Source organism: Puccinia triticina, chromosome 13A (assembly GCF_026914185.1).
Source record: "Puccinia triticina chromosome 13A, complete sequence".
NCBI classification, from domain to species: domain Eukaryota; kingdom Fungi; phylum Basidiomycota; class Pucciniomycetes; order Pucciniales; family Pucciniaceae; genus Puccinia; species Puccinia triticina.
In genome coordinates, this window is record NC_070570.1 from 167,315 (window position 1) to 283,310 (window position 115,996).

The 115,996-nt window shown below is 46.4% G+C and overlaps 3 protein-coding genes across 3 annotated transcripts; all 3 read left to right on the forward strand.

The window, feature by feature from the left end:
* Window positions 1-14,479: 14,479 nt before the first annotated feature.
* Window positions 14,480-15,705, forward strand: PtA15_13A19 (uncharacterized protein; the record flags this gene model as incomplete). Its single annotated transcript, XM_053162373.1, has 5 exons — window positions 14,480-14,699; window positions 14,773-14,794; window positions 14,873-15,170; window positions 15,235-15,340; window positions 15,407-15,705. 5 exons carry the CDS (start codon window positions 14,480-14,482, stop codon window positions 15,703-15,705), a joined length of 945 nt encoding a protein of 314 aa, XP_053026176.1.
* Window positions 15,706-16,965: 1,260 nt separating this feature from the next.
* PtA15_13A20 (uncharacterized protein) lies at window positions 16,966-17,933 on the forward strand (the record flags this gene model as incomplete). Its single annotated transcript, XM_053162385.1, has 5 exons — window positions 16,966-17,005; window positions 17,080-17,101; window positions 17,169-17,532; window positions 17,602-17,707; window positions 17,776-17,933. The coding sequence occupies 5 exons, from the start codon at window positions 16,966-16,968 to the stop codon at window positions 17,931-17,933; spliced, it is 690 nt and encodes a 229-aa protein (XP_053026177.1).
* A 930-nt stretch (window positions 17,934-18,863) lies between these two features.
* PtA15_13A21 (uncharacterized protein) lies at window positions 18,864-78,317 on the forward strand (the record flags this gene model as incomplete). The annotated part of the gene is made up of 6 exons (XM_053162396.1): window positions 18,864-18,919; window positions 76,832-77,105; window positions 77,193-77,246; window positions 77,360-77,787; window positions 77,924-78,154; window positions 78,269-78,317. The coding sequence occupies 6 exons, from the start codon at window positions 18,864-18,866 to the stop codon at window positions 78,315-78,317; spliced, it is 1,092 nt and encodes a 363-aa protein (XP_053026178.1).
* Between the last annotated feature and the right edge of the window lie 37,679 nt (window positions 78,318-115,996).

Below are 115,996 nucleotides of genomic sequence, written 5' to 3' on the forward strand. Positions count from 1 at the left end.
CATGAGCAGAACAAGAAGGCCCTTGAAGACTTTGGCATTCCAAATTGGTCTGATGAGGAGTGGGAAATCTCTAAAAATGACCCAGACCCAATTGCCTCCAATGTCATAGTCACATCTAACAACTTTTCCAACAAGCCCCACTGCAATAAAGACAAAAACATTTTCACCTACAGCATCTTCAGCTACTTCAATTGAAAGACTGGTACCCCAATCTTGCCTCCGTCCCATACATTTTGACATGCCCTTTGGTTTCCTGACTGCAATTGCAACATCAATTTTTGCTGCCTCCCTGGCATTGTTGGGGTCTTCGGAAAAGTAACAACATCTGTCATCATACTATTGGCCCACCAGCTGAGTTGATGACTACAAAAACCACCACACATCATGGTTGCTCCTTTCAAATCAGTCATACCTTGGTATCTAGAAGAAAGTCTCTGAATGAATTGTCAGCTGAAGAGAAGAAGCAAAAAATCATGTCTCAAGCCAAGTGCTCTTTGACCAACCCTGCTAAGAAGCAAAAAGTCTTGTAATTTTTCTTCTTTTATTCTGTTATCTCTCTCTCAAATTTTATGATTCGTATTCAGCTTCACAGTTAAAAAACGTTATTGATAATGGTATCAGAAAAAAAATGGGTCACAGTGAAGAGAAATTATATGTAATAATGGATAAAAATCAAAAGTTTTGCTTTGGGATGGCTTGGAGCCAGTTCTCTGTAGGTTGATTTGTTCTGGTTGGTTGAATTTTTCAATGTAGCTGCTGGCCATTGGATTTCTTTCAATTTTCCGAGCTCCAATGAACAACAAGCCCTTGAGCAGATGTGACCCGCAAGAAATTGATTCATGATTATGGCCAACTCAAGAGGAGACAAAACAGACCAATGTGCTCTGACATGGAAACAAAAATTCAGAGTCTAAATAATGAAACAATACAATTGATTTGCTTACTGAGGTTTTAAGTCGACAATGTTTGGTTTACTCGATAAGGGTATAAAACCTTTCAGATTAGTTATAATCATCTGCCCGTTGTGGAACTACTCAAATGGGAGAATAGAGCTGGGAAGGGAAATGTATAACTACACTAGTACTAATGTAAGCTATGCCAAGGATGCTGATATAAGAGCTGCCTTCCTGACTAATACTACTGGGGATGAGTGTAACACTAAGAAAAAGAAGAAAGGTGTGGCTTTACTACTATAATCTTAGACTGACTAATACTATGAGCTGACTACTTGTACCTGTAGGGTATGAGGAGGAGTGGAGGAGTAGCGGGGGGCAAAGATGAAAGGTGATGTGCAAATGTGTCAGCCTTAGAGTCAACACAACTGACCTAAAAGCTGCCTTTTATACCTTTTTACATATGAATTACTTCATATCTTTTTCATCTTAAGAGATAACTTTGTTTTGACTTCATATTCTGTTTTCCCATGCAATATTAACCCTAGTTACAACTTATCACTTCTTTGTAACTCTACTCCTTCCCTGAGTTCTTAAGTTATGGCGCGCATGCGCAGTTGTGACGTGGCAGCGCTACCAGGCGCGCCAACCACTTGTACATATGTAATTATGTAAGCAAACTCTGAAAATTTTCGAAGTCAGGATCCCCCACAGCCTGAGGAGGATCTACAGACTTCAGCACACCAGAACCATACCCCAGAGACACCCAGGATCACTAACCAGAGGCCACTTCACTCCCAGTATCACCACAGGATATTGACAGTAAGTACCCTCTTCTACTGACCTTGTTTATCTCAGAGGAAACTCTGTTGCTCTTGACTGCTCTCTCCCTGCTTCTGTTTCTCTCTTCTGCTTCAAAAGATCTATAGGTTATCTCTTGTTAAGACCTTTAAAACCAGAGCAGAGTAGTCATCCTACTTCTGAATCCCACCACCGTTTCCTTGGTGTGAGTGGAGACTGTTGCATCTCTAGCACAGTTGGCAGCCTACTTTTCCAGGTGGAGCTTGGCCCATATTAAATCATAATTCAAACAGATCAAGTTTCACTCTTCTCAGTTTCTCTCTTCTCAGTTTCTCTCTTCTATTCCTCTCCTCTCCACTGCTTGTATTTCTTTATCCCAAGGAATTCAATCAGTGTCCCCCTTTTTCTTGTGTCCTGCTGTCACATAAGAGACTCAGGCTCACAAAATGTGAATGATATATGCAGGGGGATATATTTCTGGTATGTATGAAAGTGTATAAGATGTGTGAATGGCAATGTTATCTAATGGTGTGGTGAAATATGTACTGATGAAGGTGTATCTAATGGTGTGGTGAAAAGGTCATACAGGGTGTATGGAGTAGAAATTCAATGTGGGGATACAACATATAGAGGGGAGTATATATGTGAGGAAATACAACAAGGGGAAATCATGATGAGCACAATGTGACAAGGTCTGAAGATGAGCAATGATGAAATGTAGTGATGAAGTGAAGTAATGATGAGCACTATGTAATGTAATGATGAAGTGAAGTAATGATGAGCACTATGTAATGTAATGATGAAGTGATGTAATGATGAGCACTATGTAATGTGTAATATATGTAGCTATGGTGATGATGACTGGAATATGTAATGTAGATGAAATGTGAGAAGCAGGAAAATACCAATGAAACTGTATATGCTAATAACTTCTGATCCAAAGGGAATTTCAGGGTGGTATGAGTGAGTGACTAGGGGTAAAATGAGGTGTAGAATCTGAATCTGGAATAATAATTATGGATATGTGAGGGATATGTATGATATGAGTGGGAACAGGGTTACCACAATGGCCGCCAATGCTTTGTCCCGCAAACCTAACTGCCAATCCGACCTTGATCCTCCAGAAGTCGCTGAATCACTGTTCTCCCTGGAGCCAGTCGTGGTGGACGCCTTCAAACGACTCCACCATTTGAAAGATCAACACCCCAACACCACAAAGGATTTGTGTTTAAAAGAGACGATCTATATTGGACTTCAAAGGGACAACCTGTGTGAGCCTGAGCCTCTATAGTGGCTACAGGACACAAGAAAAGTGGGAGGCACTGGTTGTATTTCTTGGGATAAAGAACTACAATCAGAGAGAAGAGAGAAAGAGAAAGAAAGAGAAAGAGACAGAGAATATAATGATCTGGAGGGGGTCTATCTACTCCTTGTAGGAGGATCCTCAAAAGTCTACTTGAATCACCTGGAAAAGTGATAAGGACAGCTGTGCCAGACCAACAAGGGCTACAGCCTCCGCGCGCACCAAGGAGACGGTGGGGGGACACAGAATAGTAATACTAATCTGCTCTGATTTTTAGACTGATTCTAGGATTAACAGAGTAACCTTTGATCTTGAGAATAGTAGAGGTGAAAGCAATAAAGAGGAGCAATCAGGAGGCACAGAGAATCACTCTGGATAATCAAGGTTCAAATGAAGAGTATACTTACTGTCAATATCCTAGGCGCCTGTGACGGTAGGAGTACTGGGAGCGTGGTATCCTCTTGTAAGGTGATCCTGGGTTATCTACGGTGTGGTTCTGGGTGGTCTGAAGTCTGTGGATCCTCCAGCTGCATGGGGGATCCTGACTTCGAAAATTTTCAAAGTTGGATGACATAATCACACATGTACATGTGGTTGGGAGCGCTCAGGCACGACTACACGGCGCTGCTGCGCATGTGTGTCACAAACCATAAACTCTATGAAGGAGTAGAGATATTGTAAAGTGATCAGTGAACACTAGGGTCAAAATTGCATGAGAAATCAGAATCTGAATTCAAAACAACCTTATGTCTTAAGGTTAAAAAGATATGAGCACATTTAGGTATAAAATGGAGATAAAAGGCAGTTTTAGGTCAACTGTGTTGACTCTAAGGCTGACAACCTGACCGCATCATCATCCCCAACACCAATCAAGCCCTCAAGTTAGCACAAGAGACCCATGTCCGACTAGGCCACCGCAACGCGCAAGACACTCTCACTGCAAAAAAAACTGTGTCAACTGTGAGCAGTTGACATGTGGTAACTCTGAGGAAGCTTGTGCTGTTACACCAGCCTTACTCAAGGTTTGACTCAACCCAAGCTTTAATGCACAGTCACTGTGCACCTTGCACAGTGACTGTGCAAACAAAGACACTTGTGCATTCAGGTGGAGTTACAATGGCAGCTTGGCTTGAGTATCCTGCATGTCAACTGAAAGCAGTTGACCAAGTTTTTTTTGCAGTGTCTGTTCCAGCTCCAAACAGAATGCCACTTCCCGTTCATGTCCAACATCATTGACAATGTCATTACACTGCCAGCATAATTGGCTGGGCTGAGGTTATCCCAGTTAAACTGGGATGCACTCACCCAATTCAAACTTGGGTGATCTCAACTGATGAAATATAAACGCAAGGTACCCCCCTTGGTTTTACATTTAATTGGTTGAGATCAACCAAGTTTAAATTGGTTGAGTGCATCCGAGTTAAACTGGGATGATTTCAACCCAGCCAAATATGCTGGTAGTGTTAAGAACTGTACATTGTGTCAATTCTGTAAGCCTAACTCTGACAAGAACAAAATGCCAATGCAGGTCATTGAAAGGAAAAGCCCCTTCTTAACCTGGGGTATGGACTTTGTGGGAGTCGGACCCCTCCCAAAGACCCCATGAGGAAATCAATACCTTGTGACTGCAATTGACTACGGCACCGGATGGGCCTATGCTAGTGCCATCCCCTCTTGATCTGGACTTGCAGCTGTCAAGTTGATCAAAAAAATCATCAAGAATCATGGGTTTCCTACAGAAGCCCAGTGGCAGAGGGGACACCAATCAGCTCACCATTTTCAAAAGTGAAAAATCACTTTTGGAAATACAGATTTCTGCACTACCAGCATATTTGGCTGGGTTGAAGTCATCCCAGTTTAACTGGGATGCACTCAACCAATTTAAACTTGGTTGATCTCAACCAATTTAATATAAACCCAAGGGGGGTACCTTGGATTTATATTTCATCAGTTGAGATCACCCTAGTTTAAATTGGTTGAGTGCATCCCAGTTTAACTGGGATAACCTCAACCCAGCCAATTATGCTGGCAGTGCTGTATTCCATTCAAAATACAGATTTCTGTATTTCAACATGCACAATCGCGGTGTCTGATTTGTGTTTCACCTGTTTCACCTTTCCCCTTCAGAAAAGGTACCCGTTCCCCCCCGCTTTTTTTGCCACTTGTCCCTTCCCCTATTTTTTTTACCCATCGAAGATCAGCGGGGACCGGACGGTCCCCTGCCAGCTATGTCCGATCGGCCCAGCTACATAGTCATTTGTGGTTCCCCTTTGACCATTTTGTCTTTGCCAACTCAGCCGCTTCCGACGCTTGTATGTATGTAGCCCCATCAACAAGTTCTGAGTGTCTAAGAAACAGATGAGGAGTCTGAAATGGGCAGAAAATACTGATGACTTGGATGGGGCTTGAACCCAGGTCTGTGAGCAGAGGGTATATAAAGTGAAAAAGAGAAGGTCAAGGTTTGAAAGCTATGCTTCCACCAGGATTGGAACCCAGTACCTTGAGAGGCTTGTGAAAGGTTTGTGAAATCAACTATGAGTGTGAATTGCAAGTAACTGTGATATGTATGTGTAATAAATAACTGTGACAGGTGAGTAGATGGATGATGGGAGCCAGATGGCATGAGGGAGGAAACGACTGGCAGGCAGAGGCCTCCTTATATAGTAAACTGAGAAGGGGTCTAACTTCTAGGGGGTTACATGAGTTTCATATGTATGCAATATCAAAACAGTGGCCAACTTGTGGTTGAGTGGAATCAAAGGAAGGAAATAAAGAAACAAAGGAATTCAATATGAGGTATTCAATATCCTATGCAAAGTATCCTAGAGCTGAGTTGTGTGTGAAATCATATGTGAAATACTCTGTGAACTGTCCCAGACTAGCATGTGAAAGGTGTGATCCGTGTATCTTCTGATCCAGTAGAGATATGAAGGTGCTTCCAGTTGGTGACTAGGGGTTGTTTTGGCCGTAGATTCCATTTCTGCCGTCCATTTGTTGCTATCTTGAGGTGTTTAGAGAGTACCAATAAAAGTTTTAATTTTTCTCCTACAAACACAAGAATAACGACTACACCAAGTAATCCTTCCTCGAGACATTTCTTCCAGGTAGCAATATGCTCTCTGAACAGGCGTACTGCTTTCTCCTTCTCCAATAGTGAGGATGTTTTGGGCGCGGCTGGGAGCGCCGGAGTACCGTTTGTGGTAGGGGGTGCTGGGATAGCCGCCGAGGATGTGGACTGGGGTATGTCCAGATCCATCGCCAAATCCTTCGACAAATCCTTCTCCTGGATCGGAGGTGGTGCGTCCTTTTGGTTCAACTGCTTGAACTTCATGTTCTTGATCTGTTCTTGGCGCATTTCTTCCTTGCGGTCTTGTTGGATTGGGGAGGAGGCCTCTGAGCTTGGGTTTGTTGGATCTGGTAGGAGCAGTCATTTTTGATTAATTATATATTAGTAGATACATAAAGAATTTAAACTAACTTATAATCGGATCAATTCTTTTCTCGATAGCGAGATCAGGACCAGGAGTAGCAGCGATATCGCCAACGGCTGTGCAGACGGATTTACTATTGGAAGCCACTAATAATAGATGAGATATTAGAATAAAGATAAATATGATGAAACTTATAAGGATATTACTGACTTATTCTAAGGCGTCTCTGTTCGCGGTGATAAGCGCTGTGGTTACCAACAAGTTTGTTGATAGCTAGTCTAGCTTCAATATCTTCCTGTTCGTGAAGATGAGCGTGGTAAACGGCTAATTGGACCTGCTCTTTGCGAGTAAGTGACTCCCAAGCAGTAGGTACGTAATTGTGTTTGGCTTCTTCTTTGCGTAACCTGAGATATCAAAGATAATATGCTATTAGTTCGGCTTTTTCTTTTAGGTTCACTAGAAGAAAGAGATATAGAATATGATTCAATATTTTTGTGATTTTTGAAGTTTTTCGAAAGAAGAAGGATAAAATTAGAGGAATTTTTATTGGTTTGGTTATTTTCTTAGAAGAATAAATGATTATAATGACAACCAAGTACGATAAAAAGTGCGAGAATTGTTCCCGGCCAGACCCCCAGTTGTCAGCCCCGGTAATGCCAAGAGCGAATCTCTTCTAGCTAAACCGGGTGAGAATGTATGATTTTTTAGGTTTTAGAATATTTTGGTTTATTTATTTCAAAGAAATAAAAAAAGAGGGGCCCAACGTATCGGGGGTGGTTTGATCACTCTGAGATAGGTGGCTGGGGCCTGATAACAGGTTTGGTTTGGATCCCAGACTTACAAAAAGAAGACAGGAGGCAATAATGTGAAGGGTGTTTACTTACTATTATTAACCGATCACTTATCGCGACAATCTTCGAAGATGAGGACGATGACAAAGGCTTCTAGACAAAAGTCTCTACTGAAAACTGTGTTGATTGATTTTGGATTCGAGTTGATAGAGTTGTCAGTTGATCATTTGGTGTGTCTAAGCTGAGGAGAAAAGAGAAGAGGGAGAACTGACCTCTTTATATATCCTAGATGACTTCAAGTTCGATGGGGAAGTCTCTTCAATGAATACAGAATGGGGCGGTTACTATTGCTCAATGATCATTCTACTTGCGATGGGGCAGTCAATATCCGTCAGTTTATCTTTCTTGTGCTTGATTGGGGCGCTGTTAGTTATTGATGTCGATCTGTTTATCTCGAATCCGGATGGGGAAGTTGTTGTCCATGAGATCATACTTGTGGATGATCTCTCTAAAGTTACCGGACATTGGACACCTGTCACTTGAATGTCTTTGACAGGTGTAACTCGCGCACCCGAGTGTACTGTATAATTCACACGGAGTATATGACCAATATTCTCTAGTTTTAAAGATAAATATCAATATTAAACTATATGTACAATATATTTTTATGTATTTATTATATTTCTGTATTATATGTGATAGATTACATAGATATCTGTCACACAAAAATCATGAAAGATTAATTCAATATTAAGAATAATTATTTGTATAACAGTCAAGCTGGCTTGCGCTGCGTAGCCGGCTGACAATGTCTGTATCATGAACGGGAGGTGGGCCAACAAACCCAAATTTCATCACCTCTTGCATCTCCCAGAATCTATCCGCAGATATGGCCCAGCAAGCTTGTTTGCAACTGAAAAATTTGAAAGTTTCAATGGTGTGATCAGGAATGCCTCAATTCATTCCAACCGGCTCAGCCCCAGCAAGGATATAGCCACAAGCTTCAACAACTACAACATTATTAGGTTGCTTTTATCAGGAGCAATACTATTTGACCACGAACACCAAAGATATTTCCAAGCCTCACCAGAAATTAGAGCACTTTTTGAAAATAATCAGTTCATCCAAAAAGCCATGGGATATAATTCACATTGGTTTGGGTGTGGGCAACTCAAACCAACTATCCATGGCCATAGAGGGGAACGCAAAGCTGGAGAACTGGTTCCAGCTCCTCTTTTGAGAAATTTTCCCACCCTCCTCATCACAAGGGTGAATGCAGTCAGAGTGGATGAGAAAGAAATTATCAGGGATGGGACATTTGTCTTGGTAAATCAACATCATCACTGTATTTGCCAAATATTTGTGCTAACTTATCATGCCCAATTTTCCTCCCTCGTAACAGGTCCAGGAAAGAGAGTGTCCTCATGGTATTATTTTCTGTTTTGAATCCATATGGGAAGTGGGAAATAATCAGTTCTATGCCAAAATTCAGAGATGCATAAAAACAGGCACTCAGCCAGAAAATAACATGACCATACTTGTTAAGCAGTTGGAATTTCAATATGTACCAGCACAGGTAAGTTGTCCTTGTTAATTTGGAGATATGAACCTGACAATAATATACAAAACCATTTCTTGTTATTTCCAGCGCATTATATGCACCATCAATGTTCAACATAACTGCTTTGCTGCCCAATGCCATGTGAGACATAAATTTGTTCCTCTCACCGGACGCCAAGAAGGAGGATCACACATCAATTATATAGATCACACACCAATGAATAGCTACCCACTGAATGCTGTATCACATCATGCCCCATATTTGCACCGCAAACATTCAAATATGTATGTCCAACCAATACCTGAGGAGATGATGAAACTGGCTCTGGAGGAAGGCCTGCATATGTGGCAGAACGAGGGCAAATGAATAAGGTCATCACATTCTTTTATTGTGTTTTGGTCATCACATTCTTTTATTGTGTTTTGGTCATCACATTCTTTTATTGTGTTTTGGTCATCACATTCTTTTATTGTGTTTTGGTGGTGTTTCAGCCCAAGATATCAATTAAAACAGGGTTATAGGTGTTTAAACAGACCCATTATGTGTGATCTTGCTTAGTGCCAAGTTTATTATATTTCAATTGTCAGTCATATATATTTCAAATTTTGTATATTTCAATACTCATATTTCTTATATTTCAACATATGAGAGATATGCAACAGCATCTTTCAGGGAGAAACAGATAGACCAAATCATATTTATTTCAGGCACAAGACATAGAGAACTATTTTTTCAGGAGAGAGCTAGGGAGAGATAGACAACAGCATCTTTTTTATTTCAGGCACAAGACATAGACAACTATTTTTTCAGGAGAGAGCTAGGGAGAGATAGACAACAGCTTCTTTTGCGCAAGAGGGATAGACAAGTAATTCCGGGAGAAAGAGATCAATCTGGGACGGAGTAGATAGAAAAATTCAAACGGGTCAATCACGCCAATTGTTGTTGTTTTTGAGGTCTTCAATGATTGCAGGAGCCTTGCGCGAACCTCAAAAGTAACCAAGCCGGCCCCCACTTGAAGCCTAGATTGATGAAGTTCCTGAGTGGAAGATCCTCAAACGCAGTCCAGTGGATTACCTGATGCTTGGTAATGACCTGGAGGATCTCGTTGTACTCTTTGGAGTCGGGGGTGATGTTGCACACGGCCAGGAATTGGCAGATGGTGAAGTCCTTTGGTGGCAATGGGACCTCGGCATGGCGTTTTTTTGAAGAACTGGTGAGAGTGGGCGCTTCTGGGTGCGTACAGATGGGTGGATTGGTACTGCTCCCAGGATCGGTAGGGGTCCTAGTATTGGAGTCGTGCGCTTCCGGCCTCGCCTCAATAGTAAAGCCGGCGACACCCTTGCGGCACTAGTTTCAAAGGAATCGTTAGCAGCTTGCAAGGGATAGTTAGATTGTTAGGCGGAGGCCTTCCTAATAACAAGAGCACAGCATTGGGATGGGTCACAAGGACATTGGGATCCATCTTGAGGGAAAGCCAGATTCTCCACCCCAAGCGGGTGTCCATTGCCTAAAACCGGAAAGTGGGAAAGCAGGTGAGGGGTGTCATTGCGAGCGCGGCTGGATGTCGGACGAGGCCTTTGGTGAACGCATGGTTCCAGGTGAGGATGGACCTGGAATCCGAGTATACTGCAATGATATTGACGGGGTATTTCTTGCTGGTCTGGTGAATGTAGGCAATGATCCGCGTCTTGAAGGTGGCCAAGTCAAAGGAGTTCATGTCTGCGAAGCTGATGGTCAAGGGCTGAAGATGGCGGTTGCACTACCAAGATGGATGAATTTGCAATGTCGTGTATTGATCAATATAGCGTATATTGATCAATTTATATTGATCAATTTTTTTTTTATTCCTGTTGATACCTTTGTCTGTGTTCCATATCTCCTTAAGACTCTTCTATAATCTCTATCCTTCCCCCTGTGTCACTGCCAGCATATTTGGCTGGGATGAAGTCATCCAAGTTTAACTGGGATGCACTCAACCAATTTAAAATGAGTTGATCTCATCCAATGAAATAGAAACCCAAGGGGGGTACCTTGCATTTATATTTCATCAGTTGAGATCAACCAAGTTTAAATTGGTTGAGTTAATCCCAGTTTAACTGGGATAAACTCAACCCAGCCAATTTTGCTGGCAGTGTGTTAGCTTCAAGCCGCAGGAATCTTTTTTTTTTTTTTGATAAAATTCATGAATTTCTACATACACCATTCAATTCTTCCTGAAAATGCAAGTTTTAGGATTGATCCAGGGTAGCTGAGGGGTCTCAATTTTTTTTCTTTTTTTTACATCAAAAATTGATGTTATCAGACGTCTCCAAATCTACTTTTTTTCGAAAAAGGAAAAACATTGACCCCTGACCTCTCTCATGATACCATCCTGCACTCATTCTTCACTTGGTTGGTTGAACTTCCTGAAGATATTGCATATCATACTGGGAGTACTACATGCATAGAAGGCCTTTTTGAAATTAGTTTACCATGGTTTAGCATATTTTTGTCAGGTTCTTTTTTTTATCTACTTTTGTTATCAACCACAGATTGATGAGGAATATTTCCTCAAAAATTTCATTGGGAAATTTTTCTGCATATAAAACCCAAAAGTATTAAATTTGGTGTCACATCCCTTATGCAGCAGCTATAATCTGATCAGTTGCCAAATAGCACTACTTTGGTTGTTTCTTGGTGTTTCTGCGACTATATCTCATCTCAGCCTGGTAATTCTTCCAAAATTTTGATACCAAAATTTTGACAAGCACACAAAGTTTCATAATGTACCTTTGCTGACCAAAAAACCCCCAAATGTAGCACCTACAGTCTGATCAGTTTCCAAATATCACTACTTTGGTAGCTTCTTGGTTTTTTGGCCCATAGGGATCTTCATGGGCAACCAAGAGCCCAATAGCTATGTGGGGGATCATGGTGGGCTTTTTGGGAATTCAAAGGCCCATGGGCTATTCAGTGGCCCAGGTTGATATTTCTAGACCACCAAAAGCCTATGTTGAGATTTTGGGCCCATCAAAAGACCCAGCAGCTCCCAGGGCAAGGCAAAACACCTTTAATACTGACCCAATGTGCTTTTGGGGTAGGCCCGTCTCAGGCCTGCTCAAGCCCGCTCCAGGCCCGCCAGGCCCGTGAAAAAAAACCATCCCAAAACATTGTCCAATGATTTTTGCTCAGTTTGTGACATTTTATTTTTTTGGCTCAGCATGCTCAGTTTGTTCCCCTGAGTGAAATTTTGGTTTGATTTTTTTCATGTTGACTTTTATTTTTTTTTGGGAAAAATAATAAATGTTTGTAGTGTGATGTAAAAAAAAAGAAAAAAGAATTTGAGACCCCTCAGCTACCCAGGATTAATCCTAAAACTTGCATTTTCAGGAAGAATTGAATGGTGTATGTAGAAATTCATGAATTTTATCAGGCAAAAAAAAAAAAAAAAGATTCCTGTGGCTTGAAGCTAACACAGGGCAAAGGAGAGAGATTATAGAAGAGTATTAAGGAGACATGGAACACAGACAAAGGTATCAACAGGAATAATAAAAAATAAAATGATCAATATAAATTGATCAATATACGCTATATTGATCAATATACGACATCGCAAATTCATCCATCTTGGTAGTGGTTGGTCTGGATGCTTTTGTACCCCGCAGCGTCGTCAGCATTGTATCAAATGTTGGCATAAAACTTGTAGCTGATGTAGATAGCAGCGTCGGTGGGGGTCTCTGAAACCTCGTAATGAACCTTGCAAATGTCGGTAGCAGGGGGCCCGGTTGCCACGTCAAACAAGGAGGAATCATCGCTGTTGATGGTGTTGGGTTGGGGTTCATGGGTATTGTAGTTGGATTTGGATGGGGGATTGGCCATGGTTGTTTTGTTGGGAGGGCGGGCAGAACTTGAGAGTGGGCTGAAGGTTCAAGTCGAAGAATGTGGGCACTTGGATCCCAACAGCCCGGTCGGGTTGGCCTTGTGGGACAGCTGGATATGCAAAGATATCTGGAAACTTTCTTGGAAACCTTCCAAGAAAGGTGAAACTTTGCAGATAACCACTTTAAGTGGTTTTGAAAACTTTTTATTTTCAAGGAAAGTTATGGCCAAATAACTTTTTCCATCCAGAAACGTTTTGTCAGGCTGGATAACTTTCCAATAAACTTTATCTTGAACCAGATTGAAAGGTTTGGGTGAAAAGTTCGGGCCAGAAGTTTCTGGAAACTAATAAGTTTCCTGAAACATTTCAAAATGGTTGGGGGAGAGCAGAAACTTTCCCAAAACCATCTCCAAACCGGAAACTTTTCCGATAACTCTTTGAAAACTGCAAAACTTTTCCATAACCGCATTGGAACTGTGAAAACCTTTTTCAAAACTTTTCACACCCAAAAACGTTTCCCAGAACCAAACTCAAACCACAAAACTTTTTGCACACCACTTGAAAACCTAAAACTTTTCACATCGGTCACAAGAAACTTTTCTTGCAGCCGTGGTGTATACACCTCACTGACCAATGTCGTATCGGTCATTGAGGTATACACCTCACTGACCAATGTCGTATCGGTCATTGAGGTATACACCTCACTGACCGATGTCGTATCGGTCATTGAGATGGGTATATGTCCCTCCGGTTGCCTGTTGAGACAGATGTACCGGTTTGGGCTCACAGCTCGGGCACCGCTGCGGTGATCTACCCGGGGAGGGGTCTGTTTCCGATGTTCCTTGGCATGGATGGCAGTTCAGTGCCACGACTTGGGCAACTTGGGCAGAAAACTGGCCAACTTGGCAGGCCAGGGGCGGAAATCAAATTTTTCTGGCAAAATTGGCGGGCCAGTACATAATGCCGCCACCTTCGACGGGCCCTGACGGGCCTCCTTTGGTTGCGTACATCTTCGAAGGTCACTCCAAGAGACGCTTGAACTGTTATCCTCATGTAGAATGCCTCCGAGAATACGACCGCCCTCACCCCTCGAATAAACCCATGCCGAAACAAAACACCGTCGCCTTAGATTGAGGTGTGTACCAAATTGGGGCCTGACCTCACCACAAACCTCTGGAAGCTGCTGGAAGCATCCTCGAAGGCATATCTCACAAGAGTTGGAAGCATTCTCCGGACAGAAAGTCTAGCGGCAGTCATTTGTCCTCTTGCGGTGAACTGTGAAGTCAGCGAGATTGCACTTGAAACAAGAGGTCACGTCAAGTTATATTGCATGTTGGCATTGCCAAGCCGCATGAGAAATCGTGGCCTGCGCACGAGTCTATAACGCACATTTGCACATCCTTCCCAAATTTGAGAAAAGGACGGTTTGCATTGACAAGTTGCTTGCATTGTCACATCACATCAGTCCAACTTTTCAATATTTTGCTTGCTGGCGGCAGAGCTAGGTTTGCGCTAGAAGACCACGGAGTTGACAATGTGCCTCTTCTATTCTCATGACGAGCCCTTTTCTACCGGATTCCCTTTCCTACCGGCTTCCAGACGCAATCCATCCAGCAGAGTTTATGACCTTCATTCATGGAGTTAAGGGCCATGACACTGGGCGGGAAAGTCGCATTTCCAGTACATTTTTAGATGCACGATTGAAGTTGAACCGAGTCGTTAATGCTGTCGAGTGACATCACTGAGTGCCAGTGATGACTGCACATCTCCTGGAAAGTCTCATGCCGTCATTGTCTGTAGCTCGGAGCCTGGAGGGCTGCCGGCAAGACGGCCAGACCGGATGAAGGCCTCTGAATGCAAGCAGCAGACGAATGAGATGAGCTCCGTCTATAAAACGAGGCATGTCCGAACGATGGGGAGGCCACCAGCATCGACATCCCGCTCCGACCCTCAACTGCACACAATCGTTCATCCAGTCAGTCACTCCACCCACCACGAACCCACAAGCCAACAGCCAACCATGAGATCTGCCGTCTACGTCGCGTGCTTCTTGGCTGCCGGTACGTTGCACTGCTAGTTGTAGCACACACATAACCTTTAACAGCTTAACTGAACAGCCTCCCTTCATCCCAGCCGCCCTGGCCACCCCGATCCAGTAAGTCCCTATCAGTTCTCCTTGCATGATCGAATCTGCTTCATCGCTGAGCTCACCAATATGACTTCTTTCCTTCAGACACGAAGCTCGGATGATCCAAGCCAATCAGGCTTCCGGCCACAACGCCAACTCGCAAAGCAACGCGTCATATGGACCAGGTGGCATGAGCCAATCGGCTTCGTCCAGCGAATCCACCTACTCGTCCAGCAATGTCGTGCAATCGATCTCGCCCATCATGAGCACGATCAACCAGCTGCAAGGCATGATGGGCGGCGGAAGCTTCAGCATCTCGATGGCTAGCCAACTCATGAGCCAAATCGCCACTCAAATGCAGGCCATGCTGACCTCAGTAAACAGCTGTAGCTGCTTCGCATCGGTGTGTATCTTTTGATTTCGCACCACAACCCGAAGGGAAGTGCTGATTGTCTGATTCCTCTCAGCCTCAAGTTACGCCGATGCTGGGTCAGATGTTCGGACAACTCTACAGCGTCATGAACAGCATGCAATCCACTTTCGGCCAAAGTGCCATGAGCAACATTTTGTCTAGTGCGTGGCCCCCGTTTTGTCGCTGATCAGGTTGCATCAAGGTGCTGAGGTTTCTTGATGTTTCAGGCTTCGGATCACTCGCGCCGATGATCCAGCAATTCACCCAACAGTACTCGTCCCTATCTGCGTTCAGCTCGATCTCCCAACAAGGCTTTGCCCCTATGATCAACCTTCTCGGCACCGTCAACCCAGCCTTCAGCAACATCCTCCCAGGAATGGCGGGAGCGGGAGGAATATCGGGAATGCCAGCAATGTCCGGAGCGGCAGGGATGTCGGGAATGCCACCCACGTCGGGAGCGCCGGGAATGCCGGGAATGCCACCAATGTCGGGAGCTGCCATGTCGGGAATGCCAGGAATGCCATGAGTGCAGTAGAAGCACTGCCAAATTACTATTTTTGTTATTTAGTTCCGTTGTGAACCTCTCACAATCACATGGTCACTTCCCTTGAGCGGAAAAATAGCCTTCACTTTTCGCGTGTACTGCCTGTGATCCATTGTGAATTCCTTTGATCACTCTCTGAATGATTCATGATTAAGATTATGGACCGGTCTGAAACTGTGGCTCCAAGTTGTCACGAGCTCACTGATGTGTCTTGAGTCTCAACCATGCCAAGATAGAGTGCAAGGTTTGGGCGACACGTTTCTGGGTATTTTCTCAAGTGGAAACCATACCTGGCCGTCATATCTGCCCGATCATCAACCGGACGCGGGTGAGCGCTTGCCATTGCCTCGAATGCCCCACAATGTTGAATTTGTTTGTGAGTTCACCCTGCAGCAATCACCCCGCTGGCTGAGGGCAGCTGGCAAGTGAGTATGTATGTATGCATCTCTACTCAGCTACATATTGACCTTGCATCCGTTTCTCGATTTCCTATGGATGCTCAGTAGGCTCCGGCCGCGTTAGGAATACATATTTAAATCAAGTATTTCTAGCACATGAACCCTTTCGTTGCTGAAGGGTTCCTTGCATGGCGTCCGAGGGCCGATGGTGCCCACATACATATGTATGTACATACTCCGGCCGGCAGACCCTCAGGGCGGTTTCCTGACGGGTGTCCAGCAGTAATGAGCCGCCTTCTCTGCGAGATGTGAGACTGTTTTGACTGATTAACCTCACGAGAGATAGGTCACCAAAAACCAGTTGATTTTGTTGACGCTTGGAAGTTGGGGGGACTTCAGACTTGTGATGGACAGAATCATTCGCTCGGCACTGATGCGGCCGAGGCCGACAGGGTGAGAAAACTCCCGCACCGCCGGCAAGGGGGTCTCGGTTCCCGCGCACGACGGGTGTTCGAGTCGACAGGAAATTTCCAATCCCCCATTCTGTCGGTCCTCCCACCGAGCCTTGCGTCAGGGGGCAGACTCCTGCAACTGTCAGCCCATTCGAGCCTCAGCTGAGTGCAGCTCTCCCATGGCCCGACTCCAATTTCAAACGACGTGATCTTTCATGGCGGTCAAGAGGTGGCGGCAGAATGGCCTATAAAATGAGGGCCCTGGTGGCTATACTTGGGGTCCACATCCGCTCACACCACCAGTTTCAGCTTCACCCAACAGTTCCTCCCAGATCACCACATTCTTTCCGAAGTCACTTCACTCACTCACCGAGAACCATCTAACAGCGATAATGCAGTCCGTAATCTACACCGTTTGCCTTTTGGCTACCAGTAAGTCACACGAAAACGCTGTCCCTGTCTTGCCAAGCGATCTCCGCTGACTTTGGTTGACTTCCCTGTTACAGTGGCTGTTGCAAGCCCCACCGAGTGAGCACCTGATCTTTGCCCAGTACTTCCCGGGCCGTGAGCTGACCACGCCGACAACCATTCACAGGGTTCAACGTAGACAGGTTGGGCTTGCCGGTATGGGGGGCATGCCCATGGGTGGCCTAGGAGGCATGGGAGGTGGTGCTACTTCGATGAGCCAGCAATCAGGCCAAGGCCACCAGGCCCAGAGCTCCTCCACGATGACTCCGTGGGGCGGTTCCCAGAGCAGCTCGGAGAGCTCATATGCCTACTCGTCTACCGACATCCAAACGCAGTTCTTCAACCCGCTGCTCGGCTCGATTGGTCAATTGAATGGTATGATCGGCGGGGGCTCGTTCTCCATGATGCAGGCCCAGCAGATGATGAGCCAAATCGCGATGCAATTGCAAGGCACATTTGGAAGCATGGGACAATGTGCTTGCATTGGACAAGTACGTCAATCCTCCTTCTTGAATCCAGCTAGACAGCGTTTCTAAGCCCATCCCCTGGGCAATCTCTAGGGCGGTATCTCGTCGGCGTTCGGCAGCGTGTTCTCGCAGCTCACCCAGGCCATAACCAGCATGAGCACCATGTTCGGCATGGGTAACATGGGCACCATCTTGTCTCGTGCGTCTCTAGCTTCTCCCTGCGATAACTCTAACTCGGCAGACGCTGACTTGTCCCTCATCAACCAGCACTCGGCCAACTTGGAAACAGCTTTTCGTCGTTCTCCAGCCAAATCGCGTCCTCCCAATACTCCCAAACCTACTCCTCTTTCTTGAACCCATTCATCCAAACCGTTGGCCCGATGGTTCCCGGACTCGGCTCCGCCATGGGCCCCATGTTACAATAGGCAACTCCTGTGTAGCTGCCCAGCGACCCGTGTGCGCACATGGAGTTCAGTCACCACTCCCAATGCCCTAATGCCGATCACACAGACAGTTATATTACGACTTTGTTATCGTCTTTTCTTATTTTGTCACAAGATTGAACTGTCATGCCTCGAAGCGACGGCCGTCTCGTTGCTCCCACATGCTTTCCGTTACAAAATAAATTGTATTTCATCTCATTCCCCAGTGGAACGTCCCAAGGCTGTACAGCGCCCCATAGGGCCTAGGTGAGCACGAAGCCACAAAGAGAGGTGGACGGACATGGGTTTAGTGCCAACTGTTCCCACGTGTTGTCCTCAACACTCGCGTTCGCTGGCATGCCACTCACGTGCACCGAGTCAATCGACTTCGCAAAATCCGAATGACTTTTGATTGACTTGATACAACAACGTAGGCTTTTTTCATATCCCCCCTAGTCCCCTAAGTCTAACCCAGGACCTAACCCTGAGCCTAACCTAAAGCATGGAGAGGGTGACTAGAGGGGAAAGGCATAATGAATGATGACTTTGTCTAAATCGAAACTTGAAGTTTGGCAGGGCGGGCTCAATTTTGGCATTTTGGGCATGTTGATATTTTGGCGAAGCCCACCCTCAAAGGCTGTCTCCTGTAGCGCTGGACGTACCCGGCCCCAGCGGGTATACCCGGTCCCGTCCCGGCGGGACTGGGTCACGGGACGACCCCGCCGTCTACGGCCTCCCGTCCCGCATATTGCGGGTACGGTCCCGGGCTGCGTCGAGCATACCCGCGGGTACCCGCGATATTGGCAGACGGTCAGACCACGCGATAGAATCATAGACGGTGACAGACCTGTCATCGCCGGTCATGATGGAGAGAATTGGGCATCTGAAACCTGTCGATGATCGGCATAAACAGGTCATCAAGAGCTCCCCTCGATGACCGGCATAGCTTACACCGGTCATAAAGAGCTCCCCTCGATGACCGGCATAGTGTGAGCCGCTCATCGAGAGGGTTATCTACTGCCTCGATGACTGGTCTATTGGGGTCATCAATTGCTCATTGAATGCAAAACGGTATGTTTTGTAACAAATTTTGAAGGTTAGGAAGAGGAGAAAACAGGAGATGTTTTGTACTGTCGTCTATACATTGTATGTAGTTAGTTGTCGGAGTCACCATCGGAGTCACTTTCAGATTCTTTCGCGGGGAGTTGAATAGTTGCCGAGTCCATCATCTCGTCAAAGCGCTGGTACCATTCCTTAACACAAAGGAGGCGTTTGATCGAAGAATTACTGAGGCTGTGACGTTGGGTGCCTATTATTGTTTTTGAACGCGAAAAGACGCGCTCAGATGGTGCGCTGGTGGCTGGAATTCCAAGATAACACTTGTCCATAGCAGCAAGGGAAGGGTAGACTTTTGTGTGATGCAACCAGTAGTGCAGTATATTGCACTCAAGATCCTCATTTCGCTCGGATCAATACATCTGTATCTCACCATTTAGGTCTTTGACAACAACAGCAGGAGATTGATCAAAAATGTCTGCCTCGATTACAGAGATTTTCTTAGTCTTTACAGGGTTAGTTTTCTGCGCCGATGGTGTACCTTGGCTAATTCGACTAGGGCTCCGATCAAAAGACCGAGCTTCGACCAAGAAAGTTTTCAAAATTTGACATGGTAGTAGGGTGGAGATATTGTGCTCGAGTAGGAATGATTGGGTTCGTTTGAAGTAACTTAGTTTAATCCAAGGGTCAAGAATCATTGCACAGATCGGTGCAGTCTTCTGCAATGCAAGGGTAACATATTTTCTCAGCTTTTCTATCATTTCATCCGCTGCTGGGATGAGTTGACCAGCGTCATATTGAGATCGGATGCTGGAGATTGTTCTGATGAGGGAAATGTAGATTGGAAGTGCCATGCTGAGTGTTGGGTATTTTGATCGGCAGAGAATCTTGGTGACATCATAAAGAGGTTCCAAGAAGTTCGTCATCTGCTCCACCTTTGCCCACTCACCATCAGAGAGCGAGTATTTTACGGCTTCAGATTTTGATAGATTAGAGCTACAAAAAGTGGAGCAGACTGTCTTCAAATCAAGAGCGCGCTTGAGCATCATATACGTGGAGTTCCAGCGGGTTTGGACGTCAAGGATCAATGTCTTTGTTTGGGCTCTGCTGTTGGAGGTTGCATCGTTGTTGTTCTGACTTTCCACAAAATCTTTAACCTTCAAGAAAGCTTCGCGGCGTTGAGGCGAGCCACGGACATAGGTTGCAAGGCCATGGATACAATTAATGATTGTTTTTAGGTTGACGCCAGCGCCATCTGGCATATCAATCAGATTGTTTGAGTCCATCTGGCTCAAAGTTATCTCTTCCTCGGCCAGGGGGTTTGCTTTAGCACTGAAGCCAAAAACCTTAAGACCATCTTGAGCAGCGAGGTTGATCACATGGGCCATGCAGCCCAAGAGTTGGTTTTTGGCATCAAACTTTGTGTATCCTAAGTGATGTTGTACTTGCTGCGCTAGGGTTGAGTTACTCGAAGCGTTGTCGGCAGTGATGCTGACAAGTTGATTGGATATTTCCATCTCATTGATCAAATCCACAAATATGTTACCAAAGTTTTCACCAGTGTGTCGACCTGTACAGATTTCAAGTGAATGAAAAATCTGTTACGTACAATTCACAACAAACAAACAAAAGAGGCGTACCGCAGACAGTTGGCATCCCAACAACAACATCCAACATCTTCCAATCATCAGAAATGCCGTGTGCAGTAATTGCCATGAAGGCCTTCTGGTTTGGTGAAGTCCAAGCATCAACGGTGAAGGAAATATGATTCATGCCCTGAAGGACTTTCCGGATCTGATTCCGGTGGGCAATATATAGGAGTTTGACTTTGTTTGCCATTGTCTTTTGGCCATACTCGATTTTTGCCACGCTTGGATTGAGTAGCTCAAGTAGATAAGTGAATGATTTTTTTTGGACAATCAAATAAGGCAGGTCAGCCTCGGAAATCAGGTACGCAATTGCTTGCCTGAGCAAACTAGCTGAGAGGATTGGCTTTTGGAATTACAAAGAAATCAGACATACTGCAGTCACCAGATAAAAATAAAGCTAGCGTACTTGTTGCTCCACACCCTGTCGCTTTGAAAGTTTGGGAAGGAGAAGCTGGTTAACCATCCCTTGACCTGGCGGAAGAAGGCCATGCACACGCCTCAGGTGCTCGCCCATTGACTTTGTACTTCCTGTGGGATCTCAAGCCAACAGTTGGTTGCAGGGATCTCCGCCTTTCTTCTTCTCCGGAGACTGACACTGAACTTTGGATTTGTTGAGGATATTGAAGTGACTCCAAACCCATGAACTTTTTGGTGCTGACCTGGGTGATGGTGACTCTGGGGTGCTGGTGGTACTCGGAGGAGGCTGTTTGGATGTTGGATCTGGAAAAACTTCAATATCTTCCATGTTTTTATGATGTTGTGCATGGAAGTTGAACTGGAGATGGACGGACATCACTTGGATGAGGTCCTGTTTTAACGCTTTGAGTCACCGACCCATCCGGAGGAAGAGCAGCAGAAGGTCCCTGCAAGCTTTGTTGGCTCGGCTTGGATCACCAGAGGGAGTGCCAATCAACGATCTGGCTGTTTGGATTTTTACAACTTTAGATCCCAATGAGCACATTCAGGCTTTCAGCGGCCAAAAATCACCATGAGCAACACAGCAGGCCGTTCAAATGTGATGCCCATCAAAAACTTCACAGGGCAGATCTATATGTTGGATCAGTCAGTGTCCCAATACATGCTGATACGGAATCCAGATACACGGTGTAACAGTGATGTGTTACATAATGCATAAGTGGTACCTGGAGGCTGGCGGTACTGGTAGGCCTGTTCGCGGGTATACCCGTCCGGGCTGTCTAAATCAAGCCATTTCGCGGGTATACCCGCCTGCCCGCGGGCATAATTGCACGGGATGGCGGGTATGCGCCTGTCTAGACGGGGGATACCCGCGCCCCGTCAGGCTAGACGGGTAACCACGGGATGTACCCTGTACCCGCGGGTATCTGTCCGGGCTGTCTAAATGCGGGACACACAGGTTGGGTATACCCTCCGGGCCGGAGCCGGGATGGGTCGAATTGGCCGGGTACCCCCGCGGGTTCCAGCGCTAGTCTCCTGCCTTAACCGCTTGATAATAAGTTAAAGAGGGGTAACTGGCCCCCTCTGACATCTTGTCCAATATCTACCCTTCTGCACCGGCACTAGATATCATAATGGAATCTAAGAGACATGACTCCAAAGGAAGCTGTACTGTACCGTGCATGTGTTACTGTTATTGGTAACAATAATGGACCCAAAATTGTTACAGCACCAATGCACAAGGGTGAAACTGATGCAATAAATGTATTGTATCTGTATTGGCAATACACAGTTTTCCAAACCTGTGTATGGTAGTGGAAGCTAAAAATGTCACAATAAAATACAATACAGATACAAATCAGGGAATTGAAAGATTTTAAAGAGCTAAGAGTTTATTTCTTAGTTAGACTCTATTTATAATCTATATAAAATTTATAGATTAAAAATAGAGAAGCTGGTATAGTACCTAAGAGCAAGCAACTAGCCGCTCTATCTTTTAAGACAAGGAGCTCGGTTGCTCTACCAAGTCTGCTTTGAGTTTAAGTTGGGAATTATTCCTCCAGTTCACTGCAGCTGTTGACGAGTTATTAGTCAGTTTAGGCTTTTGCAGAACTGCTGAGAGAAACACTTTGCTTTGGAGAATTGGCACAAAAGTCTCTCGACGTTGTCTGTTTCAGAGAACGTCAATGATCAACTTCAGCTTCTGTATTCTCTTTTCTAAGCTTTGGACACAATCACTCACCTATTTTAGTATCTTCTCTTTGAGTAGATACTGCGGCTTTATTGGTCTGTTTTTGATCCTGTTCAACGATGTCTAACAGATTCAAAGATAGCTTTTTAGTTCTATCTCCTTTGACCGTTAGTTCTGAATCACGCTACTTACCTTTGGTTTTTGCTGTGATTCTTTTTTCTAACGGCGTTTGGCAGCATGGTTCCACGTGTTGGTTCTTGCTGCTCGCGGATGCCGAAACTGTAATCAGTATCTGCACTTCTCCCGCTGCGTGCCTTTGACTGCGGGGAAATGGTTTGCTTTTCTCACCTTTCTCCGCAGCTGTTTGAGCTCCCAGCATCTTCTTCAATTTATGAGGTCAATGCCGTTTGCCTTGGCATGTAATCTCACAGGAATTGGAAAGATACTGTGCAAAGGGGGAGGATTTGTTGTTGTTGGTTGTTGGTTCTGATACTGCACTAACACTCTACTGACTGAATTAAATCTACGCTACTCAAAGCTACTACTGCTAAGCTACTACTACTAAACTACTACTGTGACCAAACCTCTGTAGGCTCATACAAACTAAACTGCCATATGTGACCAAAACTCTGTAGGTTGATGGGGAAAAGAGAAATTATGGTGGGGATAAGAACTACTTTTACATTGAAAAGTGAGGGATTTTAGCTTCAGGGGAACAGGTGTGAGGGAATTTAGATGCAGGGATCTCAGTTGCACAGCCCCTGCAGGATATACACCTGTACTGCACTGCCTGCCAAGTGATGTGGGCTTTATGCTGCAGAGGTTTGCAGTTTCACAGCCTCTTAATTTACAGGAATACAGATGAAATGTGTTGCTATGTAACAAGAAAAACCATCAAGACAGCAATTCAAAGGAGCAGCCATGACAGTTGCCTAGCAGGGCACCTGGGGAGGGCCAAGACTTTGGCACGGGTCAGGTGCTGTTTTTACTGGCATCAATTAAAACTTTGTTAACCATTAGGCTGCAGTTCATGCCAAAACTTCAAGCCATTTGGGACAATGGAACACCCTGTCAATACCTGCAGGCCCTTGGACCAAAATTTCCTATGAACTAATTGAAAAACTTCAAAGGACTAATATTTCTTCTAATTAGATTATGTAGCTTTTGTATTTACATTTTATTCAATTATGAGAAATAGAAAAATTGAAAAGATGATTCACCTAAGCGCAGGAACTAAGCCACTCTCTACTTTGAATTGAGAATGAGATAGATTTGAGAAAAGAAGCAGAACCATATCAGGTTCTGTGATTACTATGATCTGATCTAAAGAAGTGATGCAAATTAGCCATCAAATTCTCCTCACATTGATCTTTGGAAGGCTCTTTTGAGACTTAAGTTTAATTGTTTGACCCAAGTGCTTAGTGAACCTTCACTTTGCGTTGGAAAAACAACAAAGTAGCAATGCAAAATTATCTGATTCAGAGTCACCAGGAAAAAATTCATGTCAACTGGGGGCAGGTGACATGAAGGAACACAAGCTGAGACTGCCGCAATTTCAGCATGACTCTGTGCAACATTTTGTTTTACTCATTTGCACACCGGTGAGTAAGATTGAGTCAGCTCATCCACCAACATTGCTGAACTCCTGAGCTCAAAAGTTGGAGTTCAGACTTTTGTTCAGCTTCAGTTGCAAGGATATGCATTTACACCTTGAGACGGATCTCTCTTGACTATGGCCATTGCCATTGACACCACTCGATGGCCCGTACATACTGGCCTTCCAGCGGGGCTTTGCTTGATGACCGGTACACATGTCCACCATTGAGTGATCCAGGGAGGCTTGCCTCTGCTCAATGGCCCATACACACCGGCCATCGGCCCATACATACCGGCCATCAAGCAGGGGCTTGCCTCTGCTCAATGGCCCATACACACCGGCCATTGAGCAGGGGCTTGCCTCTGCTCGATGGCCCATACACACCGGCCATCAAGCAGGGGCTTTGCTCTGCTCGATGGCCCATACTGTCAGCTCCGGTCTCTTATGTGACACGGAGTTGATGGGATTTTGGATACACGCTGTAGCGGCAATGTAGCGGCCAGCGGAAAAAAGGCCACACTATAACCTTAAGGGTCAATCTAAATGCACGCCACTTTTTGACTAGATGCACGCCAAAAAAGTGGCGTGCACGCCATGTACGCCAAAATAAATGGCGTACAGGAGCAGTGCACGCCATTTGTTTGGCGTGCGTAGCCCTGCACGCCAAAAATACTCCTTTTTGGAAGAATTTTGGCGTGCACAAACCCTCCACGCCATTTTTTTTTTGGCGTACAGGCGTTGCACGCCACTCTTTTGGCGTGCATATAGCTGTCAAAAGTTAGCGTGCACCGTTTGACATGCAGTTTTTTTGGCGGCACAGTTGGCCACTGCACCCCAACAGCATGATGAATAGTGCCTCCACCACTATGAATAGTGCCAGGATGGATAGTTTTCATAGTGGCCGAGCTTGGCGGAGTCACTATTTATAGTGGCGGAGTCACTATTTATAGTGGTGCCGGTGTGGCAATACTCTAAGGGAATAAAGATGTGAGAGGGATGAATGCTTGAAGGGCTGCCTGTCAGGAAGGGAGAGTAATATGGAACAAGAATAGAGAAAAGTTTGGCCAATGAAGTATTGAGAATTGTGCTTTCCAGACAAAAATATGGGAAAAGGAGTAGAGTCAGGCTGGTTACTAGTATTCTACTATATGGGTAATTCTTTCAAGGTAAGGGCCTTTCACAAAGTTGAGGTGCTACTTTTAGGACCTTGCTGTGTGAAAAGCTCTTTGGGCAGGGAGGTAAAAATGTGGTGGAGTCATGAGAGCTGGGGATTTAGTCCCTCAGATGTCCCGCGCAGTGGAGGTGCTCTTATATCTTACTAGGGAAATCCACGGCTGCGCCGCGGGAATGCACTTGAGCCCGGAAATGTGGATAACTGCTCAGATTCCACACATATAACTATTTCACCATCTAACAATTGCTCTGTTCAAAATACTAACATAAAAAATCAGAAACCATGCTCCAAAATACAAATACCACAACATAAAAATACATGCTCCAAAATACAAATAAAACAACATGACAATTTTTGGTGATTGTAAATATCTTCAGCATTTAACTGAATGGTATTAATGTCAACTAAACATTTTGTTGCAGCTTTTTCTTCTTCAAAGGTTTTATCAAACTTCCGGGCTGCTTTGACTGGGTCATTGTCTTGCATTCTGGAAAAGTATGTTGGGACTTTATGGAAACAGCTGGTTATAATAAGTTGGGGGAAAAATAAAGGGACATGCTAAATGCACCCCAAATTTTTACTTAATGGACACCAAAAAGGGGTACAGCTGATGTGTACCCCAAACCACTTGGGGTGTACACCTACACACCCCTGTGAAGATGGGGTACAGCACCTCATACCCCATGGAAGTTGGGGTGAGCCACAGGGTACCCTAAAACAAGTGAAAAATATGGTGTAAATGGCCATGACACCCCATCATAATGGGGTGCAAACCCCCTGCACTCCAATCTGATACCCTGTGATAGGGGTGGGCCCCTTCACAGCCCAGATGTACTGTACATATATGGCACCCAGCCCGACTTGTCACACCGGTGTGGTGGTCTAAATGGTAGCCAGCTTCAGATCCAAACTTCAAGATTAATCACCAGGGAGGGATTGGTTGCACTCTCCAGAGAGTGCCAGACCGTAATTTCTCCCTGGAAGTCTGCCAGATGTGAACCATTCCCTCATGTGTAACTTTATTGTGGTTCAGCTGTATGGTTATACTGAACTCATACTGAGTTATTCCATATCCAATCTTGTGTGTTCCAGTGAGTTAAACTCAAATATTGGTTTTCTCAAATCAATTGCTCATTCTGGCACCCACAGGGATCCTCCACTGGCCAGTGTGTACTGGAAATCAAGTGGATACACCCTCCAATTGAGTACCAGTATGGACATGCATTGAGTGGCAAAAGCCTCCGCTCAATGGTGGTTTGGAAGGCCATCAAGTTGAGACATACTCCAATAAATGAGCCTGGGTACTGGCAATCAATTGGAGAGCTTCACTTGATGGCCATGTATATTACCAGCCATTGATTTGAGACATCCTCTGCTCAATGACCAGTTTGTAAGGCCATCACATTAAGTTTTTCTCTTCTCAATGACCAGTGTGCACTGGCCATCAAGTGGAGCCACCATCCAATTGATTACAGGGTAATAGGCTGTGAAAATCTCAGCTCAATGACCAGCAAACAATGGTTGTTGAGCGGAGCCTTTCTCAGCCTGGTGAACCGGCATGCACCCCACATCGCGCTGGGAAAATCCCAGCTCAACAGCCAGCATGTACTGGTCATTCAGCTGGGCTTTTAAGAGCTCGGTGGACAGTATGTACTGCCTACTGAGCTCGTAAAATCCCAGATAGATGACCAGCATGTGCTGGTCATCGCGCGAGGGCTTCCCTGGCTTGATGACCTATGTACTCCGGGTTTGAGCTCGGAGAGCCAGGGGGCTGATGACAAATGCATGCTGGTCACCAAGCGCGGCCTCTTCCAGTTTGATGACCAGTTCGTGCTTGTCGTTGAGCCGGAGAAGCCCTAGCCCGATGACCAGCACATGCTGGTCATCGATCTGGGCCTATCTGAGCTTGGTAGGCAGTTTATACTCCCTCCAAGGCTCGGATACGCCCAGCTTGATTGCCAGCATGTACTGGGAGTCAGCTGGGACTTTACCAGTGCAATGAACAGTACACACTGTTCATCAACTTGCAGTACATGTGCCAGCGACTTGCCAATGTCCACCCTCACGTTCGCCCGAACCTGAGGGTGGACATTACATAAGAAAATAACACTCCCCGGGGGACACAGGGGGATACAAAACCAATCCAAGTTTCCCCGCGCGCCCATGGTTTACATGTGCCCACCTTCAAACCACCAGACAATTTTTTTTTAACTCTTTTCCTCACATGTGCGTGCCACTCCTGCTGTTCCAAGGCCAATAATTTTCAGTGGTCTGGATACAGCAGGTCTGCAGTACCAAAGGCTTATCTAGCAGCCTGTGCTACTTAAGTGGCATGTGATAAGAGCAATCAACACCACATTTTTGCACCATGCACATGGAAACAAAGTTCCCTGTGAATAATGAATCCTACGTGCAGGAGAAAATTCATGGAAAATATGTATGGAAAATATGTGAAGACAATCAATCTAAAAGACAAAAGGCATACATAACCCAAACCAAGATGTGTGTGAGCATTTAAGAAGTGACTGTTTGCCTTGGAGGTCTCAGGCAAACTGTTGAATTATTTCTCCAGCTGTTTTCAGAAGCAAGGGGATATTGAAGTTCCCATTAACCTCCACCAATCTAGCCCCTTTTGGTGTTGAACAATTTTATTTGTGGCTCTGAACCCTGCATTTTTCAGTAAGTTTTAACTAAAGGTATGAAAATTGTACAATGTGTAGTCCTGTACACAAGGTGCGTATTCCGAAATGATAATAAGTGATTCACACTTCAGAATCTAAAATTCCTGAATGTTCCATCACTTAGTAAAATTTTTAGGGAAAACTAAATCCAGTAGTTTCACATTTTGTATTTCTGGGAGTCAAATTTCATGTTACACAGGTTTTCCTACCTTTTTCCCTGTTCTTGAAGGATATAAATTTGATACCAAACCACTCTCCCCAAATAATATCATGGCTGAAATATGTCACTCACTAGGATTCATCCACCATTTGGCTGATCCTCTGAAGTTGCTATACTTGACAAGTATTTTTCATAATGTGGTGTTGTTTGGTTTTTGAATTAAAACAATTCTGCAATGAAAAATATTGCCTGTCACTTGGATAAAGCAATATTTTTGAATAAGGATTGGTACATTCTTGGCGACAATTTTGTGCATTGAAGCTTGTGTTCAAAATTGTGATCATGATGAACCAAACACAAAAATTCAACAGAGCAATAATGATGTGTTGACATTGAGTGACAGATCATTTCACAACAACTTCACCTACAGTTACCCTTCTATTGGGGAGGAAGTTTAACAAAGTTACAGATGACATTGAACTCACATCATACCAAGCAACTGACAAAATTACGGTCTGGCACTCTCTAGAGAGTGCAACAAATCCCTCCCTGGTGAATCCTCAAGACCTCAAGACTTCCAATCTCTCAAGATTCACTCTGCAATACTCAAGACTCAGAGTTCATCTCCACCTCTCCTCATTTTCACCTCCTCAATTCTTTTCCCTTCTCTCCTACTCCTTTCCCTTTCTTGGTCCTAACACAGAATTCTGTGGGTTTATTTATGATTTGTCTTTGTGTCCTTTCTTTCATCTTTTTCTCTTCTTTCTTACCTCTTAGTTGTTCTCATGCAGTTCTCCTTTTTGTTTGATTCATCCTTGTGTCTGGTTGTGTTTTGTTCCTGTTCCTGTTTCATTTTTGTGTTGTGTTTTCTTTTTTTTCCTCTCTCTGTTGTCTTTTGTGGGTGTGCGCGCACGGCGCGCAAGGAGATGATGACATGCTTGTGACAGGCCTCCAGGAATCCAAGTTCCGGGCGAACTTGGAGGATAGGAGGCCATAGCACCTGTTCTGATCCAAGTCAGGGTTATCAAGAAATCGATCTTTCTTTTTTTTGAATCTGAGTCCGAAGAGTCCTGATCCCTGAATCCCTTGCATCCTTCAAGAATCCTTTCAACAAAAAAAACCCGCCGCCGAGGATCCAAACCCCGGCGAACCTTCAAAAAACCACTCCCCCCCCAGCTATCATTCGAATCTCTACGACTCATCTGGACCATCCGTGAGGGCAGTCACTCAACACCAATCCCCTCCCAGCGCTGCCGCCGGCCTAGCACCGGACGGAGCTCCATACCGGTTTCCACTGAGAGGACAGACCGGTCTGTGCACTCCCCTCAACCACCGGTGTGCCGGTCATCAAGGAGAATAACCCCCCTCAATGCCCAGGTTCACAGACCGGTCAGCAAGGGGAGTTGCTACTCCCATTGATCCCCGGTGTGGTGAGCCTAATCAAAACCTTATTACATCACTCAGACACTCACCAGGAAGGAATCACCGCCAAACACCCTCTAGAAATCACTCTGGTACCTGTAATCCACGCCCACAGACACTTAATAATAGCCTAGAATCATCTCTACAAGGCGCCTCAACTTCTCAGTATTCACTTTCATGGATGGCCCTCCACAATGGGTAATAAAATATGTACACAATCAGGTTCAAAGTGGGAGAAAGTCCACCATCAAACAGAGCCAGACTATTAGGAAGGACCCTGAGTGTTCACTAGAATTAACTCCTCTATATTCCAGCAAGGCGTAACTCTTTCTCAGATGCATGGCGGCTGATGCGCCATGGTTATTGTTTTCCTCTTATGTCATCCCAAGCCATGTAGTAGATGCCTTGTTGTTTTGTTGCCTTGTCACCTTGTTGGAGGCTTTTTGTACCCTGTTCCCATCTTTCTCTTCGTCTCAGAACCACCTGTTGTCCCCTCACTATAAATGTAGAGCCTTTTGGCCCATTCTGTTTGTCCCCCATCAGATTGTCACTTTGCATCCCTGGTCACAGAATAAGAATTAAATAGCCTATTTTACCACATATTTTACAGTATATTTTCCCCCTTGATTTCGTCTAGAAAGCACTATTCTCAATACTTCATCAGCCACACTTTTCTTTAAGAGTCCATACTCTTATTCTTGTCCCATATTACTCTCCCAACCTGAGAGGCAGCTTTTCACGCACTCATCCCTCTCTAAGCTCTATTCCCCCAAAGAGTAGTTCCACAAGTGGTGTCCCAACAGTGGCCTGAAGATCTTTAGATTTATAGTCTCGTCATTTCTAGGCTAAATAAATACATTAGTTAAAAATTACTCTAAAAATTCTATTGATCTTAGTAGAAAAATTACTCTTACTCTTAGTTTAAAATCTTTTCAAACAAAATTCCGACCTAGAATTCTTCTGTAATACCTTTAAACTCGACGCACCCAAGTCTTTCTACCTTAAATAACTATATCATCAACTTAGTAGACTCTAGAAACTTAACCGTAGAAATACCGCAAGAAATGCCTAACGCCGGCAGACGAAGCTCTTTCTCCGGACCGTACCCTAGGTTCCATTTATCTAATATGGAAATTCCGCCGTTTGGAGGAAATACTAGACAAGCAAATGTTGGATTAGCGCCTGCGCCGATGGACGTTGGATCGTTGGTTCCGCCGGGGAACGCTGGATTGTCAGTTACGCCGAGGAACGTCGGAGCTATGCCAATAGTGAATAGCGGGCTTACATTTTCATCAAATCAACCGCCCTCAGTGCCATTTAATCCTGGACCAATGAGAAATACTAGCCCTTCGACCACAGGAAGCGCAGCGTTGGATCCACTCCTAGGAAATAACTTTTTAAACAGTCAATACCGCCCTGCGCCGCAATACGTAAACCAGACTCGCCAATCAGGCGCAGCAGCTCAAATTACGCCACATTTCTTACAAACTAGCATTCAGCTCCCCGCCTATAACCCAGAACCATTTGGAAGGAAACCAGTTAAAATCAAAGCTGGCGCCAAAGGACTTATCTTTGATGGTACAAACATGGACATTGGAGATTTTATTAAGCGCCTGGAATATGCGGCTAGATTGGATGGCGCCCAAGGATCTGATATTGCTCTACAAATTATATTCTTCTTGGAAGGGGAATCTTTAATCAAAGAAGTACAGGAAATGGCGGAGCGGGAAAGACACGACTGGGAAAAACTCAAGCTTAAATTAGTTCAACGTTGGGGAAAAATGCTTCCGCTTCTGCAGTACACAAGGAATGATTTGGACAAACTTATTTCAACCACGATGGCGAAGGGAATCAAAACACAGAAGGAGTTCCAGGATTTCAGTATCCAGCTAGAAAACTTAGTAGCCTACTTAGTACGCTGTTGACACATGGTTAGCGCGGAAGAAATCAGGCACTCGGTTCTAAATTGCTTATCTTTTCCTATCCGGATCGCCGTAAACCGCGAACTCATAAGAGATAACCACATGGAAATGGCCTTGGATGGATCTCACATTCTTCCGCCGTATAACACTATCTTGGACTATATTAATAGAGAACTTAGGACTATGGCTATTTTAAACGACAAAAACATTCAGAAAGAAATTCAAACAATTCAGCCACCGGCGCAGAAAGCTCAACCAAAAGATAATGCTATGGATCAACTTACTAAAAGCCTCTCTAGCTGGAATGTACAAAAGCAGCCGTCTCCATTTGTGTTGTCAAGTCACGTTCCTTATAAACCCGCCCAACTAGACCGGTCCCCATCTAGCTATAAATGTAATTACTGTCACATGATTGGACATACCATCCACAGGTGCAATCAAGTTAACTTGGACAAAATCAACGGATTAGTAAAGAAGGAAGGAACCAATGTTATTTTACCAGACGGAACTCAAATACCTTATGATAGAACCAGGCCTTTTAAAACCGTAGTTGACACTTATCACCAAAGCAGAGGACAAACAGCGGGAGTTATCAATCTACCGCCAGGAACGCATACGGGAAAAAAGGAAGATAGCGCACCAGAAGTCCAGACCTCTTTTGGAAAGCTTGAGGAGGTTGAATATGCGGAGGAAGACACTTTCGACTGCGACATTGGAAAGAGAACCAGAAGTGGTGCAGAATATCCTGAAGGGTCAGACAATTCGAAAGCAAAAAAAGTCAGAAACACAAAGGAAGAGCTCATGGACGTCGACGACAAGAGGATCTTGGAGATTGCTCGACAGGATGATTATGACCCAGTTCCTCTTCCTGCATCTTCAAGAAAAGAAAACCCCGCACCAAAGAAGGTTAAAATCCTCACGCCTCAGGACTCTACCAGCGCGCCAACAAAGGAGAAACCTGCCCGCAAAACCTATGTGGAAAGACCATTAGCTACGCAGTTCCCCGACACGGAAGAGAAGTTGGTCTCACAAATGTTAAATGAGAAAATTCAACTCACCATTGGAGAAGTTTTCGCCATATCTAACGGCGCCGTGGATGCATTCAAAAAGAAGATTAGTCCTAAAAGAGTTCCTATAGATCAACCTAAGACAACCAACGCTGTCGACGTCAACTCTGAAGACGAAGAGGAGGAAGCGCAAGATAGCGGTCCAGCGCATTACGCTTGCCCCTTAGGATATGTTGCTGTCACCATTAATGGGAAGCAAATTCAGGCGCTCTTAGACAACGGTTCTCAAGTTAATCTTTTACCTAGGGATCTAGCGGGGAAAATGGGGCTTATAATTACTCAAAAACCTATGAAACTGCGCGGTATTGGCGGACACAAGAGTGACATTCTGGGAATTGCGGAAAATGTACCGGTTAAAGTAGGAAATATTACGAAAGAAGTGCATTTCTGGGTCTCTTCTGCGGCGGTACAGCCTATACTAGGAAAACCATGGTTGATAGACGTCTCAGCTACTATTCAATTCAAGGACAGCGGTGTGGAATCCCTCTCGATAAATAAAAATGGTCAGACTTACCTGGTTCCAATTTTAAACCCATCAAACTAAACGAATATTGATTTGTGATTTGAAACCTAAATGAAACCGACACACTAAAGTGAAAAACAATTAGAAAGAAGGAACACTTGAAGTTTTTGGAGAGATAGAGAAGAGAATAGAAACCAACATTGGGACAAGCAGAGATGTGTGAGAAATGGCAGTTGAGAGATGGAGAACAGGACAGGAAGTTGATAAGAGCAGACACTGGGGAGGAAGAGTCAGTTGAGTTGGTTTGTCGGAATGATTGAGAAGACTGGGGTAAGATCTCACCAGACAATAAGAAGGAACAATGGAGAAGGGAAGTAAAAGAGATAGAGATGAGAGTGAGGAGTGAGTGACGAGTTTGAAGTGAGCGACGAGTCGAGATGAGTCGCCGCAGAGTTGAATTCGGGTTTTTTGAGGTTGTTGATTTGAAGCGGAGTTGAGGATTAAGGAGAGAAGAGAGAGAGGTGAGAAGAGGAAGAAAAGAGGAGTAGAGTTAAGTCGAGTACAGGAGAGAGAAAGGGGCATGTCACGGATGTGACAGGAAGGTGATTTTTACACTCCCCGTGGCTGGAGAGATTTTACCTCCGGGAATGTGAATGAAGGATCGATTGTTCTGGTAAGATTGGTTATCGATGATTTTGAGGCGGCTTTTGTCAAAGCATCGGCAAGCATATCAAAGGTACGGATAAGAGTTATCTTGATGTTTTTGTGTTTCAGTTCCTGACGAATTCCCTTTGTTTTGAGGTCAATGTGCCGAGTCTTTGGGTTGGATCCGAATTTCTTGAGTTTGTCGTCGAGACCCTTGTTGTCTATGAAGTGTGAGTTGGCGAATTTTTCTTTGAAGTCATCATCACTCATCATAAGTCTTTCATTCAGGTCTTTATCATCGATGTAGTGAGTGGCGGAGTTGATTTGCAGATTCCAGATATCAGAGAGGAGAGCCTTTAACCAAGTGCCCTCGTGAAATGCGTCAACCAAGGGATTGAGTTCGGCCTCTGTAGAGGAGTACGTCACGTTATGTTGTCTGCTACTGTTCCACGAGACGAGTGATCCGAATAGATAGCAAAGGTAACCGGATTGCGAGGTTCTATGAATTGGGTCGTCTCCCCAGGTGGCATCACTGTAAATTTCCAAAAGTTGATCCGGACGCCGTATTTCCAGCGAGAGCTTTAGGTCCTTAGTGTGTCTTAGATACTGCCACACTTTTTTAACTTCGTGCCAGTGTGACATTCCTGGTTTGATGGAGTATCGCGCGAGATTGGAGACTGCAAAGCTGATGTCTGGGCGAGAGTACCCTGCGATATAATTCATGAGACCTATAGCAGATCGGTAATTGACATTCTGCTTTTTGAATAATGCGTGATCGTTATCGCTTGCTTCTTTCAGTTTGAGATTCGGCGTAAGAGGAGTACTTGAGGGTTTGCAGTTTGAGAGTCCTAGCTCTTCCAAACCATGTTCGATATGCTTTGGTTGAGAAAGTAGGATCTTATCCCCTATCCGTTCGAACTTCATGCCTAGTATAGTATTTGGATCATGGCAGGAAGAGTTGGAGAATCTTTTGCTGAACTTTTCCTTGAAGTTGTTACCTGAGCCGACCAGTATGAGATCGTCGACATGGAAGAAAATCCGAGAGATATCGTCGTCACACAAGTAGAGACAAGGATCACAGCTTGATTCATGAAATCCAACCGATTCGAGCCATGAAGACAAGGTTTCGTACCAGTTCTTCGGCGATTGTTTGAGACCGTACAGCGCCTTTTTGAGTTTGAGGTACGGCGCATTTCGGTTGACTCCTTTCGGAGTTTTGATGTAGACGTTTTCCGTTAAGGGAGCATGGAGAAACGCCCCCTGCACATCGAACTGAGTGATAGGAAGATTTTGGTGCAGGGCGTACAGTAGTATCATTTTGAGAGTTGATACTTTTCCAGTAGGGGCGAAAGTCTCCCCGTGATCGACACCCTCTATCTGATTGAAACCTTGAACACATAACCTGGCCTTGTGCTTGATCGGGTCTCCATGACAATTGTCCTTGATCTTGAAGACCCAGGTCGTGTCAAGAGGATTTGGTGGATCTTCGTGGTAGTCGTCCCATACTTCGTGATTTTCGATTGATGTGACTTCTTTCTCTATGGCCGTCTTCCAGAATTTTTGGTCCGAGCATCGGATAGCTGATTCGAAGGTATTAGGTTCATAGTAATGATGGAATCCGAAGCGTACTGGAGGTTTGATGGTGGATCTATCTCTCAGAGACCTAGCAACTGGAACGTTTTCGGGTTCTCTCGGCTTCAACATTTGTGAAACGTCGTCGTTTGATTCCGAGTCTGAGTCTGAAGAGTCCGAATTGACATTGTTGTTCTGTTGAGATTCCATCCCTTCCCGACTTGAGGATTCAGAATCGTCGGAAGCTTCATTCCTTTCCACTTGTTGCGCTGTTGAGTTCTGTTCGATTGCTTCAGCGGTCGTCTCAGGGTAGAAGTCATCATCGCTTGATCCCTTGAGGTCCATTGGGGGCATTTTTAGAAAGCGCACGTGTTTGGAATCAACAATCGCGCCGCTTAGAGAGATGATCCTATACGACTGTAGTAGTACGTTGAAACCTACAAGTAGGCCTTCTTGGCCCTTTACTTCGAATTTTCTCCCCTTCACCCTGTTCATGTTGAGCACGACAGCCGTCGTCCCGAGAGGTCTGAGGAAGTTGGCCGGAAATTTCTTGCCGTGAACGAGCTCCCAAGGCGATTCGGTCTTGTCTTTTCGGGGAATTTGGTTGAGCATTAAGCAGCAGGACTTTACTACCTCGTGCCAGTAGTTCTTGGTGATTCCCGAAGCACGAAAAGTAGCTCTCATAGATTCGACGATAGTTCTATTAGCTCTCTCCGCTCTGCCATTATGTTCGGGATGGTAGGGTTCGGAGATTAGCCTCTGAATATGATTTTTTTCCAAGAAGCTGACTAACCTATCTCCCATGAATTCGCCTCCTCCATCGGAGCAGATCAAGTCTGGGAAATAGCCTCTCCGTTTGTTTTCGGATTCAAGTAAGTTAATCAAGACTTCGGTGGTATCGTCCTTCTTGACCAGAGGAAAACCCGCCAGGTATCCCGAATAGTTGTCGACCAATGTGAGAATGAATCGCGATTTGATCTTGGATTCTGGAGAAATGGGACCGATGATGTCCAGGTGCAGTCTTTCAAACACCTTCGAAGCCGGCTCCGATTCTGATTTGAACGGTTGTTTGGTAATCTTCGAGAGGGTACAGGATTTGCACTCAAATCCGTCTTTTTCGGCCCGTGAGATAGATTGAGGAATGAATTTCTCTAAGCGTTGGATCGAGGCGTGACCGAAGGATTCGTGAATAATTCTGAGTGAATCCGGGACATTTGGGTTTGTGAAATGAGAGTATTTGACAGTACCCCCTACTGAATCGGGTTTGTCGACTACAAAAAGGTGGTTGTCGATCTTCCCCTTGAACCGACTGATTCCGTCTTTTGAAACATCGAAGGCGTTTTTCTTCGCTGAAATTTCGCACCCCTTTTCCAGTAGGACACCGGCACTAATGAGATTGATGACAATCTCAGGAACATACAAGCAGTGTTCAAGAGAAATAATTGAGCTTCCCCATTGAAGGGTCACTCGGCCGGTACCCTTGATAGGAAGAGTCGCGCCCTCTTTTCCAGTTCTAATTACGTCCCGATCTCCAAGTTCCAGGTTATCGAAGAATTTGGAGTCGTTAAAAATGTGAGCAGAAGCTCCGCTGTCGAGAACGATTTTGAATTTGGGATTGCCGATTTGCGTCCAGAGGGTTACCAGGGAAAGGTAGTAATTGACATTGCCGTTCCCGTTGCCGTTGCCTTTGCTCGCTTGCCATTTGGCTTGAGATTCATTCCACCACTCCGGGGCTTTATCGGGGTGGAGGTGCCAACACGAGTCAGACGAGTGATTCGAGTCTTGCTTGGGATTGTGGTATCCAGTCGTGCATCTCTTCCCTCCATTATCATTCGGACCTCCTTTTTGCGCGTTGTTTCGATTTGATTTTTGGGATCTCGTTGAGACTAGCGCAGCTTGGGTAGAAGACGAAGTATCCTTTATTTCCGCCTTGTTCTCGTTGTTGACTTGGGTTAAGTGATTGCAAACGAATTGGACAGTCAAATTTTTGTCAGAATGCATAATTTGCCGTTTGAGGAGTTGAAGACTGTCGGGTAGCTTGAACAGGATGAGGTATGCGAGAATGTCTTGAGGGAGATCGATCCCGACGTCAACGAGCTTCTTGATTGAGACCTTGATGTCTGTCACAAAAGTTTCCAGAGCGTCTTCTTTAAATTTGACGTACAGGAATTCATTGAAAACTCGAGCTCGGTTTGATGACTCGTCCGAAGCGAATCGATCCTTGATTGCCTTCCAGAGTTCCTTCGCGGATCCTCTGTTGTCTGCCGTGACGATATTGTTGTGCGTCACGCTATCCATCTTTGAGATGAATAGGAGTTTGAGTTCTGCATTTATGTCATCGGCTAGAGGTACACTGTTTGGGGCTTGAGAGTCGAGAGCTGTAAGTACTCCCCGTAGCTCTAGCAGCGCTGACATCTTGTCCTTCCATATGGAGTAATTCTCCTCCGACAGTTGAGGGGTTGTTTCGAGCGCTGTTTTCAGCATCGCCTGTCGGAATCCATCGTTGTTCGATGGAGCTGCCATTGCCGTCGTATCAGTTATCGTGATCGGCGGTATCTGTTGCTGTCCTGCGTCGGTTTCACTTGGCATAGGTTGGCCGGTCGTTGGCTTTTAACCGTAAACGAATATTGATTTGTGATTTGAAACCTAAATGAAACCGACACACTAAAGTGAAAAACAATTAGAAAGAAGGAACACTTGAAGTTTTTGGAGAGATAGAGAAGAGAATAGAAACCAACATTGGGACAAGCAGAGATGTGTGAGAAATGGCAGTTGAGAGATGGAGAACAGGACAGGAAGTTGATAAGAGCAGACACTGGGGAGGAAGAGTCAGTTGAGTTGGTTTGTCGGAATGATTGAGAAGACTGGGGTAAGATCTCACCAGACAATAAGAAGGAACAATGGAGAAGGGAAGTAAAAGAGATAGAGATGAGAGTGAGGAGTGAGTGACGAGTTTGAAGTGAGCGACGAGTCGAGATGAGTCGCCGCAGAGTTGAATTCGGGTTTTTTGAGGTTGTTGATTTGAAGCGGAGTTGAGGATTAAGGAGAGAAGAGAGAGAGGTGAGAAGAGGAAGAAAAGAGGAGTAGAGTTAAGTCGAGTACAGGAGAGAGAAAGGGGCATGTCACGGATGTGACAGGAAGGTGATTTTTACACAAACCAAAAATACAAGACCACTTTTCCTGTCAATTCCGCCACAACTTCGAGTCATTTTTTAGCTTCTGGCACCTTCCAGAAGTAGGTGATTGGAAGGTGCCCAAATATAGTGTAGAAGAAAAGTTAGTGTTTGCGGCAAAATATAAATCAACGTCAAAAAAAATCAAGCCAGTAAATCAGTTCATGCCGCAGAACATAAACTCACCCTTATGTAGTCCTCCTTTATCTAGAGATCCTTATGTAACACCTTTAACTCCTCACCCGCCTAATTTTACCCCTACTTGGAAAATCACAGAAGACCGCCTTAAAGTCATTAATTTCAGTCCACCCGGGTGGCTCAAACCTGAAGAACTTAAATTATTCAAACATATCATCGTAATGCGGCAGGGAGGACTTGCTTTTCGGGAGGAAGAGAGAGGACTTCTCAAACACACTTACGGGAAACCTTACATCATTCCCGTCATCGCCCACGAACCTTGGCAGCAGCGACCTATTCCAATTCCTGCCGCAATTAAAGATCAATTCATAGAGTTAGTACGGGAGCGCATCCGAACAGGTCTTTATGAGCAGTCTTATTCCTCTTACTCTAGCCCGGTCTTTTGCGTCAAAAAACAAGATGGAAGGCTCAGGATTGTCCACGACTTACAAAAACTCAATAAAGTAACAATTAAGGACTCTGGAATACCGCCTTCACCGGAAGAATTAATTGAATCTTTTACCGGGAGAGCTTGCTACGGTCTGGGAGATATAATGGGAGGCTACGATGAAAGAGAGTTATCATTAAAATCTAGGCCATTAACCACCTTTGAAACTCCTCTGGGACGATTTCAGCTTACCAGATTACCACAAGGAGCAACCAATTCTGTCGCCGTATACCAGGCGCAAATGATGTGGATTCTACAAGACGAAATTCCTCAAAATGTCGGTATATTCATTGATGATGGCGGTATAAAAGGTCCTGTTTCAGATTACAATCAAGAAACTTTGGCAGAAAACCCTGGCATCAGGAAATTTATCTGGGAGTACGCCGTCACTCTGGAGCGGATCTTATTTAGAATAGAAGAAGCTGGACTCACAATTTCCGGAAAGAAATTTGCCTGCTGCGTCCCCGCGTTGGATCTTGTGGGTCACGTTGTGTGCAGGGAGGGCAGAAAAATTTCGAAAAAACAGCTAAATAAAATTGAAACATGGCCGGTACCAAAAAATGCAACGGAAGTTCGAGGTTTTCTAGGAGTCTGTGTCTATGTCAGGATGTTTATTAAAGGACTTTCAGAGCTTGCCGCACCGCTTAGAAAATTGACCAGAAAAGACGCGGAATGGAACTGGAAAAAGGAGTGCCAGGATGCGTTTGATCTTTTGAAACGGATAGTAGGTTATGATATAAACCTAAAAAAATTGGACTACTCTGAAGGAGCAGGAAAAATAAAATTAGCGGTGGATTCTAGCTACATTGCGGCAGGAGCAGTACTCACTCAAGAAGATAACCAGAAAGACAGGCCAGTCTTATACGAATCCGTGGTTTTTTCGCCGGTGGAATCCAGATATTCTCAATCAAAACTGGAGCTCTGTGGCGTCGCAAAAATCCTAAAAAAATTACAAACTCAGCTTTGGGGCCAGCAATTCGACCTCTTAGTGGACGCTAAAAGCCTTATAGAAATGATTAACTCACCTGATCTTCCAAATGCTCCCATGACTCGTTGGGTGGCTTTTATTCAATTATTCTCTTATAATTTGGTTCACGTCCCTGGGAAAACTTTCACTATGCCCGACGGATTATCTAGAAGACCGCCAGACGATGATGAAGGAGAGCAGCCCAGTTTTGACAAAGATGAGAAATGGATTAAGCCTCATCCCGGTTTTGGCGTCAAAGAAGTTAACACTTTAAATTTGGGGGTGGAGCGCGGTCAATTTCAGCAAGAAGGAATTTGGGGCAAGCTTCAAGAATATTTGCTCACTCTAAATAGGCCAACAGATACCTCTGACGCGGATTGGAAAGTAATAAAGCATAAATCTGCCGGCTTCATGGTCTCTGACGGCAAACTTAAAAAGAGAAATAAACCTTTCCCGCAACTAGTTATCAGCAATCCAAAATACCAGGAACACATTCTGGAGGCGCTTCACGAACAACTTGGCCATAGAGGAGTGGAAGAAACTTACAAACGGACTAAGCTTAGGTTTTGGTGGCCGCACATGAAAAGAAAAGTCAAGAGTTGGGTCCAGTCCTGCGACGCCTGTCAGAAGAGAAGCCCCTTGAAACCTTTGGAACATAAGCACGCAACAGGGAAATCTACCATTTTTGGGCGCGTCAGTATGGATACAGTACATATTAAAGCGGGAAAGTGGAAATATCTAGTGATTGCAAGAGATGATCTCTCCGGATGGGTCGAAGCTGTGGGATTGGAAACTCTTAAAGCTGAAAAGATTGCGCAGTGGTTTACGGACGAATGGATTTTCAGATATGGCGCACCTCACACAGTTGTAGTCGACGGCGGGGCGGAATTTGGGAAGGAACTTCAGGATTGCTTAAAGCAGAAAGGATCCATTGTAAAAGTCACTACGCCATATTATCCGGAAGCAAACGGGATGGTAGAAAGAGGTCGTCAGCCCATTAAAGATACCTTGGTTAAACTGGCTGGGACGGACGGAAAGAAATGGCGCAGCTACTTACCTCTTGTCCTTTTTGCGGATAGAGTTTCTACGAAGAGAACCACTGGTTACACGCCTTATGAACTCATGTTTGGCCAACCGGTGGTTTTACCAATTGACCTCGAACTGGAAACTTTCTTAGGGACTGATTGGGAGTCAGTAAAATCAACCGCAGACCTTCTCTTTGCCAGAGTTTGCCAACTGGAGAGGAGAGAATCAATTTTGCAAGAAGCCTACAAGAACATGAAGGACTCCAGGGAAAATTCTGTCAAATATTGGAATCAAAAGAAACCAGACAGAGGACCGCTTACGCCGGGATCCCTAGTTCTTGTGTACAATAAATCCCTAGAAAGTCAGTGGGGAAAGCTCTTTGAAAACCGCTGGAATGGGCCGTACCGCATAAAATCACAAGAAAAAAGTGGCTCATATACTTTAGAAGAACTCGACGGTCAAGAACTCAAGCGCAGGTATGCGGCGCCGCATGTGAAGCTGTTCCATTCAAGAAAACTCTGATTTTATTCTGGCTTCGTTGCTTTTTTTGGGAAAGATTAAATTTTCTATGGCTATTCACATTTCAGACAGTTAGATCTATAAGGGCTTTCAAGATTTAAAAAAAAAAAAAAAAAAAAAAGAAGTGGGGGACTGGTGTTGCCGATAGGAAGCATAAATTAGTAAAATAAAGGAGTAAATTTCAGTGAAAAATAAAAAAATTAGGGGCTTACTTAGTAGGCCATTTGAATCTCAAAGCTACCATTTATCAGCGCCTCAAGTTCGCGCTCAACATGGCGGAATTCCAGGACCACCGGACGACTGCCGCGGGCACGGCCATTTCGACGAGCTCTTCTAGTCGGTTGATTGTGTTGGAATTGCGTTCTGGCGACAAGGAGGCGGAGGCGTTGCCGAAAAACATGAAGTTGCGGGAGTTCAACAACCTGAGTGACATAGGAGGCTGCTACATGTGCTCCAGCGATGAAATCTTCGTCGTCGGAGTGGATTAAGATAGGATAATTTTGTGAACCAAGGGGATAATTATTTACTAAAGATAAGGGAGTATTGGTTTCGCCGTAACCGCTGCGCGCGTTTGTTTGGGAGTTTGGATCCCAGGCACCATCAATAGGCGATTCAGGAATAAAAGACATGGTAAACAGGAGATGAGGCGAAGTTTGTGTGTTGGCTTAGCAAGGACTGATAGTAATGAGGAACTTGGGGTGGATGTGGATTTTCGCCATCATCTCAATCCCCTTTATATAGCTTTGGGTGCTCTCCTTTTGCTCGGAAGAATCCGAGGACTTCGAACTTTCGTCTAGTTGGGAACAAGACCATCGGCTTAGATCTCTGCGACCACGCCGAACTACAAGCGTTTGTCTAGCCAGTAACATGATCTTTGGCCTACATCTCCGCGACCACGCCGACCTCGAGCTCTCGACGGGCCAGTAACAATAACGTCGGTATAAATTAAAGAAAGCAAGTTTCCGGCCTAGGCCGGTCCAAAATCGAATCAACAAACGTACAAGACAAGTTTCCGGCCTAGGCCGGTCCAAAAACGAAAACAACAAGCATAGCTTGCACAACTGGGACTGGAAATGATGCTTGAGGCGATAGCGGTAGCGCCATCCTCAGTTCAAAGGTGGCCTTGCTAACAACGCGGCGCACAATACCATCTAGAAGCTAGACCGGAGACAATTCGCGTGGTGCTTGTTGATTGAGGGGTTCGACCGACCGGCGCACACCCCAGTTTCTTTCCCTCCATCTCGCGAGAGCCTTCTTACCACGACACACTTACATCCCGCCAACCTGTTCGGATTAGCATTTTTTTGTGAACATCTCAATACAACTCCTTCGAAATGAGTAACCATTTGAAAGTCCCTGCAAATCAGTCGGCTGAAACCTCCTTAGCACATTTCTGGCCCATCTATCTCTTTAATATTGCGCCGGGAACTTCCGCCGCAGACATCACAGAAGCGCTGAAAGAGCACGGATCTATAAGGGAATCTTTTACGCCACACGTCGGATCTGGGATAGAGCTATTTGCTTTGGTCGTGTTCACGAGTCGGGAGGGAGCTAATAAAGCTATTGGAGCTCTTGATGGCGCGAAAGCAGACGGATTGCTATTGGAGGCGCGAGCAACGACGAAGGAGGAGCGCCGAGGTCTGGAACTTCTAGCGCGGATGACATAAACAGCTCTGGAGACGAAACTAAGGATAGCTACGCCGCAAGGATCACACCAATTTGGGGGTGGCTTCTCCACCCATTTCCCCTAAAAATTCTTTTTACATTTTTCCTTTATTTCTTCATCTAGATATACCTCTTCGTCATCACATTATTTCCTGGAAATTTACAATAAAATCAAACAAGAAAAAACAGCATAAAATTCACTAAAGAAATATAAATCAACCAAATCTTATTTCTGCCTCACTTGTTCATAGCTTTTCTATTCTTCAAACTCAACTCAATTTTTTTACGCTAGAAGGAAAATCAAAACATACAAAAAACAAAATCTGCACAAAAACCAATCAAACTTGCCACGTCACAGTCTTCTTTTGCCTTGCCCTATTTTCTTTTCTCCTCTCTTCATCATACCTCACTCAAGGTTGGATGATGGGGACATCATCTAATTTGGGGGTGGATGTGGTGAGCCTAATCAAAACCTTATTACATCACTCAGACACTCACCAGGAAGGAATCACCGCCAAACGCCCTCTAGAAATCACTCTGGTACCTGTAATCCACGCCCACAGACACTTCATAATAGCCTAGAATCATCTCTACAAGGCGCCTCAACTTCTCAGTATTCACTTTCATGGATGGCCCTCCACAATGGGTAATAAAATATGTACACAATCAGGTTCAAAGTGGGAGAAAGTCCACCATCAAACAGAGCCAGACTATTAGGAAGGACCCTGAGTGTTCACTAGAATTAACTCCTCTATATTCCAGCAAGGCGTAACTCTTTCTCAGATGCATGGCGGCTGATGCGCCATGGTTATTGTTTTCCTCTTATGTCATCCCAAGCCATGTAGTAGATGCCTTGTTGTTTTGTTGCCTTGTCACCTTGTTGGAGGCTTTTTGTACCCTGTTCCCATCTTTCTCTTCGTCTCAGAACCACCTGTTGTCCCCTCACTATAAATGTAGAGCCTTTTGGCCCATTCTGTTTGTCCCCCATCAGATTGTCACTTTGCATCCCTGGTCACAGAATAAGAATTACATAGCCTATTTTACCACATATTTTACAGTATATTTTCCCCCTTGATTTCGTCTAGAAAGCACTATTCTCAATACTTCATCAGCCACACTTTTCTTTAAGAGTCCATACTCTTATTCTTGTCCCATATTACTCTCCCAACCTGAGAGGCAGCTTTTCACGCACTCATCCCTCTCTAAGCTCTATTCCCCCAAAGAGTAGTTCCACACCGGCACAGACCGGTCATTGAAAGGAGTACCACCTCCTCTTGGTGACTGGCACAAACCAGGTATCAAGAGGAGGTGGACTCCCTTGATTCCTGGGACAGACTGCACATCAAGGGGAGTAGCAAGTCCCCTCAATGACCAGCACCACCCAATCATCAAGGGGAGTAGCAACTTGCCTCAATGACTGCTATTCCCCTTGATGACCAACACCAATCAATCATTGAGGGGAGTTGCAACTCCCCTTGATGTCCGGTCTCTGTCAGTCATTGAAGGGAGTAGCGACTCCCCTTCATGATCTGTCTGGGTTGGTTATTGAGAGGAGTTGCTACTCCCCTCAATGAGACCAGTCATTGAGGGGAGTATCAACTTCCCTTGATGATTGGTTGGTGTTGGTCATTGAGGGGAGTTGCTACTTCCCCTGATGACCGGTTTGAAGGGAGCAGCAACTCTCCTCGCTGACTGGTCTGGGTTGGCCATCAAGAGTAGTTACTACCCCCCTCAATGACCTGTCTGGGTTGGACATCGATGACCAGTCTGGGTTGGACATTGATGACCGGTCTGGGTTGGTCATTGAGAGGAGTTGCTACTCCCCTCAATGACCGGTAGGTACCGGCAACCAAGGAGAGTCCACCTCCTCTCAATGCCCGGTATATGCCGGTCACCAAGGGGAGGTGGGAGTAGCAAATCCCCAACAATTGGTCTGCGCAGGGCATTGATTGGAGTCCACCTGCCCTCAATGACCGCCTTCAGAAGTGTGTTTGGGGTGCGCCCCTCATGTACACCATCTCTGTTGGGGTAAATTGGATTACACCCCAATATCTAAGTTCCTTTGGATTTTTGATGCAAGCTCCCCAATGTTTTTGGGGTGGCCAGGTGGGTACCCCTTGAAGATTGGGGTGTAATCAAGAATACCCCAATTTTGTTGGTGTACCCCTTTTTGTTGGTGTACATGAAGTAAAAACTTGGGGTGCATTTAGCATGCCCCAAAATAAAACCTTGACTGTCTTTCAAGATTGGAGACAATCAATGCAGCCTTTCCTGATACATAGAAAATTCAGGTGGTGTTAAAATTCAAGTCCATTTCCGAGTTCAAGAGTTCCAAAAACAATCAGGAAGGTGTTCCTCTAAAAGCCAGTTCAAAGTGCGTGTAAACATCCAACAACTGCCTGTGGATACACAGCAGGGCAAGTGGGATGTCAGCAGGGCAGCCAACCGGACTCCAGCAGGGCCCTGCAGTCGCCGTACGCCCTGATGGCGCTGTTTTGCCACACGCCGCCAGGACGCCATCAAGCCACGCCCTGCGGCCATCTCTGGTGGCGCACCTAGGGCAGCCCATGGTGGCGCCAACCCGACCAAGGCGCAGGGGGGGGGGGGCGACCTCAGGGCACGATGGCTGGATCTCCCGCGGGCGTCCATGCTGAGATCCTCGTGACATCTGTCTGGGGGATGGCCTCAGGGCGCCTACGGGGATGCGAGGGAGACGGGCTCGAGGAAGGGAGACTGCCCTAGCGCGACTGGGGTCACTAGGATGACAGGAGTGCACCTGCGGCCAAGGTGGGTGTGTGTTGGCAGGCTGGGCCCCAGAGCTTCATCCAGGTGTGATAGCAACAGCAGTCATACCAGCTGACTGGGGTAGCATTGCTCGGCCTGGAGGCCAGCATTGTGATACCGTGGTGCGGGCATGGGGCACGCAGTGGGTTGCCCGGAGGGCCTCACAGGCAATGGGGTCCTCAATAAAATAGTGAGGGATATCTGAGGTGATGATATTCCTAAACAGCAAGGGAGGGCATCTACTTTGATACAACCAGGGTCCAGGGGCACATGTGGAGGGGAAGGGAAGGGTGTAGCTACCATCTGCACAAGTATTCTGGGAGGGAGGGGTAGGGATGAAACCGGGTCAGGTTTGGGTTGGAAAACAGTGCCCAAACCCAACCCGGAATTTAGTGCGGGTCGGGTTGGGTTGGGTCAGATTTCGGGCAGCGCCATCAGGAACCTTGCGTCAGCCAGGCGACCGGCATAGAGGCCCCCGTGACAGCCGGCGGTGACGCCTCCCCTACCGGTGTGTCACGCAGGCATCTCACTGGGGCCGCCATCTGGCGCCCAGGTTGGTGGCATCTCAGTTGCGCCCCAGGGGCGCCACCTATGCCCACAGTCCCGGTGGCATCCTTTTGCATGACCGAGTGGCGCCAGTATGACTCTGGGTCCCTGTCACGCCACCGCGGCGCATGGACTGCTGGGACACCTTCTGGGCGCATTGGCTTTTCCCAATCTACCCCGCTGTGTAGGGAGAGCTATGAGACTAGCCAACCTCAGCCAGAGGAACACTCGTTTTTATATTATTTTCCTCTGTTCAGCTCTGGCTTGAGATTAAGATGATAATCGTCCGGGTTCGGGCTGCCCACAGACTAGCCTGGCTCAACCCACTACAATGCTGGAAAAGCCGGGCCAGGTCCAAACACCAAAATATTGTGTCCACCTCATTGCGGACACCGGCAGCTCACGGGCTGCCTGGGCAGGCTTGGAGATAGGCGGGTAAACCAGGCACCTGCGGGCAGCCCGCGGGCTGCCCATTGGCCAGAGAAAACATGTTGTGATAAAATTGATTTTGTAAAAAAAAAAAGACAAAGAAATAAAAGAAAGAAAACAAAATGATTGATCTGATCCACCAGGAAAAAAAAGTAGTCAGTTGATGACAACTGACATAACACAGCTCTGGTTTCAGCTCCAAAGCTACTCCATCTACTAGTTCAGGGCTGGCTGGCACACAGCTCAGTGCCCATTTTGGCACAGCTGAAGCCTCTAGCTTGCAATTTTCACAGGCTGCTCCTCAGCTGTGTCCCAGGCAAAGCTGCTGCTCAGCCTTGGCCCAGGCCCAGCTGCCCTTCAGTCTTGGCACAGGACAAGCCACTGCTCAGCCTTTGCCTGAGCCAGAACGGGTGTTGATAAACACACACCCGTCCCCCGGAGGCACGCCCTGGCCCACCCCCTTTGAAAAGGGCGTGTGGGACCGCACACCCTTTGTCAAGGGCGTGCGAGCCGAAGGGCATGCACACCCCTGTATGGGCGTGCAAGGGCGTGCACACCCCCACATGGGCGTTCACGGGCGTGCACCATGGCTCGTCGGGAGCCCCTCGGCGGGCAGGTGCAAGTATACCTGCTCGCCGAGAGCCCCTCGGCGGGCAGTTACAGATACCACCTCGCCGAGAGCCTCTTAGAGAGCAGGTATACATGCACCTGCTCGCCGAGAGCCTTGCCTGCTCGCCGAGAAGGATAACTCTTGGCGAGCAGGTATACAAACACCTGCCCGCCGAGCCTGCTCGCCAAGAGCCCCTCGGCGGGCAGGTTCAAGTATACCTTCTCGCCAAGAGCACCTCGGCGGGCAGGTTCAAGTATACCTGCTCGCCGAGAGGCTCTTGGCGAGGTGGGAGCAGGTATAAATGCACCTGCCCGCCGAGGGGCTCTCGGTGAGCAGGCTTGGTGGGCAGGTGTATGTATACCTGCTCGCTGAGAGGCTCTCGGCGAGGTGGGATCTGTATGCCTGCTCGCCGAGGATTTCTCTCGGCGAGCAGGTATAGATGCACCTGCCCGCCAAGAGAAATCCTCGGCGAGCAGTGTATGCCTGTCGGTGAGCAGGCTTGGCGGGCAGGTGTATGTATACCTTCTCGCCGAGAGGCTCTCGGCGAGGTGGGATCTGTATGCTACATGCACCTACCCGCTAAGCAGGCTCGGCGGGCAGGTGTATGTATACCTGCTCGCCGAGAGGCTCTTGGCGAGGTGGGATCTGTATGCCTGGAGCAGGTGTTTGTATACCTGCTTATGCTCGCCGAGAGTTATCCTTCTCGGCAAGCAGGGATACATACACCATACCCGCCGAGGGGCTCTCGGAGAGCAGGTATATGTACTGGCGCCTGCCCACCGAGGGACTCTCAGCGAGCAGGCACGGTGCACGCTTGTGCACGCCTATGTGGGGGCGTGCACGCCCTTGATAAAGAGTGCGCGGTCCCACAGGCCCTTTTCGAAGGGCGTGGGCGTGGGCGTGCCCCCGGGGGACGGGTGTGCAGTTATCAATTCCCGTTCTTGCTCAGGCAAAGGCTGAGCAGTGGCTTGTCCTGTGCCAAGACTGGAGGCAGCTTTTCCTGGGACAAAGCTGAGGATCAGCTTGTGAAAATTGCACTAGAGGCTGGATAGCCAGCTGGAGCAGGTGTCATGTCAGTTGTCATCTAGTGACTACTGATTTTTCCTGGTGTGATAGGATGGAGAGCAGAGGGTCCAAGGATGGGAGAGAAAATCACATTCTACTTCTTCATCCAGTCTTGAGTGCACAAAAGCCTCAACACAGTGAGAATAGGAAAGTGAACACGTTGGACTGGTGACTTTGTGTACGTAGACTGCATATTTTCAGAGACCCCGCCAAGGGTATCTGGCGAAGGGCACATGCATTTACATGCTTGGGTAGGTCCCCAGGGGGCATTTGGGTCAGATTGGTTAAGCCTGCGGGCCCCTGTTGGGCAGCCCGCGCCGGCCTGCGCCGTTTGATGGCAGTAACATGCTGGGCCAAAGTCTGATCATCCTAAGAAAAGTGTGTCCGCACCCTGCCCAAACCTGGCCGGGTTTGGGCGGGCCAATGGACACCTGGCCCAATTATCATCCTTACTTGAGATGCCATGTATCTGCTTGCAACTCCATTGCCTTGTCGGACCAAAGCAGACCTATGATCCATGTCTATCAAGGATGTTGGTCAATGTTCATCCCTGAGTCAATAAGTTGATATACACACAATAGTGGATCAGTTGGCATGAAAATTGAAATCCACCAATCCCCTTGCTTGACGCGGGTGAACCAACACATAGCAAGTGGGGGATGCCCAGAAATACCTTTTTATTTATCTATTTCAGCTGGGTGGTTCCAGCAACAATGGGAAGTTACTTACTTATGCTTCATTATCCAGAGGGATTTTCATAATTTAAATTCCCACCGTTATCAGATAATGTGTTATTGCTATCTGGTAAAATGTGCATGTGCACAAGGGTGTAACAGCTGCGCTAAGCGCCTTTTTTTGTATTTCCAAAAATAGATGGCAAGATGTCATAATTACAGAAATATTTTTGGATATTCTGGATCCTCCCTAGAGAATGTCAAAACGGACCCGGGTACCATTTACACCGCTGGTACCCGTGCAGTTTTTGCCAAAAACGGGCACCTGGCACCACATCTGGCACCGCCTGGCGGGTACCACGGGTCTTTTAGGCAGGTACCAGCGGTACCCGCCGGCTTTTTTCATCAAAGAGATCATCAAAGGGGGTCCTCAATGACTGCAATGGATGATTCATCATAAGTTCCTCCCCTCGATGACCAAAACAGGTCAGTCATTGAGGGGAGGATCTCTCAATGACCAGAACAGTGATGACCAACCTGTTCCGGTCATCAAACAGGTTGGTCATTGTCATTGAGGGTACTCCCCCAACGACCACTACACACTTGTCATCAAGGGGAGATGTTACTCCCCTCAATGATTGCACCAGGGCCGTCCTTGATTACCTGTCCTGGCCCATGACCGGTCTATTTTCAGTCATCAAGGGCAGCTCAAAGCGGGGTAAGGGTCGGGGGTCCGAGGGTTACCCGATTAAACCGTCGGGGGAAAGCGGTACTTGGGGGCAGTACCCGGGTACCGCACCGCTTTTTCCAAAAAAAAACAGGCACCTGGCACTGCCTGGCGGGTGAGCGGCGGGTGCGGGCGGTAACGGCCCGCGGGTGCCTGGTACTGGTTGACATCCTCTAATTCTCCCACATCCACAAATCAAAAACGCTTTTTTCAATTTTCTTTATTGAAGTGGTAGTCCTTTGAAACTATGAAGCAGTGTCATTTGGGCGCTATTTTCAGCACAGCTGTTTTGAGCTTTCAAATTCACCTGCTTCATGGATTTAAAGCCACATAATCCCAGTGCCAAGAATACAAAGATGCACTTTTGATTCCTGGATGTAGGAGAATTCTGAATATCCAAAATAATCTGTGTACTTCTGACATCTTGCCATCTATTTTTGGATATACAGAAAAAAGCACGTAGCGCACATTGCACACGCTTGGATAATGTAATGGAGGGTGATTTCCCCCTCAATACCGCGAAAAATAACGCCAGTAACGCGCTTACTGCGTTATCTGGCGCAAAAATACTGTGAAATGGGCAAAACCCCGTGTTATCCGCATGTCATCCACCTAAATTGCGGGGCATAACATAACAGGTCTAATAAATCAGGAAAAAAATAAAAAAATAATGTAACTGAAACATTGTTGCCGTTAGCGCAACAATTAAGTTACATTATCCTGTACTTTTAGTTACAGATAACGTAACTTCCCATTGTTGGTTCAAAAAATGGTGAAACCTGGCCATGCGGTACCAGGAATTGATTATGGTAGCCCAAAAGATCTGGAAAAAAATTAGTAATTAGGTGGATGCGGTTTGTAAGATTGAGCTTCCTGTTATGGATTGACAAGTGTCATTTGAAGTGTACAAAGAGTTGTGTTGGTGCTCTGCCGGAAACAGGAGGGTAAAATATAAGGATGCCAATTGGGTCGGGTGTCCAGGAGGCCGCCCAAACCCGAGCGGGTTTGGGCCAGACACGGACACTGCTTTTGCAGATTTTTTTAACATTGGCCCGGCCCATTAAAGTCAGTAAACAGCGCGGGTGGTTGAACTTGTGGGCTGCCCAGCAGGCACCCGGCGGGCTTTGGCCATCTCAAATCCTGGGAACCAATGCAAAAAATTGCTGCTATTGGACTTGTCCTTGATCACAAGGTCTGATACCTCCACTTCAGTCTTGAAGAAACAAATAAATAGTTCTGAAGACATCAAATCTTTTTTGGGCAACATTCAGACTGGTATCTTGGATCTCTGGGATATGTACATCCCTTCGCCTGTGCCTGACAACCTTTCAGCAACCACATCTACCTTTCCCAGAAAAGTTGATGAGGAAACATCCCGATTCCTCAAGTTAATGAACGGTTCTTCTGCAGATGGCTCTCAGATCAACGCACCCGGTGCTGAACTCAACTTACATATTGAGGAGAGAAATTTTGGCATCACCAATGATGAACATTTTGATATTCTTGGTTGGTGGAAGATGAATGGAACTTGCTTCCCATCCCTCTCCAAACTTGCAAGGATCATTTTTGATGACCTGTTGTCGAGGTGTTGTTTGGCTCCCTGACTGGGGAGGACAAGGCTGAAAGCGGCCGTGGTTTTGTTGGGCAGTATTTTGGTGTCAATGTCCGCCCCAGTTTGCTTGATTATTTGCATGTGTGTTTGGAAACAATTGAAAAACTGATACACTCTGGGATTGGTTGCTGTTGAATTGATTGCTCTCACCGTAGGCCGATGTGATGATGGTCTGGATGTCCCAAGCAGTGGCTTCCTTCTTTTTGCACAATTTAAGTGATATGTTCTGAAACAACTGAGATTGAGACATAGCCAATGGAGGCGGTGCCACTGCCTGAAGGATGAGTCCTTCCACCAAGGGTGACAGTGCAGCTTGCACATTCTTGAGGTCCGCAAATACGTCAAAGAGCTTGTTGAACAGTCCCTGAACCTGAGTTGGGTTGGTTTTGGGTCCTGTGATCCTGAATTCAAGCAGCTGATTGATAAGCTCCAACTGCCTGAAACAGATTGTCCCTTGAAAGTTGGCTTGCACAGTATCAAATGCATTGGTGCCCTTTGTGTACCTGTCAACAAGTGAGGAAGGTTTGTCATGTACCATGATTTGGATGAGATACAAGAGACATGTCTCTTCTTGGGCCAAGATTTTTTTGTAGTTTTCTCGGTTGTCAAAGAAAGCTGCATGACTGAGTGTTAACAGAAGAACTTGGGAGAGATCCCGTTTCCACTTGTTAAAATTTGAACCAATGGCCAATAACTGTTTGATCTCAGATTTTTATATGCTAAGTTGTTGTAAGAATTTCTTTCTGGGGGATATGTCAGTTCTGGTGCCATGTGACATGGAGAAAATGGGTGATTTGGGAGTAAATATGATCTCAGAGATGGTAGCCAATGATTCCAATGGAGAATTGGGTGGTGATGTTTCCCGTGGTATGCTGATCTTTGGTCAGTATTCAGGTGTTGGAAGGTTGGTCGTGACAGGTAGCCCAAAAGGATTCCTGACTATGTGATTATCAAGTGGGATGTGCTCGCCTGTGGGGACCAATTGAGACTTCTGGGATTATGAAGTTGGAACTTGGAAATGCTCTTGGCTGGTTTGCTGAGAGTGATTGGATGGATGCACTTTCAAATTTAGTGTATCCACAGGTTTGGTCATGCACTGTGGCCAATAAAATTGCCTGTAAGTAAAAAAAAACTATGCATATCAAGTCATTGAGCACGGATGTCCTCTGTTATTCAACCTAGTGAAATCCATGATAAAATCAGGCTAAAAGAAATGAATTTCAGTTTAAGATAAAGAAAACAAAAATATAACATAAGATGATAAGATGATTTTGCCTAAAAGAAACAGGGACAATGGTGATATGAGGTGTGGCTGGACCCCAAAGACGGGTTGGACGGGTATACCCAGATATCCAACCCAACGGTGTGGAAATCCGTCCGTGCCAGGCGGCGGCAGTTGTTGGAGGGGAAATATTGGGGAATGCCCTCCGGGGATGGTCGCAGAAAAAAGGGGGGATCTGTTAGCGATGAGGTGGGGGGGGTGTTTGATTTACAACGGCGTTGAGCGCGCGTTGGCGGGGTTGTGTTATTGAAGAGGAAGGGTGAGTGAGCTGAGAAAGATGAGGAAGATTCAGGATGGAAAGCTCGTCGAGGGGCACCGGAAGGCGCGGTCAGAATGATGTGGATCGACAGAGAACGCCACGTGCGTGATAAGAAGATATCCCAGATTGTCGGGACAGATAAAGCTCAGAAGATGCTCAAGACAGCAATGAGTAACAATGATCAATAAAATTTTTGATGGAAAAGATTATGGTTCAGAGTGTCTCCCATACCGTCCCATCATCTAAGTTTGGACAGAACTTAGACTCCGGGCGCAGCACGCAGCGGGACCTTCATCATACACCCACGCGCGCGACAACACAAAAGAAAGGAACAAGACAAAACAAACCAATCAAAAATCAGACAGAACTTAACCCACCACACTGAACCCATCCAAACGCGCGCAATCCAGAAAGGTAAAAGCAACAGAACAACCAAAATGAAGGAAAACAAAGAAAAAGAAACAAAACAAAGGCCAGAAAAATAACCCTCCGCATGAGAGGGGGCAACCAAAACCCGCGCGCCACCGCGCTTCCGCCGCGTGAGATCCACGTGTCTAAGATTCAGAACTGGCTCCGTGAACCGCCTTGAGGTCCGCCATGTGTTCGCGCCGTGATTTGAAAGTTGGCTCTGTGAGTACCGGATAGCACACCACAACAGGTCGGGGGCTGGCAGTGCTCTCTTCAAAAAATACCCGTCGGGTATTCTTGGGTATAAAAGTCAGGACACTCTGCTGATCTGACAGGGACTGACAGGTATTTGGTCTCAGGGGTTGAGCACACCGGCCTTGCGCCTTGCAGCGGCGCAAGGCCGGTGTGCTCAACTTTTTGCGCCATCTGGCTGCCCAAGGCGCGGCATGAATAGGCATCCGGGTGCTCACACCTGATGCCAAAGCCCTGAGGAAGTTGTCCAGGCATAAACATCCTGAAGTCCGATAAATAGGCGTAAGAGACCGGGTACCCGCGGGTATACCCTATAGTTCTGGGGTATATTTGCGGGTACCCGCCGCAAAAAATACCCACATCTACCCGCCTACCCAACCCGTTATCCGCGAGTATTTCCACAGGAGCAAAACCTCTGGTTTTACTTCTTGGGTATTCCCGACAGGTATTACCGTGGCAGGGCTGGAGGCTCTTGGGTATCACCCGGGGTCCAACCCTAATATGAGGTGAGATTTAACATGTTCAAAAGGAATAAGGATAACTTGAAAGAAAACAAATAAGGACCTATTGAAGAGCCGCCTAGACTGATGACCTCAACAAGCAACCGTGAAATATTGATGATTGAATTGACCACTGGTTGGAAGGAGGGTGTTGAGATGAGGAAAATGAAAACTGAGTGGTAAACTGAATCACAAGATAGGATGGTCAACAGCTCTTGATTTGAAGTCTCTGAAGCCATGATGTCATTCAAATATTGAACCCGGAGTCTCAAACCATACCGCGGCACTGTGAAAAAAAAATCAAGAAACTGCTGCCAGTTGACATGCAATATTACAAGCAATCAACTCCCATAAATTAAAAAATCGACTGGCAAAATGGGGTTTACGTCGCGCGGACCGCTTCGCAACGTCTCCCCCGGGTCCTCATGATCCAATTTTGACGCGGGGGGGTTTTGGGAGTCGGAATTTTATGTTGAGTTGTCTGTTAGTCTGCTACCATGATGTATCACCACAATATGGAGGGCTGTTGGATCGACCCATGAGCACTACCAACCAACCACCCAGCTGGCAGCCACAAGCGTCTGTAGCCTAGTTGGTAAAGGCAGCACTCTAGAATGTGTCTCAGCATAGCTGAGGTCGTGAGTTCGACTCTCACCAGACACATCTTCATTTTACAGTCTCTACATTTTAATTCTGCGATCCCAAACGGGAGTTGGGGTTTTAATTTTACAACTAGAGGCCAAGGCAGCTTCGCCGCTGCAATGCCCAGCCCCCAGCAGGCACCCCAAGTCCAGGAGCCCCCCCTCCCCCCCCTTCACCCACCCAACTTGACTTGAACAGGCCAAGGTGGCTGCACCTAGAAATACTGGTGTTTTCTGTTTCAGAAAACCACAAAACTTAAGATCAAGTCATTCTAGACTTACTCTTGGAATCCTATGTTGTGTAAATTCTAAAAAGAGCTCCACGGGTAGCCTAAGGTCGCGTCGGAGTGCACCGGTACACCTGGTGGTAGTGACACGGCGCATCGACCAAGAAGCTGTCCTGCGGAGTCTACATGATGTGGTGAGAAAAATGGTACAGACAGTCCATGGTTCAAGATCCAGATGAAGACTCAAGATTCAAGTGACCAGTTATCAAGATCAAGACTTCAAGATTATCCATCTCAGATCTCAAGCTCAAGATTCAAGATGCTATGATTGATATTGATGATTGTTGTTGATTTTATCTCTGTTCTTTTTGATCCATTGCACCCATCCTCTTATGTTACTCTCCTCATTTTTCTATGTATGTGGTTGATCTTTTCTTTGTGTGTGTTTTGTTTTGTTTGTGTTGTGCAGAGCTTGTTTGTAGTTAGGGATGTGATGAACATGTCTGTGACATGTTCACTTCCTATAGTCTGAGTTCAAAGTTTGAACTCAGATGATGGGGAGGCATGGCAGTCTTCTGATCCACAAAATACACCATCAAGATTTTCAGATCCTTATCCTCATCACCTCATCAGATCATTATCAACCCTCAAGATCCTCATCAGCATCCCTTTCCAGATCCTCAACCCCCAAACCCGCCAACAAGTCTCACTGACATTGTTGTTCAACCCCCTTTCTCTGGTTTTCCTCAGATCTCATTCATCCTAGGACCTCACAGGAAGGCAGGCTCATCACCACTTTCCCTTCCAAGTACTGCCTACCGCCTGGCACAGTAGGAGTTCCACATTTGGTCCCCCGAGCCGGGATTGAACCAGCAACCTCAAGATTTACAGTCTCGTCTTCTAGGGATTTCGAGAAAATCAGCGGTTTTGAGGCGCTCTTTTTTTTTGAACTCTCTATCTCTATCAAAAATCCCCCTTCCCAAACGCTACCCCCCTTTGAATCCCAGAATCCTCAGTTTTTCCCGGACCACCGCGAAGGCAGCGCATCAGCACAACATCACTTCCATCAAGAGAATAATGAACATAATCCTGCATATGATGCTCCTTCAGAGAATTATGATATCCTTGGATTACATGTTGTGGAACTCCTATGGTGCCAGGCCGTAGGCAGTGCTTGGAAGGGAAAGTGGTGATGAGCCTGCCTTCCTGTGAGGTCCTAGGATGAATGAGATCTGAGTAAAACCAGAGAAAGGGGGTTGAACAACAATGTCAGTGAGACTTGTTGGCGGGTTTGGGGGTTGAGGATCTGGAAAGGGATGCTGATGAGGATCTTGAGGGTTGATAAGGATCTGATGAGGTGATGAGGATAAGGATCTGAGAATCCTGATGGTGTATTTTGTGGATCAGAAGACTGCCATGCCTCCCCATCATCTGAGTTCAAACTTTGAACTCAGACTACAGGAAGTGAACATGTCACAGACATGTTCATCACATCCCTAACTACAAACAAGCTCTGCACAACACAAACAAAACAAAACACACACAAAGAAAAGATCAACCACATACATAGAAAAATGAGGAGAGTAACATAAGAGGATGGGTGCAATGGATCAAAAAGAACAGAGATAAAATCAACAACAATCATCAATATCAATCATAGCATCTTGAATCTTGAGCTTGAGGTCTGAGATGGATAATCTTGAAGTCTTGATCTTGATAACTGGTCACTTGAATCTTGAGTCTTCATCTGGATCTTGAACCATGGACTGTCTGTACCATTTTGCTCACCACATCTCTCCCTAACTTGCAGTCTTTCCCTAGACTGCTCTCCTCTTGTCTCCAAATAAAAATATGCTGAGTCAAAGTTGAACTGAAAGAAAAACCTAAAAGAATGGGAACCAGAAGGGAGTCCGGGGCTCTTGGAGATGATCTTGAAACTGAAGGAGCTGGCCTAAACGAGCGGAGGAACCAAGGGATCGAGAATTGCTCACAAATGTGGCACAGTGTAGAGTTTTGACAACTAAAGTGGCATCAAGCCCCGGAGGTGCTCAATTGGGAAGACTTACTTGCACTCCATTTTGCCTCTGCAGAAAACCAAAACCCAACACATCCAAACCACGTGGAACTAGTTTACCCTCATTGCAGAGGCGGAATTGAGGAAAGCGGCAACGTTTTGTTGGATAAGAATCAGGAAAAGGGCTGAGAACGAATTTAGATAACAGATCAGGATTGGATAGTTTATTCTCATTGCGGAGAACGGCTGTAGAAGAGCGGAGATGGTCCGCAGAGATCAGAGGACAAGGAGCGGGAATAGGATCAGAGATTGAATCAGGATCAGATAGTTTAGCCTCTTTGCGGAGGTGGTCGGAAGCACGGATTGGAAAAGATAGTTTAACCTCATCTTGGAGGCGGATTGGTGCCGGGGAAGATAGTTTAACCTCATCTCGGAGGCGGAATGGCGGAATCAAAATCTCTGCAGGCTGGCAGAGCTGGTGGCTAGGAACAAACTCAGAACTGGAACTAGAAAGGGTCGCGGGAAAAACTTGATCTTTCTTCACTTTGATTTGACGGGAATCCAAAAGGCAGTGTGGAATCTTCTTCTTTCTATTGACCGCAATGGGCGGAGCGGTAGCGGCAAGATTGGGAACAAGGAGAGCGGAGATCCTCTCAAGAACGGTGTCTACGGCTTGCGGAGATGTAGCTAAATTTGGTGGAGAACTAGGGGTGGATGAATCTGGCATTGCTTGCCTGCGGATTGGGTGACAAGGCGGAGGCAGAGTCGGAGAAGCTGGCGGATACCACGGGTGAGGAGCTCCGCAACCAGTCCTGAATGGCGCGGAAACAAAGCTGCTAGACGGGTGTGATGCCAACAAGGAGGCCACCACGTGGCGGATTGGTCGACTAGGATCAAAGGGGATCAGGGCACCACTTGGGAGGAAGTAGTTGTTGCCCTTCTGCTTAACAAGCTCATCTTCCTTGTCCTTCTGGAGCTCGAAGCATCGGCCAGTCCCGTGGCCTTCGAAATGGCAGTAGTAACAGATCAATGGTCGCCGCACTGCGGAGGGCGGAGTGGTGTGCGGAGCGGAGGAATGAGGCGGAGAGCGGAGAGCGAACTTCTCCATCAGGCGCTGCTCAAAGGACTGGAGCATCCTGGTGATCTCATCAATGGTCGCCGGGACCTGCGGAGCGGTAGTGACGTCGTTTGTTGGGCGCTGCTCTGCTTCCATTTTCCGCATGACTTCATTCGCATCCTTGAACGGCGGCGAAGGGACAGGATTAGTTGATCTAGAAGGCTCGAAAGTCAAGGAAATATGGCCTTTCATAAGTTCGTCGATGGCGGAGCGGAGGTCTTGGAGAGGAGGAAGCTTGAAGCGATGATCCAGTGTATTGATCATCTTATCACTCTTGATGAGAGGTGTGCGGATCTGATCTTGAAAACTAGAAGAAAAGGATCGATAGAAGCGAGTGCGGAGCTCTTCAGCGGAGTCAACATGCTCGTTCCGCACCAGATAAGCCTGGATTGGGTCCCAGGATCGTCGGAACCAATGATAATCACCCGAGGACGAGACTCCGCCCTTTGACGACCAGGAATCAACCAGAGAGTCGAGATCTTGTAGCGTAAAGCAAGCCTCATCGACCCGACCCCAATGAGAGAGCATTGCCGCCTTCAATTTCGACCAGTCGGGCGGGCTAAAACCATCCAGTGTCTCCAGAATATCTAGCAGTTCTCCATCCGTGTTGAAGAAACGAATCTGCCAAGCCGTATCCTGCTCAGAAGCTCCGTCCACCTCCGCCGTCAACTCGTACATATCCAGGAAGCGTTTGATGTTGGATCCGTCGAAACCAAACTGCTTGTCCCGCGGCTTAATCTTAACCGTTGGGACCCTTGGCCTTGCTGTGCCGCCGAGTAGATTTGTGGGATCCATTGCAAAGGAGGAGAGAGAAGGATCAAAACAAACAAGGTATCTGATCAATCCCTCCTGGCGCCTGATGAAGAGAAAACCACACAGAGAGACACGACCAATTGTTCGAGCGGGTAGCTAGAGATGAAAAACCACCGGAGGCGATCAATCGTCCACACTGATTCAATAGCGGAGCCGGCGGGGTCTAGGACAGCACTCTGACGACTTCCAGAGGCTCAGAGAACGGCAGAAAAGTCGTCCAAGTATTGGGAAAGGGCCGGAAGCTTGCGGATTGAGATCGGCGGAGCTGGGGGATCCAATATTCAAGGTTTGAGAATGCGATTTTCAAGGTCGAAAATCCGGATTTCAAGGTTTGATCTAGAAAGAGGAAGCAAAGAAAAGTCCTGAACCAAATTAGCTCAAGATCCTGAAACAAGAACTAGAGACTTGAGATCCTCAAGGTTTGACCGCCTGTTGTCCTAAAGTGAGACAAGACTGTAAATCTTGAGGTTTCTGGTTCAATCCCGGCTCAGGGGACCAAATGTGGAACTCCGACCGGTGCTGGGCCGTCGGCAGTTACTGGAAAGGATGTTGCGCTGATGCGCTGCCTTCGTGGTGGTCTGGGAAAAACTGAGGATTCTGGGATTCGAAGGGGGTAGCGTTTGGGAAGGGGGATTTTTGAGAGATGACGGAAAGTAGATTTCTGTTGGCGGTGGTTTTGGTGTTGTGAGTCTGAGGGAAAAGAAAAGCCGGCGAACTTAGCTGGAGAAAAGTGATCAAAAAGGGGGGGGGAATCTGGAAGAGGATTGGCGCGGGGCTGAGAGGAGAAACTCAGAAGCTCCGCAAGTATATTGGCAAACAAGAAGATCAACAGAATTAAGATTCGGGATTCTTCTGACTGATGGATGATCTGAGGCAAATTTTATGGTTCATACAAAGTACATGCCGCCCCATTGTCTGAGTTCAAACTGAACTCAGACTCCGGGGACTGTGACTGTTGAGTTTAAAACTCGCCTATTGAGTATGTGGTTTGGTATATGCATGTGCTCATGCATATCAATATGTGTGATGACGATTGACCAACTCCGATCACGAAGTTCTTTAATCAGCAGTACTTCAACTCGCTGACAAACTCAATTCTTCCCTTTCCGTTCCGTTCTTCAATCTTTTGCACTCTTTCGCTTCTTCCATCACCACTCTAAGTCAACCACTCGACTCCAAAACCATTGATCACATAACCTTACTCAAAGACAATCTTCTTCGTAACCGATTGATCAAATCAAAGATCAATTCAACCCATTGTTGACTTTAAACACTCAGGAGGAGCTAGATCTAGTCTCTGGGCAGGTAGTTGCTTTGTATTTATATTGACTTCATCAAAAGAGATCACATGTTAACAACCAATCTAAATCTTTCCTTTAGGCCAGCTCGTTGTGATAATTCCGTGTGTTTCTCGTTGTTGTCTGTTGTCATTGTTCAAGATTTGTTTTCGTGCCGGTTCTTTCTTCGAGGTATTTATTTTCATGTTATTATCATAGTTAGTAGTCGAAGAGATCTAACTATTCCTTTTATATTCTAAAAAGTGTATTTACTTTTATTGAGTTCTTTTTATAATTTAAATGTTTCAATAAAGTAATCTCATACCATTTTTACATGGTAGCAAGAGTCAATACTTGACAGTTAAAAAGAACTCAAAATAAGAAAGCACTCTAGATAAATACGAACGAGATGGCAAACCTTCCGGTAACTCCTAAAGTCGATGACTCCTTGTCTAGTGATAACAATCATTGTAGTGACAAAATTTGAATCACTAAGCTCCGCCGCGACAACTGGCCAGAGTGGAAAAAGTCATTCAAGCATCTTGTCACTGGTTGTGGCAATGAAGAAGTTTTCAATCCGATTTGGTGCGAAGAGCACAAGAAGGAAAAGAAGTTTCGGAAAAAGACTTCAAACGCATACACTCTTCTTGAGTTATGTGTTTCTGCCAATCTTTACCCCGTCGTACAAGCAGTTGATACATTCTCTGAAGCTATGAAAGATCTAGCTGACGCCTGTGGCGAAAAATTGTTAATTAAACTTGGCAATAAACTTTATGCGCTTATTCATCTTGATTTCGTTCCCGGTTCCTCAATTGCGGATCACATCGGTAAATTTCAATCTATGTATACTTCTTTAAAATCTGCGCAAATTTCTACGCCAAATACAAAAATTGACACAGCAATGGCTGGTATCTTCTTCCTCAAAAGCTTTTGATTTGATGAATCATTAAACGGTCTTATTCAAAATCTGTACGATCTCGATCCCTTTACTTTTGAAAAACTTGCTACTCGGATGAGTCTCGAACATAGTCGAATCAAACAAACTGGTTCCGGGTCAATCAATGTGTTGTCCTCCAAACCGTTTCCTTGCCTTAATAAAGACAAATTTAAGGCTGTCAATAAGAAATTTCAAAATGTTGTACCAACAAAAAATCGAGCAAATAATTCATCATCTGACAATTCAAATTCCAAGGTCAAAATGAGCAACCAGGAGATTGACCAATTGATTGAGTCATTGACAAAACTTCGTACTCAACAATTGAATTCTATTGAAAATGAGGACAATGAGAACGTGGCTGAAGCAGTCTCAGAAATGTTAACTGAAAATGCTGAAGACACGGGTTTCTTTGTTGAAGATGAAAATACGTTTCATATTGGGCCAATTGATAACGAGAAAATTTGATTGATTCTTGATACCGGCGCATCCAAATCTACAGTCTCTGACATTTTTTTGTTGTCCAACTTGCAACCAATTACCAAAAAAATGAGAACGTATTTGGGTTCCATCGACATCACTCACACTGGTTCTATGCGATTCGGAAAATATAACATATTTCCGGTTTACCTTGCACCTTCTGGCAAGTGTAATTTAATATCGGTATCTCAATTGGAAGATCACGGCTTTCGTTGCGTACACAAGAACAAGATGTTCTTGGTATATATGGGAACAATGATTATCGAACGGTTCCCACGTACTGGTGATTTGTATGTTTCATCGGGCTCGAGTGTTGTGACGACAAGAACATTGTTTTCAATCAACGAAAGCAACACGCTCAAAGATTGGCATGTAATCCTGGGTCATCCATCCGACGTGTATCACTACCAAGATGGATGAATTTGCGATGTTGTATATTGATCAATGTAGCGTATATATTGATCAATTTTTTTTTTATTCTTCTTGATACCTTTGTCTGTTTTCCATGTCTCCTTAATACCATTCTATAATCTCTATCCTTCCCCTTTTGTTAGCTTCAAGCCACAGGAATCTTTTTTTTTTGCCTGATAACATTCATAAATTTCTACATACACCATTCAATTCTTCCTGAAAAAAAGACATTGCAAGTTTTAGGATTAATCCAGGGGGTTTCAAAATGATCAATAGTCCCCAAGGATTCATTGTGTACCTTAAATGACCACAAAGCTCCCTAATGTAGCCCCTACGACCTGATCAGTTGCAAAATATCACTAATTTGGTAGTTTCTTGGTGTTTCTGCCACTATATCTCAACACAGCCTGGGGGTTCTTCCATTATATTGGTATGAAAATATTCATTAGCCCCCAAGGATCCCTTGTGTACCTTAAATGACCACAAAACCCCAAAATGTGGCAGCTACAATCTCATCAGTTGCCAAATCTCACTAATTTGGTAGGTTCTTGGTGTTTCTGCCACTATATCTCAACACAACCTGGGAGTTCTTCCATGATATTGGTTTAAAAATGATCAATAGTCCCCAAGGATTCATTGTGTACCTTAAATTACCATGAAACTCCCTAATGTAGCCCTACAACCTGATCAGTTGCCAAATATCACTAATTTGGTAGTTTCTTGGTGTTTCTGCCACTATATCTCAAAGCAGCCTGGGATTTCTTCCATAATATCAGTACCAAAATAATCACATGCCCTCAAACATTCATTGTGTACCTTGGATGACCACAAAACCCCCAAATGTAGCAGCCACAATGTGATCAGTTACCAAATATCACTAATTTGGTAGTTTCTTGGTGTTTCTTCCACTGTATCTCAGCGCAGCGTGGGAGTTCTTCCATGATATTGGTGCCAAAATGATCACATGCCCCTGAAGATTCATTGTGTACCTTGAATGAACACAAAAACCCCAAATATAGCAGCCACAATGTGATCAGTTGCCAAATATCACTAATTTGGTAGTTTCTTGGTGTTTCTGCCACTATATCTCAGCACAGCGTGGGAGTTCTTCCATGATATTGGTACCAAAATGATCAAATTCCCCTGAAGATTAATTGTGTACCTTGAATGACCACAATACCCCCAAATGTAGCAGCCAGGATGTGATCAGTTGCAAAATATCACTAATTGGTAGTTTCTGGTGTTTCTGCCACTATATCTCACCGCAGCGTGAGATTTCTTCCACACTATTGGTATCAAAATGATCCAATTTCCTCAAAGATTCATTGAGTACCTGGAATGACCACAAAACCCCCATATGTAGCAGCCACAATGTGATCAGTTGCCAAATATCACCAATTTGGTAGTTTCTTGGCCGTGTTTCTGCCACTATATCTCAGCGCAGTGTGGGAATTCTTCAATGATATTGGTACCAAAATGATTAAATGCACTCAAAGATAAATTGTGTACCTTGAATGACCACAAAACCCCCAAATGTAGCATGGCTGCTACGTTTGGGGGTATTGTGGTCATTCAAGGTACACAATGAATTTTCAGTGGAATTTGATCATTTTGGTACCAACATCATGGAAGAACTCCCATGCTGAGCTGAGCTATAGTGGCAGAAACAACAAGAAACTACCAAATTAGTGATATTTGGCAACTCACTGCAAGAAAAACTCTAGAAACTGCTTGCAGTTGAGATGCAGCAAGCTTCAATCAAGCTTCAGCTCAAGCTGGAGTCAAGCACCCAAATTCCGTGCTGGTGCACCTTGAGTGTGTACCTTGTTCAGCATCTCAATCTTGAACATGCTGGAGTGCTCAATGCTCATGCAGTAGGCTGAGGCAAATGAGCATCACCCGGAGCACCCTTTCATTTTCTTTTATTAAACAATCCATGCACCATTGAATCCAGCCATAATAAAATAAAAAGGGTATGTACACATGAAAGGGATATGTACAGATAAAGAAATATGTACACATGAAAGGGGAATGTGAGGAGGTGTATTAACACATAAAAGGGATATGTGCACATGATGAAAGGGGTATGTATGCATGAAAGGGGTATTTATGCATGAAAGGTGTATGTGCAGCAAGGGATATTTGCACATGAAAGGGATATGTAAACATCAGAGGGGTATGTAAACCTGAATGGTAAAAGGGGTACTAAAAGGGACCTAAAAAACTCAAAGGGGACATGTAAACATGAAAGGGTCATGAACGAATGATGAATGGGGTATGTACACATTGTGAAAGGGATACATGCACATGAAAGGGATATACACACATGAAAGGTGTATGTGCACAAAAAGGGCTATGTACACCTTATGAACGGGGTGAATGCATACAAAAGGGATATATGCACATGAAAGGGGTATGTGCACATGAAAGGGGTATGTGCACATGAAAGGGGTATGTGTACATGAAAGGGGTATGTGCACATGAAAGGGGTATGTGCACATGAAAGGGGTATGTGCACATGAAAGGGGTATGTGCACATGAAAGGGGTATGTGCACATGAAAGGGGTATGTGCACATGAAAGGGGAATTTGCACAGGTATCAACTGATGTACTTAGTTTTTTGTACCTTAGACTCACTCTTGCATAAATTAGACAATGTGCATGGAATCACCCAGTGCTTGATTCTTGCATGAGGCGCAGCTTGCCTTGAGCTCTTGCATCTCAACTGCAAGCAGTTTCTAGAGTTTTTCTTGCAGTGACTGATCACATTGTGGCTGCTACATTTGGGGGTTTTGTGGTCATCCAAGGTACAGAATGAATCTTCAGGGCCATTTGATCATTTTGGTACCAATATCATGGAAGAACTCCCATGCTGCGCTGAGATATAGTGGCACAAACACCAAGAAACTACCAAATTACTGATATTTGGCGACTGATCACATTGTGGCTGCTACATTTGGGGGTTTTGTGGTCATCCAAGGTACTCAATGAATGTTTGAGGGCATGTGATCATTTTGGTACCAATATTATGGAAGAACTCCCATGCTGCGCTGACATATAGTGGCAGAAACACCAAAAAACTACCAAATTAGAACATTTGCCAACTGATCACATTGTGGCTGCTACATTTGGGGGTTTTGTGGTCATCCAAGGGACAAAATGAATCTTCAGGGCCATTTGATTATTTTGGTACCAATATCAAGGAAGAACTCCCATGCTGGCCTGAGATATAGTGGCAGAAACACCAAGAAACTACCAAATTAGTGGTATTTGGCAACTAATCACATTGTGGCTGCTACATTTGGGGGTTTTGTGGTCATCCAAGGTACACAATGAATCTTCAGGGCCATTTGATCATTTTGGTACCAATATCATGGAAGAATTCCTATGCTGCGCTGAGATATAGTGGCAGAAACACCAAGAAACTACCAAATTAGTCATATTTGGCAACTGATCACCTTGTGGCTGCTACATATGGGGGTTTTGTGGTCATTCTGGGTACAAAATGAATCTTCAGGGGCATGTGATCATTTCGGTACCAATATCATGGAAGAACTCCCACGCTGCGCTGAGATATAGTGGCAGAAACACCAAGAAACTACCAAATTAGTGATATTTGGCAACTGATCACATTGTGGCTGCTACATTTGGGGGTTTTGTGGTCATCCAAGGTACCAAATGAATGTTTGAGGGCATGTGATCATTTTGGTACCAATATTATGGAAGAACTCCCATGCTGCGCTGACATATAGTGGCAGAAACACCAAAGGACTACCAAATTAGAACATTTGCCAACTGATCACATTGTGGCTGCTACATTTGGGGGTTTTGTGGTCATCCAAGGTACTCCATGAATCTATGAGGGCATGTGATCATTTTTGTATGAATATCATGGAAAACTCCCACGCTTTGCTGAGATATAGTGGCAGAAACATCAAGAAACTACCAAATTAGTGATATTCGTCAACTGATCACATCGTGGCTGCTACATTTGGGGGTTTTGTGGTCATCCAAGGTACTCAATGAATATTTGAGGGCATTTGATTATTTTGGTACCAATACATGGAAGAACTCCCATGCTGCGCTGAGATATAGTGACAGAAAGACCAAAGAACTACCAAATTAGTCATATTTGGCAACTGATCACCTTGTGGCTGCTACATATGGGGGTTTTGTGGTCATTCTGGGTACAAAATGAATCTTCAGGGGCATGTGATCATTTTGGTACCAATATCATGGAAGAACTCCCACGCTGCGCTGAGATATAGTGGCAGAAACACCAAGAAACTACCAAATTAGTGATATTTGGCAACTGATCACATTGTGGCTGCTACATTTGGGGGTTTTGTGGTCATCCAAGGTACCCAATGAATGTTTGAGGGCATGAGATCATTTTGGTACCAATATCATGGAAGAACTCCCACACTGTGCTGAGATATAGGGGCAGAAACATCAAGAAACTACCAAATTAGTGATATTTGGCAAATGATCACATTGTGGCTGCTACATTTCGGGGTTTTGTGGTCATTCAAGGTACACAATGAATCTTCAGGGGCATGTGATCATTGTTTTTACCAATATCATGGAAGAAACCCCATGCTGCGCTGAGATATAGTGGCAGAAACACCAAGAAACTACCAAATTAGTGATATTTGGCAACTGATCGCAGTGTGGCTGCTACATTTGGGGGTTTTGTGGTCATTCAAGGTACTCAATGAATATTTGAAGGCATTTGATCATTATGGTACCAATATCATGGAAGAACTCCCATGCTGCTCTGCAGAAACACCAAGAAACTACCAAATTAGTGATATTTGGCAACTGATCACATTGTGGCTGCTACATTTGGGGGTTTTGTGGTCGTCCAAGGTACTCAATGAATCTTTGAGGGTGTTTGAACATTTTGGTACCAATATCATGGAAGAACTCCCATGCTGTGCTGAGATATAGTGGTGGCAACACCAAGAAACTACCAAATTAGTGATATTTGGCAACCGATCACATTGTGGCTGCTACATTTGGGGGTTTTGTGGTCATTCAAGGTACACAATGAATCTTTGAGGGCGTTTGATCATTTTGGTACAAAAATAATGGAAGGACTCCCACGCTGCGCTGAGATATAGTGGCAAAAACACCAAGAAACTACCAAATTAGTGATATTTGGCAACTGATCACATTGCAGCTGCTACATTTGGGGGTTTTGTGGTCATTCAAGGTACACAATGAATCTTCAGGGGCATTTAATCATTTTGGTACCAATATCATGGAAGAAATTCCACGCTGTGCTGAGATATAGTGGAAGAAATGTTGAGATAAATCTGGGACAGCAGAGAGGAGTCGATGGTGTGTTGGAAAGGATAATTTATTTCAAAGACAAAGAGAAAAAGAGAGAAGAAGAAACAGAGAGAAATGACTAACCTGGGACAGCAGAGAGGAGTCGATGGTGTGTTGGAAAGGATGAAGAAAGGCTTTCCAACACAAGCTGCCCCAGGTTAAATACACGAGTGAGAATGAAAAAGAAGAAGTGAAAGACATGTGACATGAAAGTGAAATGAGAGATTGAGGCAGGAAACAGAAAAATGAGATGAGCACTAGATGCGCATTCTCAACACCCCCTCTTGCTGAGAACTCGAGTGGAAAAGAGATGAAGCTATATACTGAGGACAGGGAAAAAAAATTTGGAGATACAAAAAAAAAAAAGAAAAAAAAAAAACTACACAACTCCAAACCGGGCCCGGTGTTTTTCCAAAAGAACTCGGGAGAGGGGTTTTGTCAGCATATCTGCTAGCATGTCGTGCGTCAAGACATGGAAGATCTTGACTCTTGAATCCTTAACGCATTCCCAAACAAAATGATACCTTGCATCGATGTGTTTCGTTCTTGAGTGATGTTCGGGGTTGTTGGCTAGGGCTTCGGCCCCTTCGTTGTCAACATGGAGCGGCAACGCTTCTCAAGGACGAAGGCGAAGTTCAGTGAGGATTTTCCGAAGCCAAATGCCTTCCTTGCAGGAATCAGACAAGGCCTTATACTCAGCCTCTGTGCTCGACAATGAGACAGTCGCTTGTTTCCGAGATTTCCAGGAAATAGCACCATCGCCGATCCTGAATGTGTACGCAGATGTTGAGCGACGATCCTCCCTATCTTCAGCCCAATCTGCATTGGAATACCCACTACAGACAAGAGACCCGCCGAGCCGTAGACGAAGGTGTTTGGTGGACACTAGATAGTTAAGAACCCTGACCGCTGCTGTCCAATGAGAGGCGGAGGGGTCCTTCAAGAATTGTGATAGCTTGTTCACGGCAAAGGAAACATCCGGACGCGCGCATTGCGCCACCCATAAAAGGGACCCGATGATTTGGTTGTATGGTCCCGGAGAAGGTTGTTCATTTGGTTGTCTCCGGCAAAGGTTCTTGAAACCGGAATCCGTGGGGGTCGAAACAGAGGTTGGACCGTTGGGGAGGAACCGAGGAATTAAGTCTTCAATGTAGTGGCACTGTGACATGAAGAGGAGTCGATTTTCAATATCCCTTGTGATCTTAATCGACAAGAAGTGGTGCAACTCCTCGTCCGCACCTATCGTGAACAGAGCGCCAAGGGATTTGATGAGAGAATCCACGTAGGTTGGTTCGCCGACAATGGTCAGGTCGTCCACATGTACAGTAACCGCTGCTATGAGTTTGCCGGCCTCCAGACGGAAGTAGAGAGTAGGGTCGTACCGAGACTGAGATAGACCCAAACCCACCAGACCAGAGTGCAGTTCCTGGTTCCACTGCCGGGGCGACTGCTTGAGACCGTATAACGACCTCGAGACTTCACACACGTAGTCAGGATGAGCCGAGTCCTCGAAACCGACCGGTTGCTCCATGTAGATCGGCTCGTCCAGTCGACCGTTTAAGAAAGCAGTTTTGAAGTCGACCTGGCGACCTTTCCACTTCCGGACCGCCAGAAGGGTACATATCAGGCGAAGGGTCTCCATGCGGAGGGTAGGAGAGAAAACCTCGTCGTAGTCGAGGCCCTGAACTTGGGTGTAGCCCATAGCAACCAGGCGAGCTTTCAGCTTCTGAATAGTCTTGTCCTGACGGCGCTTGACTTTAAAAACCCATTTAGATTTGATAATCTTTCGTTTGTCTGGCCGGGGGACCAAACGCCAAGTCTCCATTCCCAGGAGTGACGAAAACTCCTCACTAGCAGCTTTCAGCCAGCGGTCCTTGTTGGGAGAACGCTGAAGTTGGCGCCAGGTTTTCGGAGTGTCGACATCCTCCGGGGCGGTTGCCGATTTGGACCAGTTTCCAAGGCGGTCGGGTGCCTTTCTGGACCTGTTCGAACGGCGGACCGGAGGAGGGGAAGGGATCCTAGGCGGAGAAGGGGGAAGAGGAAGCGAACTAGGGATGGGGTCTGAAACTGCAGGAGGAGAAGGCGGCGAGGCGGCGGGAGCAGGGTTCGCAGCTGACGGCTGGGGACCGGGAGACCTAACCTGAACAGGAAGTGAGCCACCTTGCTCTCCAGGAGATGGAGAAGCAGCGGGAGGAAGAGGAAGAAGAGAGGGAGGGGAAGACGGCCGGAGGACCGGCGAGGGAAGACTCATTGGCGAGGGAGTAGACTTACCGCCACCAGGATATGACGCCTCAGATGGTGAAGATGGCCCGGATGAAGCCGGACCGCGGTGCTGGTTGAGCGGAGCGTGAATAGAGGCCGTGAGCCTTCTGTCGAACCTGTTTCCCAGAGGCACATTCAGAGGTGGGGACTCGAGAATGGAGGGACAAAGGTCGGAAGCTGAAGGGGGAACGGGTTCAGGGCGTGGGGACGGCTTCAAGGGGGGGGACCACGGGATTTCTACGTTGATTGTGGGTGGGGGGCCTACTGGACGATGGTCGTAAGGGAACACCAAATCGTCAAACAGCACGTCGCGAGTTTTCAACGCCTTCCTGGATTCCAGATCGAGAACCCAGAACCCGTTTCCGTCAGTAAGATAGGACAAGAAGAGAGATGCCCAAGCTTTCGGGTCGAGTTTAAGTCGGTTCGCCTTGGGTACTTTGTACCAGACCAAACAGCCGAACGGGTGAATGTCAGCCAAAGGAATGGAGTCAACTCCAAGGACAGAGTTGGGGGAGACGAAGCCAGAAGGAGTAGAAACGGGGACAGAGTTGAGAGAGTAAAGGATGTGACGGAGGGCGTTGACCCAGAAAGATTTCGGAAGCTTGGAGCCCAAAAGCTGACAGCGTACCAGGTTTCCAATAGTCCGGTTAGCTCTCTCGGCGACCCCGTTAAGCTGAGGGGAGTGAGGGGGACCCATTTGATGCTGAATACCGTTTTCAAGAAGGAAAGACTCAAAAGCCTTTGAGATATACTCGCCTCCATTATTGGAGCAAAGGCACAAAACCTTGTGGGAGCCGGATTTCTCGAAAGATGCCTTGAAGATTTTAAAACATTTGAAAACTTCGCCTTTGCATTTCATGGGCATAAGAGAGACAGCCTTAGAGCAATCGTCGATAAAGGAAACAAAGTATTTATAGCCTTCACGGGAGGGAACCTCGAAGGAGCCAACATCAGAGTGGATTAATTGACCAGGAGAAGTAGAGCGGTAAAGAGACCAAGAATAGAAAGGAGATCTATGCATTTTCGACTGGATACAGACCGGACAGCGTTGCACGGCAATCTCGTCCATCGAAGAGAGCCTGATGTTGTTCAGGCGGAGGAGGTGCTTAAGAGGCTTGAGACCTATGTGAGATAGGCGAATGTGGTAGTCCAAAAGAGAACTGTCAGTCCCAAGAGGGGAAGCCACGGATGCAGACTTCGAAGTCACCTCTGCAGATGGCAAGTAGTAAAGGTTGCCCTTGCGATAACCGCGACCCACGACCGAGCCAACGACCTCGAAATCCCCTTCGTCGTAGATGTCACACGAAGTGGGAGTGAACACAATGCGGAGAGAGGAGTTGCAAAGGGAAGCGACGGAGAGAAGGGGCTCGTGGAGGCTGGGGACAACCAGAGTCTTAACGGACTTCAGGACATCGATTGGGAGAGTCGAGACCCCTTTGTGGGTGGCGTGGACAACCGAGGAGTCGGCGAGACGAACAGGGACCGAAGAAACCTTGGGGCGAGACACCTGGTGCAGATGGGGGGTCATGTTCATCGAGCACCCAGAGTCGATGTTAGCGTTGACGGATGCCACGGAGGAAACAGCCCTGTCAGAGACGCCTGGGACCGTGACGTTGCCGGTGTAGGCCGAACCCGAGTGGTCCGACTCATCGTCCGAGTCGCTCCCGAGCTCCACAACAGTGGTGAGACCAGCTTTGGCGGGGGTCTGAGAGGATTGATGGCCACGGCCGGAGGAAGAGCGACGAGAGCCCTTGGTTTTGGAGGAATCCTTCTGAGAGTCGGAGCGGCTTTTAGATTCGCTCCCTTGGCCCTTGGGATGCTGATGTTCGCTTAGGATGCGAGCAGCGTTCTCGCATACGGCAAGGTCGTGTCCTTTGATGCGGCAGAACGTGCAGAAAAGACTCTTGTCACGGGCGGGACGGCCCTTGGAGGTAGATGCGGCCCTAGCCTTCGAGACGGAGATGGAAAGATCCTCTTCACCACGGGACTTGCGTCGAAGAGACTCCGCTTTGAGAGCGGCGACTATGCGGGAGGAAGTAACCGAGTCCTCATTCATAAGAGAGGATACGCAGTGCAACCAATCGACCGGGAGAGAACCGAGTAGAGCGGCGGCATGGATGTCGTCCACCGTAAGAGGTTTGTCGGGAGTGACGAGGGAGTTGAGGCGTTCGGCACAGACGGCCATCTCCTTGATGTGCGTTTCGACGTCGTCGGTGGACGTGCGAATGGTCACCAACTTCCTCAACCAGTAGATTCGGCCGCCGGCAGTGGAGTCGATGTGGGCGGATTGAAGGGACTCCGACATGGCTGTGGCGTCGGTGGGAAAGGACCGGATGAGACGGAGGTTGTCCTGGTGTACCGTTCTAGCTATGAACAAGCACACATCCGCATTGTCCTTGGCCCACTTTGCTGGACGGTCTTCGAGTTTGACCGGCTTGAGAAGGTAGGCGAGATTTAGAGAGGAGAGGTGGACGGTGACCACAAAGCTCCAGTCCAAGTAGTTGGAAGAGGAGTCCGGTGCCGAGAGCTGGGGAATGCCGGCTACCTTCAGAGAGGAAGATGAGTCGGAAGTATCCGGAACAGCGGGGGCAGCGGGTTGAGCCATTTCGAGAAGAGGACAAAAGAGGCCGGGGTGATCCTTTAGGTGATGTACAACACAGAGAAGTCCGAAGGTAGCGAGATGGAAAAATTGCGCCGGTTAGGTGCAACTGGAGCTCATAACCTGTTGAGATAAATCTGGGACAGCAGAGAGGAGTCAATGGTGTGTTGGAAAGGATGATTTATTTCAATGATAAAGAGAAAAAGAGAGAAGAAGAAACAGAGAGAAATGACTAACCTGGGACAGCAGAGAGGAGTCGATGGTGTGTTGGAAAGGATGAAGAAAGGCTTTCCAACACAAGCTGCCCCAGGTTAAATACACGAGTGAGAATGAAAAAGAAGAAGTGAAAGACATGTGACATGAAAGTGAAATGAGGGATTGAGGCAGGAAACAGAAAAATGAGATGAGCACTAGATGCGCATTCTCAACAAGAAACACCAAGAAACTACCAAATTAGTGATATTTGGTAACTGATCACATTGTGGCTGCTACATTTGGGGGTTTTGTGTTCATTCAAGGTACACAATGAATCTTCAGGGGCATTTGATCATTTTGGTACCAATATCATGGAAGAACTCCCAGGCTGCTTTGAGATATAGTGGCAGAAACACCAAGAAACTACCAAATTGGTGATATTTGGCAACTAATCACATTGTGGCTGCTACATTTGGGGGTTTTGTGGTTATCCAAGGTACAGAATGAATCTTCAGGGCCATTTGATCATTTTGGTACCAATATCATGGAAGAACTCCCATTCTGCGCTGAGATATAGTGGCACAAACACCAAGAAACTACCAAATTAGTGATATTTGGCGACTGATCACATTGTGGCTGCTACATTTGGGGGTTTTGTGGTCATTCAAGGTACACAATGAATCTTCAGGGGCATTTAATCATTTTGGTACCAATATCATGGAAGGAATCCCACGCTGTGCTCAGACATAGTGGCAGAAACACCAAGAAACTACCAAATTAGTGATATTTGGCAACTGATCACATGGTGGCTGCTACATTATGGGGTTTTGTGTTCATTCAAGGTACACAATGAATCTTCAGGGGCATTTAATAATTATGGTACCAACATCATGGAAGAACTCCCACGCTGTGCTGAGATATAGTGGCGGAATCATCAAGAAACTACCAAATTAGTGATATTTGTCAACTGATCACATTGTGGCTGCTACATTTGGGGGTTTTGTGGTCATCCAAGGTACCCAATGAATTTTTGAGGGCATAAGGCCATTTTGGTACCAATACCATTGAAGAACTCCCACGCTGCGCTGAGATATAGTGGCAGAAACACCAAGAAACTACCAAATTAGTGATATTTGGCAACTGATCACATGGTGGCTGCTACATTTGGGGGTTTTGTGGTCATCCAAGATACTCAATGAATTTTTGAGGGCATGTGATCATTTTGGTACCAATATCATGGAAGAACTCCCATGCTGCACTGAGATATAGTGGCGGAAACACCAAGAACTTGCCAAATTAGTGATATTTGGCAACTGATCAGATTGTAGCAGCTACATTTGGGGATTTTGTGCTCATTCAAGGTACACAAGGAATCTTCAGGGGCATTTGATAATTTTGGTACCAATATCATGGAAGAACTCCCACACTGTGCTGAGATATAGTGGCAGGAACACCAAGAAACTACCAAATTAGTGATATTTGGCAACTGATCACATTGTGGCTGCTACATTTGGGGGTTTTGTGGTCATTCAAGATACAAAATTCATCTCTGAGGGCATTTAATCATCTTGGTACCAATATCATTGAAGAATTCCCACGCTGCGCTGAGATATAGTGGCAGAAACACCAAGAAACTACCAAATTGGTGATATTTGGCAACTGATCACATTGTGTCTGCTACATATGGGGGTTTTGTGGTCATTCCAGTTACTCAATGAATCTTTGAGGGAATTTGATCATTTTGATACCAATATTATGGAAGAAATCCCACGCTGCGCTGAGATATAGTGGCAGAAACACCAGAAACTACCAAATTAGTGATATTTTGCAACTGATCACATCCTAGCTGCTACATTTGGGGGTATTGTGGTCATTAAAGGTAATCAATCAATATTCAATGGAATTCGATCATTTTGGTACCAATATCATGGAAGAACTCCCACGCTGTGCTGAGATATAGTGGCAGAAACACCAAGAAACTACCAAATTAGTGATATTTGGCAACTGATCACATTGTGGCTGCTACATTTGGGGGTTTTGTGTTCATTCAAGGTACACAATGAATCTTCAGGGGCATTTGATCATTTTGGTACCAATATCATGGAAGAACTCCCAGGCTGCTTTGAGATATAGTGGCAGAAACATCAAGAAACTACCAAATTAGTGATATTTGGCAACTGATCAGGTTGTAGGGCTACATTAGGGAGTTTCATGGTAATACACAATGAATCCTTGGGGACTATTGATCATTTTGAAACCAATATTATGGCAGAACTCCCAGGTTGTGTTGAGATATAGTGGCAGAAACACCAAGAACCTACCAAATTAGTGAGATTTGGCAACTGATGAGATTGTAGCTGCCACATTTGGGGGTTTTGTGGTCATTTAAGGTACACAATGGATCCTTGGGGGCTACTGAACATTTTGATACCAATATCATGGAAGAACCCCCAGGCTGTGTTGAGATATAGTGGCAGAAACACCAAGAAACTACCAAATTAGTGATATTTTGCAACTGATCAGGTCGTAGGGGCTACATTAGGGAGTTTTGTGGTCATTTAAGGTACACAATGAATCCTTGGGGACTATTGATCATTTTGAAACCAATATCATGGAAGAACTCCTGTGCTGTGTTGAGATATAGTGGCAGAAACACCAAGAAACTACCAAATTAGTGATATTTGGCCACTGATCAGATTGTAGCAGCTACATTTGGGGATTTTGTGGTCATTCAAGGTACACAATGAATCTATGGGGGCTTGCAAAAATTTTGGTACTGATTTCATGGAAAAATTCCCAGGCTGTGTTGAGATATAGTTGCAGAAATACCAAGAAACTAACAAAGTAGTGAGATTTGGCAACTGATCAGATTGCAGCTGCTGCATAATGGATGTGACCCCAAAAACATTATTTCTGGGTTTTATATTCAGAAAAATTGTCCAACAAAATTTTATGTGGAAATATCCCACTTTCTTAAATCCACAAAATCCCAGACCCCTAGATCTAAGTTTTGGGGTGTTTATTTCTCAAAAAATGCAACAAACAAGTCACATTCATCTCACAGCACACGTTGAAAATCCCCAAAGGCCCAAAGGTCCTATGGATGACCCTCCAGCTGTGCCGTAGCAACAAGCAAAAGTGGGCTGGTTGTTAAAGGTGTCCAGGGAGGGCCTAACCAAGTGGTTAGGGGGCTCCCAGGGAGGGGGTAGGACGAAACCGGAACCCCTGGGGCCTCAAGCTGATGGAACCGTCCCCCTTATATAAGCTGTCCAGAGCAAATTCCACAAGCACTCGCCGCCACACACGTTTAGCTTGTCCCCAATGCCTTGCCGTTACCGCTCGCCAATCAACCGCCACCACCCACCTTGCAGCCCAGCCCCAATGCCTTGATTGTCACCGCCCGCCACTGCAACCGTCACCGAATCTTCCATCGCAACCAACCCACGCACCCATGCACAGAATACAGTGGCGGACGGGAGTCCGAAGATGGTGCCCATCAAGGTTGTTGGGCTCAAGCAGGCCAACCGTTGGACCTACCTTCTGTAAAGAGATCACCCTTTTTTAATGTCTCTATGGCCATGATCGGATCGGATCATCTGTTTGCTTGACTCCTCCAGGGACAACGCTAGGATCAGTCGCCGCTCTGAATCAATCTGGCATCATCAGCACACAAACCAGCACATCAAAGCAGAACTACCAACGCTGGGTGCGATCATCCAGGCCCTGCTACCCATCCTATCTGGCCAGAATACCTTGCTCTCTACCAGACCCTCAGCGAACTCGCGCAGAAAGCGGATACCCCCCTGACCAACCCCACCAGCCAACTGCTCAACTCCCCAGTCGGTCAGTTTGCACCCTGTCTGCTGTCCAACAAAGAGCGAATGCTGTTGACGATTGTCCGATATCAGAACGACATGATCAATTGGGCTGATTGAAGGTTCGTGATGCAAGCAACCCAGCCAATTCATTGAGATCCGGATCGCGCAGCTCGAAAAGGAGCGGATTGATGTCGAGAACGAGCTCAGCAAAAGCTCAAAAGAACGGACCAAACAGATCGGACATCTGCGCAACCAGGCCCGGCTTGCATCCCTCAAATATCACGATAGTCTCAAACAAAATCAGGGAATCTTGCAGAGTGACGCCCAAATCGATCCCCTCAAAACTCAGCTCAAAGCCGCCCTTCTGGCTCGGGACTTGCAGACGGACTCCATCGCCAGCTCAAAACAAACACTGGTTCGTGTCTTTCTCCCACTCTTTCTTCCCCTAACAAATTCCTGAAACCTAAAAAAATCCCCCGGACGATGCCTTAATCAACGACAGGAAGAGGTGCAAACCGAGCTGAAAACAGCAACGGAAGAGCTCGCACGAAGGAGAGTGGAGATGGAGGAGAGTTCAGAACAAGAGCGGAGAACAAATCGCTGCGGGAGAACGAGATCCGGAAGGTGGACGAGGTGAAGGGCCTGGTCATGCGCGGGAACATCGAGTAGAACGTGCGCAAAGAAGGCGTTGGCTACTTCGCCAATTTGTCACCGAAACCGCCCACCGGCTCGTCTCAACTACCGGCCACATCCACAACGACAAGGACCCCGGCCCTTGGAGTCGATGCTGCCCAGCCCGATCTCTTGACCCATCAGCAACACCCCGCCTCCGCACCCTCCTGCTCTCCCTCCCCCCATGCCTCCCACATCCCTCCCATCACGCCGCCTCTTCCCCAGTCCTCGACGCTTGTCGACCCTGCTGATCAATGCTCTCAACCACCAAACAGCCTAAAATTTTACCGAGCTTGGACAGCCTCCCCCATTGACATTGAGCTTGACTCGTCTGCCCTCTCCTTGGCCTCCTCACCTTCCGGCTTCACACCCCGGGGCTCACATGTGCCCAGCTCTCCGAGATGGTGGTTTGGGAAGTGGCCTTTGTGTAGCGCTAGCTGCTCACCGCGACCAGCAACCCGAGCGCCTGGAACTTCCTTGGCGAGTATACGCCCCTACCACCCCCACCCCCTCATCCAAAAGGAAAAAGGACTGAAAATCTGCATACAAGGATGTATGTAGAGTCCTGGAACGCGCCCAGAAGCCGCTCGCGACCGTCGAGGGCTTAGTCCTCCCACTGCTGAAATCTGCCCGGCAGCTTGACGCCAAAGATGTCTGGCCAGAGGACCTCGACAGACACGCAAGTCTGCCTGCGCTCGCAGCGGTTGAGTTCCTGGCGGAAATGTACGCCGGCGTGGGTGGCAAGATGCTGATGTATTGCTCTTTGCGTATGCCTCCTATTTGGTCAAAAAGGTTTGTCTCTTCTTTCCATCTTCCAGTATCTGCTGATCAGCAATCACTTGCCTATGTCGCTTCTAATTGGTCTCACTGTGCTCACTTAAAGTGCGCGTAAAAACATATATCTAGGATCATTGTGGCTCTGGACCCAACGGCCAAATCCATGAATCGGGCCTAGCCTCATACATAGAAACCGGAGGAGCTCCACTGCCTCTTTGGCGTCAACTTCTGATGCCCTACATGAGGACCTCCCAGCATCAATCATGAAAAGGATTGATTCCCTTGGCTCTCTTTTGAATACTCGGATAGATGCTTCATCAACCAGTGTTCAGAAATTAAGAAGTTTTATGTATGTATCAATAAGAATTGGAGGTCATTTGAGAGGGAGGACAATAAAGTATTTTGGCAGACATAAAAAAAGCAAGCAAGTCATATATAACATCTTTTGAGTAACAGATTGTTGGGGATGATGACAACAGTGACCAAGCCCCAAATGTCCCTAATCAAGGTAGTGGCTGGATGATTGGGGGTGTGTGCGCTTGGGGTGGTGAGATGTCAACAATAATTCTGGTTTCACACAAGCTATTGTGAAAATTGAGGTGCAAAACTAGCTATTGGGGAGCTCAGGTGTTGCTATGTTTGGCACCACCTGAGCTCCAGGGACTCCTAAGAATAACTCCACTACAGGAGCTTTCCTCCATTTTTAGCTCCCAAGCTGGTGCAGCCTACTGCAGCATCCACTGCACAGGAGGTATCCTCCATTTTTAGCTCCCAAGCTGATGCAGCCTGCTGGTAATTCCACCACACAGGGGGTATCATGAGAGCTAAACTTGGCTTCAACCAATCCCCAATTGCCTCTACTTGAGGTAGTGGCTGGGTGTTTGTGGTGAGATGTCACAGGAGCTATTGGGGAGCGCAGATGTTGCTATTCTTTGGCATCACCTGAGCTCCCAAGCCTGCTAAAACCCCGGATAGCAAATCAGGTTTGCCTCAATATTGTTATTGTTGGAGCTAAATTTCATATAGCACCAAAGGATAGCACTTTGTGGTGTATTGTCTCTAAGCATTGGATAGCTTGCACTGATTGACCTGAAATACCTGCTCATGGACATCTTGCCAAAATGTTAGTTTTTTTTTTTTTTTGAAAAAAGCCTCAATTTTACCTCTGGAAGACTTAGCTAAGGGGAGGATTGCACATATGGATTGGTGGCTGGAACACCTGTTATTTTGGGGGGTCTTGAGGTGGGGTGTGCTGGTTCTGGTGTATCAATTGGGAGATAGCAGATGTTCAGTGGCCTTGATCCCTGCAGCGGCAAAGCCGCCTTGGCCTCTAGTTCCTCATTAATCTGTGTTTGATAACAAAAGTAGATAAAAAAAAGAACCTGACAAAAATATGCTAAACCATGGTAAACCAATTTCAAAAAGGCCTCCTATGCATGTAGCACTTCAAGTATGATATGCAATATCTTGAGCAAGTTCAACCAACCAAATTAAAAACGTGTGCAGGATGGTATCATGAGAGAGGTCAGGGGTCAATGTTTTTCCTTTTTTGAAAAAAAAGTCAATTTGCAGACTTCTGATAACAGATCAATTGTTGAAGTAAAAAAAAAAGAAAAAAAAAATTGAGACCCCTCAGCCACCCTGGATTAATCCTAAAACTTGCAATGTCTTTTTTTCAGGAACAATTGAATGGTGTATGTAGAAATTTATGAATGTTATCAGGCAAAAAAAAAAATTCCTGTGGCTTGAAGCTAACACAAGGGGAAGGAGAGAGATTATAGAATGGTATTAAGGAGACATGGAAAACAGACAAAGGTATCAAGAAGAATCATAAAAAAAAATTGACCAATATAAATTGATCAATATACGCTATATTGATCAATATACGACATCGCAAATTCATCCATCTTGGTAGTGTATCTCAAGAAATTCTTCAAATTGATGAAGATATCACCAAACAAAAAATCAGGATCTTTGAAAAATTGCGAGGTGCGTAGAATGGCTAAATTGAAGCGTTCTTCACACAGCAATCCCCTTCCTACTGACTCTTTGCCATTTAAAATGATTCAAATGGATGTCTTACAGGTATCGCCGAATTCAAGAGGTTCATTTTGATACATCTTGGTCTTAATCAACGATTTTTCCCGTTTCAACCGCATTTTCTTGATGCAGAAGAAATTGGAATCTGAGTCAAAAATCATGTCTTACATCAACGAAATAAAGAATCAATTGGACGTGACTCCTGCTATTCTACACACTGATTGTGGCGGAGAATTCGGTTCGACAGTGTTCAAAACCTTTCTTTCTCAGCGTGGAATTTGCCTGGAACAAGGCCCGGCCAGCTCTCCTCAGACGAACGGACTGGCAGAGCGTTTCAATCAGACTCTGTTAATGAAGATGCAATGCATGCTCGCACAATGCGCTGTGCCTCTAAACTATTAGGACAAAGCTGCAAAGTTTGCTTCTTCATTAATTAATATGCTCCCAACGTCAGCACTCGATTGGCAATCTGCGAATTCCATTCTAATCAAGGAAAATGCTGCAATTGAACAAGTAAGACATGTTCATACTCTTTTACCCTTCGGTCTTAAAGTCTACGTACATACGCAATCGCCTTCTTCAAAAGTTCTCCCTCCTTCAAAACCGTTTTATTTCCTTGGCTATGAGCCCAGATCGGATGCCTTACGGTTTTTCGATCCCATCTCTTGCCGAACGGTTATTAGCCGAGATTTTACCGCATCCATTCTTTCCTTCCCTCATAATTCCAAGGCTGCAATGATGAAGTTACCCATAACTTTGCCCACATCATCTGCAGAACTGGTTGACAACAATGAACATGTTGATATTGATGTCTCAAGCAGAAAAACTCAAAGGCGCGGACCTTCCGCTATTGCTCCAACAATAGTTTTGCCTTCTCCGTCTGTTGCATCCTCAACATCTGCTTCACCTCCTATTCTTCCGCCTATCCCTTTCTCTTCATCTTTAGATGTTGCAACTCGTCAATCTGACCAATCTCCTTCATCTACCCAACAGCCTCCAACCAAACGATTTACGTATGAATGGCAGCCCAAAAATCAACTTGCTCCAAAAGACATAAATTCTAGTGTCAATCCTTCGAACATCATAGAAGGATCGCGTCGTCTCAACAAACAATTGCCGGATTTGAGCTTTACGTTGCAAAAAGAGCTTCCTGACCTCAATCTTACGCAATCGGTTTCTATCAACGACGCTATGAATGACATTCCGTCACTGCCGCTTTGGGAGAACGCCTTGACATTGGAATTTAACTCTCTTAATTCAAAAAATACTGGAACGCTGGTTCCGCCACCATCTGACGACAAGACAATCGGCGGTATGTGGTTATTGACCAAGAAGCTAAATGAATTTAAGGAAGTTATCCGACATAAAGCTTGCTGGGTTGTTTTTGGGAATCATCAAGAACACATGTTACACTATTTTGAAACATACTCATTGGTCGCAAGAAACGAATCGCTCAAAATGATGATCTCGCTAGCCGTAAACAAACAATGGTCTGTGTTTCAATTCAACGTTGAAACTGCTTTTTTGTACGGTAACATCGACACATCAATCTATGTTTTGCAAGTTCTTGGTTTTGAAGATCCCGATCCGACTAAAAGAGGATGGGTTTGGAAGCTCAATAAATCACTTTATGGCACCAAGCAAGCGCCCCGTATGTGGAAGGCGCATCTTGTACAAACACTTAAATCGATCGGTTTTGAGCCATCATTGTTGGATGATGCATTGTTTCACAATGTGGACAACTCAATTCTTCTCCACATGCACGTCGATGACGGTTTGATTGTTGGCAAATCGCGTAAAGCAATACTTGATTTCTTGACAGCTTTGAAGAAATCTTACGTCCTGAAGATTAAAGAACGACCAAATCAGCATCTTGGTTACACGTTCGACTGGCGGGCTGATGGCTCTGTTTTGATTCATCAATCTGATTTTGCAAAAAAGATCATTGAAAAATTTGGAATGACTAACTCGACATGCGTCAAAGCTCCATCTCCACTAAATTTTCATCGCGTTGTAGCTTCCGACTCTCCCCCATTCGACGCAAAAACAATGCAAAAAGCCATAGGAATGCTCAACTATCTGGCTCTTCATACTCGTCCAGATATTGCATTTACGGTTAACATTTTAGCTCAGTTTGTGTCATCCCCTTCTTTATCCCATTGGTCCATGATCAAAAATCTCCTGCGTTATCTTCAAGGCACTCTTGAATTCGGCATTCATTTACGAAAAGGCAAACAATCCAATTCTTTGTGCGGTTGGGCTGACACTGACTACGGTACATCTCTGGTGACGAAAAAATCAATGTCGGGCTATGTTATCACGTTTTTTGGAAATCATATTTCTTGGACCACAAAGAAACAGTCTGTTGTTGCTCAGTCAACCACCGAAGCCAAGTTTATCGCAATTAACAAATGCGCAAAACAACTTTGTTGGATGTCCAACTTGATAACGTCACTCGGTATACGCATTGATTCCCCTCTGATTTACAACAACAACTCCGGTGCAGTCATCATAAGCAAAGAACCTCAGCTAAATCCTAACACAAAACATATCGAAATTTGGTTTCAATATGTTAGGCAACTAATCATCATGAAGGTTTTGCGAATTCTTCAAGTTTCCACCACCGAAATGATTGCTGATGTGCTGACTAAACCTCTCGGCAAAATTAAATTACTTACTGCTTATAAACAATTACATCTACTCAATGTGCGTGTTTAGGAGGAGTGTTGAGTTTAAAACTTGCCTATTGAGTATGTGGTTTGGTCTATGCATGTGCTCATGCATATCAATATGTGTGATGATGATCGACCAACTCCGATCCCAAAGTTCTTTAATCAGCAGTACTTCAACTTGCTGACAAACTCAATTCTTCCCTTTCTGTTCCGTTCTTCAATCCTTTGCACTCTTTCGCTTCTTCCATCACCACTCTAAGTCAACCACTCAACTCCAAAACCATTGATCACATAACCTTACTCAAAGACAATCTTCTTCGTAACCAATCGATCAAATCAAAGATCAATTCAACCCATCGTTGACTTTAAACACTCAGGAGGAGCTAGATCTAGTCTCTGGGCAGGTAGTTGCTTTGTATTTATATTGACTTCATCAAAAGAGATCACATGTTAACAACCAATCTAAATCTTTACTTTAGGCCAGCTCGTTGTGATAATTCCGTGTGTTTCTCGTCGTTGTCCGTTGTCATTGTTCAAGATTTGTTTTCGTGCCGGTTCTTTCTTTGAGGTATTTATTTTCATGTTATTATCATAGTTAGTAGTCAAAGAGATCTAACTATTCCTTTTATATTCTAAAAAGTGTATTTACTTTTATTGAGTTCTTTTTATAATTTAACTGTTTCAATAAAGTAATCTGATACCATTTTTACAGTGACATGCTGCGGACAAGTCATCATACACCCGCGCGCACGAGCGCGCAACAACAACCAGAAGAAACAGAAGAAAAAAAAGAAAACAAAACACAGCAACAAGGAAAACACAGTGATATGAGAAGAAAAGAAAGGAAAGAACTAAAAGTAAAGAAAAGAAAAGAGAAGACAGAACACTCAGGAAAAACAAGAACAAACAGGAAAAAAGAACAATGCATAAAACAGAAGGATAAACCCACAGCAGATGCTGTGTTAGGAACAAGAAAGGTGAAAATCCTGGTGAGCTGAGAGGGAGTAGGGGTGGAAATCTGAGAAGAGGAAAAAGAAAGGGGAAAGGAAGAAAACAATTTTAAGAAGGGGAGGGTTAAAAAAATGAGCCGGGATGGAATATCCGGATCTTGAGGATCCCGACGCCTTGAGGGGGAAATTCTTGATCCTGATACGCCTTGATGAGATCTTGAGGTCTTGCTGATCTTGAATTCCCGCCAGCTATCCCCGTGCGCCCGCGACGCACAAGTATGGTCACCACAACAAGGAGTTAGGACATTGAGGTGAAGCGGAAACCAAACGGCGCTTCCAGTCGCGGTTCTGGTGCTCGGGTATTACGAGGAGAGTGCGGCGATGGGTGTGGAGTTGCAAGCAGTGCCAGAGGCGTAGTCTGCGTCTGCCTAAGGAGATTGGGAAACCTACGGAAATGAATACGCTATTCAGTAGGATATCTATGGACGCGGTGCACACCAAAGCAGGGAAATTCATAAGCGTGGCGCGGGATGACCTTTCCGGTTGGGTGGAGGCGCGGCCACTGGCGAATCTTACGGCGGCAAAAGTAAAGCAGTTTTTGGAAGAAGACTGGTTTGCGCGGTTCGGAAGCATGCAACTTGTCACTGTGGACGGTGTAAGACTCAAAAGTGGTTGTGAAACCCTTTTGCTGAATGGAGAAGGGGATGATGGAGGTGCAAACTCTGCCCTTCTATACTATCAGATAACAAGACCCACCAAGCTAAGCTTGGCAAGTTTTAATCAAGTGATAGGTCTGGTCTAGTTCCAGATGAAGTTGTTCAATGACAGGTATGTGAGAGTTGAGAGTGAGTTCAGTAGTTATTTGCAAATATAAGGGTTGTAGTGATGTGTGGTGGTGATGGTAAGTGTGAAGGGTGCTATGTAAATAACTGGGGAATACTGAGCTGAGGGAAAAACAACTGGGGGAGAGAGCTCCTTATATGTCAGCCTTAGAGTCATCACAGCTGACCTAAAAGCTGCTTGTTCTACCTTTGTTACACGTGAATTACTTTATATCTTTTTAATCTTAAGAGATAACCTTGTTTTGACTTCATATTATGTTTCCTCATGCAATTTTAACCCTAGTTACAACTTATCAATTCCTTTTAACTATACTCCTTCCTTGAGTTATTGAATTGTGGCGCGCATGCGCAGTTGTGACGTGTCAGCGCTACCAGGCGCGCCAAACCACATGTACATATGTAAATTACAAAAGCAAACTGTGAAAATCTTCGTAGTCAGGATCCCCCTTGCCTGAGGCGGATCTACAGACTTCAGCACACTAGAAACACACCCCAGATAACCCCAGGATCACCACCAAAGAGTTTACAACACTCCCAGTATACCTACTGTCACAGGGGCCTAGGATATTGACAGTAAGTAACCTCTTTTGCAGAACCTTGTTTATCTCAGAGGTACAACTCTGTGTCTTGCTTGATCTGCTCTTTTCTGCTGGCCTTTGCCTTCTTTTGATCACAGGGCTGTCCCTCCATATCTGCTGGCCTTTGCCTCATTCTTGATCACAGGGCTGTCCCTTCTTATCTGCTGGCCTTTGCCTCAAATCTAGGTTACAGGGCTGTCCCTTAGGTTTCCCTTTAAGAACCTTGACTATCCAGAAGGAAGCTAAAAAATTGTGGCTGGAATTGAACTTATCTAATCCAGAGACCCTCCACATTTCTTTAGTGATAGGAGGCTGTGGCACTTTCTAGCACAGCTTAGCAGCACTCTTCTGAAGAGTAGCATTGCCAGTGGACGTGCATTCCCACTAGAATAACCTAGTATATCTTCTTATCCTGATCCTGTCCTGTTTCTCTTTTCTCTTTCTCTATCTCTCTCATAGTTGTATTTTTGTTGGAGTGTGGGGTGGGCAAACTCCACATTTGGAGTGTGCGGGAGTCAAGAGGCGGTTGGGGAGGATACATGCAATCAAGGGTTTTTCCATCGACAACAGATTAAGAGTCTTCGATCTACCAACTCAACGCTAGCCATTGAATTGAACTTCGGCGACGTCCAAATCAGTATATGGTCACAACTCGACAAGATCGACCTAATCTAGCAGGACCATTGCCTCCACCAACAAGAGCAAAGCGTCCAAAACAGACAAAAGCGTACAAGGCACTCCTTAAACTACCACCGTTGCCTCCGTCTCCCATTGAAGAAAAGCAAGACCCGCTAAGCATTGACCGTCCCCCGTCTCCTTTTATATCGGCTATCTCATACATTTTTTCCAAAGTAGTAACTCGACATATCAACAAAGGCCCATCAACATCAACTCCAACCCCATCTGACAAACGCATCGTCGTAAACCCCCTTGGCTTACCCATCGCAATAGTCATACCAAGCCCTGCGTATTGGCCAATAGCAAACACATCACGGGAAGCTTCCCCGACACATTCTCCTTCAGAATTTTCGACATCTGTCTCAGAGAAATCCCTGCCACCCAGCCCACATCTTCCCTCCATGTCACAGGTCACTACAACTGAAATATCCCCCAGGAATAAATTTTTACAACAACCTAGTGTATATAAATCCGAGATTGAACAGCTGTTGGCTGATGGATCAAATCTTGGCAAGTGGAAACGTGGTCTCACGCGGGTTATCCTTCTGACACTCGGCCATGCAAACTTTTTTGACAAAGTGGAAAATTATACCAAAATTTCGGCACAGGAGAATACCTGTTTGTTATTTCTCATCCAAATCACAGTCCATGTTGAACTTGCGTCCTTGGTCAATTGTCATACAACTGGTACTGAGGCGTACAAAGCGGTTCAAACAAATTTTCAAGGCACCATCCGATTCTGTCAAATGGAACTTATGTACAAGCTGCTCGAACTTTGTGTTTCAGGACCGTTGACTGAACCATCCCAGCTCCCCGGTTTGTTCAACAAGCTATTCAATATTTTCTCCGATCTTCAGAAAGTCGGCGCCGGCATACCATCCCTTGTGGAAAGTCTCATACTTCAATCAATTATTCCACCTCCGCCATCAATGTCCCGCTCCCAGCTGTTTCAAAACATATCCTTGCAGCTTGGTGAAAAAAAGGATGTCACGGCTCGAGACATCCAGACGATCATCACCTCGGCATATGGGGAGGCTATACAGTTTGACTCTCTTCCTCCAAACAATCCGGCGGTCTTCCGAACTTGGCCTAATCAACAAATACAAGGAAACACATGGGGAAATCAAAATCAGGTTTCTCGACCCCAACGACGAGGAGGCTTCCAGAACCCTGCTCCCAATCAAAAATCAAATTCCACGGGCCCACGCCCACGTCCTCAAAATGTTGGCAGACCAGGACATCCGACAGTCGATGATATTGCTGCAGCAATTGGCAACATGCGCAAAGGAAATCGAGGCCCCACGGACATCAACATGCTCAACTCAAATCCCTGTGTCTATTGTGGCGTCTTGGGCATTGGAGATCGAACTGCCCGACCCTCCGCAGGGATGCCAACCTGCCGCCGCCGGACACCACAACACCTGTTCGCCCCGCTTCTGGTTTCGCCCGTCAGGCTGTACCCCCGAACGACCCACCCACCGGTTCTGGGCAAAATGTGGCAATCCGATCAGCGGTGGGTGCGGATGCGACAGGTACCGCCGACGCAGGCACAGTTTTGGATTCTGGGGCAACCCACCACGTGAGCGGATCTTTCCACAACTTTTCTTTTCTCACCGCTTTGAAGCCTCCCATGAAACTGAATCTTGCTTCATCTACGGGTTACATGATGGCAACGCACAGTGGTCACCTCAGGATAATCAATGGGGCTGGTACTCTAGCGGTACCAAAGGTCCTGTACAGCCCGGACATGACGGGAACACTTCTTAGCCTTGGTCAACTCATTGACTCTGGTTTTAGGCCCGCATTCCTTCCCAACAATGATATTTGTTTGGTTTCTTTGTTCTTATCCATCACCGCCACATACCAAAACAGATCGTGGCTTATTTCTTCCGACTCCTTTCAACCCGTCTTTTCTTCTATCCGATCAATCTCTCCCAGTAATCCTGTTTTGAATCACTCTTACGACTGGCATTGCCGCCTAGGGCATGTGTTGGACAACATAGTCAAAGGGTTCTTGAAAAGATTTTTTCCATCTTTTGACCTCAAATCCTGGACTCCCTCCATATGTGAATCATGCAAGACTTCTAAAAGCGAACGACGCCGACACCACCTCCCAGAAGTAATTCGCATGAAAGACAGACTAGATCTTCTAGTGACATATGTGCTGGGACCACTCAACCCGGACATCAACAGCAATTGGTTTCTTCTCACGGGCCAAGATCATGCAACTACTTATTCCTTTGCTTTCCCGATGAAAACCCGCTCCGAAGTTCCTTCCATCATCATATCTCTGATCAAACAACTCTTATCTCATTTCAAATTGGCTCCACGTTACATCAGATGCGACAATGGGAAAGAATACACAACACAATCATTTTCCGCTTACCTATCTTCCGTTGTGAGACTCCAAAAGCGGTTTGCACCTCTTATGGCTGAATTTAGAGAAGTATGTGTGGGGAAACCCCTGCTTCTCTGAAAGACAAAGACTGACAACACCCCCAGCTAGGCTGGAAGCAAGAAGACAGTGGTCTAGTGTAGTTGAATACTTTTCTCACAAGTGGCTCACAATGGACTGTGTATTGCAAGATGTAAAGCTAGTATTTTATTATGTGGCGGAGAGTGTGAGGGTGACAATTTATTTGAATCTTGTGGGGGGAATGATCTCCTTGATTGGATGGGGGGAAAAGGAAGAGAGAGCCCCTCCTTATATAGGAAAATGTGAGGCATTTATGCTGGTGGTCTATGTACATGAGGGGTTTTGGCTGGTGTGCCTTTACAAATGCTGTGCAAATACAGCTATGTACAGTGTGGCAGTGTATACATGAGCAAATTTAGCTGGTGATCTAGTTACAAGTGTGGCTTACACAGCCCTCTGGCTTCTATGGAGTCTTCTCAAGTGACCTGCACAGCTTTCTGTATTGCTGTGTAGTCTGCTTGATTGACTTGCACAGCCCCATTTTACTATGCCGCTTTATTAATGTGGCTTGTGGTTGCTGGGTTACTGTAATAAGTGGCTTGTGGTTGCTACACAGCTGCATATGAGGCTGGCTGGTCAAGATGCCCAGATTGATGAAATTCAGGCGATTCCCGACGCTGATATACCTGGCAATCTGAAGAATGCCCTATTGTGCCCCCAGAGGGAATCCTGGAGTGCGGTGTGTTTGACCAAATGGAACCAATTGGTTGACATTGACACTTTTGTAAGATTCCACAGAACTAAGAGGTATATTTCATTATGAGAAAGACTGGTCTATCTGACAGGCTCAGAGACTTAGAGAAAGAATGAAAAACAAGCTTTACCTAAGAGCGGAATCAGGGCCGGCTCTGGTAAAGGGATTGGGCTGTTGGGCATCTATACACGCGCAGTGGCGGTTGAGGGACAAGTACGTCTGGTATGGTCTGAGAACACTGCGCAGAGCTTCAGCGCTGAGACTTCAGGGAGTGAAGCTGTAGAGAAAGATGAGTTCTCTTACGGGGACTCAGTAGGCTTAGCGCTCCACACTTTAGCCAATCTGAGCTATGAGGTTGCAGGTGCTGCCGGCTCCTGCTATGTACGCGGTGCTCCGGTCAGCTTCTGACAACCCTGGTTGGACTCTGCAGCGCAGGACTTACCTCCGTTAACGGGGTGGGTGATCCTGTCGCTGAGGCTTGGACCTAATCGGTCTATGGCTTTGGAAGTTATTGAACTGTATCAGGAGTTAGAGTCCTGTCAGCGTAACGTTCCTAGCTGTGACAATCCTAGCATCTCGACTTACCTTGTAGGTGTCTGAGTCTGCTTAGGTCGCTTAGGCACTCTGTCGATTGCTGACGTGGCTGGTTTGGAGCAGAGGATTAGCGTTAGCTTAATCCTTCTGCCTGGGAGCAACATGCATATGCATGTGCCTAAGAGAAGCGCGGACTCCAGTCCCCCTTGCGGGGTTAGGGTTTAGTTCCTGCTGCTTCCTGCGCTCAGGGCCGAGGCCCGAGTCTTGACAACTTTTGACATTGAAGAGAAAGAAGGAAAACATTCCATTGGCACGCGATTTGTTTTTGACATCAAGCAACACTCGGAGGTGTAAGACTCAAAAGTGGTTGTGAAACCCTTTTGCTGAATGGAGAAGGGGATGATGGAGGTGCAAAATCTGCCCTTCTATACTATCAGATAACAAGACCCATGTCAGGGCGGGTCTCTAAAGTGACTACGCTCTGAATACAGCGGAAAAGCTATCTACGACTAATCAGTCGGAAACTCTACTCTACCGCTTCAGCGGGAGGATAAAACCACGCCTCCTATAGGAGGGGCTGTTGACAAGGGTCAACTGGAGGCTCGCAGCGCTCCTGATGGGGAATAGTATTTGAAGGATACTAGAGCTCGAACTTACCAGATGGGCGAGGTCAAGCGCTGATACCGAAAGGGAATGGAAGAGAGAAAAGAAAAGAGATGTCGAAGGCCCCAATTGCAGTTGTCGAAGTTTTCGAGAACTACAATGTTGGCGGGCTTGGTAAATCGAATCTGAGGGAAAACTCCGATAAGGAAGGTTCCCTCGTAATTATACTAGTAGATCTGTTGATCTGTGACAGTCTTACTTGACGAGTGTCTTTCTCTTGTCAAGGATTGCTTCGCTGCGCGCAGTCTCTGCGCGCTCCTTCGCGCTCCTTGGCTTAGGGCCAAGTGACTGTAAGCCGCTAGTAGTCGCGGCGTTGTCAGTCGCTGCGCTGTCTAGACTAGCATCTGGCTGACAACCCACCAAGCTAAGCTTGGCAAGTTTTAATCAAGTGATAGGTCTGGTCTAGTTCCAGATGAAGTTGTTCGATGACAGGTATGTGAGATTTGAGAGTGAGTTCAGTAGTTATTTGCAAATATAAGGGTTGTAGTGATGGGTGAAGGTGATGGTAAGTGTGAAGGGTGGTATGTAAATAACTGGGGAATACTGAGCTGAGGGAAAAACAACTGGGGGGGAGAGAGCTCCTTATATAGACAAATGTGAGGGATTTTAGCTACAAGGGGGACCCTGGATGAGGGATTTTAGCTGGTGGGCTGCGTACAAGTGGTGTCAGAAGATACTAAATACAGGCAGAAAGTGGGGTGAGAAATGAAAGATGACGTCATACTGATGCAAGGGCCGCATAAACAAAGCGGGGAAATGTCAAATACAGAGGTACTTCATGCAAGGGGTGCATGAGTGGTTTCAGACTAATGCAAGGAGTGCAGAAATGGGGTCAGAAGACTGCATGCAGCTGCAAGGGGTGCATAAATGAGGCGGGGACATGTCAAATGCAGAAGAAATGGGGTTGGTCCCCTGCATATGCAGTGGAGATAAGAGGGATAGAAAAGAGTATGTGTTTGGCTGGGGCTGAGTATGTTTATACCTAGGAAAGGGGACTTGAGGGTTGTGACAGGTTGATGACTGGGGCTGGCCGTGTCCATGAGGGTCCAAGAGGGTGTAACTTCCAATCCAGAGGGGTTCCAGTGACGCTTCCAGTGGTGAATAAAGGTAAAATTGGCCGTAGAATCCATTTTTGAGGTACATATGGTAGTATCTTGAGGCGTATTGTGAGTAAACATGTAGTATAGAAAAAACTTTTGATTTTTCACTTTTACGTCTACCACAACGGTTCAATTGAGAAACTGAAGGCTAGGTTTGTCGTCCGTGTCTTCAAACAAAGAATTGGGCGAGATGTGAAATCTACTTTTGCACCCACGGCGTCCTTGACCACCTTACGGCTTCTGCTGACATTGGCGATCATCAATAAGTAGAAAATCAATTCATTCAATGTCACCGGCGCTTTTGTACATAGCCCAATAGAAGAAACGCTCTATGTGGATCCTCCTGTTGAGCTTTTTCCTAACCTGAAGGGCAAGGTCTTGAAGTTAAAAAAAGCGCTCTATGGGACTCAACAAGCCAGTCGATGCTGGTGGAAACACTGTAGGGGACTCCTTCATACATGGGAATTCACCTGCGACAAGGTTGAGGAATGTTTGTATCGGTATAAGAAAGGGAATTCAATAATCATTATATGGATCCACGTCGATGACGGGATTGTATTTAGCAATGATGATGCGGCACTCAATCTTCTTCGTCAGAAACTCAAGGCTAATCTAAGGGTCAAGTGGGACGATCAACAGGAAAAACTCGTCGGTATCAAAATGGAATATGAAGACAACTCAATCTTTCTTAGTCAACCACTTCTGATAGACCAAAAAATCAGAAAATTCAAAGCTGAAGTACAACCAACAATCATCCCGACATACACTCGACTCGTTGGGGACAAACTTTCAACTTCATACGATCAACCAGTAAACGCAACGTTGTACCAATCTTTGATAGGGTCTCTCAACTACATTGCACTTGGGTCCATGCCCGACTTAAGCTTTGCGGTGAATTTCTTAGCTCGGTTCAGTGCAAATCCGGACGTGACACATTGGGGTGCCCTCAAACACCTTGTACAATACTTGGCAACAACTTGCAACAAACGGCTGAAATTAGAACACACTAACAACAAGTTAATAACCTGGGCCAATGCTAACTGGGGTGGCGAATTCTAACGGTCCACATCCGGTTTTGTGATGTCATTCATGGGAAGTCCTATCGCGTGGGGTTCTCGACGACAGAAGGTTGTGGCGACTTCGACATGCGCTGCGGAGTTCATATCAATTGGCTCTGCAGTTGACTTTCTCCTTTTTCTACTCCCAATAATAAAATCACTCGGGATCAATCCAGAAACTATACTTCAGTGCGACAATCAAGCCGCGGTACTGGTTTCCGACGACAACACATCCAAAGGCAGGATGAAGAGCCTAGAACGCAATTTCTTTTTTGTCAACGACGCCGTCCGAGAGCACAACATCAAGCTCAGTTGGGTTTTGACATCCGACAATCTTGCCGATTTCTTCACCAAACCATTGGGCGCCAATCTTCATTCTATTTGAATGTCCAAGATACTCCAATAGGTTGAAAAATAACTCAAATATTCTTGTTTGTTCACTTCCTTGTCTTCTATCTCTAACAGTCCCCACTCAATTTTTTTTCACATTGTTTCCTAATCATTTTCTTATCCTATTGTCTCACAATCCCCACTCATTTTCCTTCAGAATGTTCCCTATAAAAAGTTTCTTTTTCCTTTCCTGACAGTTGTATTTAGAGGTGTGGAGTTTGAGGGGGGGTGTTGGAGTGTGGGGTGGGCAAACTCCACATTTAGAGTGTGCGGAAGTCAAGAGGAGGTTGGGGAGGATACATGCAATCAAGGGTTTTTCCATCGACAACAATTTTCTTTATCCAAAGAAATCCAACTATTTCCCCCCTTCTTTCTTGTGTCCTGTAGTCACTATAGAGACTCAGGCTCACATTATATAGAAAAATGTGAGGGATTTTAGCTACAAGGGGGACTCTGGATGAGGGATTTTAGCTGGTGGGCTGCGTACAAGTGGTGTCAGAAGATACTAAATACAGGCAGAAAGTGGGGTGAGAAATGAAAGATGATGTCATACTGATGCAAGGAGTGCATAAAAAAAGCAGGGAAATGTCAAATACAGGGGTACCTCATGCAAGGGGTGCATGAGTGGTGTCAGATTAATGCAAGGTGGGGTCAGAAGACTGCATGCAGCTGCAAGGGGTGCATAAATGTGAGCCTGAGTCTCTATAGTGACAACAGGACACAAGAAATGGGGGGGCAATAGTTAGATTTCTTGGGATAAAGAAACTACAACTATAAGAGAAAAAGAGAAAGAGAGGAAGAAACCAAGTAGGATAAGGAAAAAGAGAAGTACTAGGTTATTCTAGTGGGCATGCACGTCCACTGGCAATGCTACTCTTCAGAAGAGTGCAGCTAATCTGTGCTAGAAGTGCTACAGCTTCCTCTCAGGAGGGTATCTGGATTAGATAAGTTTAATCCAGCCACAATTTTTTAGCTTCCTTCTGGATAGTCAAGGTTCTTAAAGGGAAACCTGAGGGACAGCCCTGTAACCTAGATTTGAGGCAAAGGCCAAGTGATAATAAGGGACAGCCCTGTGATCAAGATAGAGGCAAAGGCCTGTGGATTTGGAGGGACAGCCCTGTGATCAAGAAGGAGGCAAAACCGGAAGAAAGAGCAGATCAAGCAAGACACAGAGTTTTACCTCTGAGATAAACAAGGTTCAGTGAAAGAAGTTACTTACTGTCAATATCCTAGGCGCCTGTGACGGTAGGTATACTGGGAGTATAGTAGGCTCTTTGGTGGTGATCCTGGAGTTATCTGGGTGGTGGTTCTGGTGTGCTGAAGTCTGTAGATCCGCCTCAGGCAAGGGGGATCCTGACTACGAAAATTTTCACAGTTTGCTTATGTAATTTACATATGTACATGTGGTTTGGTGCGCCTGGTAGTGCTGACACGTCACAACTGCGCAAGCGCGCCACAACTCAATAACTCAGGGAAGGAGTATAGTTACAATGAATTAATAAGTTGTAACTAGGGTTAAAATTGCATGAGGAAACAGAATATGAAGTCAAAACAAGGTTGTCTCTTAAGATGAAAAATATATAAAGTAATTTATATGTAACAAAGGTAGAACAGGCAGCTTTTAGGTCAGCTGTGATGACTCTAAGGCTGACAATAAATGAAGCGGGGACGTGTCAAATACAGAAGAAATGGGGTTGGTCCCCTGCATAAGCAGTGGAGGTAAGAGGGATAGAAAAGAGTATGTGTTTGTCTGGGTCTGAGTATGTGTATACCTGGGAAAGGTGACTTGAGGGTTGTGACAGGTTGATGACTGGGGCTGGCCGTGTCCATGAGGGTCCAAGAGGGTGTAACTTCCAATCCAGCGGGGTTACAGTGACACTTCCAGTGGTGACCAAGGGTAAAATTGGCCGTAGAATCCATTTCTGAGGCCCATTTGGTGGTATCTTGAGGCCCAGGGTGAGTAAATATATGTATGAGAAAAAACTTTTGATTTTTCACTTTTCCGTCTACCACAACGGTGGTGCAGAATTTTGTGGTGGCTTGCAGAAATTGGTGGAGTTGTGTGGCGCTAAGTTTGGCAAAGTAACGGAGTACTATCCAGAGGGTGCGGGAATGATTGAGCGCAGCCATCAACCGATCAAGAGCGCTCTGGTGAAGCTGTGTGGCAAAGACGGTAAGAAGTGGCAGCAGTATCTGCCCGCCGTTTTGTTTGCAGATCGGATTTCCACTAAGAGGACAACAGGGTATTTGCCGTACAAGATGCTGTTTGGGTGCCAGCCGGTTTTGCCGGTGGATATAGAGATGTTCACGTATCTGGCGGTAGACTGGTGGAAAGTTAAATTGGTGGACGACTTGCTTTTGGCGCAAGCGGAGCAGCTGTTGCGGCGGGATACAGTTATTGCAAAGGCGGCGGCGTGCCTCAAGGAGAGTTGTGCTAAGGCGGTCCGGTATTGGGACTGCCGCTGTTCTCATTGCTTGCGGGATTCTCTCCGCAAGGGGGAATTGGTTCTTCTCTACAATTGCAGTCTCAAGTCTCAGTGGGGCAAGCTGTTTGCTAACCAATGGAATGGTCCTTATCGCATTGCGTCGCAATTTCCTGGTGGAAGTTACGAGTTGGAAGAGCTGGAAGGGACGCTTTTGAAGCGGCAGACGGCGGCGACGCATGTCAAGCGGTTTTACGCGCGGGGTTCTACGGATTTCGATCAGACCGCGGAATCGGATGACTCTGAGGAGGAGGTTCAGGTTCCAGAGGACGCTTTGTCTTTGGCAAGCTCAGACGGTGCGGAGGACACGGATGCGGCGTCTGGCAATGAAGATTCTGGCTTGGAAGTTGTGTCGGAGGGGGAAGGTGCGGATCAGGCACCTCCGCCGTTGTGACGAAGTCGGCGTTTGCAGACCGCTGGGGACAGCGGTAAAAAGGCTGGGGCGGGGAAGGCCGTGGCAGGCAAAAGCCACAAGTGATTATTGGTGAGGGGGTGCGCTATCTGGTCCACAGCCAGGTTACATAGCCACCCCAGGATGTTTGTTATCCTATAGAGTTTGGTTTCAGTTTTTTTATACGTTTCACTGGCTTGTTGTCTATCTGTATTTCTAGGTGCGGGGTATGGGGATTTTGTGAGGAAAACTCCTTCTGGGGCGGACCAGGTACCTTGCGGAATTTTCTCTTTTGGATTGTGGTTTCTCTGGTTTTTCTCTTGTGGATTGCAGTTTCTATCATGGATTTCTCTCTCATGGATTGCGGTTTCCTTTTGGATTGTGTCACAGTGTGGTAGACGGAAAAGTGAAAAATCAAAAGTTTTTTTCTATACTACATAATTACTCACAATACGCCTCAAGATACCACCAAATGGACCTCAGAAATGGATTCTACGGCCAATTTTACCCCTACTCACCACTGGAAGCGTCACTGGAACCCCTCTGGATTGGAAGTTACACCCTCTTGGACCCTCATGGACACGGCCAGCCCCAGTCATCAACCTGTCACACCCCTCAAGTCACCTTTCCCAAGTATATGCATACTCAGCCCCAGCCAAACACATACTCTTTTCTATCCCTCTTAAATCCACTGCATATGCAGGGGACCAACCCCATTTCTTCTGTATTTGACATTTCCCCACTTCGTTTATGCGCTCCTTGCATTAGTATGACATCATCTTTCATTTCTCACCCCACTTTCTGCCTGTACTTAGTATCTTCTGACACCACTTGTACGCAGCCCACCAGCTAAAATCCCTCATCCAGGGTCCCCCTTGTAGCTAAAATCCCTCACATTTGTCTATATAAGGAGCTCTTCCCCCCCCAGTTGTTTTTCCTCAGTTCAGTACCCACCAGTTATACAGATATCACCCATTAGCCATTATCATCACCCTTACACTTTTATAACATACCCTATCATCCCTCTTATCTGCAATAACCACTGAGCTCACTCTCATATTCTCATACTCTCATATCACTGGTTGCATATCACACACCTGTCACGAGTTACCTGGTTCTTGGTTCAACTCCCGACTGAGACATATACCCTTCTCAGCCCAGACACTCCTCTCAACTTCTTATATCACCCTCTCGAGGACCTGTGTTCAACCCCCACCGGAAACATCAAGTCAACTTTCACCCTTTCCGTCATCATAAACCCTCTCAACTCTCACATACCTGTCATCAAACAACTTCATCTGGAACTAGACCAGACCTATCACTTGAATAAAACTTGCCAAGCTTAGCTGGGTGGGTCTTGTTATCTGATAGAGAAGGGCAGAGTTTGCACCTCCATCATCTCCTTCTCGATTCAGCAAAAGGTTCTCAGGAACACTTTTGAGTCTTACAACGGTAAAAGGGTAAAAAAAAAAAAGAAGAATAAAATGGAAAAAGCAAGTGCGGGGACTAAAGTGTTATGACTGATCTATGGGAGAGAAGGACCGGACCCTAGTACTTGACCTAGGATGATGTAGATTGCTAGATGGGGAGAGTGAGAGGATCTCTCCCCTGCTCCTCCTTATGGAAGGGAGCTGTGACATGTATGTACAAGAGTGACATGTCCCCCAGAGTAGGCTATGGCGCGCGGTGCAGCTCATAACACTACTCCGCCCCTAACGCCCAAGCCCCCGGCTCTGCGTTCTCGTCCCCAGGCAGCATTAAAAAACCCATTGGGTAAAAAAGCTTAGCCTTCATTTAAACCTCCTGGACCTCCTGTGCCTCGCCGCTGCCGTCGGGAATTTTGTGTTGAAATTACCGAGTAGTTCTCTTGAATGCGCCAAATGATCCTCTGGTTCCCAAGAGTTTTCTTCTGGTCCATAACCTTTCCAACCAATCAGGTATTCGTGCCGTTTCCCTCTCTTCCCACAGTCTAAAATCTGCTCTACCTCCCATTCCTCGTCCCCCTTGATCACCACCAGCCCTGGTCCGTCCGCATTCCGGCCCGGTATCGTGTCTGTTTTGTGTTTTCTAAGCTTTGACACATGGAACACGGGGTGCACACCGCGCATGGACGTGGGGAGGGTTAGCTTATAAACAGACAGCAAAACCTTTGATGAAACGGAAAAAGGTCCTAGCCATCTATGTGCCAGTTTGGCGCTCGGTCTTGTTGTTGAGATATGGCGACTATCCAGCCACACCGCGTCTCCGGCCTTCCACTCTGGGGTCCTCCTGACTTTGCGGTCGAATTGCTTCTTCATGTATTCCTGCGCTGCTTCCAGGCTGGCCTTCAATTCATCTTGCGTTTCCGTGAGGTTCTTCATGCGCGCCTCCACCATCGGCAAACACTGGTCGGGGTTTGGCACGTCGCCAAAGGTAGGGTCAAATCCGTAGTTGGCTTTAAACGGCGACATCCCTATGGATTGGTGTTCGCTGTTATTGTACGCAAACTCAGCCGTCGCTAGCAGGGGCTCCCAATCGTCCTGTCGGTACCCAATGAAATGCCGCAAGTATTGTTCAATGGCCTTGTTCACGATTTCTGATTGGCCATCTGTGCGTGGGTGATAGGCCGTGGACGGGCACAGACGGATTCCCATGCGCTTGCTCAGTTCCTGCGTGATTTGCGATATGAACACGCTCCCCCGGTCTGATATGATTGTCTTGGGCGTTGTGGTGCGCTATCTGGTACACGCGGTGTCAAGATCAAATTTCGCGATGGCGTGCGGAAGACCTCAAGACGCGTGGAGGGATCAATTTTCCTGGGCGCGACGCGCGTCAAGACTCGACATCATTGGATCTCAGGCGGGCGCGCGCGCTTTGACGCGCCGGTTCCCTTTCCCTATTTGGTTTTGTCTTTTTTTTCCTTGTTTCCTTCTTTCCTTTATTTTTGTTCTTACCTGTTGTTTTATTTCTTATATGCGCGTGTTTGGATGTTCTGTTATGTGGTGGGTTGGTTTTGCTTGTTTGTTTTTGGTTTTGCTGGTTTTGTCTGGTTTTGTCTTTGGTTGTTTGTTTTCTCTTTCTTGTGTTTGTTGCACGCGCGGGGCATGATGAGCTGTCCCGCAGCATGTCGCGACCCCGGAATCTGAGTTCAGCCCGAACTCAGAAGATGGGGGCGGCATGGGATCACTCTGAACCGTATTTTTTCCATCAAAATTTTATTGATCATCATCATTTGCGCCCTCAATCGCCTTCCTGGAGCTTTATCCATCCCAACGACGCGTCGGACACGTTCTGATCACGCTTTGGCGTTTCCCAACTCATCCCTGATCCCTCTGGCCACGTTTCCCCGGCGTTTTTCGACGATCTTCGCCTCCTAAACCCCTCATTCAGTGGGCACTCTCTGACACTCCTTTTTGATCACGACCACCGGCCGCTTTCGCCGGTACTCCCCCTTTCCTTTCCTCAAAACAAACACCCGCCGACGCGCCTCCAACGCCGTCGTAAATCACCCCTTTCTCACCTCATCGCTACAGATTTCATTCCCCTCTTCGACCAATTCCCGGAGGGCATCCCCAAACTTTTCCCCTCCAACAACTGCCGCCGCCTGGCACAAACGGAGTTCCACAGCGTCCCGTGGAGCTTCCATACGTGACGCGTCATCAGATCTGCTAGTCCCTCCGCATTGGTTGATTTATTGCAGGCAATGAAGTGGGACATTTTCGTCAGTCGGTCCACCACCGTCAGGATGCAATCCGCGCCGTTGGATTCAGGTAAATCCGTTATCAGATTGTAAGAGATGTCGGTCCAGGGCCCCGCTGCTATTGGGAGGGGCTCCAACGTTCCAAAAGGCCGTTGGAGCAATGGTTTCACTTGCTGACAGGGGTCGCAACCGTCAACGTATCGATTGACGAATTTCTTCATTGACGGCCATGAGAAGCAGCGTCTCACTAGCGCTAAGGTTTTGGCTCTCCCGGGGTGTCCCGCTAGGCGGTTGTTGTGACGGCCTTGAAGAGTAGCCGTCTTTATGCTGTCATTGGCTGGCACCTCTATCCGACCCTGCCAATAGACTAACCCCTTGTGTACCGTGTACTCTTGTTGGTGCTGTTGTCCTGCGTCCTCCGCATAGTCACTTATCAGGCTTGTCAGTCTAGGGTCCTCAGGTGTAGCTTCACGAATTAGATTCAGCAATTCTGTATCTGAGATGACTTCCCCCGTCTTTGCAACTGCCTCGCCCGTCTGTTGCTCTTGCGCCCCCAGCACATCCACTTGGAACCATCGGTCGGCGTCTTCCAGGTCTATTGACTCGTCGATTTCTGCGGCCTCCGCGACCTCCGCGAATGTCCGCGCCGTGATGTTCTCCGGTCGCAGCAGCTGCCCGAAACTGAGCCGGTCCTCACGCCTTGGGGCCAGATCCGGGCGTCGTGACAGCGCGTCCGGTTTGCCGGCTTGTCGACCCAGTCGGAACAGGATCTTGAAGTCAAAGCAACCAAGGGTCTCAGCCCATCGCGCCTGTCGGCGCGTCAACTTCTTAGTCGTCATAAAACTTTCCAGATTGCGGTGGTCAGTATAAACTATGGCCTCCAACCTATTGGGGTTTCCCTCTAGGTAATGTCGCCATTCCTTGAAAGACGCGACAATGGCGAGCAGTACTTCTTTGTTGAAGATTTTGTAATTCTGCTCGGCTTGGATCAGGGACCTCGACAGGAATGCTACTGGATGAAGCTCCCCGTCCCGTTCGCAGACCTGAGACAATACCGCTCCCAAAGCAAAATCAGAACAGTCGCACTCCAGGATGAATGGACGGTACGGGTCCGCTATCTTAAGCACCGGTGCCGTTGTGAATGCTGTCTTCAGGGTATCAAAGGCCTTCTGGCACCGCGCATCCCACCTAAATTGCTGGTTGTCCTTTGTCAGGTCATGCAATGGCCGTGTAGTCCCAGAGAAATGGTCAATGAATCTCCGGTAGAAGTTGGCGAACCCAATGAAGCGTTGTAACTCCGTAGTATTTGTGGGGTTCGGCCAGTTGGACACCGCGTTGACCTTCCCTGGGTCCATTCGCACTTGGTTACAAAAGATCAGTAAACCCAAATATTCTACTTTGTCCCGCGAGAATTCGCATTTTTCCGGTTTAAGCCACAATGTGTGCTTACTGAGGATGTCGAGTATACTGCTTACCGCCGCTTCGTGGTCTGAACCCTTCTGGGTGTAGATCATTATGTCGTCAAGATACGCCGCCGTGTCTTTGCCGATGCGCCCCAGTAGGATGTCCTGGATAAAGAACTGAAAGAATCCGGGGGCCCCCGTAGGGCCGAACGGCATGGTCAACGGCGCGAACTGGCCGGCCCTACACACGAACGCCAGTTTTTCTTCATCCCCCTCCGCCACTTGTAGGTTGCCGTACGCGTCGCGGAGATCAAGCTTATTGAACGTGTCGGCATTAAGTAGGCTATCCACCAAATCCATGCTTAACGGGAGAGGGTACTTATTTTTGACCGTAACCGCGTTTAACTTTCTGTAGTTGAAACATGGCCTAAGATTGCCGTCCTTTTTCCCTGTGAATAGGACCGGTGCTGCCCATGGGGAAGTCGTCCTCCTAATGGTCCCGTGCTCCAGGCCTGCTTGGATCAGCACGTTGAGTGCCGCGTTCTCAGCCGGCGACAACGGGATGATCCAGCTGGCCTGCGGCAGTGCACCTGGAACCAGGTCCACGCGGAATTTGTACTTCCTTCTGGGGGGCAGTCTTTGGGCCCCGGATTTGTGGAACATATTCAAGTACTGGTGATACCGTTGGAGAACTAGTTCTTTGGTCGAAATCTCCGGGTCACCCTTCCTTGCCTCTGCGGCAATTTTTGCGGACGTAGACCACGCCACCTTTGCGGTGTCAACGGACGGCTGGGTTCCTACACTTTTCAACAGAGATAACCGCTTGCCAGATGTCCCTAACCAATGCAGATGAGAAGGGAGGGTCCTGGACTCACATTGCGGGGGTGTTACCTCACACAAAGTGTGCACCCCCTCTTCATTTAACCTAGCGTGCCTCACGGTGTGGAACTCCTAAAAGATCAGGAAAGAGCTGTGAGGGGAAATAGTCAACTACACTTTATATGTATGAAGTGGGTTTTATATGTAGGAATGGTTGGAGTATCTGAAGTAAGAAGGAGTCCCAAAGTGGCAAAAAAAGGAAAAAAAGTAGACCAAAGTGGCAAGTAGAAGTAGTCCAATGTGGCCAGAAAGGTGAAGTATATGTTTGAAAGATTTTTATGAATGAAGAATAATCCTAGTGGCATAAAGAGGAGTGAGGAATTTTTATCTGAGGTAGTGCTCATGAAGAGAAGGGAAAAAAATCTGAAGAAGGATTGGGGAAGGAGTGTAATTTCCAGATGATAATAACAGAAAAAATCTTGAAGGGATATGAAGGAGAGTAATTTTTAGATTAATAGAAATAAAGGGTCTGAAGGGAGTTGAAGGGGAGTAATATTCAGATTTAATAGGAATAAAGGGTCTGAAGGGAGTTGAAGGAGAGTAATATTCAGAAAAGAAAAGAGGGGAGTAAGTTCCATCCATGATTATTTTATTTTCCTTGATCCATAATCCCTTTTCAGGTTCCCCCCCATTATGAGGTGACTAGAGGTCCTTATTTATACTAATTTTATTCCTGAGGATGTTGTTGATGCTCCATAACAATGCTGATCCAGTTTTACTTGATTGGGCGCGGCTGCGGCGAGTCTGTTCCTAGGCGCAACGAGTAGATATCGCCAATCTTTGTTTTAGTCGTCCAAAACTCATGGGGTAAGGGAATAAAGAAAAGAAAAAAAAAAAAAAAAAAGAAAGGAAAAGGAAAAGAAAGGGAAAAGAACTCAAAAGGAAAGAAAAATTAAACCGGTTCGTGCACCGGCGTCGAAAAGAGAGTGAGAAAACAACCAATCCGGGTCGCGCACCGGCGTCGAAAATGAATTGAGAAAGAAAATTGTGTTTTTAAAGAGAAACAAGTCAATGAATTCGGTTAATTTTTATATCAAAAGAAAGAAGGAGCTCTTGCGGTTCGATTGAGCTAACAATCAGCCCGAAATGTCGAGCGCGGAAGTTTTTGCAGCTTCTGGAGTGTGTCCAAATGGGAACCTATCAAGTCCAACCAAGCAAAGATAGCGCAAAGAGAGGCACATATCTGCTGAAATAGTGGAGGACTTCCCGTCGCAATCTGGGAGCAATCTGAGAGCCTCCCAGAGTCTCAAAGCCTAAATTTCCCTGCGAAATTTGGCTCAGATCTGGGTCTGGAAGGGGTTCCCAGATTGACGGGAAGTCCTCCAGTCGTGCGATAATGCCAATTTCGATGCCAAATGAAAGAGGATATCCTCGCAAACGTTTTGAGTATCTAATATGTTCATAATATTGAGAATCGAGGTGCCTCCATGATGGATGAAGTTTGAACACCCTCTTGGTAGTAGAGACAATGCAAATCCTAAGTAACTTCTCTGTGGCAAGCCCGACGGGAAAAAGAATCCAATAAGGTTCGGGTAACAACGTCCTAGTATCCGAGAGAAGGTAATCCCTTCCAGTTCGTACGACAGAGTCGCTAATTGAGAGGCTGTGAGAGCGATGATCCACTTCGGGTCGTATACCAGAGTAGCTAGTTGAGAATGACCGATGGGAATCCATGTGTGAAGGCCTCGGACTCGTTCCGAAAGAAGAAAAGGCTGGCTCCGAAGTGCCCGCGTTCAAGAGAGAGAGCCCATGAATGCCTCCTGCTTTTATAATTCCAAGTAGTCTGAAGGGAAGCCCATCGTTGTTCGTCCTCCCATCGCGTCCTAGCCAGTCAACTCCATTGTCCTTCGCTAGTCCTCCTATATCCAAAAATTCAATTGTTTCGACGCCTCCGGATACCTTCGCGCGACTCCTTGATGCTAGAAAAAACTGATAGTATGCCCTTATCTCAAGTACTGACCACCAAGAATTAGGTCCTAATCTGTAGATTTCTGAATTTTTCCTGTGGATTGAAGCTGGATGGAGAGATTCAAGGATGGGTATATGGTTTGAAAGGAGTGAAGGAACTGTTTGATGAAATGGTAAGTTGTTTTGCTGCAAAATTTCATGAAAAAGGGAGTTGTAAAAATTTTGAAATTCCAGGTTGCTGTTTCCAGAAGTTTTGTTGGTGTTTGAAATGTTTCTTTTCTGATGCTGGTCCTCCCCCAACTTAGCTGATGTCCCCAGAAGCTGACCAAAGAAAAAGTGCTTGATTCCAACTGACAGCCAACTTGGAGTAATTTTTGGAGTAGGGAAAAATGGTGGAAAACTGAGAGGAGGATTGGGGGAAATTTGAATAGGTTGGTCCACTGAGTTGATTTTTTTAGAGGAGTAAAGGCTGAACCAGTTTGATTTATGTTGGATTGAATATTGATTTTCCAGTCCTGATTGTTGGGAGGGGTAATTGATACTAGAGAATTCTGTCCAGGTGAGTCCATGATTGATAGTGATTCCTCTCTAGCAGTGAGTTCCAATCCAGGTTGATGAGCCAGCTCCTCAGGTATGAAATTTTCCATTGATCCAGTTTCCTGAATGGCCTGATGGGGTTTTCCATTGATGTTAGGGGTGAAATATCCAAGGGAGCAAGAGTAGTGAGTGACCAGTTCCTGGGTTGTTTCATTTTCTGTTTCCATGTATCCTGCAAGATTGTCTGATTTTATTTCTTCAAATGGTATCCTTTCTTCCAATCCTGGGTATTCCTTGTCCAAAGTGTTCTCCAAATAGGTGTAATTCACTGGTTTGTCTTTAGTTGAAGGGGTAGAGTCCTGTTTGCCTGAGTCCTGGAATATGTGATTGGAAGATGGGGTCTGTTGATAAACTGGAGAAACTGGAGAAACTGGAGAAACTGAAGAGGCTGTATAAACTGGAGAAACTGAAGAAACTGGAGGCTTGGTGATGTTGGGTAAATCCTGGGTATCCATATCCATGGAGGTAGTGATTCCATTGTTGATACTTTTGTCTGGTTGGGCTGATTGATTCTGATCCATATATCCTTTGTTTCTTTCTCCAAGGTCTGCCTCATAAGTGGTAAGTTGTTCAGGTGAGCTAGCTTCTTCCAATTGTCCAAATGAAGAGAATATTTGAGCTGATTCCTTGGCAAAATTTTCCACTACTGAAAGAATAGGCCTGCTGGTGTCCCATGGAATTAAGGTCTGATCTGGAAGCCTGTAGTACTGTCCATCCTTAATGTCTTGGTCTGAGTTGATATCCTGGGTGAGTTCTTCAAGTTGGCCAAAGGAGGAGATGATGGTGGGCCTAGCAGAGTCCTTGGAGAATTGATCCACTATAGGTTTGATAGGTCTACTGGTATCCCAAGGAATAGGTGTGTTGTCTGGAAATTTGTACCTGTTCCCATCCCTGATGACTAATCCAGAATCCACATCATAGTTTAGAAGAGAGCAAGATCTGTTTCCATGTTTGTTCTGAAAGAAGTAGAAGCATTTGAAATTTGGTCTTTTCCTAGGAGAAGGGGTGTACTGTTGGCCAGGGGCTGCTCCAATAAGGTGAGGTGGGGCTGATTTTCCTGCAGTAAGGGCTGCTAATTGTTTGGTGATTTCCTCTAGTTTCTGTTCTGTAGTTTTAGGGGCCTGGGAAGTGGTAATCTGAGGTTGAGACCTGGAAGGAGGAGCCATGGGTTGAGAGGTGGAAGGAGGGGCCTTGGTTAATGGAAGAGTTGAGTCCTTTTGATCCTGGGGAAGAGCCATTTTGAAGAGTTTTCTCCTTTCCATGACTGATGCTGAATGGACTTCTCTGACTATGAAGGAACAGATGGTTGCAGTTGGGGGTAGAATCATTCCTCCATCCTCTGAGGCCAGCATTTCATTGCACTTGATGAGTTCCTTGGTGACAGCTGATTCCAGTTCTGGGCTAAGGGCATCCAATAGAAATTCTCTGAATTCCTCCAGGTGGGAGCACTGTTTCATTCTTAAGAGGTAATTAGTAATGACTGAATATTTATTGTTGAACAACCTGAATTCTTCTGAAGTTTTGATTCCTCCAGCCTGGATTGAGCTGTTGACTAGTTGGGTGAGGTCCCTCCTAGTATATCTGACCAAAGGGAGTGGGGATCCATATCTGTCCAGTAGTTGCTTCTTGAGGTCCTCCCAGTTCTGGTTCCTGTAAGCCTCCATTTGTTCCACTTCTTCCTTGATGGCCTCCCCTTTGAGAAAAGAAACAACCTGTCTGACCAAATCTATAGAAGAAGCTCCATCAGTTGATCCTACATTTTCATACCTGTTAATAAAGTTTTCAATGCTGAGGTTGGTTCCATCAAAGCAGAGTTCTTTGTCCAAGGGCTTGATTTTGACTCCTTTGACTGGTCCTTTGTAGATTGGCATCCTGGTTTCCTTCTTCAAAAAGTAGACCACAGAATTCTTGGAAGATACAGATGGGGCTGGAGGTGTGATCCTTTGCCTGAGTCCTAGGTGAGGGCTTTCAGAAGGTCCTGTTATGTTGTCCCTGTACTGATTGAAGGCATTGGTAGATTGAAACTGAGGATTTTTGGGGCCAGTGCTGCCTCTGTACTGATTGAAGGTGTTGGTAGGTTGGGGTAAATGATTGATTGGAACTGGATTTTCAGGAAGGGGATTGGCTGGTCCAGTAGGGTGAGTGTTGTTATCTTCTGGAGCAGTTGGGAAGTGATTGTTGAAGAAAGTCCCTGGGTTGTTACTGGAAGTTTCTCCTAGGTTGTTGTTGATAGGATGCACAGCATCTTGAGAGTGGATAGACATATTGAAAGGTAACAGGCTGGGGAAGAAAAGAGTTCTGAAGAGGAGGGAAAAGAAGAGGAAGGAATAAAACTGAAGAAATTTGTTTTTATGGGTTTTGTGGTTTTGGGATCTGATGCACTGAAGAGGAATGGAGTGGAAAGGGTTTGTGTAGGTGATAGAACTATGAACTGGTAGTGAAAAAGGTAACTAGGACTAAAATCTAAAGGTAATCAAGCCACTGTTGGGACACCACTTGTGGAACTCCTAAAAGATCAGGAAAGAGCTGTGAGGGGAAATAGTCAACTACACTACTAATAATGTAGAAGAGGCTACAGGTGCTGGTGAGGCTGCCCTCTTGACTAATGCTGATGGAGAGAGGGTTACACTAAGAAAAAGAAAAGGGTGTGGCTGATGATTCTCTTTGACTTAGATGACTTTAACACTATGAGTTTGAGGTGTATCAATCCTACTGAGTGAGAGAGGAGAAGTGAGAAGGGGAGAAAAGCAGAAGCTCTTGGGGAGTCACTCTGAGATGTGAAATGAGATATATGCTGGGAGATATATTTCTATGGTGATGAAAGTTTATCTAAGTGTGATGTGTAAAGGTGCTACAGAGAGTATGGGGGAAGAGGTGCATACAAAGTGTAGTGGGTGAAAAGTGCATATAAGGGTGATGTTGAAAAGGTGCTACAGAGGGGATGTAGTAGAAAGTGCATGATGGGGATACAACATCTAGAGGGGTGTTTATATATGTGAGAAGTACTACAGGGGGGTGATACATGATGAGCACATAGTAACAATATCTGAAGATGAGCAGTAATGATGAAGGCGCAATGACCAAAGAGTGTACATGAAAGGTAACTATGTAGAAGATGAAATAATGATGAGCATTTGATAATAACTACAAGAGCTATGAAGGAATGTACTGCTGATATCATATGAAGGGGAAAATGAGTAATGAAGTTTATGTAAGATCTGCAGTCCTATGTAGCTATGATACTAATGAATGATGTATGTAATAATGCTAAGGATATGTATGATGAAAAAATTCTTGCCAAAACTATACATGCCAATAACTGCTGATCCATTTGGAAATCCTAGGTGAAATGAGTGGGTGACTAGGGGTAAAATGGGGTGTAGAATCTGAATATGAAGTAATGATGAGGTATTTATGAAGGGTTTAGGTGATATGAGGGTGATAGTATGAACAGGAACAGGGTTACCACAACGGGCTCCTCCCCGTCCTTCGAGGCTTGTTGCGGTAAAGACGAAGCCACCGCGGTGGCTGCGACTGGGTCCTTATTATTGCCGTTGCGCGTAGGGCTCGGTGTCTGTAGCGGAAGTTCTAGAAGGCGTGCCCGCTTGCCAGCGGTTCCTAATAAATCTGGGTGAGGATGGGTGGTCCTGGACTCACATCGCGGGGGTGTTATCTCACACAAAGTGTACACCCCCTCGTCATTTAACCTAGTGTGCCTCACGGGCTCCTCCCCGTCCTTCAAGGCTTGTTGCGGTAAAGATGAATCCGCTGCGGCATTCGCGACCACATCCGGTACCTGCTGTAGGAGTTCCAAGAGATGTGCCCGCTTGCCAGCGGTTCCTAGTATTTCTTTGGGAGAATGGGGGGTTCTGGACTCACATCGCGGGGGTGTTATCTCACACATAGTGTGCACCCCCTCGTCATATTGCCTCGCGTGCCTCACGGGCCGGTCCCCGTCTGTTGAGGCTGTTGTTGGCAAAGACAAAACTGTGTCTGCAGCCGCGATGGGGTCCGCGTCGTTGGCCGTGGGGTTTTGAACCAGGCGTCGGCTCCGCCAGTTGATTAAGTGGCCGTGTTGCCAAATCCAGGGCATTCCGAGAATGCCGTCGTAGGCGTCCTTGAGTTTGGTAATGATAAAAGTCGATGGGGTGGGGTTGCTATCCAGGGATAGTTTGATCTCTCGGGAGGCCTGGCTCCTCAAGCCATCAAATCCCGATACGGTCCTCTCAGACTGGGTGGTACTGTCCTGCAGCGCCATCCCGTCAATAAAGTGGTCACTCATGACATCGTGGGTGGCCCCCGAGTCAACAAGGAAAGTGGCGCGAATGGGTGTGGCTAAAGGATGATGTGTGGTTTGGATTACTACTGATAGAAACAAACGGGGGTCGAGTTTGTTGGGGTGGATAACACTTGCCCCTATATCAGCTACTACAACATCATCGCTGCTCAGGTGTGGCACAACCGTCACGCCTGAGCATCGCCATTTTTTGACCGCTCCGCTCTGCCGGCCCCATCACTCGTACCCTCCCCTATCGTTGTAAGGCTCAAAAGGTGTCGTGAGACCCTTTTGCTGAATGGCGAAAGGTATGGATGAGGTGCAAGCTCTGCCTTTCTGTATATCAGAAAACAAGACCACCAAGGTAAGCTTGACAATTTATTTTGTGATAGGATATGTTCGAAGATGAGATATATAAGAGGATTGTTGTTGATGTCCGAGGTTGATGGGGTTACTGATGTATGTGATAGGTGACGGTGACTTGATGTCTCGAGTGGGGCTTGAACCTAGGTCCTTGGCCTGGGGGGTATATAAGTTCAGAAAGTGAGGAGTGATGAGGGTGAGAGGGAGCTAAGCTCAACCAGGAGTGGAACCGGGGACTGGTTACTGGTGAAAGGTGTGTGACTGAGTGGTGATATAAATTTCAAATAAAGTGTGAAAGGTATGTGAAACTGAGTGATGATATGAACTGGTAACTGTGATATGGATAGAGGATAATATGAGTGGTGATAAGTAAGTAGGGAATATAGACTGCCGGATGGCATGAGGATCTGAGGGGGAATGTCCCCTGATGGGATGAGGAGAAAACAACTGGCAGGCAGAGGCCTCCTTATATAGACAATGATGAGGGAATTTAGCTCCAGGGGAGCAGCTTTGAGGGAATTTGGCTGGTGAGAAAGTAAAACTGAGGGAATTTAGCTAGTCTATCTACAATGCGTCCCTTTGATATGCAAACAGGATCATATATATTCATACAAGGATTTTCCAAGACCATAGGTATGCAAATGAGAAACAAACATATGCAAAGAGAAAATAGGAGGTGAGGACTGATAAAAGGAAGGAAGAAAAGTAATTCATGTGCCGTATGCACTATGCCAAGTATGGTAGCCAAGAGTTGAGTCTGTGTGTGAACCCACTCGGACTGGTGCGTGAAAGGGGTGATTTGCGTATCTTCTGATCCGGTAGAGATATGAGGGTGGTTTCAGTGGGTGACTAGGGGTTATTTTGGTCCTAGATTCCATTTCTGCTTTCCATTTGGCTTTATCTTGAGGCGTTTTGTGAGTACACATAAAAGTTTGAATTTTCCTCCTACAAACACAGGAATAATGACCACATCGTGAGTCGACGGAGCTGTTCTTCCAACTCGGCAATCCGGGTTGCTTCCTTGGACTTCCCCTTCTTCGGTTTAGTCGGGCATTCCCTCGCTAGATGGCCTTTCTTGCCACACCGGAAGCATTGGCCCGCGCGCATCATCTGGGACTTCTCTGTCGCCGTAAGCTGTCCGCGCACCGCTGAGATGTCCATGCTGTCCGGGTCGCGGGGTTTGGGGGTGATCGGGTTCCCAATGTAGTCGAAGCCCCCGATTTCGTTGTCAATCCGCAAGGCAAGGTTGGAAACATCGGCTAGGGTCGCAAACTGGGTCCTGGCAAGGACGAGCGCGAGGTGGACATCCTTCTTGAGGCCTTGCGTATAGTGGCTGACAAGGGTGGCGGCCTCCCATCTAAAGATCGCCGTCAGGACCCGCGGGCGGGTACCTGGCACCCGTGCGCGGGTACCTGCGACCCAGTGTCGGGTACCCGCCCGCGGGTGCCGTGTACGGGTCCGGGTGCGGGATTTCTGGCAAAAAAGCACAAGGTACCCGGATACCCGCCAAAAATACCCGCGCCAGGCGGGTCTTCATGGCACCCGGGTACCCGCTTTTACGGTCACCGAGGGGGTTGATTCCTCGAGATGACCGGGACAGATTCTGGTCATCAAGGGGAATCAGCCCTCTCGATGACATCGAGAGGAATAGTACAGCCCTCTTGATGACCGCATCAAGAAGAATCAGCCCTCCCGATGACCGGGATCTGTCCTGGTCATCGGGAGGGTTGTTTTCCCTTGATGACCGGGACAGATCCTGGTCATCGGGAGGAATCAACCCCCTCGATGACCGGGACAGACCCCGGTCATTGAGAGGAATTGAACCCTCTAGGTGACCCGGACAGATCTCGGTCATCAAGGGGAATTAGCCCTCTCGATGACCGGGACAGATCCCGGTCATCGAGAGGAAACAACCCTCTCGATGACGGGGACAGAACCCAGTCATCGAGAGAAAACAACACTCTTGATGACCGGGACAGGACCCGGTCATCGAGAGGAAACAACCCTCTCGATGACCGTGACAGAACCCGGTCATCGTGAGGAACCAACCCTCTCGATGACCGGGAAAGAACCCGCTCATCGAGAGGGTTGTTTCCTCTCAATGACTGGGACAGACCCCGGTCATCAAGAGGAAACAAGCCTCTCGATGAGCGGGATCTATCCCGGTCATCAAGAGGAAACAAGCCTCTCGATGAGCGGGGTCTATCCCGGTCATCGAGAGGAACCATCACTCCTGATGACCAGGATCTGCCCCGGTCATCGAGAGGAAACAACCCTCCCGATGACTGGGACAGAGCCCGGTCATCGGGAGGAACCATCACTCCCGATGAACAGTCTGTAGCTGTCATCGAGTGAGGGTGTTGGATAAAAAAAAGCAGAAGTACCCGCGGTACCCGCAAAAAGTACCGCCGGTACCCGCCCGCGGGTGCCGTGTACGGGTACGGGTGTCTGAATATCACAAAAAACACCGCGGGTGCCCGGACACGCGGCGGGTACCCGGGTCCACTTGGCGATCTCTACTCCCATCCCGTGTTGTGGGTGTGGATGGTGAATTGGTGGGTGTATTCAGAGACCGATTTGGTCTGTTTGAGCTGTCTGATCGCCCTCTTTGCCGTTGTCTTCTTCTCCGTGTCGTAGTACATCGCCTCAAACGCCTTCGTAAACTCCTGATACACGACCGCTGGGGCGTCGGGGCTGGTTTTGCAGGCCTTGAACATCTTTGGTTGGGCCCAGCTGCTCGCCTGGCCGGTCAGATACGACAGAGCAAACACAACTTTGGTTCGGTCGTCCGGGAATGCGGTCGGGTTGGCGGCAATATAGAGGCTAACTTGACTTGTGTAGACTTCAGCCTTCATGCCTCGGGTCCCGTCAAACTTGTCGGGTACGCCAATCTTTGGGCCGCGGTTTGGTGGTTGTCCTCCTCCAGGTGGGGCTGCAGGTGCCGGCGCCTGGGCGGGGTCCTGGGCCAGGGCTTGACGATGCGCTTCCTCGGCCTGTTGACGGGCGGCCTCGGCGGCCACACGTGCGGCCTCCGCTTGACGACGTAGTTCTTGTTCTTCGTTCACAACTGCCATGAGGTTGGCGAGTTGGGCTTGGAGGGCCGCGGCATCCATCTTCAGGCGGCGTCTCGGGGTTTCTGGTTTGGGTCTGTTTGAGGTGGGTTCTGTTTCTGTTTGGTTCTGGTGTGTGGTTTTTTCGGGGTTCCTTGATTCAGTTTCTGTTTGTTGTTCTTTCTGTCCTCGTCTCCGCGCTAAAAGAAAGATCTAGCAATATGTTATGACTGATCTATGGGAGAGAAGGACCGGACTCTAGTACTTGACCTAGGATGATGTAGATTGCTAGATGGGGAGAGTGAGAGAATCTCTCCCCGGCTCCTCCTTATGGAAGGGAGCTGTGACATGTATGTACAAGAGTGACATGTCCCCCAGAGTAGGCTATGGCGCGCGGTGCAGCTCATAACATAAAGCGGTTCTCTTTCTGCGGCGGGCCAGGCACTTATAAAATTATTTCTTTTGGGATGGCGAACCTTTTTGCTCACTTTGCTTTGGTTTCTCAGTTCCCTCTGTCTAGGCGGAAACTATCCGGGTGCGGAGCTCAGATTGTGCGTGTATTACGATCATTGTTTCCGCAGGATAGGGCTATATACAAGGAGGGGGAATGACAAAAGGAGAAGAGAAAGCAGGAAAAGAGAAGCTAGGGAAGTTTGGATTCAGAGGAGCGGCAGGTACCCTCCGTAGGGATGCGCTCCGCAGGGATAGGGGCGTTGTACTCTGCGGCGGTAGACTGTGCGGGGTGCAGCTTGTTCCGCAGCGCTTCCTCTAAGTTCTGTCAAGCCCGGAGAGTACGTTTGTCGGTGGGAACAACAACGGCTAGCTCAAGGCGTTCAACAAGTTGGTTGATGCTGACAAGGAAGGTGGCGTACCTACGGCGGCGTTGTGCGGGTGCTACTGCGGAAATGTGAAGCAAAGCATGGTACATTTTGCGGAAGGCGCCTACGTATTCGAGTACGGCGGCGACAGGGAATACGGCTTCCTCCCAGAGGGGATTTTTGGGGAAGGTGTCGCGTAGGTTGTCTTGCAATGAAACTAGCTCAACGGACGAGGATGGTGAGTACGTGCGTGGAAGGATCAGTTTCATTGCAATGACAAGAGAAAAAGAAAAAGAAAAAGAAGAAAAAAGAAAACAGAACCGCAACAGGTTGCTGGAAATCTCCGCAATTTGTCGATTTAGCAACCCAGCTTTGGTGTCCGCAGCTGGTTCAGCGGGCAGCGGCAAATGGATAGGTACTGACAAGGCTAGAGGACGCGGAGTTGGAGAGTCAGGGGACACGGCTCGTGTAGTGGTGGCTGGCGGTGTAGTTGTTATTCCTGTGTTTGTAGGAGAAAAATTAAAACTTTTATTGGTACTCTCTAAACGCCTCAAGATAGGAACAAATGGACGGCAGAAATGGAATCTACGTCCAAAATAACCCCTAGTCACCAACTGGAACCACCTTCATATCTCTACTGGATCAGAAGATACACGGATCACACCTTTCACATGCTAGTCCGGGACAGTTCACAGAGTATTTCACATATGATTTTACACACAACTCATCTCTAGGATACTTTGCATAGGATATTGAATACCTCATATTGAATTCCTTTGTTTCTTTTATTTCCTTCCTTTGATTCCACTCAACCACAAGTTGGCCACTGTTTTGATATTGCATACATATGAATCTCATGTAACCCCCTAGAAGTTAGACCCCTTCTCAGTTTACTATATAAGGAGGCCTCTGCCTGCCAGTTGTTTCCTCCCTCATGCCATCTGGCTCCCATCATCCATCTACTCACCTGTCACAGTTATTTATTACACATACATATCACAGTTACTTGCAATTCACACTCATAGTTGATTTCACAAACCTTTCACAAGCCTCTCAAGGTACTGGGTTCCAATCCTGGTGGAAGCATAGCTTTCAAACCTTGACCTTCTCTTTTTTACTTTATATACCCTCTGCTCACAGACCTGGGTTCAAGCCCCATCCAAGTCATCAGTATTTTCTGCCCATTTCAGACTCCTCATCTGTTTCTTAGACACTCAGAACATTCCACCATACAATCCAACTATACTCTTCATCTCTGGACATATCCTTATCACTGAATAAAACTGCCAAGCTTAGCTTGGTGGTCTTGTTTTCTGATATCCAGAAAGGCAGAGTTTGCACCTCATCCATACCTTTCGCCATTCAGCAAAAGGGTCTCACGACACCTTTTGAGTCTTACAGCGGGGCAAGAAGTCTAGGTGCCTTTGGAGTGGCATCGGCCGGCAGAGAAGGCGGGTCCGTGGACTCCAATGTGTGGATCAAAGAGGCACGGGTGGCTCCGGCTTGCGGAATTTCAGTGTGCGGAACCGAACCGGGAGAACTAGGCGGTGAACCGGAAGGGGTATGGGACGGGTTGTTTGGTGCCATCTTGGTGTCCCTTGCTGGGGTGGCTGAAGCAGAAAGCGTTCAATGGTTAGCGGTGACACAACAAGTAGAAGCGGAAAGTTACCTACCAGGAGCCTGGGGAAATGTGGGCTCTGGAGAAAGAATGATTGGTGTCGGTTCACGCGGACAAGCGGAAAAGCGAGCTGCGAGGCCAATAGTCTGCAAACCGGCAGGACATGGACGCTTTGGGGATCAATCCAAGGAATCCGCTGAGGGGCGTTTTGAACCAGTAGTGGGAGAAGGCCTGGCAGCTGACGATGGTCCAGCGGCAGAGGTTGATGCGGGTTCTTGAGGGCGTTTGAGGCGCTTGTTGACGCCGTGTTTACGGACCCATGCCTGGGCTTGTTGGACGTAGTCTTTAGCGCTTGAGCAATTGGCACGATTTGGCAGAGGCGTCATAAGGTCTTCACCGTGTGCGGAGGGCGACTTGGTGCGGGAACTGACCAAGATAGCAGACGGGGAACGTTCCGCACGAGAGATTCGCGATCCAGATGGCGACGGACGGTTTTGTGATTCGCGGTTTCTGCGGGAGCTGTCAGATTTAGGGGTGAAGGCGGAGCATCGGCGTTTCAAATCTTGACAGTTATTACAGGCGCGACCAGCGCGGGAATAGACGCAGGGTAGTCCGAGTCGAGTGCAGAAATCACGAGCTACCATATTGAATGGGAGGTGATGTGTGGGAAAGGAGGAGTGGATGGTATGTGTATGTGTCGAGTGTGGGAGCAGGCAAATGTGTGGGAAGATTGTGGGGGCAGGACTTCAAAACTGGGGCGGATGTGGTGATTTATATGGGCAAGCGCGGTAGAATGTCCATGCGGGGATAGCGCGGGCGGGAATGCACAAAGCTGCTCAGGAAGAATGCAGTCCAGTGACATAAGAGTTTTGTTCACCCAATCCATCAGCTACAAACCGAAGATGTGTGTTGTGGTAAGCCAATCCTGATCTACCCAGAAAACCAGCAACCATCAATCACAAGGCTGTCACACCTCAAGACTAAATCCCATACCTCTGGCTCCCTTGTCAGCAAAGCCCAAGGCCCTCAACATCCCCACTCAATGGTCATACCCTGGATAATAGTATTTCCTATTCCCACACTCCCCCTCTCTTGGATAACCCCTCTCCCTAGTCTCAAACATCTACCCAGATCACATTTTACCCCCTTCTTCTAGTGTTTCCTTAGAACTATGTGCTCAAAGATGTATAAGAACCCTTGAAACCCTTCACCCTCCAAACCCAACATGATACACATTATACTAGACATAGCCCCAAACCCCACCTAGATTATTTCTCCCTGAAACACTTCCTGAAATGCTTCCTGAAACGCCTAACTACTCCTATCTTAGATCATAGAATATTCTACCTCTGTTATGTCTCACACATCCCCTCCTCTAACTAGGAAGATTGCACCATAGCCCCCAGAAGATGGCATCATCCCCACCCACTATTACACCATCATCTGACTCCTTGACCCACTACTCTGACCACATGGCTGTTTCATCCTATAGAAGTAGAATGTTCTATGTTTCCCTCCAGGTTATCCTTGTTTCCTCATGGCTCCTCTTTCTTGTGTATATAAACTGAGTTGTTTTCCTCTTCATTTGTTCCCCATCAGATCCTGTCAAAGTAATTCAGATCACTGGTCACCTATCATTAGCCTTGCTTATGCCAATAAATCAGATTGGACAAGCTTGTTATCTGTGTACAAAATATTAGATTAGTAGAAAATTAAC